General features: G+C 34.5%; 12 protein-coding genes and 1 pseudogene across 25 annotated transcripts; 10 read left to right on the top strand and 3 right to left on the bottom strand.

The window, feature by feature from the left end:
• Window positions 1–5,049: 5,049 nt before the first annotated feature.
• Window positions 5,050–10,299, bottom strand: LOC109161948 (histone deacetylase 19-like). 2 transcript variants are annotated; one of them, XM_019310533.1, is made up of 9 exons: window positions 9,745–10,299; window positions 7,969–8,409; window positions 7,436–7,666; window positions 6,818–6,951; window positions 6,585–6,718; window positions 6,142–6,231; window positions 5,837–6,019; window positions 5,715–5,756; window positions 5,050–5,632 (listed from the first exon to the last, which is right to left on the bottom strand). In XM_019310533.1, the coding sequence occupies exons 1-5, from the start codon at window positions 10,270–10,272 to the stop codon at window positions 6,679–6,681; spliced, it is 1,374 nt and encodes a 457-aa protein (XP_019166078.1). In that variant the 5' UTR covers window positions 10,273–10,299; the 3' UTR covers window positions 5,050–5,632; window positions 5,715–5,756; window positions 5,837–6,019; window positions 6,142–6,231; window positions 6,585–6,678. The 2 variants fall into 2 exon arrangements, with proteins under 2 accessions (XP_019166078.1, XP_019166080.1); XM_019310535.1 differs by lacking the exon at window positions 6,585–6,718.
• A 330-nt stretch (window positions 10,300–10,629) lies between these two features.
• Window positions 10,630–15,328, top strand: LOC109161707 (annotated as a pseudogene).
• A 5,976-nt stretch (window positions 15,329–21,304) lies between these two features.
• On the top strand, window positions 21,305–27,813 carry LOC109161945. Of its 5 annotated transcripts, XM_019310530.1 has the most exons (11): window positions 21,314–21,409; window positions 22,112–22,142; window positions 22,174–22,258; window positions 23,154–24,124; window positions 24,565–25,276; window positions 25,462–25,533; window positions 26,005–26,196; window positions 26,779–26,864; window positions 26,950–27,049; window positions 27,237–27,335; window positions 27,409–27,813. In XM_019310530.1, the coding sequence occupies exons 4-11, from the start codon at window positions 23,157–23,159 to the stop codon at window positions 27,469–27,471; spliced, it is 2,292 nt and encodes a 763-aa protein (XP_019166075.1). In that variant the 5' UTR covers window positions 21,314–21,409; window positions 22,112–22,142; window positions 22,174–22,258; window positions 23,154–23,156; the 3' UTR covers window positions 27,472–27,813. The 5 variants fall into 5 exon arrangements, with proteins under 5 accessions (XP_019166073.1, XP_019166076.1, XP_019166075.1 ...); XM_019310529.1 differs by lacking the exon at window positions 21,314–21,409 and having other exon boundaries at window positions 22,084–22,142; window positions 22,174–22,323; window positions 27,409–27,805; XM_019310528.1 differs by lacking the exons at window positions 22,112–22,142; window positions 22,174–22,258 and having other exon boundaries at window positions 21,305–21,409.
• Window positions 27,814–28,205: 392 nt separating this feature from the next.
• On the top strand, window positions 28,206–31,364 carry LOC109161625 (probable receptor-like protein kinase At1g30570). Of its 3 annotated transcripts, none has more exons than XM_019310111.1 (2): window positions 28,206–28,532; window positions 28,759–31,364. In XM_019310111.1, the coding sequence occupies exon 2, from the start codon at window positions 28,911–28,913 to the stop codon at window positions 31,233–31,235; it is 2,325 nt and encodes a 774-aa protein (XP_019165656.1). In that variant the 5' UTR covers window positions 28,206–28,532; window positions 28,759–28,910; the 3' UTR covers window positions 31,236–31,364. The 3 variants fall into 3 exon arrangements, with proteins under 3 accessions (XP_019165656.1, XP_019165655.1, XP_019165654.1); XM_019310110.1 differs by having other exon boundaries at window positions 28,720–31,364; XM_019310109.1 differs by having other exon boundaries at window positions 28,644–31,364.
• Window positions 31,365–33,508: 2,144 nt separating this feature from the next.
• LOC109161912 (histone deacetylase 19-like) lies at window positions 33,509–38,756 on the top strand. 2 transcript variants are annotated; one of them, XM_019310479.1, is made up of 9 exons: window positions 33,517–33,615; window positions 34,969–35,505; window positions 36,840–37,280; window positions 37,583–37,813; window positions 38,104–38,171; window positions 38,278–38,335; window positions 38,444–38,503; window positions 38,585–38,680; window positions 38,721–38,744. In XM_019310479.1, the coding sequence occupies exons 2-8, from the start codon at window positions 34,978–34,980 to the stop codon at window positions 38,669–38,671; spliced, it is 1,473 nt and encodes a 490-aa protein (XP_019166024.1). In that variant the 5' UTR covers window positions 33,517–33,615; window positions 34,969–34,977; the 3' UTR covers window positions 38,672–38,680; window positions 38,721–38,744. The 2 variants fall into 2 exon arrangements, with proteins under 2 accessions (XP_019166025.1, XP_019166024.1); XM_019310480.1 differs by having other exon boundaries at window positions 33,509–33,632; window positions 34,970–35,505; window positions 38,585–38,756.
• Window positions 38,757–59,532: 20,776 nt separating this feature from the next.
• On the top strand, window positions 59,533–64,474 carry LOC109161914 (probable pectate lyase 8). Its single transcript, XM_019310481.1, has 7 exons — window positions 59,533–59,769; window positions 60,091–60,144; window positions 60,969–61,043; window positions 62,407–63,049; window positions 63,145–63,248; window positions 63,416–63,554; window positions 63,638–64,474. Exons 1-7 carry the CDS (start codon window positions 59,660–59,662, stop codon window positions 63,857–63,859), a joined length of 1,347 nt encoding a protein of 448 aa, XP_019166026.1. The 5' UTR covers window positions 59,533–59,659; the 3' UTR covers window positions 63,860–64,474.
• Window positions 64,475–66,693: 2,219 nt separating this feature from the next.
• Window positions 66,694–81,445, top strand: LOC109161911 (isoleucine--tRNA ligase, cytoplasmic). 2 transcript variants are annotated; one of them, XR_002050973.1, is made up of 26 exons: window positions 66,694–67,311; window positions 67,422–67,487; window positions 68,667–68,810; window positions 69,493–69,707; window positions 70,287–70,452; window positions 70,896–71,009; window positions 71,311–71,408; window positions 72,069–72,147; window positions 72,724–72,882; window positions 73,877–73,966; window positions 75,106–75,239; window positions 75,932–76,091; window positions 76,211–76,294; window positions 76,495–76,707; window positions 77,105–77,230; window positions 77,633–77,770; window positions 77,875–77,978; window positions 78,091–78,154; window positions 78,750–78,838; window positions 78,916–79,057; window positions 79,365–79,428; window positions 79,520–79,587; window positions 79,694–79,816; window positions 79,924–79,989; window positions 80,080–80,297; window positions 81,305–81,445. XR_002050973.1 is itself a non-coding variant. In XM_019310478.1 (25 exons), exons 1-25 carry the CDS (start codon window positions 66,778–66,780, stop codon window positions 80,155–80,157), a joined length of 3,318 nt encoding a protein of 1,105 aa, XP_019166023.1. In that variant the 5' UTR covers window positions 66,694–66,777; the 3' UTR covers window positions 80,158–80,422. The 2 variants fall into 2 exon arrangements, 1 of the variants encoding a protein (XP_019166023.1); XM_019310478.1 differs by lacking the exon at window positions 81,305–81,445 and having other exon boundaries at window positions 80,080–80,422.
• Window positions 81,446–87,303: 5,858 nt separating this feature from the next.
• On the top strand, window positions 87,304–87,973 carry LOC109161915. The gene has a single exon (XM_019310482.1). The coding sequence runs from the start codon at window positions 87,338–87,340 to the stop codon at window positions 87,773–87,775; it is 438 nt and encodes a 145-aa protein (XP_019166027.1). The 5' UTR covers window positions 87,304–87,337; the 3' UTR covers window positions 87,776–87,973.
• Window positions 87,974–99,383: 11,410 nt separating this feature from the next.
• LOC109162096 (GDT1-like protein 2, chloroplastic) lies at window positions 99,384–104,074 on the top strand. 3 transcript variants are annotated; one of them, XM_019310784.1, is made up of 11 exons: window positions 99,384–99,473; window positions 99,612–99,822; window positions 101,206–101,335; window positions 101,545–101,728; window positions 102,328–102,375; window positions 102,837–102,933; window positions 103,005–103,147; window positions 103,235–103,300; window positions 103,383–103,433; window positions 103,548–103,652; window positions 103,727–104,074. In XM_019310784.1, the coding sequence occupies exons 2-11, from the start codon at window positions 99,675–99,677 to the stop codon at window positions 103,790–103,792; spliced, it is 1,038 nt and encodes a 345-aa protein (XP_019166329.1). In that variant the 5' UTR covers window positions 99,384–99,473; window positions 99,612–99,674; the 3' UTR covers window positions 103,793–104,074. The 3 variants fall into 3 exon arrangements, with proteins under 3 accessions (XP_019166329.1, XP_019166330.1, XP_019166331.1); XM_019310785.1 differs by having other exon boundaries at window positions 99,427–99,497; XM_019310786.1 differs by lacking the exon at window positions 99,384–99,473 and adding an exon at window positions 99,478–99,494.
• Window positions 104,075–104,628: 554 nt separating this feature from the next.
• On the bottom strand, window positions 104,629–110,022 carry LOC109162095 (chaperonin CPN60, mitochondrial-like). 2 transcript variants are annotated; one of them, XM_019310782.1, is made up of 17 exons: window positions 109,815–110,022; window positions 109,695–109,719; window positions 109,465–109,596; window positions 107,870–108,029; window positions 107,542–107,717; window positions 107,257–107,352; window positions 106,915–107,019; window positions 106,732–106,818; window positions 106,547–106,636; window positions 106,386–106,466; window positions 106,226–106,294; window positions 105,956–106,033; window positions 105,754–105,849; window positions 105,456–105,659; window positions 105,262–105,367; window positions 105,065–105,143; window positions 104,629–104,987 (listed from the first exon to the last, which is right to left on the bottom strand). In XM_019310782.1, the coding sequence occupies exons 1-17, from the start codon at window positions 109,850–109,852 to the stop codon at window positions 104,870–104,872; spliced, it is 1,740 nt and encodes a 579-aa protein (XP_019166327.1). In that variant the 5' UTR covers window positions 109,853–110,022; the 3' UTR covers window positions 104,629–104,869. The 2 variants fall into 2 exon arrangements, with proteins under 2 accessions (XP_019166327.1, XP_019166328.1); XM_019310783.1 differs by lacking the exon at window positions 106,915–107,019.
• A 778-nt stretch (window positions 110,023–110,800) lies between these two features.
• On the top strand, window positions 110,801–113,071 carry LOC109162124 (NADH dehydrogenase [ubiquinone] 1 alpha subcomplex subunit 13-B-like). The gene is made up of 3 exons (XM_019310824.1): window positions 110,801–111,131; window positions 112,479–112,550; window positions 112,637–113,071. Exons 1-3 carry the CDS (start codon window positions 110,917–110,919, stop codon window positions 112,779–112,781), a joined length of 432 nt encoding a protein of 143 aa, XP_019166369.1. The 5' UTR covers window positions 110,801–110,916; the 3' UTR covers window positions 112,782–113,071.
• Window positions 113,072–113,270: 199 nt separating this feature from the next.
• On the bottom strand, window positions 113,271–116,036 carry LOC109162123. The gene is made up of 4 exons (XM_019310823.1): window positions 115,623–116,036; window positions 114,360–114,464; window positions 114,202–114,258; window positions 113,271–113,818 (listed from the first exon to the last, which is right to left on the bottom strand). Exons 1-4 carry the CDS (start codon window positions 115,932–115,934, stop codon window positions 113,489–113,491), a joined length of 804 nt encoding a protein of 267 aa, XP_019166368.1. The 5' UTR covers window positions 115,935–116,036; the 3' UTR covers window positions 113,271–113,488.
• Window positions 116,037–124,144: 8,108 nt separating this feature from the next.
• Window positions 124,145–133,972, top strand: LOC109162112. 2 transcript variants are annotated; one of them, XM_019310806.1, is made up of 14 exons: window positions 124,145–124,624; window positions 126,223–126,907; window positions 127,040–127,548; window positions 128,187–128,306; window positions 128,814–128,879; window positions 129,572–129,682; window positions 130,365–130,441; window positions 131,235–131,302; window positions 132,208–132,321; window positions 132,443–132,633; window positions 132,780–132,848; window positions 132,948–133,100; window positions 133,224–133,315; window positions 133,388–133,972. In XM_019310806.1, the coding sequence occupies exons 1-13, from the start codon at window positions 124,568–124,570 to the stop codon at window positions 133,302–133,304; spliced, it is 2,301 nt and encodes a 766-aa protein (XP_019166351.1). In that variant the 5' UTR covers window positions 124,145–124,567; the 3' UTR covers window positions 133,305–133,315; window positions 133,388–133,972. The 2 variants fall into 2 exon arrangements, with proteins under 2 accessions (XP_019166351.1, XP_019166350.1); XM_019310805.1 differs by having other exon boundaries at window positions 133,224–133,972.
• The last annotated feature ends 1,558 nt before the right edge of the window (window positions 133,973–135,530 follow it).

Raw genomic sequence — 135,530 nt, 5'->3', positions numbered from 1 at the left:
CATAGCACATCTTATGAGTTGTATATATCTTGCACTAGATTGCATGAGTAGTAGCACGAGATTGCTTATATATATCTTGCACTAGATTGCATGAGTAGTAGCACGAGATTGCTTATATATATCTTGCACTAGATTGCATGAGTACTAGCACGAGATTGCTTATTTATGTCTTGCACTAGATTGCATGAGTAGTAGCACGAGATTGCTTATTTATGTCTTGCACTAGATTGCATGAGTAGTAGCACGAGATTGCTTATTTATGTCTTGCACTAGATTGCATGAGTAGTAATATGAGTTTGTTGAGTTATATGCCTTGCACTAGATTGCATGATTGATAATATAGCTTGTTGTGAGTTCTATGTCTTGCAAGAGAATGCATGATAAGTTTATGATAGCATAAGAATGCTTATTTGAGTTATATGAGAAAGCATGAGATTTTTGAGTTGTTTAAATGTATAAGTATGCCTATATGGATATTAGGTTGCAAGCATCTAGAAGATAATGCCAAGTATGTCTAAGTGTGTAGACTGTTTTAGCAAAGAATGTGAAACATTGTTTTCCAAAGTATATGTTGTATTACTTTACAGGGTTGAGTGACGTTATACTTATCTTCGTGCTAACGGGTTATGTTTGCTACTTGTTGTTTGTTAACCCCTTTCAGGTGGACCCAGTTCGTAGAGTTGAGAGCACGAGTTAGACTAGAGTAGTTAGATAGCTTGTAGTCTAAACTCTCCTGATTTAATGGTTGTAGTAGTTTGTCCTTTTGGCGGTGTTGGACACCGATGTTTTATTCCCCTAGTATTTCGGTTAATAGTTTGACTTGAATGTTTTTAATTTTACTATGTATTTGTGGAAGACAATCTAATAGACAAGAAATATTGTACAATAGAATGAGCAAAATATATATATATATACACACGCAGTCTCACTTTTAGTTAGTCAAATAGATTTAATTTTCATGTACAAACAGTTAGACAGGTCTTGATCAAAAAAAATAATAATAATAATTATTAGTGGGTTGTAGTGTTGTAGATTTTAGATTAAATTTTGGACAATATGATTTGACAGGTCTTGATCAAAAAAAAAAAAAAAATTAATTATTAGTGGGTTGTAGTGTTGTAGATTTTAGATTAAATTTTGGACAATATGATTTGGAAATACATGTGGTATGTTTGTTATGGTACGGAAATGAAAGGAAAAAGCTACATGTTTACAATAAAAGGTAGACATTTTGTTTTTTTTTTATATGCATGCTAGACTGCTAGAGTGTCAGAGTATTGACATTGCCGAAAAAGATTGAAAATTGAGCAAATTGCAATTCTTTTTTAGGACAAAAAAAAAAAGAAAAAAAAAAGGACATCAGTTATTCAAAAGAGACGCCGTGCTCACAATGCTTTAAGACTAATGGAAAGACTCAAGGAAAAGGCTGTTGTTATTGAAAGCGTGAACGACACAGTGTTGATGACGAAAACGGAAGAGGCACACAACAATGTTTTATGGAGAACAAAGCAGCGCGGAAGAAACGGTTTCAGAAATCAGAATGGGAGGACAGACAAAATGCATGTATACCATTCTGGCAAATTATATTGTTGCGATCGAATACCGTTCAACTTCCATTCATTTGGATGAACTACCGGCTATTCTACTTGCACGGTTGTCGATGACTTTGGATTGGTATAGTACAGTCATTCTTAATTTCTTGCTGTTGTTATATTATAATTATTGTGAAGTGTAAATAAGAGTCGATAAGGTTTATTTTGATTACAGAATTTACTCGCATATCAAGCATATGTTTTAAGAGAAGTAGAAAAAACTAAAGTGGATGAACATAAATAAATGGGCAATAGAAATAGAAGTAAACATCTTTTGCGACTAGAACCGAGTAAACGTTTGTTGATTTTGGTGCTTTTGTAGTTTTACTCGCGAGGTTTGTTATGTTAATTAAATTACAGTGTAGAATTGACAAGTTGTCATAGTCCATGCATGTACACATGTATAATAATTCTTCTATTGCTATAAAATATGTGACCAATATACAACGATCAAACTCCACAAAACTAAATTTCTTAGCACATATATATCACCATTATGTTAATTTTACTTTGGTTTTGATTTTAGACAATTGTTATATTGTGAATATATATCAACACTATCACAAAACAATACTTTCGAAGTCTACTATTTTTAACTTATAACTTTAGTTATATTGCATAATCGATCTTGTTGGGAGTTACGTTAATTCTTAAAATGGTCCTCCGACCATGTTATTTTCTTAAATTGGTCCAAAACATAGTTTACATACATTAGGGTTTTGACTGAAATGGGAAGTGAGAAATGGTTGTGGACAATAATGAGAAGCCTATTTTTTTTGACAAGAATAGGAAAAACGAGTTTGGGAAACGTGGTTGTGGTCAAAACCACATTTTCCAAACTCGTTTGGGTCACATTCCTATTCTACGGACAACCGCATTTGGACGTACGGCTTTCGTATATCATACGATAGCCGAGTTTGGTATTCGTTTATCGCCGGATGGCCGGCGTCAATTTGCGGCGGCCAGGCCATAATGTTTTCTGACAACCCCTTAGCCTCAGCATGCATCAATTCCCAGTCTTCAACGATATGATGCCGCTGATGACCATTTCTCTTTCTATGTTGTTAACATGCACGCTCGTTATTATTCCACCATCAGAAGGAATTGTTCTATTTCCAAACTTCACCTTCAACTTAAAAATTGGATTTTTTTCAATAATTTGGGCGTGTCTTTCTCGTAAGACTGAGAGAAATGACTAAATAATATTCAATAAAATATTCTAAAGTAAACTAAGAATCAAATCGCACCATCTCTGTAATAGGTAAATGCCTCTTTTTCTCCTGAAGTTGTCGGAATTATTCGTAATAAGCTAAAGATTCTAAAAAACAAAACAAGCAACGGCTTTCGCGTCAGCCCTTGCTTGTTTCCCGCCGTTGCTTGTTGGTTGGTGCTAATCTAAGGTAGCTGCAGAAGAAAGAAAAGAAGACGGTAAAAGTACATCGGCATCAATGCTGCTGCCCAGCTTCTCCTCGATCCGGGCCTTGCGTGTTTGTTTTGCATAATTGAATAATCTTTTTTTAATCTTTCATCCACATGGAGTTATTCGGCTAACCTCGAACCAGGAAGGTCACATGTACAACGACAGTGGTCGGGCTATGTACAAACAACAAATGCATCTTTGGGACAAGGAGACAGGGAATCTGGCGAACTTCACCACCATCTTTTCATTCTCGATTAAACCAGTTGATGAAAAGCAGGAATCGTTAATAGATCGCAAGTTCCGCATTCATATCAGTTTTGAAAAACGCATTTCCCAAAAGCTTTTTTGACGGAGAGCCGGCGATAAACAAATAGCCGCATTTCTCAAATGCGGCTATGTCTATACGACAACCCCATTTGAGTAGGAAATGCGGTTTTGACCACAACCGCTTTTCCCAAACTTGTTTTTCCTATTCTTGTCAAAAAAAAATAGACTTCCCATTATTGTCCACAACCATTTTCGACTCCTCATTTCAGTCAAAAACCCTATACATTAATCCATATAGGGAAGTATGTAGTTCATATAGGCCTTTGAACTTATGTGATAGGTCCGGAATGCATTTTCCTGTGAAGCACTTTTTGTGCGGTGGGAATTAGTACGTGTTATCTTTGAAATATAATGAAAGTGAATGAGATGGGCATGGGTGGATTTGGTCTTGATCAAGAAAAGAGAGAACATTTTGATACGGCGGGTAACTGTACTCTAAAGTGTAAAGTAGTGTAATTAACTCGAGATAGACACACGTTTCTTGCGTGATGAAATATAGAAGTATCAAAATTTGGTGCCTTGTCTTCAGCGAGCGTCTCAATCAGCTTCTGCAGCAAACTTTCATTTTGTTAACCCTTTTCTATAAAGGGAACATCAGGTTTCACTTTTTCTTCCCTTTTAGTTACTAAGTAATCTGATAACTTTCACTGCCTTATAGAAAATATTCTAAAGTTCAAACCTCATAGTACTAGGGGTCCTACTTCTAACTGTATGTATGAATAGTATAGTGTTGACAATTCGCTTAAATATGGAATTATGGATAGTGGTCCCAAACTGAAAAGTTCAGTGATGTGTAGAAGTTGGGTTATTAACTCGATAACCCACGCATAATCAACCTTAAAGCAGGTTAAAGAACATTGGGCAGAGAGGCTAACAAAAAATATGCATCCAATAAAAAACACAACCTAAAATTTTTAGTAGTTTATAATCTTTGTGACTTCTCTGCCTTATTAAGAAACTTTCTCTGCTACTATGAGAGCTTGTAAATGTCCATGCATAACTTTATGATGGCTAGCAACATATAATGGTCAAAGCACAATTGAATCATGTATACAACCGGAATTCCTTTACAAGAGTCATTTAACGGTTCACTCTTGAAACCAGAAGTATAGGTATACTGTATACATTATAGTTAAGCTGTATACACTGCTGTTAGAGTGGTTCACACTATACTAAAATAGAAGTCTGCCTCATCTGAGAGCTTTCACACAACAACAAAAAAACAAAAAAAAAAAAAAAAAAAACATACCAACAGTGATAAATGAGAATCTTAATAAATGTTTTTACACACATACTTCAACTAGGCGAAGCTTAATATTGTTATCTGCAAACTGAGAATCCTTCAGATTTTGACCTCGTAGCCCCCTCATTAATATGGCTACTTGCTCATTTTCTTCCATTTGTGCCCTTACTCTCTTGATCTCTTGTGATACATCATGCATTCTCTGTCATCCCCAACCTCATACCATAAGCAATAAACTAACACATAAACAGGCCCATTACTGCCTAAACATAGGAATATTTAGAACATATATACATGAATAGGGACAACACATAGATACATGAATAGGGACAATACATACTAATGCAGGTAATATAAAACAAACACTCGGTATATAATATATAGATGTGTGTGCGTTTGTTTTGAGCACTTGCTATAGACTTCACTAGAGCAGCATCACTAATTCTAGAGTAAAAGTACATGAATGCTAGACGAACAAGCTCCTCAATCACATACAATTGCTACAAAACATAAGAACATAAAGATTCGTAAAATGTACTGGTAAGCAGTGTATATCCATATTACAAAGGCTAGGCTAAAAAAACTAACTCGGCTTTGGAGCGTCCAGTGTATATCCATATTACAAAGGCTAGGCTAAAAAAACTAACTCGGCTTTGGAGCGTCCTGAGCACGCAGCTCAAGAGCGCCCAGAGCCGATGTGAGGGTCCTAGACAATTTTGCCAAAGATTCAACCATTCCTCCCAATATAGCGGAGTGAGTTTGCATGCCATCCCTAGTAGCTATCAATTGATACATTAAATTGTTAATAGCCATATTTCTTCTACCGAACTTGCTTTCATACGGATAAATTTGTGCAGCATACTCAACAAATGTCAGATTAGGCAAAGCCACGGGTTCACCCGATTCAGCAGACGTAGATTGTTCACCCGATGCAGCAGACTTTGATTGTTCACCCGATGCAGCAGACTTTGATTGTTCACCCGCAGCAGACTTTGAGGATTCACCCTTTGAGGATTCACCATCCCAGGATTTAATATATTCTTCATATAGCTGTAGAAAAAAATATTCATTAAAATTAAAAAAAAAAAAAAAAAACTATTTATTAAAATTTAAAAGAAATAATTTAAACTACCGTGGTCAATAGCGTAATCATAGTATCATCTTCTTTATGAACCTATAAAAAAAATTCAAATTATTAATTACACTTTAAAATTAATAAGAGAGTTAATAACCAAAATGGTCCTTCAACTATACCTTATCCAACTCCTCCCAAAGTTTCTTCACCGACCCCTCAGCTTCTACGATTATCCCTATTGATTTGACCATTTTATTCACCAGTTCATCCTTTATACCTGTAATGAACTTCATTTCATCTTCCTTAAAGCCCATGATGGTCTCCCAATGAGCCACCACCTTTTTCCCAGCTTCTTCGATGGCCTGAAATCATAACAGTAATTGAATTTAACAATTTTCAAGAATCTCTTCAACCCAGACTGAGGACTATTTAAAAAAAAAAAAAAAAAAAACTGTAATTGAAGTATGAACTGATATACTCTTACCATGAATAACTGACGGATTAGGAAGATACAAGAGAAGAAGTAGCCCTGGACATGGGTGAAGGTTTTTCAGTTAGCCTCCCAATGATTCATCTACAGAAAAACATGGAACATGATATCAATATTTTTTTGTATTTTGGTGTAATTTATTCCAAATATAAAGTACTCCTGTCAGCTGAATGGACTCATCAAGAAATTGGAAGGAACATGGACAATTTACTAAGAGCACAAAAATCCTAAAACTGACTTGCACCCGACTCCTTACAGTTTATCTCCTAAAGCTGTCCATCCATCTAAATTGCACTAAGCTCGATGGACTGAAATCATAAAATTTAACAATAAATCCGCGTATAAAGCCCAGACTGAGGACTATTTAAAAAAAAAAAAAAAAAAAAAAAAAAAAAAAAAAAAAAAAAAAAACTGTAAGTATGAATTGATATACTTACACAATGGTGTAGAGCAGATAAAGGCGATCGCTGTAGTTTCTTGAGAGCACTTGAGAGCGAGAAGGGGAGAAGAAGTAGCCCTGGGGTTTTTCAGTTAGTCTCTCAATCGTCGTCTTTTTCCCTTCTTCGATAGACTGAAATCATAAAATTTAACAATAAATCCGCGTATAAAGCCCAGACTGAGGACTATTTAAAAAAAAAAAAAAACTGTAAGTATGAATTGATATACTTACACAATGGTGTAGAGCAGATAAAGGCGATCGCTGTAGTTTCTTGAGAGCACTTGAGAGCGAGAAGGGGAGAAGAAGTAGCCCTGGGGTTTTTCAGTTAGTCTCTCAATCGTCGTCTTTTTCCCTTCTTCGATAGACTGAAATCATAACATTTAACAATAAATCCACGTAAAAAGCCCAGACTGAGGACTATTTAAAAAAAAAAAAACTGTAAGTATGAATTGATATAGTTACAAGCAGATAAAGGCGATCGCTGTATTTCTTGAGAGCGAGAAAAGGAGAAGAAGTAGCCCTCGACGGATCAGTTAGCCTCCCAATGATTGATCATCCTTTTCCCTTCTGACGGATCGTTTCTTGAGAGAGAGAGAGAAGAGAGAAGATAGAGAAGAAGAGAAGAAGAGAAGAAGATTTTGATTGAAATAAGTAGGGTGGGCACATCGGGTAAAGCCCGAAAAATCGCGGGTTCGACCCGTTTTGACCCGAATCGGGTCGGATTCGAGGCAAAACGGGTCGAACCCGCTGACTCAATGAGGTGTTGCTTAAGCCAGAATGACCAATGTCAAGTTTCTAATGGAAGGAAGCCGACTTATGCAGTCCTTAAAAAGATGGGGTGGAAGTTACCTCTGGAAATTCAGTATCGGGTGGCCGCTCCTGGAACTGCACACTCGGTGCATGCTGAAGTTTTGAGAGATTATCCAGAAGCTTTGCTCTCATTTCTTCTAACATTTGACGAGAATTTTTGTTCTCCATGTTACTAGGAGCGACATGAAGAGTATAATCTGGGCCAAAGTACTCGTAATATTCATGCTGTGGCATTTTGTCTTCAAGTTCCATCCCAAGTGCGACTCCAGTCTGTAGAAGCACGAATCCATAGTTTAACACAAAGCATGCATATACTCATATCCACTGATATTAGTTATGATACCTACCATTTAATAATTACAGTACAACTAAACACGAGGCAAAAGTTCCAATCCCTACACTTAACTACTTAATTAGTAATTTCTTTTTTCGAACTTCTTTTCATCTTAGCATTATAAGCATTGAATATTTACTATATGAGCATATACATCTCCTAATTTCTTTGATTTTCATCATTTAAATTTTCTTGTATTTACTTGTATTTCAAATTAATTAAGCAGAAAGAATCATACTTCATAGCACCAGCAACGAGCCACATTGCGTATTGTGTAGCCACCTCCCCCCAGCAACAGCAACGGTACATTAAAAGACCTCATGTATCTGACACACTCTGCGTGCCCTTTTATTGAGAGATTAAAGCAACCCAACCTGTCTCCGGACAATGAATTGGCACCGCATTGCAGCACTACAGCACCAGGCTTAAAAACTTCCATCACTTTGCCCATTATCGGCTTAAATAGCATCTGATAGCTTTCATCATCGATTCCATCATCTAATGGAACATTAAGAGAGTAATATTTTCCCTTCCCGTATCCAAGATCACCTATATCCCCAGTCCCAGGGAAATAATCTCCAAATTTATGAAATGAAACCGTCATGACCCTGTCTGTAGCATAGAAGGCCTCTTCAACACCATCACCATGATGGATATCAATGTCTACATACAAGACTCGCTGCCAGAAATTGCAAGAAGTGGATTATTAGTACGTCAAGATTCAAAATATATATAGAAAAGAAACTTAATTATTAATATGTAAGTATGTAACATATATAGAATAAATCCATCTTACAGCTTAGCTCTTAGAAAAGATATTTTGTGAACAGTAAATACAACACTAGAAATGAGGTGTGTATATTTAGGTCAGCTAAGGTCATTTTGATGGGCAAGGATACACCCGGATTACTGCTGTAGATACTATAATAAAGCTATTTGATAGGAATTTGTCATATAAAATTATTAGTTAACAAGTGAAATAAAAATGTAAGCTATTAGTACGGGTCATAAATCTTTAAGTAATAATATGTCAAAGCTTCACGGTGGATGAGGCTCAGCCCTATAACATTACAAGTTCAAGTAACTGTAAGCTTATTCATCACAAACTTAAATGAGGAATCATAAGGTTGTGGGGTTTCCCTTGTCATCCAAAAAAAAAATGAGGAATCAATGCAACTCGAAGCCAAGGACAACATTGATGAATGATCAAAGTTTTCCATATATAAAAGCCTACAAAGACTTCTTGCATTAAAAAATGATGGAAATTTTAAATAAATAAAATGTTATCCTAGCAGATCTGGCTAAATCCACATACTAGGTGCAATCATGGTTACAAACTAATGAGCATCTTTTAGCACAAAACTGAGCTTGGTCAAGATTGTGAATGGAAAATTGAAAACATATGAAAGAACAAGGTCTATATGTGAAATCAGATTGCCATAAGCAAAGCACCACACCTTAATAAAAGCATGCAAAGGATAAAACCCGTTTAAAAAAAAAAAATAACCACGCAAAGCATAAGACTTTGGTTCTTTTTGACTATAATGTATAAGATTTACTTTTTAAAAATTAAATTCAATATACGCATATGTCATGAAAATGCCAAGAAGTCAATTTCACCAAAAGAATACAGAAATTTTGTATACATAGACACTGAACCCATTTATTTATTTCAAATTGTAAGAGATCTTTAATAATCTAGAGAAGTCTAAGCTTTAATTTTTTAGACCTTATTTGCCTATCAATGTGCTGGATAAAATAAAATTGCCTGTAAGTTTACCAGAAGTCCAGAAATGCCTAATGGAATCTTGACATATGAAACTGCTTTTATCATGTCTACATAACACTTTCTTAAAAGAAGGAGAAGCATGAAGGAAAAAGTTCCAGTAACTAATGTGAAAGCACAAAAACCTGCACAACAATTAGAAATTGACTCGTGCTCTCCCAAAAATCATGATTCAAATTCAGTTGCATTAAGAAAAATTTGTGGGTAGCAGAAATATCATAAACCAACCTCATGCACTTTGAGGAGCTCTAAGATGGCAAGCACTATATCATTCACATAGCAAAAACCAGAAGCCTCACACTTCTTTGCATGGTGTAACCCACCGGACCAATTCACTGCAATATCACATTGTCCATGGTTTAATTTCACTGCCCCACCAACAGAACCTACAGCATAAGTTTGACAGAAAGAGTAGAGGCCATCAAAAACAGGGCAGTCTTCACCAACATTAAATCTCTTCAGCAGCCTAATATTATCTTGTTGTGAATCTGGAGTAATGCTTCTCAAGAAAGAAACATAATCATCAGCATGAAACCTGCAAAGATCCTTATCTCTAGCAGGAAGGGGCTTCACAACATGCATATGTTGTAATAGCCCATAGTGTGCAAGAAGAGCATGTGTCATCCGAATTCTGTGTGGCTTCATTGGGTGACCTTGACCATAATAGTAATTCCCAAATTCTGGGTCATAGAAATAACTAACTTTTCGCTTCTTCCCATCTGGTCCAGATGGTAATGAATTGCCTCCAGTATCCATTGCCAACCCTAGAAGAAACCAGTAAAGATCAGATGATAAAATAAGGCCTACTAATAAATAAATAAGTCTTCATGACAAGTTGCAATTCCAGCTGAAGTTTTGGCTAAAATTAGAAGTTTTAGCCTGTGACACATTGCAACAATTAAAAGTTTTGGCTAAAATAGCAACTATTTGCGATTACGCGTTCTATTTACACGGAGAAAAATTAATATTACACAGAGAAAAATGAAGGAAAATTGATAGGTGAAACCCTTAACCCTAACCCTAATTCTAATGTGGGGAGTGAATAATGAGGAATTGCAGTAAAAGTCGAACATGTATTTTACAATGAAGTGGTTCAAACACACCACCTGTTCGATGGATTGCCTCACAGGTATGCTGAGAGTCTTCGAACATGAAAGCGTTGAGGGCATAGAGCCGGAGACGCTGGGGGCGGAGAACCGGAACCGGAGAGGCTGCGACACACAGAGAGACATTGAGATCGCCGAGGGCAGAGAGCTGGACACGCCGATGGTGGAGAGCAGGAGACGTCGAGAGAGGTTGCGAGACAGAGAGACGATGCGCCGGGTTGCTTGGTTTTTATATGGTGGGTTTGGGTCGGGTTTGGGCTGTAAATTTGGGCTTAAACGTTGGGTTTTATATAATATATACATTATGATATGTATATAGGTGGATTGGCCCAGTTAAGTAGAAATTGAAATATATATTATTAGTTATTTATAATATTAATTTGATATAAATATTGATTTCAGAAAATATTTTTAAATTTTTTAATTGTAATTTATATTTGAAAGACCAATATTTTATATTGTTGAATTGAGATATAATTTTATATTCTAAGTCTTCTTAATATTTGATTTAATATAAAATAGATATTATAATGATGTAAAAATGTTAGTGGAATAAATCTATTTTACAAATATTATACGCATGAAAATTAGTGATTTAATTTATATTTTTTTATTTATGTGCAGTTTTTCTACTAATTATATGTGTAGGATATTTGTACATCACAATATATAAGTTCAATTATATAGTTCTTTATACATGTTTTATGTTGAATTTATTGTTTTCCAAAAAATAATGAATTTATTTAAAATGATATATTCATATCATTTGGTTAATATAATATATTATCGATTAATATTATTAGAGTATATTCTTATATAATCGATCAAATTAATACTGTGTAATGTACAGGTGACATACTAGAATAATTTTAACATATTAATATTATTGAATGCCCATGTGGCATATTACAATTTAGTGGATACCACTAAAACATAAATTTAAATTGTATGATTCTATTTTCATTATTTTTAAACGTATTAGATTACATATTTATAATAAAAATCTATAATTATATGTTACTCCGTATTTCATTTTCAAAAAATATATACGTAAAAATATTAATATTAACCAATAATAATCCATTTAATATTTTTTGGTTTTATTTTGTATTAAAATTTTCATACAATTTTTATTCTTAGTAATTACTCAACTTAAATATCAATTTTTATTTTAATTATAAATATTTGAATTTATAATTTTATCATAGCAAAGCAACTTAATTATTAAATAACATAAATAAATAAATAAAATAAAATCTCATTTTTATATGTAAAATTTAATAATATATATATATATATATATATATATATATATATCATATTTTTAATATTTTAAATATTTAATCCGTGCATCGCACGGGTGCAATACTAAGTATGTAATATAAATATAGAAATTTATTGCGACTTCTAGTTCTTGTCATTCAAGGTCAACTATAAGAAATACGGAAATCATTGTTGATTTTCTTTTTTCCCGAAATACCTCCGGCAAATATGTGACGTAATATTACTCATCTAAGTATATTTTAATATTATTTTGATCGGTGAATTCATACATATAATGAATATACTAGTCTTTTTTAAAAATAACTAACAAATTTTTACTAATTAAAATAAAATGAAATAAAATTTATTTATTATATTAATCTAATATATAATATATAATGAATATATTTTTTTTTACAAATATTTTGTTATAATTAAAGAATATAAGAAAATATATGGTAGATGCATGTGAATGGTAAGTAACGGAAAAGATAACTAAAGTTATAACATTAAGGGTATTTTTGTCAAAAAATTGTATAATACAACTCTAAAAGCACAATGTACAAAATAGCTAGCATTAAAAATATTGACATAAATGAGAGATATAATTTTAATTGAGATTTATTATGTTTTTAGATTAGATCAGTTTATGGGTGATTGGACGAATAATATGACATAATTCAAAAATGCATTAAAATAATAATAAATACAAATGCATAACTTTAAGCTTGAAAATTTGTTCTCGAACACGGTAATAGTAATAAATGCATGTATGCATATAGTAATATATAATTAATGTGTGTGTATATGTATATCATTTGGAATCATTACTGAATAGTTTTGATTCAAAATATGTGATTACAATTTAATATGTTAAAAATTTAAATAGAGAATTCGTATAATTTTGATTTGACTTTGCATAATTTCATCTAAACTGAAATTACGCCTACTAAAAAAGTATTTGTGATTTTTTAATGAATTTTTGATTTTGAACATTTTGGGATTGACAATATTTGACAGTTGACACACAAAGTCTTAGCAGCATGACTTTCATCTTAGGGGTACCTTTGAGTGATATTAGAACCTTGGCAGGTCTGTTGGGTTGCAACTACATCTTGATGATTTCCAAAAGGTTAGTGATGAGGTTCCTTTCCTAGCAGATCTGAAACCTAGTGGAAAATACGTCATGGAGGATTTGCACAAGGTATATGCATTAATATTTGCACGATTGTCTTATCACTTTGAATTGTATTAGTTCACTGCCATTTACTTTACTGAATTGATGAAACACTGTTTCATAGATTGGAGGCACACCTGCTGTCATTCGCTACCTACTGGAGCTTGGATTGTTAGATGGGGATTGTATTACTGGTAATAGGTTCTTGACTTTTATTGTCAAATATCATAATATTTGGTTGTGTACCATCTAAGATGCTTATTCTGATTAGTTCTTTAATTTGTAGTCACGGGAAAGACCCTAGGTGAAAATGCAAAGCTATTCCCTTCTTTGGCAGAAGGTCAGGTAGGCCCCGTCCAATCTTAATGTGCTTCAATGATGTAATTTGTTCCTTCTTTGGGTTTGCTGCTACTTGATATTTGAGGATGAGACACATTTCTTTCTTTTGTATTTTTTTTTTCTAGCAAATTATAAGACCTTTGTCTAACCCCATCAAAGAAACTGGTCACATTCAAATATTGTATGGCAATCTTGCACCAGAGGGCTCTGTTGCAAAAATAACTGCAAAGGAAGGACTGTTTTTCTCATGTGAGTATTTTTTATGTTATAATTAAATGTTTCTTGTGTGCACATGTAGAATCTTGTTTTCTTACTTTCATCAGTTTGAAGGTTTTTTTTTTTGGGCTTTAGTTAATTATTGTAAAAATTTGTCCTCTAGGTCCTGCTCTTGTTTTTGAAGGAGAAGAGTCCATGATTTCAGCTATCTCAGAAGATCCAATGAGTTTTAAGGTGAGAGATTCATGTATTTTTTGTTCAGTTCGAATGTTGGATGGACTATCCAGTTTATTGCCACTTTGCAAAAAGTGTTACCGTGTTGGAACTCTTGTTACTGAGAGCTGGTCAATTCATCTTCATGGAGCTACTTATTGCAGGGGAAAGTAGTAGTGATTAGAGGGGAGGGTCCTAAGGGGGGACCAGGCATGCCTGAGATGCTGACACCAACCAGTGCAATAATGGGAGCCGGTCTAGGAAAGGTATGATCTGCTTAGGCTGAGCTTTGATGGTTTACTTTTTCTTCATTGATTTCTCGTTCGTATTCTCATTATGAATGAATATACATCGATTATATCTCTTGGGGTGTGTTTGCTTTTGTGTGTGTGTGTGTTGGGGTGGGTGGGTTTGAACAAGCGTTTTCTTCGACTATGATGTACTTGTTTGGCCTAGTCAGTCGGGCTAAACACAAAAGATAAATTTGGCTTTTAAGGCTGGATGAGGGTAAAAAGCCTCTTTTTTCAAGAAGTTCCAAAGTTGGGAGTGTTCAAGAAAATATCTTTTTCAAGAAATTCAAATTGGGCCAAACAAGCACGTTATCTATTTTGCTCGGTCGATTCTTCCTCGCACCTCTTAGCTAAAGTTGCATTCGCCAAAATTTGTGATACGCGTTTTCCTGCTTTTCTTCATTAATACCGTATATAAAATTGCAGGATGTTGCATTGCTTACGGATGGAAGATTTTCTGGTGGTTCCCATGGATATGTTGTCGGACACATATGTCCTGAGGCACAGGTATGTTACTTTATGAATCAATTCGAACAATTAATTCTTTTCTGTTGTAATATTCTCGTTTCTAATGTCAGGAATAATGTGAAATCCAAAAATTTGCAGGAAGGTGGTCCAATTGGTCTTGTTCAAAATGGAGACATAATTACCGTAGACATTCAGTAAAAGAGGATGGACGTCCATTTAACAGATGAGGAATTGGAAGAGCGACGAAAGAATTGGAGCCCCCCTCCCTACAAGGCAGACAAAGGGGTTCTTTACAAGGTACATAACTATGGGCTCAAAATAAAGATCTATGGCTATTGTTTATTATTATTATTATTTTTTTTTTCTGTAACTATTGTAACGCCATTTCTTCATCGGCTTCTTAAATTTCAGTACATAAAAAACGTGCAATCTGCATCAAGAGGATGCGTGACTGATGAGTAGAGGCGCGGTTTATATTTGGTGCGTAGTAAAGCAATGAACCCCCGAGTCGCTAGAGGATTTGAGTGAGGCATTTGTGCGGCTTATTTAGGCGTCCATGATCCATAGAGGGTTACAATCATCTTCTGCAATTGATGTAATGGCTTGTTCTGGAATTGCAGAACCTGAATCTTGTTTCATCTTTGATGTTATGTAGTGTTTTTTTTTTTTTCAAGGGTAATAAACACAATCACTGTCGCAATTGTTTTATGCCAAAGACATTATTCTTTCTTCTTCTTTTAGCTGTTGTTTCAAGAATTTTTCTTCTTTTCTCTTAGGATGTTTGATAAGTAGGAAAGTTTAAATTTCCGAGAAATTTATTTTCATGTCTGGTGCAACATTTTTATTTAGGGGAGTTCGGGTCAATGAGAATTTAATTTCATGATATCAAGGAAAGTGATATGATTTTTTTTTAAAAAAAAAAAAAAAAAAAAAAAACCTTCATAGAAAACTTTAAATAAATTAAATATTTTAATTAATTTTTGTTTGAAGTATTGTGTTTGCATCTATTATGCTCATTTAGAATGATAATCAAAATGTAATTACATTACAAGGTACTTGACAATAAATTTTTTATGTAATTTAAATCTTATATTTTTAGGATATACTAAACGTATTAATATTAATTTTTCTTACAAAATTGTTCTAATTAAATAAATTCTTTAAAATATTTTTTCATAAATTTAATTGATGAAAAAATATTTTATTACAAATTATTTATAAAATTACTTTTCTAGCCCTAATTAGAATTGCAATTTGCGACTTCCCATCCGTCTCTCTTCTCACTTGCGATTTGCGACTGCCTTTGCAATTCTTGCTCACCTTCGCAATTGCTTCTCTGATACACCGTCTCACACCGGTCGCCACTGCTCTCGCCAGTCCTCAATGTTTCTCTCCAATCGCCGGTCACCACTCTACTCTCTAAGGTGAATTCATCCCCTCCATGAGTTTCAAGGAAATGGAGATGGAAAGACCGAGAAGGTAATGGTTGAGTCCATTAGCATCATTGTTGAAGCCAAAGAGTCCCTCAAGGAGATAGAGACCGAGCTGAATAAGGTATATATTAGTTCTTTTTATAATGTTTTGTTTGAATGTTTTGTCTTATTAATTTTAAATTTTAATAAATAATTTGAGGTTTTTTTTTTTTTTTTTTTTTTTTTTTTTTTTATAGATTCTCAAAGGAGATGATGCTATGATTGCTATATTGGGGATGATACATAGTTTAAAAAGTCATTTTAATTATATTTATTTTCTTATAAATTTTAATAAATAGTTATTTAAAAAAAAATAATAAATACTTTTGTTTTGACAGATGTTTGCAGCATATGCACAATCCTGTTCAATTTGACTCTGTTCAACTTCAGCCTCAGTTTGAGTTGACCTATGCTGAATACACAGCTGAGGTGTCTGTGTCTCCATTGGAAAACGAGTCTCACAGAAAGACTATAGAGACTGACTAACAACTTGATGCGTCAGTTGTTTGTGACGAAGAAGACTATCAAATTCTTAGCCATATCTATCGCTTCCTCCTTGCGTTGCTCGAGGACCACCTTCGCGATGGAGAGAGCCTCTAATATGTTAGAAGTGGATTCACTAAGCTAAATTAGTGCTGCAGACAGGTACTCAATATCACCATTCAACTATAACACCTCACACATTAGCTTGTCAATCCTTATCACTTTTTCTTTGCGTTTGCAATCCATCACTTTCTCCTTGCGTTGCTTGAGGGCATCCCGAGTATCGGAGATGGCATACATTACAGGATCTGATACCATGTTATAATCTAGACGCCACCAAAGTGGATCGAACGTGCCCTGATACAGACTCTGATATCATATTATAATCTAGACACCATCAAAGTGGACCAAACATGTTCTGATACAGGTACTGATAGCATTTTATAATCTAGACACCACCAAAATTGACCAAACTTGTTCTGATACAGATACTGATATCATGTTATAATCTAGACGATACTAAAGTGGACCAAACAAGCTCTGATACCACGTTATAACCTAAGATTGGGTCCTAGGTGAGTACTAAATTAATGCAATGATTCATTGCAGGCAATGGAAGCAGCCGACAAAAAGATTAAGAAGCATTGGATACTTTAATGGGTTTTAAGGAAATGGGGATGGAAAGACCTGGAGAATGTAATGGTTGGGCCCATGAGCATAATTGTTGAAGCCAAAGAGTCTCTCAAGGAGATGGAGACCGAGCTGAATAAGGTATATATTAGTTCTTTTTATAATGTTTTGTCTTATTAATTTTAAATTTTAATAAATAATTTGAGTTTCTTTTTATAGATTCTCAAAGAAGATGATGCTATGATTGCTATATTGGGGACGATATATAGTTTAAAAAGTCATTTTATAATTATATTTATTTTCTTTTAAATTTTAATAAATAATTATTTTTTAAAAAAATTTAATAATAAATACTTTTGTTTTGACAGATGTTTGCAGGATATGCACAATCCCTGTTCAATCTGAGTCTGCTCAATCCCAGCCTCAGTCTGAGTTGACCTATGCTGAATACGTAGCTGATGTTTCTACATTGAAAAACAAGTCTCACAGAAAGACTATGGAGATTAACAACCTGATATGTCAGTTGTTTGGGACGAGAAAGACTATCAAATTCTTAGCCATATCTATGGCTTCATCGTTGCTCGAGGGCCACCTTCGCGTTGGAGAGAGCCTCTAATACGTTAGAAGTGGATTCACTAAGCTTAATTAGTGCCACAGACATGTACTCAATATCACCATTCAACTCTAACATCTCACACATTAGCTTGTCAATCCTCATCACTTTCTCTTTGCGTTTGCAATCCATCACTTTCTCCTTGCGTTGCTTGAGGGCATCCCGTGCTGCGGAGATGGCCTACAATACATGCTCTGATACCATATTATAATCTAGACGCCATCAAAGTGGATCGAACGTGTCCTGATACAGACTCTGATACCATATTATAATCTAGACATCACCAAAGGAGACAAAACATGTTCTGATGCAGGTACTGATAGCATTTTATAATCTAGACACCACCAAAGTTGACCAAACATGTTCTGATACAGGTACTGATATCATGTTATAATCTAGACGCTACCAAAGTGAACCGAACATGTTCTGATACAGGCTCTCTGATACCATGTTATATTCATTTTCTTTTAAATTTTAATAAATACTTTTGTTTTGACAGATGTTTGCAGGATATGCACAACCCCTGTTCAATCTGAGTCTGTTCAACCCCATGAGCAATTATTCATATCAATTGTAGAACGGATTAGCCGAGGGTGGAGAAGGGTTGGGTTGGGTTTTGAGTGTTTGGTCGTGCCTACAATACAGGCTCTGATACCATGTTATAATCTAGACGCCACCAAAGTGGATCGAACGTGCCCTGATAGCAGCTCAAGAGCGTCCCGAGCCGCAGTGAGGGACGTAAATAATTTGGACAGAGATCCAATCATGTCTTTCAATTTCGCGGAGTGAATCTGCATACCCTTCCTCGTCACTATCAGCTGATACAGTAAATTGCTAATTTCCATGTTCCTTCTATTAAATTTGCTTTCAAATGGATAAATCTGAGCCACATACTTATCAAAATGTCAACTCAGTCCGAGACACAGGTTCACCAGATTCAACACACTTAGAGGGTTCACCAGATTCAACAGACTTAGACTCAGATTGCGAGGATTTTGTATATTCTGCGTACATCTGTTGAAAAAAGTATTTAATATGGAAGACCCTTTCTAATATTTTGTCAATTATTACCAACTTGGTTAGAAGGAGAGTAGAGATTCCTAATATTTGCCCGCCTTGTGGAGTTTGTGAGGAGGATATTATGCATATTTTATGCACTTGTATTTATGCTAGTATGCTAGACGTGTGTGGAATGTTTCACGTCTTCTTATCCCTAACGTTGATGGTTATGATTTTATGCAGTCGGTGGAGGCTTGGTTGGGAAGCTCAGCAATATCTGCTGGGTTTCTAAAAGAACAGATATGTGGAATACTCTACGAAATTTGGAGAGCTCGGAATATGGCTGTTTGGGATTTTGTTCTACCGACCCCCTCGCATCTATGTCACGGTTTTCACAATACTTGGTCTGCATGGGCATCGAACAACACGCCGGCTGCTCCCTTACAGCCGTCAGCACCGGAGATTACGACTTTGCTGCCGCTGGATGCGGTTTACAGCTACGCTGACGCCGGATTTATCAGCACGTCCCCGACATATGGCTTTTATGTGTGCAACACAGAGGGCGGTTTTGTTGCGGTTGCTAACGGTCCTCTTATATGTCCGTATGATCCTCTCCTAGCTGAAGCCATGGCGATACGAGAAGCCCTATCATGGCTACAAGAGCACAATTATCACAACATTGTGATTTTTTCGGATTGTGCGATCCTTGTTTCTTGCTTTCGCGAAGCGAGTTCCTATCGTTCGTACCTAGGTGTTATCTTAGATTCATGTTTGCATTTATTTCGTTCCTTTCATTCATGCTCCATTAAATTTGTACGCAGAGATGTCAATACGGTAGCTCATGCCTTAGCAAAGCATGTTAGTGCGGTTGATACTCGTAATGTCTGGAGGGATTTTCTTCCTCCCTTTGTTTCTTCTATAGTTTAATGCAATCCGGTTTCCTTAGCTTTCAAAAAAAAAGTATTTATTAATTTATTTTTTAAAAAAAAAACTATAAGCTGATACAGTAAATTGCTAATTTCCATGTTCCTTCTATTAAATTTGCTTTCAAATGGATAAACTTAACCCTAAAGATGACCAGTGCATCCACTGGAAAGCGTGGGATAAATTGTGTATCCCTAAGAAATATGGGAGTTTGGGCTTTAAGGAATTGCGTGCCTTTAATTTAGGCATGTTGGGGAAACAGGCCTGGCGTTTACTCACGAAACCTGAGTCGTTGGTATCAAGAATATTTAAAGCCAGGTATTATCCTAAAGGGCCATTCTTTGATGCTTGTTTAGGGAATAACCCAAGTTTCTGTTTGAGTAGTATCATGGCTGCACAGGAACTAATTTGTGGAGGAGTTAGGCGCAGGATTGGGAATGAAAGGGCAACCCTGATATGGGATCATCCATGGCTTCAGGATGAGAATAATGCGAAAATAATTACTGAAAAACCACCACAGTTGGCACATGCAACAGTTATGAGCTTAATGGATCAGGAAACGGGATCATGGGATCATGACATTTTAACTGATATTTTTATGGAGAGCCTTGAATGATATATTACCCACTACAAAGAACCTGATTATAAAGAGAGTGGAGATTGATCCAACATGTGCTATGTGTGAGATCATGCATGAGGATACTATGCACTCTTTGGTCAAATGTGATTTAGACAATGAACATTTGGGCACAATCTCAACTTCCAATCCCCAATAGTGTCACATATATTTTTCATGTTTGGTTTAATGAAATATTGAATATTTTAGATGATGATGGAATTATTTATGCAGTGGGCCTATTATAATTATATATGGCGAGCGAGAAATGGGGCTGTATGGGATGCATGCTTACCCAGACCACGGAAGATGATTGCTACTGTAACCACAACGGTCCGGGCGTGGCGACTTGCACACCCGGACCGCACGCAGCCGGCAGAACGAGGAACTGTCACGGCAAATGCCGAACAAGCCCAAGGGGCAATCGATCAACCTGCTACTGTTCGGCTTCTAGTCCAGTTGCCAACTGCCGTGGCCGCCGGAAGCCACACGGCCATCCCCTCATCTATAGGCCATGGAGGCATGCGGAACCGATGCTACTTTGATGCGGCGTATTTCCACACCACGAGTAAAGCGACTGTAGGGGCAATCCTCCTAAACAGACAGGGATTGTATATCTCCGCTCTACAGGCACCGATGATAGACTGCTTCTCCCCTCTTATGGCAGAAGAATTAGTTGATTTAGTTATTTCTTCTCGTTATAATTATAATTGTATAGGGTTATAATCATATTTTTATTTTTGATTATCAAATTTGAATTTTTTTATTTATTCTTAATTATTTGTATTTTAAAATATTTTTCACTTTTGGGTGAAGTTGGATGATATTTTAAAAAATGCAAGTATTTTGGGTATTTTAAATTTTAAATTTTAAATTAAGAATAAAAATGTTTTCAAGTTAGAAATTGTAATTTATGGAAAAAATAAATAAATGCTTTTATTGTCGAGACGAACTGTATAAATTTCCTCAGTCCCTTCGACTTTGAATACATTAAACTCACCTACGGTGCTTGCTTTCTCGTAGTACTTCTACTCAGTATGACTGACTAGGAATCCACACAAAAAAAAAAAGAAACTCACCAAAGGTCTGATACTCTGATCTTTCATCTTCTTCTTTTTACTATTTCCTATGTTGTGTGTACATTTCCGATTTTACCTGCTCTCCTTGTGTGTGTGTTTGGCAGATGAAAATACAAAAATATCTTGATTCTTGAAATGGGCAAGCAAAAGGATTGATTTTTATTGGCAAAAATTCTTTTAAAAAATACGGAGTAATTAATTTTGTGGTTATATTTTTGTTGGATTCTGAATTTTCACGCTAGGGATTGTTATAGAAGTGAAAATCAACCTTTTTATGATAAGGCTCTACAAGAAAATTCACGAATTGAGAGGATGGTAGCTATTGTTAGTAGTTCATTTTATATATTTTTAGGTCACCTATTCATAGCTGCTTTTTGAAGGTTCATTCAGTCCTGATATTTTCACTCTCCAATTTTTTTTTTTTTTGTTTTTTGGGTTTGATTACTTTTGGTAAAGGTTTTGTTTAGCACTTTTTTTTGCTATTGTTTTGTTTTGTTTTGTTTCTTCACATTTAGAAAATAGAGTTCCATTACCTGATATATATGTGTATTAATTTTCTTAGTATTCAATGGCAAACCTTGAATTGTGTTATTGGACAGCATGGATTTTTAATTTTTTAATTTTTTTTGGTTGTTGACTTATTTGAGCTTTGAATTACATGTGCAAATGGATTTGATGTCATGGTCTTTAGTTATATTTTTGTGTAGACTATGAGTTCTTTGCCACTTCATGATGGTTGTAAGACATTTATGCACCTATGATGAGACAGGTAAGACATTTATGCACCTATGGTGAGACAGGATCTTTTAGGACAGCACCTCAAGTAGACTATTTGGAAGTGAAGAGCAACAAATGTAAGAGAGAAGGAAAGTAGGAAACAAAGGAAGGGATATCCTAGGAGGCTAGGAATCACATTCAGGTTTCTTAGGCCTTACACATCTGGAAATAGGAATCTCACTTAAGGGACTCCTATGTTTGTTTTCTGTTTGAGGCATATGCATACACCAGTAGAATTAAACATTTCATCCTCAGTTCCCTGTTGTATCTTCTCAGTAATTTCTTAGGTTGAAAACCAGATAACACTATGTGATGTATGAACTGGGAAAAATGTTCTGTTAAAGGGGCCAGGGGATCCTCATATACGCAAATGCAAGTGGTCTTCATCCATGAAAATTGAAAACTATGTGATTTGCTCTTATTTGGTGATCTACTTGTGTTAGGCTCATGCTTTCGATGTTCTTGAATCCTTTTTTACATCTACTTTGCTTAGAAGAACTCAAAGCTGCATACATGGCAACTCTTTGCTATGTATCCTGATGATATATGAGATATCTTTCTTTTTTGAGTGACAAGGAAAACCCACAGCCACTATGTGAGGGTGTGCACTAGGTAAACCCCGCCTTGTGACCCTAGCTGGCAAAGAACCACAAAGAGGTAAACCAACCTAGGTTGTCCATAGCTGACTGGCTCAAACCAAGAAGGCCAATAGGCCGCTCCTACTGGAGTCGAACTTGTAACCTTGTGGTTATCAAGTCAATAGCCCGACCAACCTTGTGATATATCTTTCTTGATTGATGTAACCCATACTTTCAAGTGTTTCTAATTTCTAATGTATATCTGCACTTTAAAGAATAAGGTGGCATCGTAGGTATCAATCTAGTTTATAGTCAGTGAGGTTTGATCTCTCTCTTTTCTTTTTTTTTTTGATAAGTTCAATCCTTTACTAATTGGTACCTTGTTCTAATGCAGCTAATGGATCAAATGGACATTGACTGTGTATTGGTTGTTCCAGACACCCCTACCAGGTTACCTGCAAAGAATGCAGAGTACAGTAGTGGAGTGCACAAGGAGATTGATGCATCCCTGCCTAGTCTTTCAGGACAGGGGAATGTTTCTACTGAACAGCAAAAAACGCAGTTAAACAATGCCACTGGAATCAGAAGATTGTTTATTCATCCTCCAAGAAGGCATGCTTCTAACAATTCCGAGTGTCATGCAAACTCATCCACCTCTGGCACACGTCATCCGTCTTCTTCTTCAAGAATTGATAATTTGTTTGCAAGGAAGGATACGAGTTTCTCCAATTCTGAGGGAAAAGACTCTGGTTGTCTTCAACTTATAAAGAAAGACAGCACAGATTCAAATCCTGGATATTCTTGCAAAGATAGTTTACATCTGATGGAAAAAAGTATGCCTGCTCAAGTACTATCAGGAAGTAGCCAAGGCGAAGGTTTTAGCAAAAGAGAAGTATCAAGTAATGGATTCTCTAACTTACAAAGTATGAGAAGTTCTTCAGAAACAATCAAAGTTGACAAAGAACAATTTGATGATGGGTACAAAGCTGGTTTCAATATGATTAATGGAGTAAGAAAGGAATTTGTTCATGATACACAGCACAATGACAATAAGGATGTATGTGCATCTGTTATTACCTTACCTAGGGTAACTAGACAAAAGAGATTGGTGCGAAATGGATGCATATCTCCACATAACATAGCAAAGGCCAAGAAACCAGTTGGAAGGGACCATAATGATCTTCTTACGGTTAAACAAAATTATTGCAGTTCTGTGTCATCATCTAGCAATTCAGAGAGTCAAATTAATGTTAAAGATTTAGTGTCTGAAGGACATGCTTCAAACACAATGAAGGGAAAAGGGATAATGGCCCATCCTTTTACTTCAACAGGACTGAATGGGAAAAATGGACACACATCTTTCAGGTACATAATGTCATAGTCAGTTAAGGCATGTGGATCCTATCATCACTTTCTTTTTCATCTCTGGCATGCTAACAAGTTATGGCTGACTAGGACAGAGACAGTTGCAGTTGATTTTAGTCATGAAACAAAGGGGTAAAATATGATATAACCATTAAAACCCCAGGTGAATTTAGATGGAATTAGTTGCTGCGAGACTCATTCTCATTCACCAATTAAATTTACACGTACACTTGAGTGTAACTTGCTGTTCCTTTTTCATCTTTCACTGATAACCTGATGCTAGTTTCATATATGATTAGCACTCATGTCATCATTTATTCTTCTAAACAGCTTACATGAACTCTATTTGTGTCTTCAACCCACTTCTGTACTACTTTTGAGTAACTAAAAATTTTCAACATCAATGTTCTTATCATGAGATTTCTCTGTTGTACTTGCAGAAATGTAATTGATGTTGATGAAGAAGTGAGTGAAATCGCTGCTGCCAATCAAGATGCGTTCAGAAGCATTGAAGAATCAGGTGGATGGAGAAGTACACGAAATTGTTATCAGATATCCTTGTCTGATGAGGACCCCCATTTATCCTTGGGGAATGATATTAATGCATGCTCTGAAACTAAGCACAACCAGCACAAACTGCTGAGAAGAGAAAATGGAACTAATGCTCAGAGCCATGATCACTATCCCAATTGTGAGGATTTATCTTCTCATAGATATCCTTCTGCAAGGAATTCCAGTCAGGTGGCCAGACCCCTTGGGCAACAATTAAGCCATATTGATGTGCATCATCCGGTGATAATAACCCCACTTGGTAAAAGGCAAAAGCAGGGATCTACCTCAATTAATAATGCTGAATGTTCCACTTCAGCTTTCAATGATGCAGATATCATATTTAGGGACTCATATAGGGATCCCAATAATAATTCAAGAGAAAATACTAACCAAAACTGTAGCAGAAGAGATAACCTAGAACCAATCATTGATATTGATGATTTATCCCCTCAAGCAACGAATGATGGTTCTAAAGGAGTAGCATGCTGTAGGAGCGATGAAGATGCTAGAGCCAGACAGGTAGAAGCAGATGAAGCACTGGCACTGGAGCTCCAAGAGCAATTATTCAACGAGACGCCTGTTTTTGGAGTTGATAATGAGGTGGTTTCTCTTTTCCCTCTTTTCTTTTGTTTATACATCAGGTGCATGTAGGCAATGACCCTTGGCTTAACTGGTCAAATCCTTCCCCATCCCCTCTGATGTGTATTCTTGAAGTCCATCTCTCTTTTTGTTATGCACTATCTGTATTTGGAATTGGATTTGATCCATTTAACATTTTGAAATAGGTTGATCAGCATGTAGCCAGGGCTTTGCAACAAGAGGATTTTCACCTTTCTTTCTCTGGGGACACACATCATGTAACGCTGAGTTTGATTTTGTTGCATTGTATTGTTTTTGCTTCCCATCCATATATATTCATATCCAACGTCCCAATCATGAAAGTTTAAAATGACTTAGATATGAAGACTTGAAACTCATTCAACAGCTTTTCTACTACAACCCCTGAGGTTAACTGAACCGAAACTTGTTTTGTTTTAGAAAGTAAAGTTATGGCATGACAAAATTGAAAAAAGGGACTAATGTTGGATTTTCGGAACATAAGATGCAAAGATATCATGCTAATGCTTTTATGCACAAAAACTGTAAGTTATAAAACCAATATCTTTGAAGTATCTATAATTAAAGTGATTGGAGCAGCTGTGCCCATGGAAGTGGCATATTTGTTCTTTATTCATTTGTTTATTGAAATGCATTTACATACAATTATTGCTTCCTCAAACTTTTGCCTTAACCTGTAAATATATTTTCCTCGTTCTTTTTATTTGTAGAGAAGCAGATCATTTGCAAATACAAGGCATTCCCAATATCAGTCTTCTGTTAATGCTTCTCGAGGAGCTCCTCGAGCTTCTAACTCTAATAGATTAGCAAGATGGAGGAGCCGTTTTCCTGGACAACCTCGTACACTCTTGCCATCTACTGGGAGAAATTCTATATTTCCTTCTTACATGGATGTTGAGACGGTATTATGCAATTGATCATTTTAGACTATATTTTTATTTGGAATATGTTGAGGAATTAATATAAATACTTAAAGATTAAATTTCCTTTTGTTGATTGACCAGCTGATTATGCTTGTTATATGCATTTAATTTTTTTAATTTTTTTTTTTACCTATAATGGCGGTTGCAATATCTGATAGCATTAAGAAGCTCAACTGACAATAATAAGTGAGGGTAGGTATGAGGAATGTTAAACTAAAATCATTTTTTTTTAAAAAAAAGAAAGAAAATGAAAAGAGTGAACAGGAATCTGTTGGGCAAAGTCATATTGTAAACTAAGAGAAAGTTATCTTAAAAACTAAGATCTTTGGCCACATTGACCGTTAAAATAACTTGTCATGACTATTAAGAAAGGAGTTCAAAGCTTGTGACTTTTAATGGAAGTATAAGATCCCTACTATCCTCTTCTCCTAGCCTAAGATGCTGGATAATAACGATGTTATATTTGCTCATTTTCATTTCTGTATTTTATTTTATTTTTTTTCAAAACTTGTTTTGCTAATTGATATATGTACTATTGAATTTTTTTTCCATTTTATTCAGAGAATGGAAGTATTGGAAACACTTGAGGCTTTTAGTAATATGGGAGTACATGGTGATTTCCTTCAAACTCAGCGCGACTTCAATGAGTAAGATATCTTCCATAGCCATTTAATATCGTGAAATGAGAGCTCATCCCTCGGTGTAGTTATTTATTTTCTTTTCTTGATTTAGAAACGACTATGAGATGTTGTTGGCACTTGATGAGAACAATCACCAGCATGCCGGGGCATCAATGCATCAAATTAATGGTTTGCCAGAGTCGACTGTTCAGGTGACTTGGAATCTTCAGATTTCTGACTTTCTCTCGTTTTTTTTTTTTTTTTTTTTTAACATTTTTATTAACCTTCATACCTGAGATTCTTCGCTGGGATCTGAGCAATAGATATACGGTAATTATGATGCAGGGGAGGGATTATTTGTTATTGGATTTGAAATTTAGCTAGTTATGTTCCATGCAGAATGAGAATCTCGAAGAAGCGTGCTCTATATGTCTCGAAAATCCAACAATGGGGGACACCATCCGCCATCTCCCTTGCTTACACAAGTTCCACAAAGATGTAGGGAACCCTTCACCCTTTTTATGATCTATAACGAAAATTTTACAGGCTAAATGTTCTTCGGTTCGTGCAGTGCATCGACCCATGGCTGCAAAGACGATCGTCCTGCCCGGTCTGCAAGTCGTCCATCGCTTGATTGCGGGTAAAGACTCGAGAGGACTCTTGTGTGTGTTATTCCATTTATCAGCATTTTGTTTTTACGGCTCCATGATGCGTCGTACTCTCTAAGGCAGAACGTAAAATCGCATCAATGAAACTCCATCTTCATGCCCAGAAAATGGTGGTTGTTGGCCACACATCCTATGATCAGATTTGGCCATTTTGGCTAGATTTTGGTATATTAGTGGATACTCAAAAATAGAAGATTGGGAGTAGGGGTGTTTGAGTAATTTTACTATATTAAATTTCTATTTCTACTCAACATATAGTCAGTAATGTACTATGTTTCATTATATTAATTTTTATGAATATTCTGACCTCTATGGCTCTATGACAAGCATAACATACAAATGCATGCTTATTTTGTAGCTTGGAATAAGGACAAATAAGTCATTGAACTACTTGAAAAAATGTCTAAATTACAAAAAATGCAATTAAAAATAGTATTATTAATTTCATTTGTAATATTATAAAAATTATATAATAATATAATTAATTATAAAAATCAAATTATTATTCCTATTACTATTTAAAAAAAAAAAAACTTAAAGTGATCCTAATTTTGTCGAACTAATTTTAAATTCACAGGATCTCATCTTTAAAGTTACTGATTCAATCGTGGAGGGGTATTTTTTCATTGAATAAAACTGCCAAATTAATTTTAATTTCATGAATTTAATTTCACAATCCCTCCAATAAAACTGCCAAATTATGAAAATTAAAGGAAAAAAAATACAATTCTCCCAACCAGAAACCTCGTAATAATATAGAAAAGAAACAAGTCTCCTATAATGGAAATCCGCTATAGAGCTACCCAGATCCTGTACTTTCGCACCTTATTTATCAACAATGTTGAAAGAAATGAAATAGCCTTCTGTACAAAAGAAATTGCTGTTAATCAATTACAAATAAAAAGGGGAGGGAAACTCCCCAATTGATTGCAACAATGGCCTCCAGTCTGAATCAAAACTCTCCATTCTCACCTCATATTCTTGGGGAAGAAGCAAGGGTCTTTTTCAAGAATCAATCTTTATCTAGGTATTCTATTGAAAGGCTCATATGCTCATTGTAAAGATTCATTTTCTTCTATTTTCATTCACCATTTGTATGATTTATCCTTCATTTTCCTATCTGATTGATTTTTGTTAGATTGGGTTTCTTCTCTGCAAATTTCCCATTTTGTAGAAAAGCATTGATGGTGGGTTTTGATATCTTTGCATGCTAGGTTCCAATGTTTGAAGGTAATGTGTTTTTCCTCATTCAGGTTGTGTTTCTCCCGTGTTATTGACAAGCTTACAAGGTTATAACCTTAACCCATAGAGTCTCATCTCTTTGGGATTAAAAAAAAAAAAAAAAGGTTAGGTTTTTAGTATTTGAATTAGAACCTGAACTCTAGGTTGTTAGGGGTAGTGAAGGATGGTAGTCAAAGACCGGGGGGGCGTCTTAGGCCTATTTGTTTTGGTGATTTTGCTTGGGTTTGTGAAGAATGGGGAAGCTTTAGCTCATGCACATACTCTCTTGATAAATTGTGGTACAAATGAAAATGTTACTCTTGATGGTGCTCAATGGGTGGGCGATTCGGCCCCTAACAAAAATATAACTATCAGCACTTCTCATACTATTGAGGCCGCCATTTCCTCGATTGATGGCAATCCTGCTTACGAGTCTCTTTACAGAACTGCCAGAATATTTTCAGAACCTCTGAACTATACAATTCATGGAGCACCCGGGAATTATTTCCTTAGGCTTCATTTCTATCCCTTTAAGATTCTGAACTTCGATCCCGATCAGTCTTACTTTGGTGTCGAGACTTGTTGTTTCACATTGGCTTCCAGCCTCAATGTCCCATATGCTATTTCGCAAAAGAATGCACACGCTTCTGGGAGGAATTCTAGCTTTATTGCATTAGTGAAGGAGTATTATATTCCTGTTCAGACCAATTCTACTGTTATTACCTTTCTGCCAGATAAAGGATCTTTTGGTTTCATTAATGCCATAGAGATTGTCCAAGTCTTTGATAAGCTGTTTGTTGATTCTGTTAAGCAAGTGGGTGGAAATGGTGCGGATGTTGGTTTGGATTTGCAAAATCGTGGGATTGAGACTATGTATCGATTGAATATTGGGGGTACAATGATCAAACGTGATCAAGATTCAAGCTTTAGGAGGAAATGGGAAGAGGATTGGAGCTATATGATCAACCCGGATGCTGGAACGCAATTAAGAAACACATCTAGAATTACTTATGCTTCCCCAAATGATACATCCCTAGCTCCACTTGTTGTGTATGAAACAGCGAAAACTATGACCAACATTACTTTAGTAGTAATGAGATTCTTTAATATGTCATGGAGATTGCCCGTGGATCCAAGTTTTGATTATCTAATCCGCTTACACTTTTGTGAGCTAGTATACGATAAATCAAGTCAACGGATTTTCAGAATCTACGTAAATAATAAAACTGCAGCAGAGAATGTTGATATTTTCACAAAAGCGGGAGGAAGGGACAAGGCATACCACGAGGATTACGTTGATGCCATGACCTCAAATTCGAACAACCTTTGGGTGCAATTGGGCCCCGAGGCGGCATCAATTGATCAAGGCTCTGATGCTGCATTAAACGGTTTAGAGATTTTCAAGTTGAGCCGTGATGGTAATCTTGGGTATGTACCAAACCTTGGGGATGAAAGCAACGGAAAGTCAAATGTGAGATTTTGGTTGGGAATTGTATTTGGGATTGTAGCCATTGCAGGTATTGGTTGGCTGATCATTTGTGTGTGTAAAAAGAAGAGAACTAAAGATGTAAAAGGCAAGAAGAGTTGTGGAAGATCTGGGAAACGGTTCACACTGGCAGATCTCAAAGCAGCAACGAACAACTTTGATGACAGCTTGGTGATTGGAGTGGGAGGTTTTGGGAAGGTATACAAAGGAGAGCTAAACGATGGGATTCTTGCAGCGATTAAGCGATCGAATCCACAATCTCAACAAGGCCTACTAGAATTTGAAACGGAAATTGAACTGCTATCGAAGCTAAGGCATAGGCATTTGGTATCAATGATTGGATTCTGCGATGAGCAGAACGAAATGATATTGATATACGAGTACATGTCGAATGGGACTCTGAGGAGTCATCTTTTCGGGGGTGACCTACCATCACTAAGCTGGAAGCAAAGACTAGAGATCTGCATCGGGGCTGCTAGGGGGCTGTATTATCTTCACACAGGATCAGAGGGTGGCATCATTCACAGGGACGTAAAGACAACCAACATACTACTAGATGGAAGGTTTGTAGCGAAAATGTCAGATTTTGGGCTGTCCAAGAGCGGGCCTTCTTTGGAGCACACACATGTTAGTACCGCAGTGAAAGGAAGCTTCGGATACCTTGATCCCGAGTATTTCATGAAACAGCGCCTTACTGCCAAATCCGACGTTTACTCTTTCGGTGTAGTGATGTTTGAAGTTGTGTGTGCACGGGCTGTTATAAACTCGTCTTTACCATTGGAACAGATTAATCTTGCAGAATGGGCAATGGTTTGCCAAAAGAAGGGAATACTCGAAACCATAATCGATCCATCACTCAGGGGGAATTATTCTCCAAAATCATTGAAGAGTTTTGCAGAGATTGCTGAGAAATGTCTTGCAGATGAGGGGGTGGCCAGACCAACTATGGGAGAGCTTTTATGCCATTTGGAGTATGCTTTACAACTTCAAGACTCTTGGCTCAATCCTAACGATGCCGGTTAACCCTTTTGTTTTCATGCTCCTCTTCATCACAACACGACCAATAACCTCTACCTGTAAATAATATGTATTCAAGATAGAGCATTTTGTGTAAAGGCAAACGTTATTCAAAATCTCTTGTTCAATTCAAAATAAGTGTCTACAACTTAGTGAGGGGATTAGTCCGATGGTGAAAATTCTGGATACACTCTAAAAAAAATTTATTCAAAATATTCAAATTAAAACTTGAAATTTGAGTCAAATTTAAATTTTGAGTAAACATTAATTATTGTTCCATATACTTTTATTTTGATTTGATATAAATTCAGTTTAAATATCAAATGTTTTAAATGTTATTAATATCCAATTTAAAAACTCAAATTATATATTATTATTTATTAAATAATAAATGGAAAATTGCTCCTTTAGTCCTTGAGTTATAATCAAGTTCCGACTCAGTCCCTACGTTATGGTCGTATTCGAGTTTAGTCCCTCAGTTATGAGCGAAATGACAAGTTTGGTCCCTAGCGTTAATATTCTGTTTGCAGCTAACGGAAAAATTAAAAACAATTTAATAATAGAGGGGTAAAATAGGAATTTCAAATTATAATCTCCTTCTTATATATGTTGAAACCCATTGCGCAACAATCATTTTTTTTTATACCTACAATCAAAGGTCTTTTTATTCTCCAAACTCTGAAATCTCAAATTCGTCCACTTCTAAGCTACGAAATTCACAGGTAAGTTGTTTCTCTATTTTATATGTTTAAATAAATAATCAATATTTTCCGTATTATGAACTAATTTAGCCATTAATTATAGGATGTCATCTCTTAGTTGAGGTACTTCATCTTTCCCTCAATTTCGGGATAATTTTTTACGTAGATGTGATGATTTATTACCCTTCAAAATGTCATGGAGTTATGCTAATCGAGCAATCGAGGGAAAAGATACCAAGCTTGTCCATGTTATGGAGCAAATTTTTGTATTCGTCAAAAAATTGTAATTTAAGTTATTTTTTATAAATAGAATTGAAATATTGAAATTTAATTTTTTAAAAAAACGGGAGTAGGGTTTATTCCCTGATTACATAAGCAACTTTGGGCTTTTTTCAATTTGAGAAAAAGTATTTTGGCTAAGTTTACAAGTTTTATTAAGGAATTTACTTCTTTATCCCTGAAATTAACTTTGTCAACACACTACTAGCGTCAGGTAGCAAACTCGCCACTTCTCTCAAAACTAAGGAACTAAAAATGAATACAGTAATAACACAAGAACTGAGTCGTCACAACGGTTATAACTCAGGGACCAAACTCGCCATTTTTCCAATAATAAATAGTAAATCTATTCCATAATAACACTATTTTAATATCAAATAATGAAATGGATATAAAAATATCTATCTACAATTAATAAAAAATATATATAACTTTGTCTTTTTTTATATACACCTAAGTCCTAAACTAACCAAAAATAGTTTCACTTTAAACATTATATATTCAAATTTCTTATTCAACCCAAATATCATGTTTAAAAAATATCACTAAATATATTAAAATATCAAAAATAAAAATCAAATATCACTCAAAGGTACCCCTAAGATGAAAGTCATGCTGCTAAGACTTTGTATGTCAATTGTCAAATATTGTCAATTCCAAAATGTTCGAAATCAAAAATTCATTCAAAAATCACAAATACTTTTTTATTAGGCATAATTTCAGTTTAGATGAAATTATGCAAAGTCAAATCAAAATTATACGAATTCTCTATTTAGATTTTTAACATATTAAATTGTAATCACATATTTTAAATCAAAACTATTCAGTAATGATTCCAACTGATATACATATACACACACATTAATTATATATTACTATATATACATGCATTTATTATGATTACGCAATAGATATCCTCACAATTCACAAATTTTCAATGCAAAACTATAGAACTTAAAGCTTAAAGTTATGCATTTGTATTTATTACTATTTTTATGCATTTTTTAAGTTCACCCATAAACTTATATTCATTATATGTATAAATTCACCGATCAAAATAATATTAAAAATATATATATTCAAATTATTACATGTATGAATTCACCGATCAAAATAATATTAAAATATATTTAGATGAGAAATATAACGTCACATATTTGCCGGAGGTATTTCCGGGAAAAAGAAAATCAACAATGATTTACGTATTTCTTATAGTTGACCTTGATTGACAAGAACTAGAAGTCGCAAGAAATTTCTGTATCTATATTATATGTATATGTATGTATGTATACTCACCTCTCTTTCCATTGTATATAACACTCAGATATCTATCGGATACGCTCACCAACCTAACGTCGCGCCGTAGCGGAAGCAGTAACTGCCTCTCTCTCTCTCTCTCACACACACACACACACACATAGAGGTCTGGCTCTCTCTCTCTCTCTCTCTCTCTCTCTCTCTCTCCCATTTTTGTCTGTATATTATGTTTCGTTAGACGTGTACATGTGTTTGTATGAATGGTTCTGTTGGAATTTTCTTTTTAAATTTTTAAATTTGGTTTGGTGTGCAATTTCTACTGTAGTTTGTCTGCGACTGCTTTTCTTCGTTAAGAATTGTGCTGTCCGTTGAAGTTTATGTATTGTTCTTCATAATAACGTGGGGAGTTTAGTTTAATGAGTAATTGAAGTATGATTTTTAGGTCTAGGAAGAGCTATTGGTTTTTGAATTTTGTTCTGGGAGTCTTTTGTGAGTGGATTGTTGACCGTTTCCTGAGTTTTGTGATTAGGTTTGTCTTGTAGTTGTTGCTTTAGGTGTTGTAAATTTCTGCGTCAAGACTGCCATTTGTAATTTGTTTCTCATTAGTCATTCCCTTAACGGCATAACCTGTGTCTCCCTGCACCCGGGTATTCGTTGTGTAGTGCTTTTTCTCTGAGCATTTTGTTTCTCTTAGATTAAGGAGGCTATAGGAATTATGGGATCTTTATGCCCTAAAATAAAGAAAAAATCTAGGTTCTGTCTGATAGATGGTAAAGATTGTTTTGGTGCGATTACTTGAAACACATTGCAGAACTTTATATCAAATCCCTAAATTGAATAATGTGGGCTTCTTACAATACATTGCAAATACAACTTGAAGCATACAAATTCTGATCATTGCATTAACATTCTTGACCAGTTGCATTCACAAATAGTGGAAATATCAATTATCAGCTTGTAAACTGTGGAATGAAACAAAATTTCTAACTTTGGAGCTTTAAAAGTCAATAGGATGAAGAAGAATGACTCAAAATGACACTTTGTATTTAATAAGTTTAAAGAAAGAGCAGTTTTATTAAAACATGTTTCTAAACCAATAATATGTTTCTAAATGAAGATCCATTGTTGTTGAGTAAGATTTGCCTTCTACATTTGTTACACCATGCTCCTTAACAACTAGGCTATGGGGAGCTGTTTGGAGTGTTTCACTACATTCTTTGCTTATACTGTTGTATGTCCTGCTTTATGTATGCACCACTTCATGTATGCATGTTACTTCGATTTCATGTTTTGGCTTCAGGCCTATTAAGTATTAACTAAGAAAAGCTAAAACATCGCAAATAGTTGCTATTTTAGCCAAAACTTTTAATTGTTGCAATGTGTCACAGGCTAAAACTTCTAATTTTAGCCAAAACTTCAGCTGGAATTGCAACTTGTCATGAAGACTTATTTATTTATTAGTAGGCCTTATTTTATCATATGAACTTTACTGGTTTCTTCTAGGGTTGGCAATGGATACTGGAGGCAATTCATTACCATCTGGACCAGATGGGAAGAAGCGAAAAGTTAGTTATTTCTATGACCCAGAAGTTGGGAATTACTATTATGGTCAAGGTCACCCAATGAAGCCACACAGAATTCGGATGACACATGCTCTTCTTGCACACTATGGGCTATTACAACATATGCATGTTGTGAAGCCCCTTCCTGCTAGAGATAAGGATCTTTGCAGGTTTCATGCGGATGATTATGTTTCTTTCTTGAGAAGCATTACTCCAGATTCACAACAAGATAATATTAGGCTGCTGAAGAGATTTAATGTTGGTGAAGACTGCCCTGTTTTTGATGGCCTCTACTCTTTCTGTCAAACTTATGCTGGAGGTTCTGTTGGTGGGGCAGTGAAATTAAACCATGGACAATGTGATATTGCAGTGAATTGGTCCGGTGGGTTACACCATGCAAAGAAGTGTGAGGCTTCTGGTTTTTGCTATGTGAATGATATAGTGCTTGCCATCTTAGAGCTCCTCAAAGTGCATGAGGTTGGTTTATGATATTTCTGCTACCCACAAATTTTTCTTAATGCAACTGAATTTGAATCATGATTTTTGGGAGAGCACGAGTCAATTTCTAATTGTTGTGCAGGTTTTTGTGCTTTCACATTAGTTACTGGAACTTTTTCCTTCATGCTTCTCCTTCTTTTAAGAAAGTGTTATGTAGACATGATAAAAGCAGTTTCATATGTCAAGATTCCATTAGGCATTTCTGGACTTCTGGTAAACTTACAGGCAATTTTATTTTATCCAGCACATTGATAGGCAAATAAGGTCTAAAAAATTAAAGCTTAGACTTCTCTAGATTATTAAAGATCTCTTACAATTTGAAATAAATAAATGGGTTCAGTGTCTATGTATACAAAATTTCTGTATTCTTTTGGTGAAATTGACTTCTTGGCATTTTCATGACATATGCGTATATTGAATTTAATTTTTAAAAAGTAAATCTTATACATTATAGTCAAAAAGAACCAAAGTCTTATGCTTTGCGTGGTTATTTTTTTTTTTTAAACGGGTTTTATCCTTTGCATGCTTTTATTAAGGTGTGGTGCTTTGCTTATGGCAATCTGATTTCACATATAGACCTTGTTCTTTCATATGTTTTCAATTTTCCATTCACAATCTTGACCAAGCTCAGTTTTGTGCTAAAAGATGCTCATTAGTTTGTAACCATGATTGCACCTAGTATGTGGATTTAGCCAGATCTGCTAGGATAACATTTTATTTATTTAAAATTTCCATCATTTTTTAATGCAAGAAGTCTTTGTAGGCTTTTATATATGGAAAACTTTGATCATTCATCAATGTTGTCCTTGGCTTCGAGTTGCATTGATTCCTCATTTTTTTTTGGATGACAAGGGAAACCCCACAACCTTATGATTCCTCATTTAAGTTTGTGATGAATAAGCTTACAGTTACTTGAACTTGTAATGTTATAGGGCTGAGCCTCATCCACCGTGAAGCTTTGACATATTATTACTTAAAGATTTATGACCCGTACTAATAGCTTACATTTTTATTTCACTTGTTAACTAATAATTTTATATGACAAATTCCTATCAAATAGCTTTATTATAGTATCTACAGCAGTAATCCGGGTGTATCCTTGCCCATCAAAATGACCTTAGCTGACCTAAATATACACACCTCATTTCTAGTGTTGTATTTACTGTTCACAAAATATCTTTTCTAAGAGCTAAGCTGTAAGATGGATTTATTCTATATATGTTACATACTTACATATTAATAATTAAGTTTCTTTTCTATATATATTTTGAATCTTGACGTACTAATAATCCACTTCTTGCAATTTCTGGCAGCGAGTCTTGTATGTAGACATTGATATCCATCATGGTGATGGTGTTGAAGAGGCCTTCTATGCTACAGACAGGGTCATGACGGTTTCATTTCATAAATTTGGAGATTATTTCCCTGGGACTGGGGATATAGGTGATCTTGGATACGGGAAGGGAAAATATTACTCTCTTAATGTTCCATTAGATGATGGAATCGATGATGAAAGCTATCAGATGCTATTTAAGCCGATAATGGGCAAAGTGATGGAAGTTTTTAAGCCTGGTGCTGTAGTGCTGCAATGCGGTGCCGATTCATTGTCCGGAGACAGGTTGGGTTGCTTTAATCTCTCAATAAAAGGGCACGCAGAGTGTGTCAGATACATGAGGTCTTTTAATGTACCGTTGCTGTTGCTGGGGGGAGGTGGCTACACAATACGCAATGTGGCTCGTTGCTGGTGCTATGAAGTATGATTCTTTCTGCTTAATTAATTTGAAATACAAGTAAATACAAGAAAATTTAAATGATGAAAATCAAAGAAATTAGGAGATGTATATGCTCATATAGTAAATATTCAATGCTTATAATGCTAAGATGAAAAGAAGTTCGAAAAAAGAAATTACTAATTAAGTAGTTAAGTGTAGGGATTGGAACTTTTGCCTCGTGTTTAGTTGTACTGTAATTATTAAATGGTAGGTATCATAACTAATATCAGTGGATATGAGTATATGCATGCTTTTTGTTAAACAATGGATTCATGTTTCTACAGACTGGAGTCGCACTTGGGATGGAACTTGAAGACAAAATGCCACAGCATGAATATTACGAGTACTTTGGCCCAGATTATACTCTTCATGTCGCTCCTAGTAACATGGAGAACAAAAATTCTCGTCAAATGTTAGAAGAAATGAGAGCAAAGCTTCTGGATAATCTCTCAAAACTTCAGCATGCACCGAGTGTGCAGTTCCAGGAGCGGCCACCCGATACTGAATTTCCAGAGGTAACTTCCACCCCATCTTTTTAAGGTCTGCATAAGTCGGCTTCCTTCCTTTAGAAACTTGACATTGGTCATTCTGGCTTAAGCAACACCTCGTTTTTGGCACATAAAGCAAATTACTTATCTAATTCGTCATCTTGTATGTAGTGCACACTAGCAAAAGACTTCAGAAATGAACTAACCATGCTAATAAAGCCTTCTTCTTAGCCTTTCACAAACAGTTCATTTGAGCTTATTGTATTTAGTGAACAATAATTTGTTAATTTACATATTGTTTTACCACTAATCTTCAGGCCGATGAAGATCAGGATGTCAAAGATGAAAGGTGGACTCATGATTCAGATGTAAAGGATGACCTGCGGTACATCCTAATTTCATTTGCTCTCCATTTCTGTTTCTTTTTTCCCGCCTTTTTTAGTTAATGGAGTTCCGCTGATCTCTGTTTATTTTACTTTCCACATATACAGAAAGGCACTATCAGGGCGAGTTAAGAGGGAGATTCTTGAACCTGAAGCCATGGGCACTGTACGTATCGTTGATCTGCACTTTTGAAATTGAATGCTTCTTGTAAAGTCAAGAACACGGCATGAATCATTGTATGATGATAACCTTCATTTCCTTTGAAATGTTCAGGATGATATGCAAATTGACGAGCGCCCTAGGGAACTGGAGTCGACATTCATAGATTCAAAGGTGTTACTTCGTATGCCCATCTTTTCTTAGGTGATATTTTAACAGACCAAACAATTTACCTTGGATTTTGTTGTTGCTCAGGGTTCAATAGCAGCAGCAGTAGCAGAAGCCCAAATGCAAGGAAACTCTAACAAGCCCTTTGATCAACCAGTGGATATGAACTTGTGAGAAGGGGCCATTGGAGCGTATCTAAATAGATACTATACTATGTTTCCATATCTAAATAGATACTATGTTAACACCAATAGTATGTTGTCTTTTTTTTTTTTTTTTTTTTTTTTTTTTTTTTTTTTTTTGAAAACAATTAAAATGATACTGTACTGGATGGATGGTCACATTTTTATGGGATATAGAGAATATGCGTCTTATGCTCTAATGATTGTATGCTGATATATTTAACATTCATAAAGCCTGTAGACACAAGGAGAGTCACCTTGGTTTTGGTAGGTTAATTATTTTGAACACTGATTAGTTTTTTTTTTTTTTTGAAAGGAGCCTGTACGCATTTATTTAAAATATGCAGAAATAGATACTGGTGGATCATAGTCCGAGTACATACTAGTCGATTGAGTAATTGCAGTAGATGCTAAAGTATGAGCTAAATAATTATCTAGTCTAGGAACATAATGAAGCAAACAATAATAAAAAGATGATATACTAGTCCTGCAACTATCAATGGCATAACCCAAGTAAGATCTTGACGAGTGTGTCATAGATGATAGATATTGTTGAAGCACCAAACAATCCGTGAAGAGCTCGATTGACTTTATTTCGCGACTTCTTAACCACGACAAAACTTCCTTGCAAGCAAAAGCCTCCGCCATTAGGGGCGAAAAACAATCTATCATAGGGGCAGTCATAGCCGAAACATAATCTCCTTGCCAATTTAGAATAATGGCTCCCACCGCTGCTTTGTTTGTCCGTGGGTCGTACGCCGCATCGAAGTAGCATTGATCCCTCATGTTTTGAGTGGCTTGGTGTATCATGCTTGGCGTTGGCGGCTGTGGTGTAGGCGGTACGGCAATAGCATTGCTTGTTGATGAGTGAACTGCCGTAGCAGTATGGTTGTCCACCACAGCAGCAGTTCGGCTGCTTGATGCCACGGAGATGGGTGGCGGACGCAGACCGGGATGGGCTACTTTCCAAGCATTCACAGTTGATGATGCCATTGCAATTATCTTTCGAGGTCTGGGCAAGGTCGCATCCCATACAGCCCCATTCCTTACACGCCAAATATAATATAAAAGTGCCACTGCATAAATAATTCCATCATCATCTAAAATATTCATCAAATCATTAAACCAATCACTGAAAATATTTGTGACACTATTGGGGATTGGAAGGTGGGATTGTACCCAAATGTTTGTCGTATAATCACATGTGATCAAAGAATGCACAATATCTTCATGTCCAATTCCACACATGGCACATGTTGGATCAATATCAACTCTCTTTATAAGTAGGTTCCTCGTAGTGGGTAAAATATCATTTAGAGCTCTCCACAAAAATGTTTTCCACTTTGGTGGACTTTAAGCTTCCATAATATTTTCCATTTATCAAAGGTCCCAACCGCGGGTGTAGTTACCTACTACTGCTCTATAGCCACTTTTAACAGAATATTCTCCTTTTGGGTCCCCATACCAGTACCACAAATCTTCATAATCTGGTGACACAGGGGGTATTTTTAAAATTCGCTCTACATCCTCAGGTTCGAAAATATCGATAAGAATATCCTGATCCCAGGTTCCTGTCTGTTGATCCATCAGTCCCATCACCTTTGCCTGTGCCAATTGGGGAGGTTTTTCTGTTAATATTTTCGATTGACTCACGTCATGCAATCATGGATGATCCCAAATCAAAGTTGATTTGTCATTCCCAATTCTACGTCTAACTCCTCTACAAATCAAATCTTGTGCCGCCAAAATACTGATTAGTTATTATTCCTAATGAATAATATTGTATTACTAGTAATGCAAAACATTGGACATGGATCCAATTTTAGATACTCAATACGATACAAAAATAATGAGTTTGAATTTAGTTTTATTGTGTCTGAGTCATTAATGTATTGACATAATAATGAAATGCATTACTATCAATAGGCCAATAGAGGTCCTGTATAAAATTAATTTTAATATAAATAATTGTATAATTTTAAGGTAATTTGTTAAAACAAATAATAAATTATATGTTCAAATAAATAGATAATTCATACGAAATTAATCTAATGTTTAAATTTAAATACACTTAATAGTTTATATATATATAGGCTTAACTAAAAAAAAAGTGTCAGTTTTATAATTATTACAAACACATTAATTGTAATAATAATAATTATAAAATTGATATTATCATTTTTCTTTTGTCAACAATCTTGGATCGTTGACCTACCCAAATGAGCATGACATGAGTTCTTATTTTTTATTTGGTAGCATGTTCTCACCTAAACCCTCCCTTATACGATTTAAGGTTACTAAAAAATAAAAGAAAAAAGATGAAGTCAATCTTATAAATATTACAAACTCGAAAGGAGCGGAATTATATCATTTATACAATGTATTTATACACTTCTTTTTAACAATGTTCTAGATATTTTATTAATTTATTGTATTAGTATAAAGTTTTTAAAAAATTACAAATTATTTATACAATATAATATAATAACTATTAAAACACTTTTAAAAATATCTATAAACTAGGCTGGCCTAAAAAATTAAAGCCCACATGTCGATATTGCAATTGGGCAAATTATGTTGTGCAATCGTCTGCACTAAAACGATATCATTTGAAATTATAGAAAAAAAAAAATCTTTTTTCATTGCCGTTAACGGCGTTGAGCGGTTTCCTTTCGCATTCAAACATTTCATTATCTCTTCGCAATTGCACACTTTAGAAATTATGAAGTTACTGTATTTAAATTATGAATCTACAGTATAAAAATTATGACTTTACATTGATAGATTTGTGAACATGTGATAGAGCTATATGTTCATAATTATAGAGTTATATGTTTATAATTATAGAGCTATATGTTCATAATTTTTTATGTTCATATTCTCAATTGTTGAACTCTGTATTCACAAATCACATAACTATATGTTCATAATTTGATAGGTATACAGTTTAGAAATTATGAATCTACAGTATAGAAATTATGAATCTATAGTACAGATATTATGAATATGTAGTATACAAATTATGAATCTACTGTATAGAAATTAAAAATTTACGGTTTAGAAATTATGAATGTACAGTATAGATTTTATGAATCTACAGTATAGAAATTATGTATTGGAACCGTGCGCACCTTGCACAACATAACGTTCCTTGCAATTGTTATGTCGTGGAACCGTATCCACCTTACAAGGTGGACAGGGTTCTATGTTCATAATTATAAAACTCTATGCTCATAATTATAAAACTCTATGTTCATAATTTTTGAACTTCATATTCATAATTATTGAACTCTATATTCACAATTACAGAACTCTATGTTCATAATATTTTAACTTTATATTCACAATTATTGAACTCTATGTTCATAATTACAGAACTATATGTTCATAATTATAGAACTATATATTCATCATTTTTGAACTCTATATTCATAAATATGAACAGTTTCAAAATCGTGTCCACCTTGCAAGTTGGACACGGTTCCACAACATAATCATCAATCGTTATACCGTGCACCAGGGTGCACATAGCACTGTGCGCCCCGCGGCTCCAAAACGACGTCGTTTTGTTATGTTGTTAAAAAAAAATCTCTTGTTTCGAATGCACATAAACTCATAACAGAATACACATAATCTAACATAATACATAATACACATAAACTCATAACACAATACACATAAACTTTTAACTGAATACATATAATGGGTTTGGTTAACATAATACACATAAACTCTTAACTGAATACACATAAACTCATAACACAATACACATAAAATTTTAACTGATTACACATAATAAGATTTGGTCTATTCGAATAGACGAAGGGACATCAGCATGAAACGCGCGCGTTTTGTGCCTGGACACAAATTACTATGTACGTCGTGGTACACGAAATTGCCTATAATCATGTACCATAGTACATAGTAAAATTTGCCACTTAAAACCCGTTAAACATGTCATGCCAACCTGTTACCAATTTGTGTTTGTATTCGTGTATGAAATATAAACTTGTTAATTAAGCTTAGAGGGTAATATTCGTGAATGGCCCAAACACATTAATACCTTACCTATACACAACATGAAACATTGAAACATGAATTGCCAAGCCTATACTAACTTAGTTTTTCGCTATCCAATTTGGCTCACATTCGTTTCTCTATCTTTTTGGACTTGTACTCGAATAGCTCATATCAGTTTCAGCTCTCATGCGTCACCATACACTCGCCATCCCCCTTACATCCTTCTAATTGTCACAACCAATTCAACTCTCACCTTTACAGGTAACTTAATTGATTCTCAAGTAACAAATTACATCTAAAAACACAAAATTAAATTTTAACAGTCACAGTGTGTGATTTTTACCCTATTGTAAAAGTGACTCTTTATGGACACGATACTTTAGGTACTAATCTTCCCACCTAAGAGATTATTAAGTCGCAATGATTTAACTCTTCCACAATTTTACCCTTTTACACCCAAATTAAAGTTAAGAAACATATTTAATTTAATCAAATTAAAATTCCATCCCTTATCATGTCATCATGATTGCGCAATAAACAAAGGTCTAACATTAATGTTCAGCTAAATTATCATGATTTATATCCTCACATATGTTCTATTGAGCTGAAACGTGAGGGGTCCTTGAAATTGGGAATTCAACCAGAACAACAATGATTCAAACACTTGCCTATAGATAATGATGACCGTAATTGCCCCTATTAATTAAGAAGCTAGCTAACTAGGTTAATGCTCCTCAGAAAGAGTTTCATGTTTGCATTTAACCCAACATACTTAATATTACTCAGTTGACTTAGCTTGCAAACAATAATGTAAACATTTCAACTGATCGACTTTTACGGGCAACCGAATTCATGATGACAACAACTATAGTAATTATTGGTCATTGTCGGATTACAACTCATAATTACCAAAACTAAGAAAATGAAAATAAACAAACAAATAAATAAATAAAAGCACCGTGTCAAAAGTAATAGTCAATAAGAGATTGAGCAATAATAATGTCCAACCGTATGTTATTTTTATTTATTTATTTTATTTTTTACTTTGATTTTATATATATTAAAAAAATTACAAAAAAAAAAGAGTAGTCGGGTGGATGGGTGAAGTATGATTTTAACAAGTCTGATTTTTGTCAACGCCACACACTCTATTTACTTTTATTGTGTGATTTATTGGTTATTACACATGAGTAGAATTTACCTAACGTATACCATTTAGTAGTGGATGAAGGTTTAAAAAAAGGCCGGGGTAAAAAACTAAAAACTCCCAATCACATGTTCTAACCTATCTAGCTACTCCGTACAGATAATTAAGGCGTTGTTTGGTAAAATATTAGCTTATTAGTCCATTTTGACTTATTTAACCACTATTAATTGTTTGATTTGGTTAAAAAATCAACTCTAAAATACTAAAATTCAAAAAATTACTTTTTAACTTTTTGAGAAAAGAAATTATACTAAACAGCTATCAACTAACAGCTAACAGTTAATTTACCAAACACCTTCCTACAAAAAGTTAATGTTATCAACTAATTATACCCTCTAATTAACTCAATCAGCTAATGGCTAACCGCCATTTACCAAACTGGCCTAATGATTCCACAAAGCCTAAAATGATGGATGAAACTTCGCCAGACAATGATGATTAAAGTTAAGTACGTAGTTGTAATTTTACTGTTATCTCCACATGGCTCCATACAGCTCATGTTATTTTACTATAATTAACTCCACCACAAATTTACTTGTGTGTGAGCCAAATGTTGAAAAAATCATTAGGCGTCCTCTATACGTCTGGGGACCGCCTAGGGTGACGCTCTCTTAGAACGCTTAGGTTGGCGCCTAGAGCGCCTAGGAGGTCGATCGCCTAGCGCCTAGACGCGATTTTTACAACACTGGTGTGAGGTATACCTAATGTGACAGACTCCTTATGAACACCAAGCTAAGCGTTGATCCTTTTATTATATTATGAACACCATGGTCCGCACAATAATTTGCCATCAAACACATACATTATTATAGTCATTATTATTAGGTTTGGAGCTCAACAAATTAAACATTTTCTGCCCCCATGAATTGATGACTATATATTGTTGCATGCATTTTATCCACCCACCCATCTAATGTGATTGATGCAATATTAATTTATGTACAACTAACATACATGCAAACTATCTTGCAAATTAAAAGAATTAAGAATGCAGAATTAGTCATTTCAAGCTTAGCTAGCAAGCAAGCAAGCAAATTAAAGGCCTATCTAAGGGCACCCTGCTGGCTGGCATGCATTTTCTCTATCTCTTTCTCTTTCTCCTTTTCTTTTGGTATATAATTAAGTGGTTTAATTTCCATTGATTGTCTGCTTCCATCATCATCACCTTTCCACTTTTATCTTCCATTAGGGTTTTCAAGAACATTGGCATCATCCACTTACATGCATGCATGCATGCGTGCGTGCATCGCACGTCGTCCGTCGCTACTGCTTATTCTTATTATGATTCCACATCATTATTGTACCCACGAATCCCGCCCGTCGGTCCAAGTTTTGATATATATCTAAGCTAGTATGGACAAGAATGTTAATTTCTGTCCCAATTTAGAGTGATATATGGGGCAAATATGCTCGCCCGGCCCCCTTGGATTTACTATATGGTGATTGAAGGATTTGAAGCTGGTCTGATCTAATCTCTGTAAGATTTTTTCGTATAATATATGTTATATATTAAGACCTTAATTAAGTGATACGAGTTTGATTAGATTTATTAAATAGTTTGATTAATCAAACACTATGTCTAATATAAAGTTTATATTGATGAAGATATATGATGTACAGTATATAATATATATAATTTATACAACACATAGTTTAAGGTACGGCACTTAAGTATGAGACCAAATTAATTAGTGTCTAACTTTTCAACTGCAATTTTAGCGTTTAAGAGGCAACATAAAATTATGGCGGGAGATCAATTAATGTTAGACTACCTTGATATCTAGCAATATGTGTTTTGATATTAGTTCATCACTGTTTTCAAAAAAATATTAGTTAATCACTACTGGCTTGGAAACTCCGGCCGCAATTAGGTGAATTAAATTAATAATATGTCTTGTCACCTATCTAGCTTTAAATTCCGACTAACTCCTTGAGCCTAACTCGATTTGTCTCGACTACTTCTTATTAGTGATTGGCCTCACATAATTGGGCAATTTATATCGTGCACCACGGCGCACATAGCAATGTGCTTCCAGATACAAAACGCGCACGTTTTAATTGATGACGTCACTTCGTCCGTCTAAACGGTCAAAATTTCATTATGTATATTCAGTTAAAAGTTTCTGTGTATTTAGTTAAGAATTTCTGTGTATTCAGTTTAAAGTTTCTGTGTATTCAGTTAAGAGTTTCTGTATATTATGTATAATATTATAATGTTAAATTATGTGTATTCAGTTATGAGTTTTGTGTATTCTGTTATGAGTTTATGTGTATTTGAAACAAAATTTTTTTTTTTTTTTTTTTTTGAAGCAATGCATCAAAACGACGTCGTTTTAGGAGGCGCGGGGTGCAAGGTATAATGATGGACATAATTGGGCCTGGATTAAGCTAGGGTCATATATAATATACATATACCAATCGTTATGCCTTGGACCCGTGTCCAGCATGCTTGCTGGACACGGGTAACAGTGCCGTTATCTCTTTTTTTTTTTTTTTTTTTTTTTTTTTTTTTTTTTATTTCAGATCACTTTGTTATAGAAGTATATGTTCATAATTTTATTACTATATGTTAATAACTATACATTCATAACTCCATAACTGTACGTTCATAACTCTATAACTGTACATTCATAACTCTATAACTGTACATTCATAACTCCATAATTGTACATTCATAATTTTCGAAGCTCTATGTTCACAATTTTAGAGCTCTATGTTCATAATTTTATCACTATATGTTCATAATTGTAAGTTCATAATGTTAGAGCTCTTTGTTCATAATTCGATCAATAACTGTACATTCATAATTCCATAACTGTAGATTCATAATCTCATAACTGTAGATTCATAACTCCATAACTGTAGATTCATAACTCCATAACTGTAGATTCATAACTCTATAACTGTACATTCATAATCTTCGAAGCTCTATATTCACAATTTTAAAGCTCCATGGTCATAATTTTATCACTATATATGTTCATAATTGTAAGTTCATAATGTTAGAGCTCTGTGTTCATAATTTCATAATTGCATAACTGTACATTCATAACGGCATAACTGTACATTCATAACGGCATAACTGTACATTCATAATAATAAAAAAAAAATAACGCCGTTAACGCCGTTAACGGCAAAACGCGTGCGAATTTTTTTTTTTTTAACTAAATGACGCGTTTTTTTTTAAAAACGATGTCGTTTTGGACCCGTGTCCACAATTCGTTACGGGTCCAGGGCATAATTTGCCATACATATACCCTACTAAAAAGAAAATTAAAGTTTGATTGATAAACAATATATACGGAGTATGATGGATAATGTCGTCAGACGACGTAGTGTACCAATAATATCATATCCTTCAACAATTTTGGTCGGTAATTTAATGTTTTCTTGTAGTGAGCTCACATATGCTGCAAGACAGCAGAGACTAATGTAGTTTTATTGAAACATGGGAGTCCCACGGTTCCACCTCACAGTACGTACTACGTAGATTGAGTACTATCTTATACTCAGATAGCACCTTTATGATTCTCTTTCAGGAAAAGTCGCGGGATTCAACTCCGATGATAGGGTATATTTGAGCTATAATAAATAAAAAAAGTATATTAAACAGATATTATCTTGTAATAGAGTTGATATATATATAGTTCTCAAAAAGTAGATTATTTAATTTAGTGAGTATAACATGAAGTGGATATACATTTAAGGAGTGATGTGATGTGATGTGTATGTAGAGCCCATAGTTCCTGAAGGGGCACATGGTTAACACATGCAAATGCTGATTCAGTAATAGATTATATCAAATGAAAGCTATGTTAGTTGGTTGTCTTTAAGAAAGACTAATGGTTTTAGGAAGGTGATCTGATGGTACACCGTACCAATACATATTCATTTAATTTTAACTTAATCATTTTTTTTAAATATTATTATTAGCAAGTGTCAATTTAAGTTCCATATGCAAGAATTGGATGTTAGGGTGCATGAGGGTCAGCTTATACTATATAATTATTATGCTAATTAAGATTTTCCCTTCAACCGGCAGGTCATATACATACATACATACAACTAGCAGATCCACCTAATATCCGGCATCCTTCAATTATACACTAATTATATATAATCTTTAATATTTCATAGTTAGATACTACTTAGATACATACAACATCATACCTAAATAAATTAAATTTAAGAACCTACTTTATTATTGACATTATAATTGATTGGAAATTGGTAGTAATAAAGTCAGGGGTTAACACATCTACGAATATAATGTACAACTAATTTTGATATTTGAACATACATGCATGTGGTGAGTGATCGTTTTGATGCATTATAATTTTGATTTGCATGGTACACTATCGATTTAAGTTCAAGTCAAAGTGAATTTGATTATTATTTTTTGGTTAGATCACAAAGTGTCCTAAGCAGGAACCGGTCTCTCTTAAGAGATAAGAGTGTATGACCACTCACGCCAACCAAACTGATTAAGTGAATTCGAATTGTTGAGCATATATATAATTAAGGTGGTTAATGTACAATTCAACTATATCAATTTAAATTATTTAATTCAGATATATAAAACACAATACTCAATATGGTATAAATTAAAGGTCATGAATATATTATACTCATCCCAGATAAAACAGAGATTATGGTCCACTTGGTGCTTAACCTGAAATGTATTGATCAACATAATAATATCATTACAAAGTAATATATAACTTGATCTACTTATATATTCATCACCGTACGGCCAGCCATCACTTCTCTAGTTCTCTTTGTACTACTTTTAAACGAATAAAGAAGACATCAACTTACCTCAAACATGTTAATGCTAGACACATATACCTTCATCCGAATCAAAAAAAAAAAAAAAAGTAAGACACAGTATCGTACTCGTATTATGGTTCATATATATTGTGTTGAAAAAATAGCATAAAATGACATTGTAAATGACTATTTTGAGATACAATATATGTGGGGTCCACTTTCGGTTTAGGTCGGATCAAAGTAGATCGAGTTTTTCGTAGTGAGACGAAAAGATTAATATATTGGCTTTGTTTGGTAAATGGTTGTTAGTTGATAGCTGCTAGCTGATTGGGTTAATTAGAAGGTATAACTAGTTGATAACATTAGCTGAGTGTAGAAAGATGTTTGATAAATTAGTTGTAAGCTAATAGTTGTTTGGTATAATTTCTTTAATTTTCTAAAAAAATTAATTGAAAAAGTTGTTTTGAGTAGCTTTTTGAATTTTAGCATTTTGGAGTTACAAAAATTTAATTAACCAAACACTTATATTGATTTTTTAACCAAGTCAAACAATTAATAGTGGTCAAATAAGCTAAAATTGGCTGATAGGCTAACTATTTAGTATTTACCAAACAGGGTCATTGTATGCTCAAAACGTACGGATGGGTAAATGAGAAATTGATTCTCAAAGTAGACTAATTTGAGTTAAAAAATGAAAGTGAAAAGACTTTAAGATAGCTTTTGTCCAACATATATTTGGGAAGTGAGTTTGCACCACTATATATACAAAAGTCTTTTAAAAGCATATTGAATTGTATAGCACATAGGCTCGATCTCTCACGTGCGAGGGGGATACGGTACAAATCAAATCCTGCCTTGCGGGCATAAGTTATGCCAACTTTTCGAAATTATTTTCCAATTTTTTCGAATGATTGTAGTTACCATTATATCAAATGGGTTTGACCGAATGGTTAACTCCTCGCTTGTAACCTTTTGAATTACCATTCAAGCACTACTCGAAAGTACCGTTTGAATTATCATTTTGAAGCATTAATTCTGATGTTACGGAATTAATTTCAATTTTAAATTTTAGAATTAATCTCCAAAATAATTTTGTTGAAGGTTAATTATAGTCTGGTTTTAAACCAGAGATTATTGTCATGTTAATTGCTATTAATTTCTCATATATCCTAAATGATTGAGCAGCAAATTTTATATACACAATAAATCCTATTTTTTAGCTCTCAAAACTCTGCTCAACTTCCTCCAAAACCTTCATGTGTTCAGCCCTTGTTCTCGTTTGTCGGGTTCTTTTGTTTGAATGCTCAAACATAGAATCGTAGCTTGTTTTATCTTGACAAACCTAGACTACAACAACTCTTAACACCTTTGGAAGGTAACAAATAAGGTTTTAAGGATAATGTGTGTATCACACGACTCAATCTAAGAACCTAGCCTTTTCTCCTTTCACTTTTGTACTTGTTATTTTTTCAAAAAATAATCTTTTCGTAGAGTTATTTCGTAACATATTGATGATTAAATGAATTATTATTATTTGATTAATTTAATATTAATGTTTAGTGTGAGCAGGCCAGGCTAGTACTTCACATAGACTACGTACATATTGATATGATCTTCCGTGCATATATATAATATATGAAAGGGCGAATTGAAATGAATTATATATTATTGAAGAGGCTATCCAGGAGAGATAGGGGAAAGTCCTGGATCATGTGGATCAGCCCCCAACTTGCCACATGCAAATGTTGTCCAAATGTCCACCAGCTAGCTACCTATATTTCCATGCTGACGGATGGGAACTCATTGTCCCTAAACAGGGCCCGCACTATTAAAGATTTTGTCTTTTTAATTTGGAGATGAGATAAGATTATCTAATTTAAGCTTAAATACCAGTATACATACATACATACATATGTACGTACGTGTACGTACATCAATTGCAACGAACCTAGGTATAGCTGTACTACGTTTGGATAAGAAATAATGAGACTTTGCACATATATATGCATGCATGCATGCATGGCAATGACGATTTGGATCATATCGTCATAGCCACGCATCTCTCTCTCAATCAATGAGAAGTTGAAGGCCAGGTCAGCATGCATGATATTAGCCACACAAGACGTTCCACCTACACTTCTTGCATATCTTCTTCCCTAAGAGGTTAAATCCCTAACTTCAAACGCCTCACACTTAGGCCGCTTAACAAACAGGACTAAATAACATGCATTTTGCTGCCGAGTTTCAAACCTTGACCTCTTCTTCCGAATACTACCTATTGAACCAGTGACATAAGCACATGCAGACACTTTTTGCATATCTTATCCCAAAAGATTAATTCACACACTCCAGTCTGACAGAACATATGAGAAGATGTAAATCACGATAACTTAGTGGCTCAGCACACAAAGTTAAATATTAGTGCACACACGGGATTTGTCTACTTCACTTAATAAAGAGAAAAAAAAATTAGAGTAAAGATAATACTATATATTTAAATTAGTATTATGAAATGTTTATAGTGAATTTTAATTTATGTAAGTGAGGTGCATCGAAATTGGATGCATGGCTAAAAGCCTAAAATTGAGCATGATGCATGTGGGTGTTTTGTTGGATGGTGGACATGGGGTGGTCCGCTGAGAGCAATCTTTTAGCTGTTAATGGATTGTGATCCAATAACTTTAATTTGCTGCAATACTTGGATTATATTATTTCTTTAAATATAGTAATTAAAATGCATTATATTGTTTTTAAAGCATAAAATTTATCAAACATATTATATGCATCAAGTATAGAAAGTGTTGGCAATAATATAATCAGCATATGACTTTCTAAAACGAAAATCATATTCTAACTATTCGATCATCCCTTTCGAGACAATTGTACATAATTTTAATCACTAAAAAATATTTTTAAAAATGGTTAAACTAGTTTCTCTTTTTTTTTTTTTTTTTTTTTTTTTTTTTGGGTACGTTCAAAGGCTCACAAGCAAGAACCTTAAGTTACACATTGTCTAGCGACCCCCATGCCATCGAGATTGAGGAGGCCCTTAATATGACGCAGAGAGGTCTACAAATTAGTTCTTGAGGTAAAGCCAAATTAAATTCACCTTTAATTATGCACAAAGGTAGTTATTTTGGTCATTTCAATCATGAAAGCATTAGTTATGTATTAAATTTTGTACATGATCTTATTTATGATTGACATAAAATATAAAAATACATATGGTGTGAAAATTTAAAACACGTAAAACATACATTTTATCATTTAATAAAATAAGTTACTTGTATTCTCAAATCACCACCTTTATGCATAATAATTAAGGGTGACATTGATGGATTCTTATCAAGAATGAGTTAATACCCAAAATCGTCCTCGACTATAGTGGTTTTTCTCAATTCCGTCCTAAACGACTTTGGTGACCTAATATCGTCCCAGACTTTTGTGTTTCGCTCAATTTAGTCCCAGACTTTTGTGTTTTTGCTCAATTTAGTCCCTCATTTGTTATTCTGTCCATTTGGTGTTAAATAAATAGACAATTCAGTAATTTTAATATTGGCATCTCTTTACTCATAGACATGTGAAACGCGAAATCCTTTTTTTTTTTTACGAATTACCCCCAGAATTACTCCTAAAACTGCGAATATAAAATTTGATTTGCAGGTTCGGGAGTAATTCTGGGTGTAATTCGTACAAAAAAGAGGAATTTCGCACTTCACAAGTTGAAAGTAAAGAGAGATCAATATTGACATTATTGAATTGTCCCTTTATTTAACACCAATTTGACGGAATAACAAATGGAGGACTAAATTGAGCGAAACACAAAAGTCTGGGACGATATTAGGTCACCAAAGTCGTTTAGGACGAAATTGAGAAAAACCACTATAGTCGAGGACGATTTTGGGTATTAACTCTATCAAGAATAATTCATAGTTGAAAATTTTATTTATTTTTAATATAAAGAGTATTATTGGTTCATATTATTAGTTTGTTTATTTAGAAGTACTTTAATAATTTAGTATAAATTATATTATATTGTTGGTTTAGATTGTTATATATATTTATATATTGATTGTGTATTGTATATTGTACATTTAACATACATATCGTATTGTATAAGTTTAAAAAAAATAAAAAAAAAAATTAAAGAATACATTATTAGTGGATGGTCTTTCAATTTGTAGCACAGAACTCAGGTGAGGATCATGAATGAGTGGTCAAATTAGGTGGCCGGCAAAGGTCGTAAACGGTACGTTCAGTATGGGAGCGGATGGTATATTTTTGTTATATCACATTACTATTTATATTTTTCGGTTCATTTAATGTTATCCATTTTTGTTGTCATAGTCTATATGTCTGTGTGTGATCAAATGAGAACACGTCCTGTCCTTAGAAGAGAAAAGAATCAATCTCAATATTTCATCTGTAAAAATTCGACCAATCTAATTATATTTAAATAAAAATGCAGTGATATTTTCGTGGTTATCACTAACTTTACTATATAAACTTGAACACTAAAATCTACAATTCTCAATCTTTTATTTAAATCTGATCAAATCCGTCAAATTTTTACAAATGTAAGACTAAGATTAGTTCTTATTTATCTCCCATGACAATATTATACGCTTGTCATTAAGAGAAATTTTATTTGAAATGATGTGTCATGACTTATGATTGATTAAATAGTTTTTTGATTTAGAAATTATAATTTAAAATAACAATATTTTAAATTAAAATTGTCATCCCAATCAAACAAAATTCGTTTCACCGGAAGGTATTCCTATCATTTTCTAAATACAAAATCTCATGTGATTCAACATGATGGTCTATTCATATTACATGACCAATGCCTTTTATATGGGGTCCTCTATGTGCGTTTATTAACTAGACAAATTTTATCATTTTTTTACAAAAAAAAAAAAAATACATTTATTTTCACATTTGAATAATAATAATAATAATAATAATAATAATTTTATTATTATTATTATTATTATTATTATTATTATTATTATTATTATTATTATTATTATTATTATTATTATTATTATTATTATACAAATTGGAAAAGTGCAAAAATGAAGAAAATGCAGCAAAATTACAAAGAGAACATTTGGTTCAATTTATATTACATTACCCCGGCCTATAATATGAAATTAGAATATTATATGCCCTTATTTGGTTCATGATAAATAATAACCTCCTAAGAAATGGCAAGATATTATAAATTGATTTTTAGGGTTTTTATTTTTTTATTTTTTTATTTTTTTTTATTGATTGTAGTTGAAGAAGACTATACTTGTCCCCAGCCAAATCTCCAATATCATGTCCTCACACATTATCCTTGTTCAGATCTCCATTATTGAGATTTCGTTCAAATCTTCTATATTAGATCATTGTCCATTATCCTTGGTCAATCTTGAATATCATATCTAAGCCCTATATCTTAATCCGGATGGTTACTTTGAGATCTCATCCCTAATTCATTCTTCCAAAAGGTTGAACCCCAACCCGACATAGCATTTGAGAGGATGTAAATCATGGTAACTCAACTGAACATGAACCACAAAGGCTAGACCTTTACTTACTGCGCACAAGGAACCCCCTCACTTTGAGAGGTAGCTCTCACATTGCCGCTGATGAGACTCGATCCCTAGTCATTCTTCCAAAATTTCACCTCAATGACTAGTTGAGCTGTCCATGCGGATATCCCATCCCTAATTCATAGCTAGGTGGCTAGTGGTGCTAAAATTCTTTGGGGACAAAGCTTAGGATGATCTTCGAATTGAAGGTCATCCTCAATAGGTGTCCTTAGCTAAAGATAGAGCCCAAACATTAACGAATATTGTAAAATTACGTAGTATAACTACTTGTTTATCATTTCTCTAGTCGTTAAGCATTGATGGGTATCAATGATTTATATTACATGCTCAAAATCATATAAAAACTTCAAAAGGCAATAAAGGAGGGCACATTTTCACCGATAGCTCACAACTACAATATATTGTTATTCTGAATCTGTCACACTTTTACAACAATTTTTCCTTCAAAAATTTATTCTGACAAGAATAAATTGTAATACACGTTTTTAAATTTTATATTGGACCAACACCAATAAAACTAGCCATCATATATTTACAAGAATTTCATATTTTCAAACTCTATTATCCTTAAAAATATTTATTGAATAAAACTTCACTTTTAGACATTTGGGAGGACAAGTCGGATTTTTAGGAGAAATCACAGTAATTATTTAAGGGATTTTGTTAGAATTTATTTTGCTTTTTTTTTTTTCCTTTTCTTATTTTTTTCCTCTTCACTCATTTCTATTTCCTAATTACACCTGCAAAATCTCTTTAAAATCCTACTACTATTGAGAATGCCCTAATAAAGTTCATGAAGATAGACCTGCCCAATTTCAAATGTTCATCCAACATACCCTACAAAATCTAGCTTTCACTTTTGGTTTTTTAAATTAAAAAGGCGGACAACCATACCAGTAGTTAAGTAAAAAAGTTAAATAAAGTAATTAAAACTAACCCCGCCGTGATCTACAATTTCTTCTCCCAAAAAGTTGAAGACCCAAGCCTAAAGGTCTTCACACTCCGATTCGACACAGCGTACACAAGGAATCTACTTACTTTAGACATAATTTCTACACTATTGCTATTGAGGTTCGAACCTTAATCTCGACTCCCAAATACTGCCCACTAAACCATTGAGCTAAACCCGTGCGAGTCTGATTTATAATTTCTATACTTACTTTTGGGTGAAACTTTTTTTTTTTTTTTGAAAAAAAAAAAACAGATCATGGTATATTAAAGATAAACAAAAATAGAGTCAGGAGGGATAGAATCTCAGTACAAAATAATAGACTGATCAAAAGCTGTAGACGCAAGAGTATGAGCTAATATAGTTTTGGGTGAAACTTTAATTTGTGTATTATCACTAATTAAACCTTTACTATATTTAATTTGATTATATAAACTAAAAAAATTAACTAGTGTCAGTTTCGTGCAGTTTCTTAGTAATTATTTTATGTTTAATTAATCTATGAAAAATTCTAATAAAAATATTCATTTAATATTGCTAAGACAAATATGATTGACCGATTAATCAAGGTACTTGAAATTTTTAATCAGTTAGAACTTGAGAACGATACCATGTGATGGACTTAGAATCACAAAATACCTTACTAGACCCTGACTTCTTTGCTCGGGGCCTAACTTACTACTTAGACATTTAGAAGAGTCTTGACACCCGGCCATAAAAGGTTATCTCCCCTATTTTCTTGCTGACAATGCTCTCTTCAAGACAAATTGCTCCAAGATGTGTCCATTGCCTAATCCGCATATTTGCAACATCCTAGTATTATTATGTACTATATAATTAGTATCTTGTAAGATTTTTTTTAAAGGTTAGATAATAATTTATTAAACTTAATACATAGTGTTCTTGCAGTCCGTCCCGAATTATCAAGGACTTCATTCATTTCATTCTTTTATTCATTGTCTAGCCTATAATCGATGTTGGGGGTTATATTGCTCAATTTACACTAGCAAGTTATACAGTAGATAAAATATATATAGTGTTGATCGGTACTATAAACTTTTTTCAAGTATATAATATGAAATAAAAAGTAGAAAATGAATATGAATTTAAGCATTATTGCGAGAAGACAAGAGAAGCAAAAAGTGGTTGTTAGAGGAAGTAAGTCAAGGGGTTAAACATGATTAGTAATGATATAACTAACGTGACAACTATTTGGTCCACACAATCAATGCTTATTAATTAATATAATGGTATATATTGTGCCTGGGCAGGGGGGCAATTAAGTAAATTTAGATGCGTGAAATGAGGTAAATGAAAGTGTAGTAGAGTGGATAAGGTAAGGGAGATGTTTTGTGTTTGGAGGCGTGTAATGGGTGTTATGATGAGAACCACTTGGTGGTTGAATGGAAACCATAAATGGCTTGCATGATCGATTGAATATCAAATTAGAATAGCTTTTATTGCACAACTAGTCTTTTCACGCAGATTGCGCGAATGAAATAATGTCTAATGTTTAGCTTTAAATAAGTATTTCAAAGTTTACCAATGCAAGATTATATAGAAGATGTCCATGCATAGATAATTGAATCCTATTTAAATTGGTAATTCAAAGTATATGAATGCTATATAGTATAAACAATACTGTTTCGGTTTGGTTCCTACAATGTCTGGTTCAGTTCTAATCGAACTGTGTGGTCATCCCTGCATATAAACAATAATTTGTTGGAAAAGAAAAATAAAGTAAATAATTATTTTAAGGAAAAAAAATGGCGTTTAACATCAAAAGGGGTAAAATTGTCACTTTTAAAATAATAGAGACGTAAATGTAGATACATGAATAACTCAGGGCGTAAAAAATACTATATGCTTATAACTCAAGGAGAAAATGTCATTTCCCCTAATATTAATATTAATTTGTGCCATTATATGTTAAGAGTACAACATTATAATAAAATGGACTATAAAACTATTATATATATAATCTCACACTATACTGTACTCGAGAGTTTCATATCACTAAGAGCTAAATTAGAGTATATACTATTTTATTAGGTAACAATAACATAAAATTACTGGCCACTTAATTTCATAGTTCAATAGTTTTGCCAAGCCACTAACTTTACTACAAAAAGTGATAGAAAAGTTTTAAAATTTATTAACTAAGGCAAGATTATCAATCATATAATTTCAACGGCTTGCAGTCTCAATAAGAAGCACAAATACTAAAAAGATGCCCATTTATTAATTAATTAATTACTTTGATTTCAATTTCAATTTACTACATTAAATAAAGATTTTTTTTTCAGTTAAACACATTATAGTTACCAAGTATTTAATTTCAATGTTTGAACCATGCTCTTCCATACAATTTTAGTCAATTTATATTTTAAAAAATTCAATTTTGATGAGAATTAAAATGATTGTTGCAATTATTAGGATAAAGTTATCCCAATTTGGTTTAAAACCTTGACCCACGTACATAGTATATGGCAGCTGAACTGAAAGCGCCATGCTCACTCCACAACTTTGTTGATAGTTCAGTAGTTTGGCCAAGCCACTAACTTTTTATTACAATAAACGATATAAACTTTTTAAACTATATTTGTGTTAGTGTTTAACTATCAAATCAAGAGAATATTTAAACAATTAAATCCTTATATAATATCACATTAAGGGGCATAAAGATTACAAGCAAAATTTATGCCCAGTAAGTATTTTAATTACTATTTAAAACAAAAAAAAGAGTGATAGTACTATAAATAGAAAATGAATGATAACATTGAGATAAATATGATGTAATTGTTCAAACTTGGAACTCTATATAAAAATAAGATTTTTACATAGAAAATATTATGTGAGGTTAACAGAGTTCAAATATGTAATATTTTTTTAATGAGAGTATAATATGCTTATATGAGTTAGTAAATATTGTATTTTCATTTGTTTGTTTTTTAAAAATATTATTGAAAATGTAATATTTGTTGACTCATAATAATTGTTTTATTTCTACTAAAAATTGGCACACATGTTCAAAGAAGATCAAGTTAAATTTTAAATATTAACTTGAATCAATAAGTATTAATTTTTATGTTTTGTTTATTACTACTTAAGCATGGTCATATTATTATCGGGTAATTACACTTATTGTCATTAAGTTTTAGTGTAAGTGTAAATTTAGTTTTTAATTATCCTAAGTTATAATTTTGATCATTTTTTTTTGACAACATAATTTTGATCCTTAATAATTAGTTACAAAAGTGATAATTTTTGTCATTCAAATGTCCAAAATATCCACTTTTGATATCTAATAAACCTCTAAAAGACAAAAATAAATAATACTTTTGAAAGCATCTCCAATAGTTGTAGATTTTGATGATTTTTTTTGCATGTGTAACTAAGAAAGAGACGATGACAGGGAAGAGAAAAATGAAAAAAAAAAACAAAATAAAATATGGAAAAGAAAAAAAAGAAATAGTATTAGATTAACGCGCCTGGACGCATTCTGTGCGCATCACGCGATAAATGGGATGATTTTTTTGGGTGGGTTCCATTTTGAAGACAAAAAATTAGGTCTTTAGCTAAGAACCGAGTTCATTATCTCCCCTCTCTCTCCTTCACATAAGGTCATCCATGCTAGTAGATTTTGGACTAGTTTTTTAGGAAAGCTAAGCGATGTAGAGGAGAGAAAAAAGAAAAGTTCCCTTATATGGAATGAGTTTTTTTCAGAAAAAGTTGGTCCCACGCTTGCAAAGCAACAAATGTATGTGGTCGCGTGCAAGGCAACTAATGCGCCCAGCCATGCACGCCCCTGCTTGGCACGTTAATCTGTTTTTTTTTTAATTTATTATTTTTTTAACCAATCTAAAAACCTTACTAGTGTGGATGTTTTAAGTATTGCTTTCTCAAAAACTTTCCAAAAACTATTGATGGAATGCTCTAACTAACAAAGGGTTAAAATTACAATTTATGATAATTGTGAATTGAACTTACACTTACTCCCCTATTATTATTTTGCTCCAAAGTGATTAATAATTGGAAAGGTAAAATAAAAACAAAAAGGAACGTATGGAAGCACGTGAGGGGCCAAGGTCTGCACATGACGGAAGGCGGTTTATGGCAGTTACTCCTGTCGCTATACTCGAGAAGGGAGAATAAAATAACCCGAACTTAACTGGAGTCAAAGGAATAAATATTTCTAATTTTCCTTCTTTATTATTATTTTTTAATTCAGTTATACTAAACGGCCGTTAAATGGAACGTTTTCTGATAGCCACGGACCACAACAGGCTTATATAAAGTGGCCGTTAGTGCTTCGACATCCACACTCTGCTTTCCCTCTGTTAATTCTCTCTCCAAATATCATTCTTTCCTTCCCCAAAAGTTCTAGAGAGAGAGGGGGGAACGGGAAGCGAGTTATCATCGTTAGCGGCAATGGCGGGGTGGAAGAAACGTGCTTCGTTTTGTCTGAGCTCTCTGCTGCTTCTCTTGTTCGTCGCCGGAGTTTTTGCTAGAGTACACAGTAATGGCGGTTCCGACTTGAGGTCCGTTTCTCTCTATCAAAACTACACTCACATTTTCAGTTTTTCTCTTTTCGAGTATCTGTGCATATGCAATTTCCACGGTTTTAAGTAAAATTGGGAAGAGCATTGGCGTTGTACTTCTACATGTTCTTCATTACTTCTGTTTTTTTTTTTTTTTGTATAATTTTCGAAATTTAGTTAACATTTTACTCTGTTTCATTATATATATTTTTTCTTTTTTTTGGAGAAAATAAAATGAGTTATAGGGAGAAAATGCGGAGTCCGGTTTCTTCGATACAGGTCTAAAAATAGATGAATTTTCCTTGGTGATTGTTTTTTCAGGACTGCGGAGAAGGAGGAATTGCAGAGCTCGCACAACTCAACAATGGCGGCAAGGTATGACTTAGCTACTAACTCGGTACTCTTATGATTTCACCTAGTTGACTCAGTCACTCGGTAGAGAGGGTTAATATAGCGGTTGGTCTTTGGTTCAACAATACAATCTAAGCCGTTGAAATGCTCGGATCTCAACTGTTATTCCGTTAGAGCCTCCTTTTCATCCCACTGTTCTGCGAGAATTCATCTCCATTGGTTCTCTTTAATCGCTCCATCGCTTCCCGTACTTCCTAAATCATCCCTGTAATCTCCTTTACCTGTCAAAACAAAACGTATAGATAGTGCCTTCCTCTGCCAATTTTCTTTCTAGCTTCTAGGATAGCATTTTTGTATGTAATTACTTTGCGTGGCGAGTTACCAACAAACTCAACAACCAAGTTAAAACAGTTTATCCAGATTAATTATGATTACTGAATCCTAGTGTCACGGCACAAAATTTTCAAAAAAAAAAAACAAAAAAAAAAAAAAAAAAACAAAGAAAAGAAAAGAAGAAATTAATTCTGTGCGAGTAGTGGAAAATGCATCCACCTTGAGCGGTGGCGTTATGAGCGTGTTTTTGCAGTGTCATTTCACTCTCACTTCGTGAAATGTCGGATCAATATCGGTTGCACAAATCGTGATTGGCCTTCCTAAAGTGCCCTTCTCAGTATAAATTATGAGCATCAAACACTAAATTAGTTTCAACTTTCATAAATGTGTGTGGGGTGGTTTGGTTGGGGTAGTACAAAAGTACATTTGGTGTGTTTCGATCCATAACTGTGTGTATGCGTTAGTTGTGCGGGAATTAATAATGTGAAGAGGTTTTGGTTGTCTTTATGGTTCAGGTTGGCGGAGGTTGAAGAGGCTTTGAGCAAGCAGGCGGTTGATGATCCTGAAGAGGTCGCCTCCATGGTTGCAGAGTAGGTGCCGCTTAACTTTTTCCTTTGCATTTACAATTATACATTTTGTTCTTGTTGTATTAATTGCTTTTGACGGTGAGACTTTTGGTAGTTAGTAGTGGGGTGGCGAGTGGCGACACCTCCTACTAACATTTTATTGATTTTCAATAAAGAATAAAATTATTGGTGGAAATAAATATTAAATGAGGGGTGAGAATAAATTATTAATTTCACACTTTTTATTTAGTTATTAGTACTGGGTAAATCTAATGACCTCCTATATGAGAAAGGTCACTACATGCTATCTGACCATAAGGTGTTTGGCTGAGTGTATATTTAATCATACAGTTTTGTTTGTTGTATGGTCTATTTAGTTTCAACCTATAAAGTTATTTGTTTCTTGTGCAAGTCAAATTAGTTCCATTTGGCAGGAGGGTGTTGGATTTTTTTATGATAGTAAAATATTCTTGCACATGTAAGTGTCACTGTCTACGACTCTACGTCGGTGCATGTTAGAAAAGTTAGGAGAGAGTAGCAAATTTTAGGATGAGTTTTATTATATAGACTCTCAAATATCAGGACTATGTGGTATAATGGTATTCGGGTTGGACTTTTATTTGGAAGATTGTAAGTTTGAGCCTCAGTACTTTGAGAAAATATATGAACATATACTATATTGTAATAGAGCCATTAGCATTAAATCATATTTTTAATTTAGCGGGCATTGATATGTTACTTTTTTTATTTGGATTTTAATACAAGTGAGCATTAAATCATATTTTTAATTTAGCGGGCATTGATATGCTACTTTTTTTATTTGAATTTTAATACAAGTGTCTAATTCAAGATTTGGTGTGAGAGTAAAAATTGGGAGTAGATATAGTATTTTCCTTTTAGTATTGAGTAGATGAGAGAGTAGGAAATATAGTATTGCAGGGTAGAGTTTTCTGGGTATCGTTCTCACTTGCCTGCGTCACCCATGTGCGGCCTTAAATACAGATGCTGCCTATATATATACCATCAGTCGGTAAAACTATCATCAATTGGAAAGAAACCGAATTTTCTTCGTGTAAGGACAAAATACTTGATGTATATTGTTGAAAGAAGGCTAGGGACTGGACGTTTGGACCTCGTTGGTATTCAAAAGAAAGAAATGCTAGGGCAGTGAGTGTACCTAATGTTTTATTGTTTCCACCGACAGACTTACCCGTTACTACCGGCTACTATCATAGTTAATTTGGTTTTGACAATTTGGCTCTCCCGTACGTGTTTGTATTCCAAGAATAAGTACATTCCTCTGTTGTTGATAATGATTTAGGACAATCTACAAAGGGCTTCTGCTAAAAGTCACATAAGTAATAATGGGAATTCTGTTGATTAACAGGAGCATCAGGAATAGCACAGAGAGGCGAAAACTTGGATATTTCTCATGTGGGACTGGTAATCCGATTGATGACTGCTGGCGTTGTGACCCAAATTGGCACAATAATCGCCAGCGTCTTGCGGACTGTGGAATTGGGTTTGGGCGCAATGCCATTGGTGGGCGTGATGGTCAGCTCTACGTTGTTACTGATCATGCTGATGATGACCCTGTGAACCCTAAGCCTGGCACTCTTCGCCATGCTGTGATCCAGGATGAACCTCTGTGGATTATCTTCAAGCGCGACATGGTTATTACACTGAAGGAGGAACTGATTATGAACAGTTTCAAGACCATTGATGCCCGTGGAGCCAATGTCCACATTGCTAATGGAGCGTGCATCACAATACAGTTTATTACGAATGTGATCATTCATGGTCTACATGTCCATGACTGCAAACCCACAGGAAACGCGATGGTCAGGAGCTCCCCATCTCATTACGGTTGGAGGACAATGGCGGATGGTGATGCCATTTCCATCTTCGGCTCAAGCCATATATGGGTTGATCACAACTCACTCTCAAACTGTGCTGATGGCCTGGTTGATGCTGTCATGGGCTCAACTGCCATTACCATTTCCAACAATCATTTCGCCCACCACAATGAGGTTGAATTGATGTATTAATTTTTGAATTAAGTTTTAATTTACCTAACATTTAAGGATGTGATGGACTAATTGCATTGAGTGAATGGGGAACACAGGTCATGCTGTTGGGCCACAGTGACTCTTACACAAGGGACAAGCAAATGCAAGTGACAATTGCCTATAACCACTTTGGAGAGGGCCTCATTCAGAGAATGCCAAGGTAATATTTCTTAACTTTTAGTATTTCCCTCAAATTAATCCTCTTCTTATGTATATATCTATCTTAATTAAATTATAATCTGCAATAATTTTAATGTTATCCTTAATTTGGATTTGGGGCTTTCTACAATATTAACTTAAACAATTATATATGAAATGAAATTAAAGGTGTAGGCATGGGTACTTCCATGTGGTGAACAATGACTACACTCACTGGGAAATGTATGCCATCGGTGGAAGTGCTAGCCCAACCATCAACAGTCAAGGCAACCGATACCTTGCTCCAGTCAATCCTTTTGCCAAGGAGGTACTGAATAATCAATGAATTAACTTGGTTTTGCCAATTAGGAATTAGATTGTATTGGATCATTAAATGTGTTGAAAATACAGGTGACAAAGAGAGTTGAGACATCACAAAGTGAATGGAGAGGTTGGAACTGGAGATCAGAGGGAGACTTGATGCTTAATGGAGCCTATTTTACCCCATCTGGAGCCGGTGCCTCAGCCAGCTATGCAAGAGCTTCAAGCTTAGGTGCCAAGTCCTCTTCTTTGGTCGGCGCAATTACTGCAACTGCTGGTCCACTTGCTTGCCGCCAGGGCCGCGCATGCTAGCACCCTCGGCCCCCGGCCCCCTCATTTACACCCAAATAGAAAAAGAAAAAAATGATCTTCTTCCTTCTCTCTCTCTTTTCTCTTCAAATTTCCATTTTTACTAAAACCCACTATCCATACCCATATCACATCCATTGGCTGTTGAGCCAAAAAAAGTCTGCTACAATTTTCACGCCTCCGATCCATCTCAAGATGTTGTGCAACCTCGGCCTGCTTCTACCCAGCCAAGCTAATGCTATTGCAGATGCAGGCGCAGAAGCGTTGTCCATCACCACAAATATATATTTATATATATATATCCACTCCCTCCTTTTTCAATTATATTTATTGTCCCTACATAACCAGATTTCCAATCCATTCATCAAAGCATCATATCCATTGGAGCCTTAGTCATTGCTCTACATGTTGTACGTGCTTGCCTTAAATTATGAAAGTATCATAGGAACTGTACTAGATGATATTGTAAGTTCCTGTTTTAAGTGGCCCCAGCTATATAAATATATAGTGTGAATGTCAACATTGTTATTGGGAAACAAAAGAAACAGAAAAGAAATTCTTCTTTGTAATACACTTGGAAGCTAAGTTATATTTATTTCAAATGTTTTTCCTTTTTTGCCTTTTTCTTTTGACAATTGTATTAGGTCTACAAGTTAGTTATTTCAGGTTGGGATTCCTTGTGCGTTCTGAATAATTCAATTTGATGTGAGTCTCGAAACTAAACATACTTACTTTACTTTTACATAGCAAGTTTATGAATATTTTACGGTATTTAAATATATTTGGGGAAAAATTGAAACCTAAATTAAATATTTAAGAAAAACAAATGTCCATAGCATTAAGTAGTGGAGCTACTGGGGACCAAGGAAAGTGAAGTGTTCACATGGTTTGGGGAGAATGGATGAAATGTAAAGAGAGAGGGATAGATGCGGCCATGTGTTAATGCACTTTCAGGCGCAATATCCTAGCACATGCTGCTGCACTTTCATTCAACGTGTCACGCCTAACCCCGCACAGGCCGGAATTCTGCCCAATCTTCAAGATTTAGGCGCACAAACCATTACTTTTTGGATTGATTTACACATTGCAATGCATCATAATTTGCCGAAAAAATTGTCAAATAAATAAGCCCTTAAACTTTACACGAAAGTATAATTAAACTCTTTAACTTTAAAAATATGTAATTTAACATTTAAACCACTTGAAATAACTGATCATTAAGGTTTCGGTGAAAATTTTTACAAAAATTTTCGGTGACGGCTACGGATGAGTACCATTGAAAAAATAAAAAAATGACCGGTGATTTTGTACTCTCTTCTCTTGTTTGTGAGGGTTCTATCATGGAGGCAGTGGAATCGGCCACGACGACGGCATATATACCAAGGCAGTGGTTGAATTGATTTTCCGGACATTTTCTCATGCAAAAAATCACAATTACTCTAGGATTTAGATTGGTGATTTTGTACCTATTCTCCCGTGCATGAGAGATTTACCTGGTTATTTCATATTTTTTCAATTTCTACATGTTCTGTGTATTTTTAGTTGATTTTCAGGTGGCCTTGCTTTGTTGTTCGATTATTTTTGACAAATTTGGTGTTTCCAACTATAGATATGATATTTGATTGTCCACCTTAAACGGCGACAATAAAATCTCATTGACCAAACCAAGCGATGATTTGACTCATGCGAGTGGGAGTGAACTGCTCACCATTATCGTGGAGAACCGTGGACTACCTGCGACGAGGAGTAAGACTAGAGATTCGACCTTCAAATTATCAAATTTTACGTGCTTGGAAGAGACCAATCAGTGGCAACCGGAAAGCCAGTTGTCTTCTCCGGTGAATTAAGTAACCATTGCCGACATGGACAGCTCAACTGATTATAGGAGTGAAGTTTGGGAAGAAGGATAAAGGCAATCTTTTAGTTGGCGGTGATTGGTTTTTTCTTTAAATGGCGGCGGCAAATGGTAGTCAATTATTTTTTCATTTGTCGATGATTATTAATTGACACGATACCAGAGTTTTTCATTTTTGCCCCTGGTTGCTTTTCAAGTGTTTGGTAATTTTGTATTCGATTGGGCTTGGCCTATAAATAGGCCCAATGGATGGATAACATATTAGGCCCAGCAGTTGGCATCAATGATAGTCGGTCGTTATACAGTTATACTTATACTGTGAACTGCAGTGTACGTACACCGCGGTCAAAACGGAATCATTTCTTTAAATAAAGAAACGACACATTAACAATGATTATTAATTGTGACACGAGACCGGAGTTTTTCATTTTTGCCCCTGGTTGCTTTTCAAGTGTTTGGTAGTTTTTTATTAGATTGGGCTTGGCCTATATATAGGCCCAATGGATGAATAACATATTAGGCCCAACAGTTGGCATCATTGATAGTCCGTCGTTATACTGTGGACCGCGGTGCACGTGCACCGCGATTAAAACGGGATCATTTCTTTAAGTAAAGAAACGACACGTCGTTATTGTTAACGGAGTGTGTATTTTTGTATGTGTTAATTACCAACTGAAACTACAGTGTATCTAAACTGATACTGTCTCATGTATTATTTTGATATTATCAAATGAAACTGTAGTTATATCAAAATGATACTATAGTTGTGGTGAAATGAAGCTGCAGTTATATTAGCGCTATATTGTGTATTGACTTAATGGTGTAATTAAATACATTGGTTGAAAATATTAGATGAGGATGATGGGAATTATGGCCTGGCCTCACCCGCACTGTATGATATAGCGTTAAGTTCACAAAAACCCAAATGGAAACGTTGCCGTATTGGGGGATTATATATAAAATATACTCCACCATAAAACCCTATTTTCATTCTCAGTTCTACAACACAGTGAAGTTCTTACAGCTTACATTGCCCGCGTACACCACCACTACAGAACAGCTTGCTATGGATGATGTATGCGAGGGCAAAGATTTCTCCTTCCCCAAGCAGGAGGAGAGAATCCTTCAATGGTGGGATGAAGTCAAGGCCTTCAAGACTCAGCTAGACCGGACGAAAGATATGCCGGAGTATATCTTCTATGACGGCCCGCCTTTCGCTACAGGTCTGCCGCACTACGGCCATATCCTCGCCGGGACGATCAAGGATATCGTCACTCGGTACCAGTCCATGGCCGGCCACCACGTCACTCGACGGTTCGGATGGGACTGCCACGGCCTTCCTGTCGAGCACGAGATCGATAAGAAGCTTGGGATTAAGAGCCGCGAGGATGTGATTAAGATGGGCATTGACAAGTACAACGAGGAGTGCCGGGGGATTGTGACCCGGTACGTTGCGGAGTGGGAGAAGACTGTGGTCAGGATGGGGCGCTGGATTGATTTCAGAGACGATTACAAGACTATGGATTTGAAGTTCATGGAGAGCGTCTGGTGGGTCTTTGCTCAGTTGTTTGACAAGGGACTTGTGTATAGAGGCTTCAAGGTTTGGCTTCGCTTACTTTCTTAATGGAGGTCAATTTCTGTTTTTTTTATTGGTTGTTTCATTAATTATCTTAATGGAATTTGATGTCCGTATAAGTTGATGGTTTGCAGGTTATGCCATATAGCACGGGTTGCAAAACTCCATTATCCAATTTTGAAGCAAATTCAAATTACAAGGTACAGCATACCGTAATTGTTGTGCTACCATTCTCATAAGTTTGTTCTTGTAATATTCATTTTAATTCTAATCTAATAATATATGTGCTACTGTGGCACCTTTAATTTGTATGGACTATTTGAAAAAAAAGATTGTAACTTTACATTTTAAATTAAAAGGATTAGGAAGTACTATTAAAGGGAATGCATGCTTAAAGTGGTTGCTTGAAAAATGTGTAGTAGCAATTTTCATATTGTGGGAAGTGAGAGGGAGAGACATGGATTGAGTGGAATGGAAAGAATCACGAGCAATGGGAAATACCTGGTTGGTGAGTGGAATTGGAAAGCCTATTACTCCCTTTTATGATTATCCTCCCCTAGCATTAAAAATCTCTCTCCAAACAAAAATAAGTAATCAATTCTTATTCACATAGCTGCATGTTGCTTGTAAGAAAAGGTTCTAAGCTTTAGGTCACTTAAAAAGACAACATTGCATTAGTTGATTTTGATACTCTCTATTCCAAAGAGGAAGACATTTTGTTCATGTTACTTAATATTGTTATTTGGTATCCCTAATCGTAGTAGGATTGCCAGTTACTATGTGCTCAATTATCAAAATAGAGATAAAGAAAGCACTTTTTATGTCATGTGGTTAAACTGTGCAAAACAGGGCCTGATAAAATCCACTATCTTAGTTGACTTTGATATTCTCATCCAGTTGCAAAATATATGGTCATTATCTAACTTTGGTTACCATTGAATCACCTATCCTTCTTGTTTTCTAGCAGCTTTGTTTCTATATATAAGCTCTGTGTTGCTTTTAGAGACATCATTTCATGAGTTAATTTTGAGATACTCTATTTCAGACAGATGCAACATTGTTCAAATTACTTAAATCTCTTTAGTTGAGAATGCCTAATCATAGTTGGATACTTGGATGCCAATTATCATATACTCAATTATCAAAATAGTGAAAAAGAAAGAACTTGTATGTCCTACTGTTTAATGTTAGGCTGCACAAAACAAGCCCTCGTAATCCTGTCTTAGTTGGTTTTGATATTCTCATCTGGTTGGAGAATATACAATGATTATCTAGTCTAGTTTTTATACCCATTGAATTTCCTGTCCTTTTTGTTCAGTGCCATCTCTGTTCCTGTATATATAAAATACTGATTTTTTAGATCTTGATATTGTGCGCAGGAAGTTCCTGATCCTGAAATCATGGTATCTTTCCCCATAGTTGATGATCAAGACGGTGCATCTTTTGTTGCTTGGACGACGACTCCATGGACTCTTCCTAGTAATCTTGCTCTTTGTGTGAATGCTAATTTTGTGTATCTAAAGGTTAGTACTATATATGATTATTTGACGAGTATGATTTATGATACTTCATGAATGACTCACCATGAATATATTCAAAATTCCATTGTTGGGTAATTTATTAACACAAGCCTTATATTCTTTGATACCCTACTATTCCTATTTATAAAATTATCTTTGTTGATATCTTCAGGAATGTCAAATGTATGCCTTAGTTCATACCCTGTACTGAGTTTCTTTCCTTTTTTCTTCTTCTTCTACCCCCCCCCCCCCCCCTCTCTCTCTCTCTCTCTCTCTCTCTCTCTCTCTCTCTCTCTCTCTCTCTTCTTATTATTTATATTAAAAATAGTGTTGGAGAACTTTTGAGCATGTAGTTGTCTCATAGTCTAATTTCCTTGTCTTGTGGTGCTTATTGCTTCATTTCACAATTCATTTCATATTCCTCAATCTGTTCACTCTAGCTACATTATTTTCTGCTTGCACTATTTAAGGGTTTGTTATTATTGTGTCATATGAGAAGTTGAATATCCATTTATATATATATATATATATATATATATATATATATATATATATATATTTTAACTAGACAAACAGTTTATTCTATATTTTATTGTATCAGTTACTAAAGATTCTTTTGTGCCTTGGTCTTTCTATGCACTTGTTATGTCCATTTGCATCTAATGCAAAACTGAAAATGGCACAGGTTCGCAACAAGTTTGATGGGAAAATCTATGTGGTGGCCGAATCTAGACTATCTGAGCTTCCTTTAGAAAAAGCAAAAAAAGGCACCACCAATGGTGCTGTTAATGATACCCAAAATTCAAATCCTAAGTCCAAGCCTTCTGGTGGTAAATCAAAGAATTTGGATACTTACGAGATTTTGGATAAAATCTCAGGGTCTTCACTTGTTGGGAAGAAGTGAGAATTTACCCTTGTTCTTAATTGCATTTCATTATTTTAGTGCACTTATTTTCCAGCTTTTAATGTCTTGGCATGATAAAAACAGTTCTGATCTGGATGGTTGGGCCTTTCCCTCATTAGTGTGAACCCACAAGTATAGGTTTCTTCTGTAACTGTCTTTTCCCTTAATAAATCCAGAGTATTTACTGCGTAGATCAGATTGGTTATCCTTTTTTTTTTGTTTTTGTTTTTGTTTTTTTTTTTTTTTTTGTTTTTGTTTTTGTTTTTGTTTTTTTTTTGTTTTGCAATTGATTGATAAATATTAACCCATTTTTGCTACAAACTACTCCTATCAAAGAAGAGAATATGATTTTTAGTGTTTGTCTTGGTTCTCTAACGAGACTCCTCTTTTGATTTAATATGGCTGCTTTTGCACTTGGAGCAACTGTAATTGTTTTACATTAGTCTTGTTTTTTTGGCTGGTGAAATTTGTAATGAATGTTAATTATGTCAACACAGGCCACCTACTTATTTTATTGGTGTTTCTTTTACTCTTTTCCTCTTCTGTTAATGAGACAATTGTTCTGTTATTTGCAGGTATGTACCGTTGTTTGATTACTTTAAGGACTTCTCTGATACTGCATTCAGAGTTGTTGCAGATAATTATGTTACTTCTGATAGTGGTTCTGGCATTGTTCACTGTGCTCCTGCATTTGGTGAAGACGATTATCGTGTTTGTGTTGAACATCAGATAATTAACAAGGTTTGTGAATTTGTTAAAACTTGATGGTGACCCATGTGATGCATGGTTCTATTTTGTATATTTCAAAATTGCTTTAATGTTGTTAAATAAGTATTAGTATAATGTAAATATACAATATTGTACCCTTAATGTATTGCTGTGGTACAAACCAAATCATTAATGTTTGCATCATATCTATATGTTCCTACTGTAATTCATCAATTTATTTTTGTATGAATAGATTAATTACAAGTTGTAGTAATTGTACTCCGTAGCTTAATCATATGGAAATAATTAATGATGTTTAGAAATGTGATTGGTTTTTCTCTTCCAAGTAAATGACCTGTATATTTTATGCATGTCTATTGTGATATATAGCTTCTAGTTCTAATCAGCATAACAACTCATGTAAATGAACATATGCTACTTTTCTTCGAAGCTTTTATTGAGAATACCTTCTTTAGGGGGAGAACCTGATCGTAGCAGTGGATGATGATGGTTGTTTTACTGAGAGGGTTTCGGACTTCGCTCGTCGTTATGTAAAGGATGCAGACAAGGATATTATTCAAGCTGTTAAGGCAAGAAACTTCTCATATTATATTGTGTTTTTGTATTTTATTTCATTATTTTTACACAGGTTTTAGCTATACTGCTTGCACAGGAGTCTATTTGCCCCTATTTCCTGTGAATGTTTCATATAGGGCTCTACTTACTAGAATGGATTGAGTTTATCATAATGAAAATATCTCCTTTTATGTCATTTATAGTTGACTCCAAGTCCTATGTTAATTGTATCCACTTTCTTCCTGTAAATCCATACATCCAATGTGTTTTTTTTTTGCCGCTGCTTATTCTGATGAAGCATTGCTCTTTGTTCAGGAGAAAGGAAGGCTTGTGAAGTCTGGAAATTTCACCCATTCCTATCCATTTTGTTGGAGATCTGACACACCACTGATTTACAGAGCAGTGCCCAGCTGGTATCAAATATAAATTCTACTTCTTGAGTACTCAGCTGTTGGCATTTCATTTTATTCATTAATGCATCATTCAGTACCATTTGACAGATTGTTTCTGCCCTGAAATTATGGTGCCATATTTATCTTCAATTACAATCCCTCAGTCGTACCTTGTTTCACAGATTTCATAGTTCTAGTTTCATCCTCCATAATTATGGGATCACATAATTCCTTTAACCAATACCACTTAGTGGGAACGAGGTTTTGATTTGTTTTAGTGTCAGTGGACTGTTATTCATTTTTGTAATTAACAATGAAATCGTGTTGACAGGTCCTAGTCTATTTGGAGCACTGAAATCAATCTTTGTGTTTTGTTGTTGTCATTACTCTGGTTATTTTATCTTTCCTTAGAAGAATTATAAACAGTATGTCCTATATTTGTACAATTCTTTACCACAGTACTAAAACTTACTTTCTTTGATGTGTTCTATACCTGGAAAGTTCTGTTGATTTATGGTTTAGTTTTCAAGTTCAGATGCTCATACTCAATCTTGCACACATATTACTCTTTTATCCAATGCAGTTTGGTTTTAGCAATGCTTAACTTTACAAATCTTCTTTTTAATATTTCTTTGCATGCCTATTGACATCCAAATCACAAGTTTCTCCTCTCGTGTTTAGGTTTGTTGCAGTAGAGAAGATAAAGGATCAATTGTTAATGAACAATAAAGAAACATACTGGGTTCCTGATTTTGTGAAGGTTAGAATTCCTTCCTTTTACATGCATGAGTATTTATATCATGCATTCATATCATTACTGTGCTGGTTATGTTGTATTAAGGTTTCGCTCCTAAATCCATTCCACTGCTTTCCTAACTCTTCTCCTTTTATGCTGCTGCTATTGCTTCTTGATTTTTCCTTATAGACTACTAGTCACTTTATACTTTTGGATATGTAGTATAGAATTATCAAGATTGTCGCCAATTTTCTTAATGAATTGGTGTTGCCATACCAAAAAGAGTATGAAGAAGTTGGTTTGCTTTTCCAACTTCCTGTATATTTTCTCTCATTATTTTTTCCTTTTCTGGGATGGATCAATGTTGGGAAACTGCCACTAGTGTTCTGAAAGGCTTTTGATTTCCTGTTACTATGTCAATTTTGTGGATCTCTGTTTCCTATCCTCATCAGGTTTTGTGAAGTATGCATTGTTCATTGTGTAATGCTGCCTATGTTCTTTTTAGAATGGTATCAAGGGACCAGTTGAATTTCTTTATTTTTCATTCTCAGATACTAAATTTATCACTTGATATTTTTAATGAGGCGTGTCCCTTGACAGGAAAAGCGCTTTCATAATTGGCTTGAAAATGCAAGGGATTGGGCTGTTAGTCGAAGTAGGTTCTGGGGAACTCCACTTCCTGTATGGATGAGTGAGGATGGCGAGGAGATTGTTGTTATGGATTCCATTGATAAACTGGAAAAGCTTTCGGGTGAAAAGGTTTGCATTGTTGATGTGGCTATTTTTCTTCTATCTTGAATGATGGCTATTTTTTATCTATCTTGATGCATTATGCAGTATGCTTACATATGCCATTTTTTACTCTGCATTCCAAAACCAATGACATTGACAGTATGTTAATAAAGAAATCAGTCACTATACTTTGGTGTTTTATGGCTAACTTTTTTCCATGCATACACACACAATGTGGAAATTGTATTGCTTATGTGGCATCATGTTTTAGAAATGCATCAACTCTCTTGTCATTTGATGCCAATCTGGCTGGAAATCTACAATTTTGCAAAGATGTGCTGGAAATGAAAAATTGGAGACTGGTCAAGTTAATAATTTCATCAAATAATTTGGTGGCTGGAAAGGGCTATTGTACATGAACAGTCCCTTTGCCCAGTTGCTGATGCCATATGCCACCTACTGAGAGTGTCATGTGTTTCAGTAGGTGGTGTACTTTTATAATATCTACATGCTCAGCGTGCTATTATCTAAGATTAGATTACATGAGGTTAGGTGCGATTTTTTTTCTTAAATATTCCATTGGGTCCTTTTTATAATTGCAAAACACCTTGCTTTGCACAGCTAGTAAAACAAGTTGTTATTTTCTTATTATGTCACAAATCTATGATTATAATGTGCCTACATAGTGTTTCTATTTGTTCTATGACAATAATTACTACATTTATATTATATATTTGGAAGCTCTGATTTTGCTGATGTTTTTATACTAGTTCCCTCCTTTTTGGTAGCTAACCATCCATATCTTCTCTCCCTGTGGCATGACTTGGTTGGGCTTTCTGCTTTCATTTCATATTTGTCATGAACATCAATTTTTCATTGACAACAGAGGCTAATGCATTAATACTGCTTTGTATTTTTTAATTTAACTCTATTATAAATTTTTGTTTTGACAAATTTAGCAAATCTAAATCATTCTTAGATTCAGAGCAAGTACTAAATTGCAATGTTAATTCCTCTGCAGGTGACGGACTTGCATCGCCATAAGATTGATCATATTACCATCCCCTCTAGTCGTGGATCTGAATTTGGAGTTCTTCGTCGTGTGGAGGATGTAAGAAAATTTCAGCAGTGTATTGACCGCATTGATGCTTTATTTTATCTACTATTTCATCTTTAAAGAATATATTATATTTTTCCTTCGTTATATCCCTGAATTACATTTGACATTCTAATCATTATGCTAACATCATAAGACTACTTTGGTTTTAAATAATACAAAGTGCACAAGGATTCTTCCTACCTATTCTTGTGTTCTAAAAGGGGTGCTGCTACTGATTGGCATCAAGCTGCCACAAAAGTGAAGTGGCACCACCTTTACACAGTATATACTCTTTTCTTTTTTGAGCCAGAATAGTTTTTGGTTGATCACATAGTAACATATATATATATATATATATATATATATATATATATATATATATATTTTTTCCCATTAATTCAGTGATCGTCATTTTAAGCTGTTCAGTCCTTGCATCAAACATCTAGTTTTATGTGTTAACTACTTAATCTCCTTTTTTCAATCTAGAAGTTAATGTTCTGTGCACATTTCTTTATTTAGTTCGTTAGTCTTTATGATTGCAGCAAATAATTCAACATTTCAAATTTATTTATATTTTAACCAAAAGTGGGATTTCACATGGGAATTCCAGAGACTGTATAGGCTTAAAGTTGATTCCAAATGCAAATCCCGCTGGTTAGCTCTGGGTCTACAACATATGCCCAATTCATTAAGTTGTTTATTTATTTATTATTATTATTATTATTATTTAATATTTAATATTTTTTAATGTCTGGCTAAGTGCTAAAGAAAAGGGATTTCTTTAGATATCTCATATCTGGTTTTTAGTGCATTATGTGCTTCATCCACTGAAAAAAGTACCCAGTGCGCTTATTTTTTTCTTGAATAGGTGCATGGTGAATTTGGATTGTATTTCCCTGTCTGTTCAAGCATTACTGTCTCCTATATTTGTTCATAGGCTGCTCAAGTGGGTGCTGATATTCTTTCATCTGTTGGTCATAGTTTTAGAAGAAACTCTTATTTTGTTTAGTTGGCAGGCTAGTAGGATTCTAGTTCTTTTATGTTGCCATTAGCCTCTTAGTTATACTGCTGATTGGAATTATTTGTTGGCACTTTTTTTTTTTTTGGTGCCTCATTTATGTTGTATTTATTTTTGTTTTTCATTTCTACAGGTTTTTGATTGCTGGTTTGAAAGTGGATCCATGCCATATGCTTATATTCACTACCCTTTTGAAAATGTTAAACTCTTTGAGAACAATTTTCCCGGGCATTTTGTGGCTGAAGGGCTTGACCAAACCCGAGGATGGTGAGTTTTACTTTATTGTATTTTTCTTTCATATATATACTATAAACTGAATGTGTCCTTTTCTCTATGTGAATGGTGTGCTTGCCCGTTAAAAGATGCTATATTAGTTTTCATGTCAATTAGTCTGCCCTGCCCCCTTCTTGGGGTGCTGTCAAGGGGCAAGCTGTATGGATTAGTATATTTGTGCGCTCTAGCTGGCGTTCTGGTGATGGAAGCACCTCCAATGAATTTTAACTATTTTCACGTCAATTTTTTAGGTACAAATACATAGCCCCATCTTCATTTCCCTTTACAGGCAGGGTTGTACGAATTGTATAGATAGGGCCATGGCAATCCATGATGCGAAAGCATTCATTCTAAAAATTGGTGACATTTTGGAAGAAGTCAAATAAAAATTTTACATTACTTTGTTACTGATCCTTTTTATGGATCATATAATGGGATTTTGGCACGGTCTTCTCTCGTTCTCGCATTCATTTTCATTTGATTTCTCTCAATGCACAGATCTTCTGTAGTTCCAAACTTTTGTTTTATTTTCTTCTTTCCAAAGCTACAGAATCTGCTTGTAGACTTTTTGCTCGTGGTGTTGTGCATTGCTGATTCATAACTTTTCTCCTGTCAATTGTGTATTACATTTTAATTTTTGGTAGTCTGTGAATTGGAGTTTAACCTTTTGCTGTTGCTTGTTGCAGGTTCTATACCCTCATGGTCTTGTCTACTGCACTGTTTGGAAAACCTGCTTTTAGAAATCTTATTTGCAATGGACTTGTCCTGGCTGAGGATGGAAAGAAGATGAGTAAGAGACTGAAGAACTATCCTCAACCTACGGAAGTTATCAATGATTATGGTGCTGTAAGTGGTGTCAATTATTGCTGCTATTACAGTATTGAGAATCAGAATAATATGCTTGTTTTTCTTGATGGCTAATTTTTTTAATGAACTAATGCTATTGTTCATGGTTTGTTGTGTAGGATGCCTTGCGATTATACCTGATTAACTCTCCAGTTGTTCGTGCTGAGCCCTTGCGGTTCAAAAAAGACGGAGTGTATGGAGTGGTAGGTTTCTAAATATTTGCTTGTTCTGGTTTGCCAGTAATAGTGCTCCTAACATCATTTTCTTTTTGTTTTTCTTAATGAGTTTACGTTTTAGCATTGATATACTGTTCTTTCAACCTGTTAACTTCTGCTTTTAGTTATTTCCTGCTTAGTTCTTAGTTTGCTAAGATTTCTGCATACTGTCTTCTCTTATACTGCAGGTTAAAGATGTTTTTCTGCCGTGGTATAATGCATATAGGTTCCTTGTTCAGAATGCAAAAAGATTTGAGGTTGATGGGCTTGGGGCATTTACTCCTTTTGATAAAAAAACTCTTCAATCTTCTTCAAATGTCCTTGACCAATGGATCAACTCAGCGACTGAAAGTTTAGTACATTTTGTTCGACAAGAGATGGCTGCATACAGATTGTATACGGTTAGTTTTCTTTAACAAATATTGTTTTGGTTAGTGAATTATGGGATAATGAACTCAAGTATAGTTAGTGTATTGCCAATGGCTCTCTTTGTCTTGTTTCATTCTTTTCATTATTTATTCCCTCTTTTAGATGTAGTTGGTCACTTGCTTTGTTTCCAAAAGAAGATGAGTTTCATTTTTTATTTTTTTTAAAAATGAGAAGTAGGCTTAATATTGGAAAAGACTTAATAAGTAGAGTATAGTGTAGATTACTCTGTTGGCCTCTATTAAATAATGCCCTTGTCAGTTTGGAATTCATAATTTCGAACTGTGCTATGCCGGTGCACAGTATTTGGCAGCTCGTGTTTCTGTATGTAATGCAGGTGGTCAATATTAACTTTTTCCACTCACCTTGCAGGTGGTTCCCTATCTGTTGAAATTTCTTGATAACTTGACAAATATTTACGTGCGGTTCAATCGTAAGAGGCTTAAAGGTCGTACAGGCGAGGAGGATTGCAGAACAGCTCTGTCTACTCTCTACCATGTATTCTAGCAATTCTCTGATATCTTGCTATTTAATATTTCATTGTGTCATTAGCATGTTCGGTGATTGGCAATTGGCAATTATTATTACCTGTAAAAAAGTATTCTGTTGTCAAATATTATTATATATACTGATAATTATGTCTGGTATAGACATTTCCTAGCATTCATTTTGAAAAATTTTGCAGCGATGTTTGATGCCAACACATTTATATTCAACATTAGTGATTAGACAAACAAGGATAAGTGCATCTATCTGAACTTGGAATCATAGAACTTACAGTGATATATAAATTTCAAGTTTTGGATCTAACAATAGAATAAAATGATTAGCTGTTCACGATCAAATCTTTATCATTTATTCATTCTAAATGTGTATATGTTGTTTGGTTGGTGGATACAGGTGCTCTTGACTTCATGCAAAGCAATGGCTCCATTCACACCTTTCTTTACTGAGGTTCTATATCAAAATTTAAGAAAAGTTCTCAATGGATCAGAGGGTAGTATTCATTATTGCAGTTTTCCGGAAGTAGAGGGGAAGGTACTACTTATTTACTTTTTAGTTATTTCTTAAAGGGTGATCATTGAATCATTATAACTGAATTTTTAAAAACCTTTCATGTTCTAAAATTTATGTGTTTCTAGAGATGGGAACGGATTGAACAAAGTGTTAGTAGGATGATGACGGTCATTGATCTTGCACGTAATATCCGTGAGCGCCGTAACAAACCTCTAAAAACACCACTAAGGTAGTGTTTCTTGGATTATCTCTTACAGCTTTTGCTTCTGTCCCCCTTTATGCTGTGGCAACAGTAAGGATAATACTGTGAAATGTTATTCTTGTGTCATTTTATTTGTCAGGAACATGGTGGTCGTACATCCAGATGAAGATTTTCTTCAGGATATCAAGGAGAAACTAAAAGAGGTCTATTATTTTCTCTGAGTGTCTTATTATCTTATGCATCTTCTGAGTTGTTTTTAATATATGACATGTTACATTGCGCCTTAGGTGAGCTGTAGTGAATTTATCATATTAATGTATGCAATTAGACAGACACTTTGGAAGTGAAAACTATACACTACACCACATACTTGAGAACAATTTAGAAAACAATAAGTCAATCAAGGGAGACTCTTGAAAATTCTGTTTCACTTGTCCTTCGGTTGTGGGAATGGGCTTCCTTGATTCTTTTTATTTAATTATTATTATTATTTTTATATATATAATTGAGTTTATGTTCATTCATATGAGTTAGGCTCTCTGTTTTATCTGATTTCTAATGATATTGTGTCATTAAGCTGTTCTGTTGCTTGGAAAAATAATTGAAAGAAATTTGTATTAATGTTATTCTTTTGAAATTTCTATTTCATTTTGTTTTTGTTGCACTCTATTGCTACTTTTTTTTTTTTTTTAATTTTTATTAAACATTTTGAGGCTCTCTCCTTGCACCTTATTTGCTTTTTGTTGTACACAATTTATCTCATTTCATAACCTTTATATGGTTTACATTGCATTACAGTTTGTATTAGAGGAACTCAATGTTCAGTCTTTGGAGACATGTAGTAATACTTTGGAATATGCATCTTTACGCGCGGAACCTGACTTCAGGTGATTTGATTTATTATACTGAAATTGCATTATCTGGTCTTTGAATTTCTCTCTCTCATTTGTTGTCACCTCCTCAGTGTGTTAGGAAGAAAACTAGGAAAGTCAATGGGAGAAGTTGCAAAGGCAGTCAAGGCAATGTCAACCGAAGATATTCTGGCTTTTGAGAAAGCTGGAGAAGTTACCTTTGCAAAACACACTTTGAAGCTTAGTGATATTAAGGTGCATAACTTGATATCAATTGGGCAATTGTTTGTGTAGTATAGTGTCTCTGTCTGTGTATTATCTTTGTATCTGAGTGTCCAACTGTTTATTACTTTGGGATGGATGGCTAATCTGGGTGTATGATGAAAGGACAAATTAGCCAGAAGAGCAACTTTATTCTGTAAATACATAGTTTGCATTGTGAGGTTCCCGCTTATAAATGGTTAAAGGGTTGTGATAGTTATAATGGGTTGCCATTTAATTTTTTTAGGTAAGATGCTATAACTTCATATTTGTAATTTTCTATCATATGCTTGTGTTGTAGATTAACCGGGGTTTTAAGCGTCCTGATAATCGGACAGAGGATGAGATAGATGCAGCTGGAGATGGTAACGACAATCTTTACTATCCTTATTATTTTATTATACGGATATATAAAAGATATGTATGATTCCAATTCCTACTTAATTACATTTACAGGTGACGTGTTGGTGGTATTGGATTTGGTGATAGATGAGTCACAACTCAAGACTGGAGCTGCTCGTGAGGTATTCTTATGAGCTGCTTTGTTTGTTTCTGATATCATTTGTCCTTAGCTTATTTATAGGTATTAGTTAATCCCTTTTTGATTGTCTGTGCAATTACTCTATATAGATTGTTAATAGAGTTCAGAAGTTGAAAAAGAAATCTGCACTTGAGCCAACAGATGTAGTTCAGGTCTACTTCAGACCTCTAGACGAGGATAAATCAGTTTCGCAGCAGGTTTTGGAGACACAGGTAACATAGTGATTTATGAATTCAAAGTGTTATTGAGGATTGTTAGTTGCTGCTGCTATATGTATGGATGATAGAGTGGTGATTTCTCGTATTTTCTCTCTCATCAGAAAGAATACATTACTGATGCCATTGGATCTCCATTGCTTCCTGCTGACTCGATTCCACCAAGTGCTGTATGTACTCCCAGCTCTCACTAACCGTTAAAGTGTGAACAATCTCAACAATTATATGATGTTACTTAACGGGGATTTGTACTATTGCAGGTGATTCTCGGAGAAGAGAGTTTCGATGGAGTGTCAGACCTCAAACTCTCGTTCACAATCACCTTAGCAAGAGCTTAGAAAATCCTAGTGTTTTGTTGTTTCTGTATTTTGGGTTCTGGTGCAAGGTCAGGTCATCAAGTTTGTTTTTAGTATTTTGGTTGGTTTTTCAAAAAATTACTTATTTGAGGATGTGTGTGGGGTGGGGGTGTTTATGACACATTTTATCAAAGATAGGTTTTGGGTTTAATGTTTAGAACATACACACTTCTCAGAACAGATCAAAATTTGTAACAAAAATATGCTACCATTGCTTTTACTCCATTAATTAATATATTTATTTTGATGCACACAGTTATCATTTGCATAATAATAATAGTAAATTGCCATTTTGGTCCTTTGACTATTGGAGTTTGTTAATTGTAATTTATGATTGTTAATTTAATACTTTAACTATTCAATTTTTATCAATTTTGATTACTCCGGTTAAATTATCGATTAAATCTCATCGGAAATTTTTAATCGGCAAATTATTGTGTGGAGCATGGTCCACATAGTTGTGTGGACCATGAATTTTATGTACATTTTTAATATATTAAAATTACATTATTTTTGTACTGAATGTATATTATTTTTGTATTGAAAATACATTATATAAAATAATATAATTTTAGAATATTAAAAATGTACTTTCAAAAATTCATTGCCAAAATTGGAGATTGAATTTGAATTCTTTTTTTATATAGTTCTAAAAAGTGTAAATTCTTATCCTTACCCTACCTAGTAATGTAAATTAAAACATGCTTTAGCTGAATTTGTCGAACCTCAAAACAATATTAAACCAATAATATTTTCTTTACCAGACAAAATAGTCACTTAAATTCAAAGTGTTATTGAGGATTGTTAGTTGCTGCTCTATGCATGGATGATTGAGTGGATTTTCTCGTATTTTCTCTCTCATCAGAAAGGATACATTACTGATGCCATTGGATCTCCATTGCTTCCTGCTGATTCGATTCCACCAAGTGTTGTATGTACTCTCAACTCTTACTAACCGTTAAAGTGTGAACAATAATCTCAACATTTATACGATGTTACTTAACGGGGATTTGTACTATTGCAGGTGATTCTGGGAGAAAAGAGTTTCGATGGGGTGTCAGACCTCAAACTCTCGTTCACAATTACCTTAGGAAGAGCTTAGAAAATAGTGTTTTGTTGTTTCTGAAACACTGCTAGACACAGTTTATCAAAGAGAGGTTTTGAGTTTAATGTTTAAAAAATACTCACTTTGCTCATATCAGATCAAAATTTGTAACAAAAATATGCTACCATTGCTTTTACTCCATTAATTAATATTTTTATTTTTTGTTTTGTTTTACTATAGTTTTGTTTGGTTATCGGCGTTTTAATTGCCAAATAAGGCCTATATAGTGTTAAATTAACATTAGCTGCAAAATAAGAAAATATCGACCTTAATCTAACGAGAGATTATATTCCTAAACGAGGATAAAGGAATTCAAAATCTAAATTTACTAATATAGCTTATCATCGTTAGTAGACACTGTACTCCAACGTTTTTACCTTAGAATCACATAAATGTTCTCACTATTGCATAGAGCTCCATTTAAGAAAGGTTAATGAATGATTTGTATTGGAAAATTACTTCATTTAATGATGAACATACCAACTGTGTGTGGGCTAATGAGAATAAAATGGACATTGCTGCATTGATAGCCAAGAGATGAAAGAAGCAGATTGCAAGCAACAGTGATTGGAACTTGGAAGATTGAAGAATTTAGGGAGACAGCTTGCACAATTGATTATTATCACATCAGTAAAAGACAGGCCTACAAAGCTATGTCATTAGCTAGAGGTGAGGCCCAAGGGGAAGAAACTGGAGCGTTATGTTGTGCAACCGTGTGCACCATGCTTGGTGCACACGGTTGCAAAAACGACGTCGTTTTGATATCCTACTTAAAAAAATCAGTTTCGATTATTGTTAACAGCGTTATGTTGTGCATAATTTGAACTATATAGTTCATTCATTTTGGATATATAGTTCAAAAAATTTTCGTTTCGATGCCGTTAACAGTGTTATATTGTGCATAATTTGAACTATATAGTTCATTCATTCTGGATACATAGTTCATTCATTCTGGATATATAGTTCATTCATTCGGGATATATAGTTCATTAATTCTGGATATATAGTTCATTAATTCTAGATATATAGTTCAAATTATGCACAACATAACACCTTTAATGGCAATCGAAACTGATTTTTTTTTTTTTAAAGTCGGACACGCCGTTTTTGCAACTGTGTGCACCATGCACACGATTGCACGGCATAATTTGCCGAAGAAACTATGGACTTCAATAGAATTTGGAGTTATTGCAAAGAAATAGAGAAGACAAATACAAAATCAACTTGTCTTAGTTAAGTTATCTGATTTCATGGATGAAAATGGTACAAGGAGAGTGTTAAGGGTATAATCCTTCTTTTCCTAAAGATCGTGTGCGCATATAACACCAAGTCCTTAGATCCAAAAATCACAACTCAACAACAGCAACTTGTTAACGGTTAGCAAAAATAAAATAAAAAACAAAAATAGATTAGACTCCAGAATAAATCTTTCACTAATGTCAATACATAAACGCCACTTCCCCGACAACGACACCAATTTGATTACAGTATAATTTCAAACAAATAATTACTCGGAGAAACAAGTTATCAATCCACAGGGAACTGTAGCGTATTAAGCACTAACTACTAATTTATTCTTGTGAAGCTAATCCTAATTATTATCATCGATGGTTGCATAAAATAACTAAAACAAAGCAAAGTAGCAGGTTTGTGAAACAATAAAAAGAGAATGAGATTCATGGGATTCAAGTATTTCATCACCTAGTGCCAATCTAATGTGAAATATTAAATCTGGGTTTAAACAAGTGTGAGAATGCAAATAGGGGAAAGAGTTACTCCCATAATCTCTAATCTAAGTGAATATTCGCTCCCACGATATAAACACACAACAATACAAGAACAATCATTTATAATAAATTTCTAACTACTACCATCCCCCGATGTGCAATAATCAAGAATTAAATTTCCTAACAAATATGTTATCTCCCAAGGTGCAACAGTTATGTGCAATTGTGTAAGCCCTAAATTATGCCTAACTCCCGTTATGACACAAAGATAGAGCTATGAAACGAGTAATTACGGCTATTAATTACTAGCAACAACAATATAAACACAATTGCAACACAAGTTATAACCCAAATAATAATATATTGACGAATTATAGAACTAGGCACAAAGGTTCATAAATACTTTTACCCACAAATCTCTAAAGTGTTTAGCCGAGCATGGCTAAACTAGAATTCATAATAAAAATAGAGAGTTTACAAATAATTGAAAAGAGTACAAGAATAAACCAAGCGATTCTCCCAAATCTCCTTAGCTTTCTCCTTGCTTCGCAAGACAACTTGAAGCTCACAATTCTCCTCTTTCTTGTCTCCAAAACACCGCATAGGACATCTAGGGTTGAGGGAAGACGTCTTTTTATAGTGGGATCTAAACCGGGGCAAAATAGGAATTTTCCGCGCGAAATTTGGAAGGTGCCAAAACTGCCGAACCATGCCTGCTCGACGCGTCGAGTTTGGCGTCCTTTCTCGCTGCTACCTTCGTAATATTCTCGACGCGTCGAGCCTGGGTGGCGGAACTTCTGGTGCTTACTGTATTTTGTTCGACGCGTTGAGCTTCTTAATTGTAGCTCGGGCATGATGCAATCTGTAAATTTTGGACGCGTCGAATCTCCTGTGTATGCGCTTTTCGGTCCACTTTGACTCCAAACTTGTCCTATAACTTCCCTCGCTCTTGCACTTGACCTACAATGGTTCCAAAACACTAACAAACATTGTAAAACATTCAAAATAAGTGTAAACCATAACTTAATTAGAAAACAAGAGAATATGCAATTAAAGTAACAAATTCATGAACTTAATCCCAATAAATATATTCAATCTATCACAATAAACATGTACAATTAGACTCACATCAAGAGTTTACTCTTATACAAAATGTTGTTATTTTGTCATGATTGAGATTTAATATATTGTACGAAATTTGTGAATATTATAATCTAATTACTCAAAATTGAATGTTCAAAATTTTAATTCCATTTTTTTTTCTAGTCAAGACACTTAATTACAAATTTTTAAACACTTTTTTGGAGGCAAACCAAAAGTAGATTTATAAAAGAGATGAAACAAAATCAAGAGGGGCAAAGTTCTAGTACAGATTGTTAGCTTGAGAATAGGTTATTGTAGCTTAAAGTATGAACTAGAGAATTAGAAGAACGTGAAGAAAATGAATAGAACAAATAATGAAAAACGCATTAAATTTCTACACTCAGTGTTGATAATATCAATATAGGACCTAACATTAGTCGAAGAAGATGCCAGATTGTGACCGAGTTAAACACTTTTTTTTTTTAATGTTCTGAGATCAAATGATTTATGTAAAAGAAGTTTATTCAACAAGTATTCAAAAATAAGACAAGCACACAACTCAATCACATTAATTAATAAGCCAGTTGACAAAGATAAAATTAATTACAACATAGAATAAATGTTTTCATTGTTCCCTAACTATATATTTATATTATGTAGTCTCAATCGAATATCTTATCTTACAATATTTTCATTATTACAACAAACATAATGTTGCCCATTGTGACATCCAATCATGCCTAGTTGATAGATGCACTCAATCCAGAAATGAATGGCGCACCATTCTTTGTCCTATCATTTTTATAATAAACAATTATACAATTTCACTTTCTCAGTCATGCGAAAATCTTCCAAAGGGATTTGATAAGATATATAAAATACGAAAAAGGAAGGCCCATCTAAATTATATAGCATGCCTATCATCCAAATCCAATTCCAACCCACAATATATTGTTTAGTCTTACTAGAGGTACGAGATTTTAAAGTAATTTAATTCGATAAGATATTACAATTGAACTCACAAAGTAACTTAATTTGATAAAATATTACAATTAAACTCATGAACCTTAAAAAATTAATAAAATATATTTTTTTAGTACTACTGTCTTTAATTTGTAACAATGCGCGCAGTTTTGATAGTTATTTTGTGCCACTAGATCATAAAGTCATCATTGACTAATAAAGTATTTGGAACTATAAAAATGTGTGTTTTGGCATGGTCATTTTAGCTAACTAGTTGCTATTAGATAATGGTTGATTTTGTTCTTATATAATCTTTATAAAATATGAAAATAAAGTCTCTCATAATTATATAGTATGTCCATCATTCGATTCCGTATGAAAATAAAGTCTCTCAAAAGATTGATCGAGGAGATTTAAGTTTCGAGTAATTTAATCATATTTTGTAATTTCTTATTTAGTAATAACAATCAAATAAGTGGCATTGATGAAGGGACGCGATTCTAAGGGCTTTATTCGGGAGTTATGGCCAATTTAATTTGTTGCCTAAATGCAAGAGGTACAGTGATATAGAGCACTACAGCATTCGTTATATCGTGGTAACGCGGTGTACGTGAAACGCGGTCAAAACGACACTGTTTTTTTAAGTAAAGAAAAGGAGCGTCGTTACTGTTAATGAAGCGCGCATTTTTTTGTTGTATTAATTACCAATTGAAACTATAGTATATCTAAACTGACACTACAGTGTATCTAAACTGACACTGAAAATATTATCAAATGAAACTGCAGTTATATCAAAATGATAATGTAGTTGTGGTGAAATGAAACGACAATGTATATAAAATGAAATTGAATAAAATTTCACATATTTGAGTGTATATTGTGCAATGAAGCTGTATTTATATTGAAATGATCATGTAGTTGTGTTTTAATGAAACTATAGTATATATAAAATAAAATTAAATAACATTTTCACATATTTGAGTGTATAAATGTCGAATGAAACTGTAGTTATATTGAAATGAAACTGTAGTTGTGGTGAACTGAAACTGCAGTGTATACAAAATGAAACTAAATAACAGAGTTACTTTTTGCGAAACGATGCGAAACGGGTACTATTTCTTTTCATTAAACAAAACGACGTCGATTATGCGCTGTGCACGATATAATTTGCCGATATAGAGGCAATGGGTTGTGAAGTTAGTGCATGTGTTGAGTGAGTAAAATATATCGATGAGATGAAGAGTAGTCGATTGCTTTGCCAAAACTTCAACGGAGTGTCTATTGCACATATATACACGTTGCAAACCGGCAATATAATATGATTGTTGAAGTGGTTTGTGCAGTGCGTGGTCTTTATTGTTCCACAACTTATTGCCCAGATGGAAGTGAAGTTGTAATATTGCCTTTAAAAACAGAAAACAAAAGTATGAAGATTTCAGATCTAAGACCCCTCTCTCTCTCTCTCTTTCTATATATATATATATATATATATATATATATATATATATATATATACACTTTAATTAGTTTTTAAGATCCAATTTACACGTACTTTAATTACAAATTAAATTGGTTACTAATTTGCACATACAATGAGCAGATGACAACATATATGCACCAAAAAAGAAGCAACTAGAGAAAACCTAAAAAAGGAAAGCAATGGCATTATGGAGAAAAAAGCAATTAAGAGGAAGCTATGCTAAGAGACAATGAACACCTGGACGCCTTCAATTCATTACGTTGGCCGGCCACTGACGATATCATGGCCGGTAGGAGATCCACAAACCCTCTCCATCCCCAAAACAAAAAAGATTTTAGTTAAAATATAATATTTTTTTATGAACTCATAAAAAAGTATCACATTATAATTAATATAGTATATAAATAGAAAAATCAGAAAATAATAATAAAATGAACGAAATGTGCAAATGTAAAATATGGATTATGTCATAGTTCTTAATTTGATGATCAATGAGTTATGGACATAGAAACATTTCTCAAAATGAGAAAATGCTTGCACCTTAAAAAATTATAACACATAATAATTTAATATTGATTTATTATTATTATTATTATTATTATAACTAAAAGTATTTAACTATTAAGTATTTGTTATTGTCATATATATATATATATATATATATATATATATATATATATATATATATATATATATATATATATATATGGAATAAAAACAACTTGGCATTCCAAACTCTATATATATACACACATTGTGCTTACCAACCAGCAAAAATCATAAAAACCAATAAAAAATGAAAAAATGAAAGCACAGAGCATTTTGTTGGTTATTATACTAGCCCTAGCAACCTACGCTGCCTTCATTTCCTTGAAACAGCCCGACCGGTACTTGGGAAGCGTCGTCTACGACGTCCACGTCATCAACGGCTTCTCCGACAACTCGTCGATGCCCTTGGTCGTTTGGTGCTCCTCGTCCGCCGACGACGACATTGGTGGCCGGGCGCTCCAGGAGGGAGATGAGTTTAGCTGGAGCGTAAAAACCATTTTCTGGGCGAACATCAAGTTCCGTTGCACCATGAAGTTTGATCGGCGCCGGCGACGGTTCGAAGCGTTCCGGCGGAGCCGAGACGTGGAGCGCTGCAATCCGACGCGGCATTGCTTCTGGTTGGTGAAGAAAGATGGGTTCTATTTTGGCAATGATGGAATCAATTGGAGGAAAGATTTTTCTTGGACTATGTGATTTGAGAGCTGAGAACTTTAAGGTTTTTTTTCGATCGTTAGTTTTCTTCGATTCTCTGTACGCTTTAGTTCCTCGATCGTTTTTGTTATGTAGAGCCGAGCCTAGACGGAAGTTTTAGTAATATAATATTTCAATCGGGAGATGTATTTTTGTTTATGTTCAATCAACCTTAATGAGTTTAATTTAAATTTTATCTTCGCAAACATTTTTTTTAAAAATTTTTATTTTTGTATTAACATTTACTTATTTACATATATGGAGTTTATATCAACTATTTGGTCCCTCGACAATTAAGATTTTATCATTTTGGTCATCAATCTTCAAACTTTCAATTTCATTTTCAATTATGCAATTTTTACTTAAAATACTCTTTGGTCCACATCAAAATAGTCCTGATTTAGAATAATTTTAGTTATAAATTACATAGTTGGATATAAAAGTAAACAAGTTTAAAAGTTGATAATCAAAATGATAAAATTTTAATAATCAAGAAACCAACTGAAATATTAACTCCAATTATATGCCATTACCACATTGGGAGAAAAACTTTAAACAAAGACCTTAAAACAACCATTATAAAGGATCTTCTCAGCGGATTATTGTTATCTCATTAAGACTATTCTTAACTCATAGATGGCAAATTATAACATGCATGGACCAAGATTTACCTAGCGTTGTGGATCTTGATTTAAAATAATCTTCAAATTATATATATATGTGTTTACCGTTAACATATTCTACACATTCAATTAACCTTTTATATGCCTTAAAAACATATAAACTGTTAACTCTAGACACATAATATGTTACGATTTATGTGTCTATAGTTAACATGTTATGTACATTCAATTTATTTACAGACACAAATAATTAGTTGTAGCCTGCAAGTATAGAATATAATATGCCAATTGTAGACACATAATTTTTTATTATGAACAGGAATCTACTATGGTTGCACCACTTGCCACTAGTTGTCATGTCATTGGTCATTATTACTTGTAATAGAAATGGAATACTATATGTACTCTCATTCTATACTCTCACACTTAGAATTTTGATATAGACACATTTACAGGGGTCCACATGAAGAAAATAGTCTATCAATATCCGCCACATTAGGGAGTAAATTTGAGGGAGTATGATTTGGGAGTACATGCATGTAATAGAACTCAATAGAAATAGGTCACCTTTGCCCAACTGAGAGAATCTTCTACACTCTCATTCACTTGTATTCTTGTAACAGTCACGTTAACAATGTCAATCCACATCAAACTGACCGACCAACTTGTATCAACTCTATTAGGGTCCGTTTGGAAAGCAGGAAAATGACTTCTGGAAAATGAGTCATTTTTCGAAAAACATTTTCCTTTACAGTGTTTGGTTGCATTTTGGAAAACTGTTTTTGTGTGTTTGGTTCATTTTCAGAAAAATGAGTAGAATTGTATAATTAAATATTTTAATTATTTTATTTAGAATATTACAACATGTATAATAATATATAATAATATAATAATAATTTTAAATATAAAAAAATAACTAATAATATATCAAAAATATTATGGTGGTGGTGGTGGTGTAGTGGTAGTGGTATTATTTGTTATATAATAATAATAATAATAATAATAATAATAATAATAATAATAATAATAATAGTAATAGTAATAGTAATAGTAATAGTAATAGTAATAGTAATAGTAATAGTAATAATAATAATAATAATAATAATAATAATAATAATAATAATAATAATAATAATAACTGGTGGTGGTATGACGGTGGTGGTGGTGTGGTGACGATGGTTGCAGTGGTATGGTGGTGGTGGTGGTGGCGGCCACGGTGGTATGGTGGTGGTGGTGGTGGTTGCGGTGGTATGGTGGTGGTGGCGGCAGCGGTGGTATGGTAGTGGTGGTGGCAGCGACGGTGGTTGCAGTGGTATGGTGGTGGCGGCGACGATTGCGGTGGTATGGTGGTGGTGGTGGTATGGTCGTGGTGGTGGCGGCGGTGGTGTGGTGGTGGTGGTGGTTGCGGTGGTATGGTCGTGGTGGCGGCAGCGATGGTATGGTGGTGGTGGTGGCGGTATCGATGGTATGGTGGTGGTGGTGGCGGCGACGGTAGTTGCGGTGGTATGGTGGTGGTGGCGGTGGCGGCGGTGATGGTAGTGGTGGTGGTGGCGAGGTGGTTGCAGTGGTATGGTGGTGGTGGCGGTGGTGGCGGTGGTATGGTGGTGGTGATGGCGGCGACTATGGTTGCGGTGGTATGGTGGTGGTGGTAGTATGGTGTTGATGGTGTTGGTGGTGGTAATGGTGGTGGCGGCGACTATGGTTGCGGTGGTATGGTGGTGGTGGTGGTAGCAGCGATGATGGTGGTAGTATGGTGTTGATGGTGTTGGTGGTGGTGTGATGGTGGTGGTGTGGTGGCGGTGGTTGCGGTGGTATAGTGGTGGCGGCGACGGCAGTAGTGGTGGTGATGGTGGTAGTGAGGTGGTGGTGGTATGGTGTTGATGATGTTGGTGGTAGTGTGATGTTGGTGTAAAAGTTGGAAAATGACTTCCCCCAAAAAAGGGGAAGTCATTTTCCTCCAAAACTAGTCTATTTTTCAAAGTCAACGAAAAATGATTTCCGTTGACTTGATTTTTCAGGCACATCCAAACAGTGAAAACTTGGAAAATGATTTCCAGAATTCATTTTCCAGGTTTCCAAACACACCCTTAATGTATTCTCATCTCCTAAATCCTAATATATGTTCTAGTAGTGTAACTCTAGACTCCTATTCTGACTTAATTTATGCTATTAAAGATTATCTTTTCAAGTCAGTTGTTCAATGAATGATGAATTTATGAGAAATTGCCCATATTTATCTTGATCACATCAATGAGTTACTAGCCTGTATCTAATAAAAATGTGTTTGGATGAGAAAAACACGTGGTTTTAAAAATCAGAAATATACAATTCAAATAAGTAATTATTTCTTTTCAGACAATTCCATTCTAATAATTAGATTTTAATGAAACCTTAGCACCCCCAACAAATTTATAATTCCTCTTGTCACTCTTCTTCTACATGCAATCTCGAAACAATATGAGGATTAGCACATATTGTTTTAAAAAATTACTCTTTGATCCTTCATATACTATACCTTAACGTCTAAATAGTAAAATTCGATTTAATTTAGCTTTTCTTATTAAAAAAAATAAATAAATAAAACTAGTGATTTTTATCAAAATATTTTTATATAAAACATCTCCTATATTCCTTACCTCTTATATTAATATTATAATACACTTTAATTTTCGTAATGATATGATTTAAATATTGATTATTAATCATTGGAGTGTTTTATCTTTGGGTCGGTCAAGATAAATTAAGCTCCACTAGCTCCTTACGATAAATGATAATATATAGTGCGAAGTCCATTAAAAATTTCACATGAAAATTGACAAGCCTATATATGCACAACTAGCCTATTTGTTTAATACAAATCATTATAATCTAGCTAGTGGAGTGAGTACATCTCAAACCAAGCATGCGCACCAACGATATTACATTTTATTTTTCCTTCATATATATATATATATATATATATATATATATATATATATATATATATGTGTGTATATATATATGTTCAAGTGCATCCACATGTTCCTTAAATTCAGTGGTGACTGGATATTCAATGAGTTGTACTTTTATTACTTCCTAGCTGACTCCGTTGCGTTCGCAGCTCAGGAATAGGATGACTAGTGACAGGATAATTGGACAAGGTACTAGACTCGATCTAGTGCACTCTTTGTCTAACCCGTCAAAATAGTGAAGACAATCATCAAACAGTAACGATCAGAGAGAGTAGGTAGAATAATTGCAAGAGCACCGCCTCATCAAAGATCAGTAGTTATGGAGGGTCAGGGCACTTATGAAGGGGATCGAGTGACTCAATTACTAAGGAGCCATTGTAGTTATTAGGAGGTTGTTGTGCCGTTACCAATGTATAGTATAAAAACTGAGCCTAGATAACAACAATGAGGGACCCTCTGATTCTTGAACTAACACATATAGCAATACAATTACTTTGCCTATTACTTCTTGAGTTCTTTCAGAATATATTCAGGTGACATATCGTTCAATGTATTATCACATTTATATTTTGTACTTGAAATATTATCAAGCTAGACATAATGTTTTTAAACATTACAAGATGTTTTTTTTTTTTTTTTTATGATAGATTAGCATATGTATATTATATACTTTATCTGTCTTTAAAAAGTTGCCCAATATTTTATTTCTCAACACAAGATTAAACAATCAAATTTAATTTGATTACGTTTTAAAAGATATGTTGTACTCCGTATCTCTTTAGATTTGTAAATTGTATATTTTGAAATAGGTAATACATGATTTGTAGTTTCATAATATCTAATTTTTAATTTAATTTTAAAAATATGGATGACATGCAACGGGCCGGAATATACTCTATGTCCCCTTTGGACAAAAGAAATTTTCCTTCTCCTCAGTAGAAATTTTTCGAGGACGGAGGACCTCGAATCCTAATCAAACTAGTATCTTAATATTTAAGTATAAATAAATAAAAGATTACGTTCTTAATATTAACATATTTAAACTTTTAGGCATTATGATAACAAAAATATTAAATACAAAATGCAAATAAGAACACACCATACATATATATATATATATATATATATATATATATATATATATAAGAGAATTGTGGACGTCGCTAGGAGTGCTATAACGAAAATATTAAATACAAAAGAGAATTAGGGATGTCGGAAGGAGTGATATACTCGTCTTTGACAGGATAACCTGTGACCTCCCATTTAGGATAGCTACAATCATGCCGCTTGACAAGGTCATTGACATAATAAGCATTCTTATTAGCTATTAAAGGAACATCCGTATTTTGTTAATAAAAATTATTAAGGTATGTAGTTATTATGTGATAAATCCAGTTAATCACATATTAGATGTTTTGGATATGTTCGTAAGTAATATATATGATAAGTAAAATTCTGTGATAGAATTGTATTGTTAATAATTAAATTAATTGCATAACAAGCTCCAGCAAATAAGAATTTTATTTGTTTACAGTTTTTAAAGCAATATAATGGACTTTTACTTGTTTAATATATATATTTTAAATAAATTTAGTATATAGCAAAAATATAAAAATAAGTTGAGTAAAATATGAATGAATGAAATATTGTTTACCAACCCTCAACGCATTGTAGATAGAACTTGAAGTAATAACTATTAGGAGAGATACATAATATTCCTCACCTTATATATAAATTGAGAAAATTTCAATTTTGGTCAATATAATTATAGGGACTTTGTTAATTTCAACACCTGACATTCAAAAGTGTCAATTTAGTACCTTGATTATGCAATTTTTATCAATTTTAATCACTCCGGTCAAATTCCGCCAGAAAATTTTAACAGTTAAAATAATAAGGGTATTTTAGTCATTTCACATCTCTTCCTTTTCTACAAAGAATTCGTTTTTTTTTTCCGGCGGAGAACACCATCATCGCGATCCGGGTCGCCCCGGCCCACGTCAACACCCGAGGCTTAACGCCGACGATGTTCACGCCAAACAGCCTCAGTTACTTTGCAGCAGCCTTGTCTTGGACCACCGGTACCGACTCGTACACCATTGCTCAGGTGTGCTCTCTGTGACGCCGTTTTCTCCGCTTCAAACCCTTCCAGAACCACTACAAACACAGAGATACATACCTGCGGGGACATGGTTGAGGGCAATGCAGGTGTTATTGAGGGCCTGCTGAACCGATGGCGAGATCTTGAAAGTATCCCCGTAGGCGGAGATGGAGATGGGCCAGCAGTAGTTCAATTTGACCAACGCCAAGCTAATATTCTGCGCGATCGGATCATGTGCAACTGGAGTGACCAAAATTCGCCGAAAAAAAAAAAAATAATTTGCCGGAGAAGAAGGAAGAGATGTGAAATGACTAAAATATCCTTATTATTTTCACTGTTAAATTTTCAGGCGAAATTTGGCCGACAATTTGACCAGAGTGACCAAAATTGATAATAATTGCATAGTCAAGGTACAAAATTGACACTTTTGAAAGTAAATTGCTAAAATTAACAAAACCCCTATAGTCATATGACCAAAATTGAAATTTTCTCAATATAAATTTCAATATTGACTATTAATTTTAAATAATATAATAAATTAATTATAATAAAAGTTATAAATTTAATTAAAAAATTATATAAAATATTACTAGAATACCACTTAGCCACTCAATGCAATATTACACTAGCTAGGTAGTATACCATAAGTTCAATTTTAGTCAAATCAATTATCGGTAAAATTTAATTCAGGAGAGTATAAGCATAGTAATTTGGTAAAATTTGCATTATTTTTTAAACTAACCATCCAAGCTTGCTAGTTCTTTAAATTTGTCTAAACTTCAATCATAATGTTGCTTTGAAATGATTTCTATCAGTCAAATCAAATATGTAGAAAATAGCTAGTGTATACTTACTGTGTTAACCTTTTGGTTTTAATTTTTAAAGGATATCCTTTCAAAAAAAATAAAAATTTAAAGGATAAATATGTCATTGCAAATTATAATATCATCTAGTTATTAAATATATTTAATATGAATTAGTAACTCATTAAGATTTGGGAGAAGTAACTCTATAAGATAGAAACTAACAAATAATCTTATTAAAGAAGAGGCGCGATGCGCTTGTTGTCAAATTGTGTTTATTAATTTATGAGACTATTCTAAAAATTAATTAGTTTGAATGAAAGTTATACGCTTCATTTTATTTCATTTTTTTTAATGTATGTATACATTATCATATAAGCTAAGATAGTGGTACTATATATTATTTTAGACAAAAATATTCATAATCCTCTATAACTTCTGTTATCTTTTCTAACTATTGTTGCCATGCATATGCATCCACCGTATATTTTCTTATCTTTTTCAATGGTGTGGTAGTAATATATAGACATTATATATTGAAGTACTATATAATAAGATGTTTTCTAAAATATAAATATCAAATTTATAAAATGATTACATTATAATAATAATTATTATTATTATTAATTATACAATAATATAAATATCTAAAATTTAAATAAATTTAGAATTTTAATATAGATCAGAGTATTAATATTGGGCGTAAACAACATATCTTTAGCAACAATTAAAAATAAAATAAAATTCCATGATAGGAGTCTTAAAGTATAATCATGATTAGCAGCAGCCAAAATAGTAACAACGAGGAGACAGTAGTCTTAAACTAATCATTTGCACACATAAACTGATCTTCGAATCCCATGCTTTTGCAAGTTGCCACTCCTGATAATTTTGTTTATGAGTTTGTCTAAACCTTTACTAATCCATTACAATAATTGTCATTTTCAACATCATGGAATTTAAAAGTATAGCGGTAAAACGTGTCGACTTCTCAAACCCTTTTCTTTTTCTAATCCGGCCACCACTACAATTATATAATTATAATATATATATATATATAGGTTCTGGTGTGGTTGGTGCGTTCAGGTGCAGTTGTGCAGTTAAATCTGAGTCATTAATTTTACTTAAATCAACGTCTAAGATTACCCAAAAAAGAAAACGTGGTGGCAATTTGATAATTTTTGAATCTAGGTCAAATTTAAGGTGTGTGGGTTTTGTGCTTAAGGTGCGTGAGTTGTGTGTTTAATATGAGTAGTTGTTGAAACTTAAGGTGCGTGGGTATTATGCTTAAGGTGCGTGTGTTTTGTGTTTAAGGTGCGTGGCTTTTGTGTTTAATGTGAGTAGTTGTTCAAACTTAAGGTGTGTGATTTTTCTTCTTAAGGTGCGTCAGTTGTGTGAAACTCAAGGTGAGCCATTTTAAAATCTTAATTAGGTGTGTGGTTTGTGTTCTTAAAGTACTTTGTTGTGTGCTTAATGTGCATAATTTGTGTACTTAAGATGGGTGGTTTGTGTTCTTAAATGAGAAGACAATCTTGATTTGCCGCTCTCTAAACTCATTAATAGATATCCTCTTTAAATACTATCGGTTAAACATATTATCTAGCTAAACAAATCTTGGTCATTCATCAGCTTGTGAATGAAAAATATCTTAAATAAATATTGTTGAATTAATTACCTAATAGATACTAATAAGGTTTATTAACTTTAAATTTTCCTAACAATAGTCATTTTCATTGAAAAGAAAAAGAAGAATTGGTATTGACTTGAATAACATATAACATGGTAATCATGCATATATGCATAGGAATTTCATTTCTAATTTAGCAAAACTTTTGTGCAGTGTTCATGATTGTTGTTGGGCCTAACAAAACATAGCAATTTGGTGAATCAAATGGCGCCCGGCCTACATACTATACAGGCCAATTGTTATGCTATGGACCCGTGTCCAGCATACATTCTGGATACGGTAACGGTGTCGTTAATGGTACCATTATCTTTCACCATTTTTTATAATTTCAGACCCCGCTTCATTATAGGAGTATATGTTCATAAATTTATCACTATATGTTCATAACTGTAAGTTCATAATGTCAGAGCTCTATGTTCATAATTCCATAACTGTACATTCATACTTTCATAACTGTACATTCATAATTCAATAACTGTAAATTCATAATTTTCAAAGCTCTATGTTCATAATTTTATCACTATATGTTCATAATTCTAAGTTCATAATGTCAGAGCTTTGTGTTCATAATTCCATAATTGTACATTCATAATTCAATAACTGTAAATTCATAATTTTCGAAGCTCTATGTTCACAATTTTAGAGCTCTATGTTCATAATTTTATCACTATATGTTCATAATTGTAAGTTCATAATGTCAGAATTCTGTATTCATAATTCCATAACTGTACATTCATAATTTCATAACTGTACATTCATAATTTCACAAACAAATAACGTTGTTAATGGCGAGACAAAATTAATTTTTTTTTACTGAAATGCCGTTGTTTTTCCTGAAAACGACATCGATTGTGGACACGAGTCCACAGCATAATTACACGCCATGAATTGAAGCAATTGTTATTCCATGAATCGGTCCATAAAATTGTGTAGAATATAAATAAAATGTATATTTTTAATATATTAAAATTATATTATTTATTAACTAAACATTATTATATTTTATATATTGTCAAATGGAAAATACTATATGTATTTTTATTTTTTACTTTCAATTTTTATTCTCACACACAAAATTTTGATGTAGATACTTATATTGAGATACACATTAAAAAAATAAAAATAAAATAAAAAAGTAATCTATCAGTATCCACTACATAAGGGAGTAAAATTTAGAAAGTATAATTCAAGAGTTTATATAGTAAAATTTATTGTCAAATAATGTACATTCAATCATTCAGTACATAAATAATATATATTTAATATATTAAAAATGTACGTTTTATTTATTTATGGTAAGATTTGTCGCTTCATCTTTCTTTAGTTTGTGATGCGACCTCCTGAACGCCGCAATCGCCTTCGCACTTCAACTCGCAGAAGGTGTAGGCCCCCATCTCCTTCGATATGCAATCGTCCAGGCACTTCTCGAAGCAGGGTTGGTAATTGGAATCTGACGCGCCGTCGTCTGCGGCGGCGACGACAGCCATTATTATTATTATAAAAAACACTGCAACGTTCTTGTGCTGCAGGCTGGAGCTGGCGGTGACACCCATAGTTTTTTTTTATTATTATTATTTTTTTTGGTTATATATTTTGGTGCGTTAAGTTGTAGTGTTTGGGTGGGATGGGAGACGGGTGTTTATAATTATAGGGCGGTGGATGGATCGGAGGTTTTGGATTTGGATGGTGAAACATGAAGTTTGGATTGGCCTATGGCTTTACGTTGCTTTAGGATGTAATGATATGAGCACCAAACTGCCCCCTATTTTTGCGCGTGTGTGTTTTTCTTTCCTTTGACTTTGTAATTAATAAATTGTCAAACATGTTATAATTTATGGGTGTATTTGGTTCTAGGCTTCTAGCTTTTATAAATTTTATTAGAAGTTTGAAGTTATTTAATTCGTACTTTTATGGAGTCGGGTAATATTCAAGGTGTGTTTGGTTCAGACTTCAGACATGGAAATTAGAATCGGAACGAAAATTAAATATGATTTTAGTAAAAGTATTTTATATGTTTGGTAATAGGGTAGAATTTGAGTGATTACCACTGAGAATTTAGCCAGGGTAATGAATAAAAAATTGACCCAAAAAATGGAATGGCAGAGCATAAGAAAGCAATGGTTGTTGCTAAAACAGAAGAAGAAAGCAATGTCATTGTAGACTTACACTTTCCCTTACCTTGCTTGTGTCTACTATTTGGCACTAAAAAGTAATTAAAAAATAATAATAATAATAATAATAATAAAAAACCCTTATCCCCCAGGCCCCCACCCCCCAATTATTTTCCCTCCACATCACCCCTCTCTCTCTCTTCTAAATATGCATTAAAAAGACTCATACATTATTAAAGTTTGTGTAATACACTATTAAAGTTTGCGTAATAATGTAAAATATATGTTAATACAATTCCTATTCGTACTATAACTGTACATCAAAATATGGTAATACAATTCGTAATACAATGGAGGAAGTACTGAGAAAGGGAAGTTCTGGCAGGAGGCGGTGGATGAGCTGAGGGAGAAATGAGGGCTAATAGTGTTACTGATGTAGGAGGTGATGGATGAGCTGAGGGAGATGCACGCGCATCGCACGGGTAATTGAGCAATTATTTACTCGAATTCAAGCAATGATAACATTAGAAAACATAATTGATACAACCCATTATATTTCATTAATTACAGCATTTCGTTTTTATAATTTATATTTGTATATCAATCCAAATATTTTTAAAATATTATAACAAATCCATTCCGTGCCACGCACGAGTGAAAATACTAGTTATATAATACAAACAAAACTTGATAGTTGATACATCAATTAGACAAATGACTTACTTAAATTAGAACTCTTTCAACAAGTAAATGATTAAATTTGTAAAACATAGATAAATTAAATTTATAACTCAATTTTCAAAAAAAAAAAATTTATAACTCAATAATAATTTATTAGCATAGAGAGGGTGTTCTTTCATTTATAAAGTCATTTATAACAATCTATATATTTTTTGTTTCATACGTAATGTGATAACATAGACAAATCGCTATGGCTATGGCAACTCCCCGCCACTAAGATCTTGGCGGCAAAACGGACAAATGAAGTGGGAGTTGAACCAAGTATTTATGCAAATAACAAATAAACTATTATTATTTGTTATTTATTATTTGTGTGATCACATTTAAACTAAATAACTTACAAATAACAAAAAAAAAAAAAAAAAAAAAAAAAGTCATAAACTTTGTAAATACATTTATACCACAAGGTCATGCAAGGCCTTTTTAAATAATTGCTGTACAATACTACAATTTATCAAATTAATGCACACATTTAAATAACATTGTACAACAGACTACTACATTCGAAATACTCAAATTAAATTAGCCAGAAAATCAACAGTTGTACTATATGTTAGCAGCTTAAGGGGATTTAAACGACGTCGTACTAACTGCTACCCTTTATACGAGAAGTACCTTTTCTTGATCAACTGCAACTGGGGCATTCCACTTTATCTGGTGCACGTGGCAAGCTGAAGCGTTCCGGTACCGGATTCTCATCTCTCAGAAGTCAGTACTTACTCATACCGGGAAGAGGGTCTAATTTTCTTGGAAAAATTCAGTCTTTTTGACTCCCTTTGTAATAACTCTCCTTTTCTTCTTCTTTCTCCCTTAACTTCACAGATGAATCTGTATCAGTAAGCTGCAACTCCTTTGTTAGTAGTACGGAGTAGAATTGGAGAAGAAATGCAGGGCTTGGTTCTTCGGAATGCTCATCCTTTCATTACACCAAGCAAGGGAACAACGATTAAGATTCCCTTGTTCCCTTTGGTTCACACTCTGCCTACGTGCCCTTTCGTACCCGCAAGAACTACACTTGTACAACCCTCTTTCTGTAAGTTATTAAACACCCTTTTCTTCTTTCTACCTCAATCATGTTTCTTTTTTGAACGGTTGGTTTTAGTGAGTTCCATTTAGATCAGCTAGAAACTAGTTTAAATGGGCGTTTCCAGTTTATTGAATTTGATTGCTGTTTGTCTTAATTTAGGGGGAATTGAGATAGTAAGTTCGAAATTATTGACTTTAATTGTGTTGTAAACAATTTTAGAAATGTGTTAAAGCTGAAACCTTTATGCCTTTGTTTATTTATTTTCTTAATGTTAACAAGTTGTGTATTGAAATAGAAATCTCTTTTATACTTTTGGAAGTTGTTGAACACCCATGGCCTTGTCCAGTGTTCAAGGGCACCCAGTGTTAGACTGCTTAGAATTGCATTTCATCACTGAGTCTGTCATGGTATATCTGACTGTCAAATAATAGTAGATTATTGGCTTGTTTGGTAAACAGCATTTTGAGCAAAAGTTAGTGGATTTGACCAGTTAAACCGCTAAATTGGGCGTTTGGTAAGGCGTGGTTTCCCTTAGCGTTATGGGTTCAAAATACTGATTTTAGAAATGCTCCTCTGAGTAGCGATTGTGATTGGAAAAAAAAAAAAAAATGCACAATCCTTTTTTGCCCTGATGAACTCCTGCTTCTGCCTTTGGTGTTCCTATTTTTGAAGTCACATGCTAATAAACAACTAATTTTACCAAACACCTTTCTACAAACAACTAACACAGTCTAGTAGTTTAAACTACTAACACAATTTGTTATCCACCAAGTGCTAATTGCTGGTGCAATTGGGTAAATGAAAACACAAATTCTTGGCTCCTTGATGTTTGTAGCTAAAACGCAGGATCCTTTTATTCACCATAAATGAAAAGTATTTTAGATGCATACTAAAGCCAGGCCAGGATCCTTCTTTGCACCAATAAAAAGAATTTGACTGGTGGAAGGGTTGCAAACTGCCTTACTGACCCTTTACAGTCTTAAGAAATTTAAGTAGTCCATGTCCTTTTTTTTTTCTTTCTCTGGCCATCTATTTCTACCATTAGTTAAATAGGTACACTGTAGTAAAGCACTGTTCTGAAGATACTTTGAATGGTATCCTGCAAGAAGTTCTGCTTTGGGCTTATGTTTCATATGAAAGATAATGGCATGCCATCTGCTAGATCTTTTTATAAACAAGTTTTAATTTTTTTCACTGTTCCTTGACTGTGTGAGAAATTGCTTGTTAAGCCAGGGTGCTGATTCACTCTTAGATAATTTTATTTCCTAATTTGTCAATTTTCTAAGGTCATTACCATTTTAAGTATTCACGATTTTGTGGATTGGGGTAATTTTTTTATTATTTGCACATCAAGTTGATTTGCATTAAGTCATTAACCCTGATTTGTAGTAAGAAGGTGGGAGCTGCCTAAGCTGCACTGGAGGCACTGCAGAACAACGTCACATGCATCTAATGTTGGCATTGGATCAGGGGGTTATGAAGAATTCAGTGAGCCACCTATAGATACTTCAGCTAAAGAGTGAGTCTAAACAACGATGATGTCATATGCACTTTTTGCCTTTCATGAATGGCAGTGAGAAGCTTCCAAACAAAAGACTTTTTGCCTTCTCTGATGATGTCATATACACTTTCATTCAATATGTTTCATAATGTTACTTTATGCAGTGTCCCAATTAGAACTTTCTTGATATTCAGCCTGAAACATATATTGCCTTTCATGAATGGCAGTGAGAAGCTTCCAAATCAAATTCCTTATCCTCTCTCTATAGCTCTAGTGCTATGTGGATGCGCTTTGGTATTTTCACTGATTGCCTTTGTAAAAGGAGGACCTTCGTCAATCTTAACTGCATTTTCGAAGTCAGGCTTTACTGCAGCATTCTCACTGATATTTGTATCTGAAATTGGCGACAAGGTATATATAATCACCTGCTATAGTTTATAAAAAAATCCCAAGTCGTAACGCATGCTTTCTATTGTTTTCAGTATTTTGTGTTTCTTCGATTGACCTTATCTTTTTAACTCCATGTTCAGTATCCATGTAGGTCATTCTGATTTTCTTTAGACACTATTAAGCCACTTCTTTTGCATTGTTCTCAGCAAAGATAAATAGTGTTATTGGTGCATTTAATTATTTATAGGGAAATTCTATAATGCCGAATAGTAATATGCCAACAATTATATATAGAAACGCGTGGTGGCATTTTGTAAATAGAATAATAGTTTTACTTTCACTATTTACAAAAAAAAAAAACATCACCACCCATTTCTATTTATAGTAGTCAGTATTTTTACTAATCCGCATTGGAGAATTTTCAGTTATTTATACATTATATATATGTTAAGTTTAGTTCATTCATATATGTGTTATTGCAATAAACAGGTAATAGCACTTTGATGAATAAAAATTATTTAGCATCAAGAATCTCTTTAAATTAAAGGCAACTTAAGGTACTCTTTGAATATGTCCTATATTCCTATTTCATTAATTCTTCGTTTGCTCTAATTTTACAGACATTTTTCATTGCTGCACTATTGGCAATGCAATACAAGAGACTATTGGTATGAGTTCTCAACATCTTGCTCTACCCTCTTTCTGATATGCAGTTTTAGTTTGTGAAAAATTCTCTGACTTGGGTCATGTGGAACTTTTGACGTTAAATATGTATCTTGTAATTTTCTAAAATCATATCTCTTGTAAAATATCATGTCAATCAACAATGAGAAGTTGTCCCTACGTATCATCCTATAAGATCTTTATTTATATTTTCAAAAAGGGTTAAACTTAAGAAACTGAACTGGAAATTTTGTGTCTAGAGAGGTTGTTGTGTAGTCATATTGACATTATACATTGGAGAGATTGCCACGAGTGTTGTATTATATGAACCATAAGAAGCAAAAAAAATAATAATAAAAATGGTAGAGATGTTTATCTTGCTCAGAAGTGAAATTCGTTCAACAATTTATAGCTCATGATTTGATAGTGGTAGGGTTTGTTCTTACTTTGATGAAGTATTGGTCAGGTTCTTCTGGGATCAATGGGTGCTCTTTCACTTATGACCATCTTCTCTGTCGTAATAGGAAGGATCTTTCATTCTGTGCCAGCACAGTTCCAAACAAGTAAGTTCGTTCTAGACTTGTATTATTTCATCAATCAAACTAATCTAACTTTTTAAATTTTTTTGCGGCAGCCTTGCCGATTGGAGAGTATGCAGCAATAGCACTTCTAGTATTCTTTGGCCTCAAGTCAATCAAAGACGCGTGGGAACTTCCATCTGAGGAGGTTAAAACAGGTGATGAATACGTTGAGGCTGAGGAACTTGTGAAGGAAAAGGTGATTATCTTGATTTAGTACATTATTATGTCCCTCGGTTGCTTCTCTTTCAGATTTAATTATAGCCACCGACATTGATTTCTTCAGGCTTCAAAGCGACTCTCGAATCCATTTGAAATTCTGTGGAAGTCATTCAGCCTTGTATTTTTTGCTGTAAGAACCTCCTCGAGAAGTCAAGTGTTTTTTTTTTTTTTTTACTTTTCCAGTTAAGAAATATTGCTAGTTTTCTTTTTAGGAATGGGGAGACCGCTCTATGCTTGCAACAATAGCTTTGGGCGCGGCACAGGTATAGTTTCTACGAGCACAAGTAGTTATAGAGTCTCATTTTAATTATTCGTGATTTTTCTTTTGGGAAGGTAATTTTTGTTTTTACCTTGAATGGATCGGATCTATTTTGCAGTCTCCATGGGGAGTTGCAAGTGGTGCTATTGCTGGACACTTGGTTGCAACATCTCTCGCAATACTAGGAGGCGCTTTTCTTGCCAACTACATTTCTGAAAAGCTGGTAAGCAAATAAAATTCCAACTTGAAAGAATTTCTGAATCTGCAAACAGATTTCTAAGCACCTTTCATAATCAGGTGGGCTTCCTAGGTGGAGCTTTGTTTTTGGTTTTTGCTGGTGCCACGTTCTTTGGGGTTTTTTGAGGAAGTTTTGTAAATCACAAGAAGAAAAGGAAGTTCTTTTGTCGAAGACAAGACATGCTTGCTTAAGGTGAAGACCAGAACATTTACACTTAGAAATCGGGGCACACACACACGAGAGAACGACTGTTGTTGTATCATACATGAAAGGAAGAAGCAACCATGTTAGAGGCAATTTAGGACATGTATACCTTCACATACTCCCCAACTGTCTTTTGACACAGTTCATGTTTCTGATATCATAAATCTGAGTTCCTTATTTATTGAATGTTGGAAATGGGCTGATATTTGTTAGTTCATGTTCTGTTTGATGTTTTAGTCAATAATAAGGAAGCCAATTATTGTATGTACTAAAGAACTAACAGCATGGTTATCATAAAATAGATCAGGGATGGAATAACATTCCTATAAATAATCCTGTTCTATTGTTTGTTTTGACTATTTTTTTTTTTTGGGAATAGCATTCCTAGAAATGAGCTATTCCCTTCGTAGAAGCTTTCAGTATATTGTGCATGGCTCTTGCTTTATATCATTCACAAGTTCAATTGTGCATGGCTCTTGCTTTATATCATTCACAAGCCAAGCTGAACTTTTAACACAAAGTGGCAAAACAATTTAGAAATTTTTTGAACAGTATTCTTTTTCCGATGACGAGGAAAACCTACAACCACCCAAGAGTGCACACAAGGTAAACCCTGCCTTGGAACTATATTCTTGAATTGAGTTCAAAGGGAGAAAAGGCTTCGTTAACAAGAATAATTAGAAACTATATTCTTGAATTGAGTTCAACGGGAGAAAAGGCTTTGTTAACAAGAATAATTAGAAACTATATTCTTGAATTGAGTTCAATGGGAGAAAAGGCTTTGTTAACAAGAATAATTAGAATCCGAGCCGTCAAGGACAAAAATTACAATTTCCTCATCATGGAAAACCATCAAGTCTGGTTTGGATAATATGTTACTAGATTACAGGAACACCTCTAGTCTTTGCCAAAATGGGATGAACCCTAGATTCTTTTATTTGTGAGAGTTAAAGAATTGTGTGTTTAGGCAGATGACTAGGTGGGGATTATGGATCCTATCAATAGTCCATACCACCCATTCCGCCCATGCCACCGCCCATACCAGCTGGAGTTTCCTTCTCGTCCTTTGGAAGCTCAACGACCACTGCCTCCGTTGTCGTCAAGAGAGAAGATACACTGCAGAAACATAAGCGATTAATAAGAGCATGTAGCAAAAGCGTGCTTATGACAAAAGTAACAGGAGTTCAGCATACCTAGCAGCATCAACCAAGGCTGTTCTTATGACTTTCACCGGATCAATAATACCTGCCTTAACCATATCAACATACTCACCTGTTGCATATAAGACAAACAAACAATCTAAGTACATACACCACAGCATCTTTTGGGCTTTATAAAGTACTCATGGTTTCATTAATATTCTTCTGTTAGTTAGCAAGTGCATATATACCTTTCGCCGCATCATATCCAAGATCAGCGTTATCTTGCTCAAGCAGTTTACCAACGACAACAGCTCCCTCTACTCCAGCATTAGAGGCTATTGTGTGCACTGGCGTCTGCAATGGGGTTAAACAGTTCGGTTAACTTTTGAGGAGGAGGGGGGACTGCCACTGACAACTTGAATGAGGGGAAAACACTACAAACCTTCAGGGCATTCTGAATAATTTGAACACCAATCTTCTGATCAAAGTTAGCTGTTGGGAGCTTCTCCAATTCTTTTGAGGCATAGAGAAGAGCAACACCGCCACCAGGTACAATTCCTTCCTCAACAGCTGCTTTGGTGGCATTTAGTGCATCAGTGACTCTATCTTTCTTCTCACCAACCTCAGCTTCACTGGCCCCTCCAATCTGCAAGAAAAAGACGATTACTAAAACTGGACATGCAATGAAACAGCCACATTTCGTGTCAAGAAAGACAAAAGGCAGGCAAACAAGTTCAAACCTTTAATACAGCCACTCCACCAGAGAGCTTAGCTAGTCTTTCTTGTAGCTTCTCCTTGTCATAATCAGATGTGCTTAATTCAACAGCCAATCGGATCTGGCAAGAATGAACACCAAATTTAATCAATAAAACCTACTAAATGCTTGACAGCAAACCAGTAGTCTTCCAGTTCACATTACTAATTCATCATGCCAATACAAACCTGTTCACATCTTTCCTCAATAGACGTCTTCTCTCCCGCACCATCAAGAACAACAGTATCATCCTTTGATACTGTGACCTGGAACAATAGTAAAACTTCATTAATAACAACAAGGCCACAGAAATAAGACTGTTTTATCAACTTATTTAGAGATAAAGACCAAGAAAATGAAGTTCATCTCTACTTCAAGAAATTATCAAGAAACATAATATCCCAGAAAAGACATAATGGTAAGAAAAAACATGCTTTTAAAACCTGGTGCAACTTTACCTTTTTGCATGTCCCTAGCATTTCCATATCCACATTTTCAATATTTAATCCAAGCTCTTCTGTTATGACCTGTCACATAGAATAAAAACAGTGAATTCTAAAACACACAACTATGTATAAATGCGCAAATGCATCACAGGGCAGGGGTCTCAGTTCTCACTTGGCCTCCAGTTAAAGTAGCAAGATCTTGAAGATTGGCCTTCCTGTTCTCACCGAAGCCAGGAGCTTTTATGGCACAAACCTGCATACAAGCCAATTACATCAGATATAAAGTCAAATTGCTAACAGCAAGAGAAACTACTCTAATAGTTGCTAAAATACCTTGACTCCAACACGAAGTTTGTTTAGAATAAGAGTTGCAAGGGCATCACTGTCCACATCTTCAGCTACAATCAAGAGAGATCTTTGTTTCTGCAATATGACCAAATTAAGCCAAAGTGCCATGCATCTCGATGGCAAACTGCCAATGCAAGTACTTCATATCAACAATAGCATAGGAAGTATACCTTCAAAGCCAACTCTAAGATTTTTACAATAGCATTTATGCTTGAGATTTTCTTCTCGTGTATTAGAATAAGAGGGTCATCCAACTCCTGCAAATCAACACAATAATCATCTCACCATCACGCTTACTGTAAATAAATCATAATGATTTATAGCATGCAAAGTATAAGATTAAAAAGACTTACACATTTTTGGTTCTTTGGATTGGTAATAAAATATGGGGAGATGTAGCCCCTATCCAGCTTCATCCCCTCAACAACTTCTAACTCATTCAATAATGTCTTTCCATCCTATAACAGCAATCAAGATCAAAATTTTTAGGCATAGTAATGTTACATAGAAGATTAATACTTGGATTAGGCATCATAAATGCCTCAGATTACTGAAGCCTATAATTGACCATTAAATGCATTCCAGTAATATCACCCAGCACTGGTCCAAGTAGTATCAGACATAATCGGAAAAAAGAATTGCAATTGGAAGTAATTTAATGGCCAGTAATATTGCAGGAAACACCAAGCACTAACTTGAATTGTGATGACTCCTTCCTTGCCAACTTTCTCCATAGCCTTTGCAATCAACTCACCAATTTCTCTTTCCCCATTTGCGGAAATTGTACCAACCTGAAAATGTAATTATAAGCCCTGTTGAAAACTGCTAGAGGTTGCAGCACAAGAAGAGAACTTATATCTCTCATACATATTTCTATACATTTATGTCAAACGACCAGTAGGAGTTCAAAAAAAAAAAAAAAAAGTTGGGTCAGATTGTCATATGCTAGCAATACAACATATATCAGCCAATGATAATACCTGTGCAATTTCTTCTGATGTACTTATCATCCGTGCTCTGCTCTTCAGGTTTGTGACCACAGAATCAACAGCCATGGTGATACCACGTCTAAGATCCATTGCATTCATGCCAGCTGCAACTGACTTACAGCCTTCAGCAAATATAGCCCGTGTGAGGACAGTTGCACAAGTGGTACCTGTAAAGGGAAAAAGACATCATAATAAAGTAAGTATGTTATATGTAAACCGCATATGCAAAGGTGAACTTTAGACATGAAGCAACAATATATTAAAGCATAACAAGTATCTGCAACATAATCGTTCAATAAGATATTTATATTGGACTTACCATCACCAGCAACATCATTAGTAGCATTAGCAACCTGCTTTACCAGGCTCGCACCAACATTCTTCACTTTGTTGTTGAATTCAACACTTTTTGCAACTGTGACACCATCTTTTGTTACTTTAGGGGCACCCCAACTTTGTTCAATAACAACATTACGTCCCTTCATAAACAAATATGTATTAACCAGTTAATAATCTATTACTTCTATTACTAAAATGGCCAAGGACTCAGCATTAAAAACAGCAAATAACACTAACAACAGTATCTTGCAAATGTAAAAATAATACTGGCCTCTCTATCACACATAATAAATAATAAATTAAAACATGGGAGTGAATAAAATAGAGTTAATACCCAAAATGGTCCTTCGACTATGTCATAATTACCAATTTGGTCCTCAACTACCATTCTTACCCAATTAAGTCCTCAACTATGTAACTTTTACTCAATTAAGTCCTCAACTATACAATTCTTACCCAATTTAGTCCTCAACTATACAATTCTTACCCAATTTAGTCATCTGTATTAATTTGACTGTTTGTTGACTATCAAAAGTCGGGATAAAATTATAATTTTACAAGATTTCTCCTTCCTCTCCATTTAGCAGCGCCAAACCATGCAACAATACACTCCGATCAGATTTCGATCGTCAAAAAATCGTTGGAAATCAAATTCATGGGCTATCCGATGCATAACCACTACTTCGATACTGACAGGTTTAGAACCCAACCGGAGCTTATTGCTACATGATTTGACGCTGCTAAATGAGGAGGAAGGAGAAAACTTGTAAAATTAACTTTATTTCCACTTTTGACAGTCAACAAACAGTCAAATTGACAAAGGACTAAATTGGGTAAAAATTGTATAGTTGAGGACTTAATTGGGTAAGAATGATAGTCGGGGACCAAATTGGTAATTACGACATAGTCGAGGGACTATTTTGGGTATTAACTCAATAAAATATTAAAATGTAGCTGCCCCAGTGTTCTCCAAATGCAACAATGCCAAGGAGAGATTGTAGAAGGGCAGCACATGTACTTTTGCTTCAAGGGAACGAGTTGATCAGAAACACATCAATTCTGACAACCAGATAGTGAAGCTTAACATCAAGTTTAGCCAAAAATCCAAAAACTAATGGTAATGAAATCCTGTAGATGAGCAACACCAATCAACCTATAGGATTTGTTAGCTAACAATATTTCAAATTCCAATACATTTTTAAGAATTCCCATAATGCAGAGATTAAACAAATCACTAGCACAGCCATATATGGATATAGTTTGCTAATATTCTAATTTCTACAGCACTCTCAATAATTTCAATCAATACTCATCACACTGATATAGCAGAGAGTTCAACTACAGAAAGAATGTGGACGTAGAAAAACACAATTTTCCCAGCAAAAAATGCCTCAAAAACAAAACAATTAGTATACATACACATAATGATACATGTATATCACACATACAAAATGGCTTACAATACTAACAACTAATGCCAAAAAAAAAAAAAAAAAAAAAATCAAACCTTTTTTAGTTAAACCAAGGACACGCAAAATATAGAAATCATCAAACTCCCAAACTACAAAAAGGTACCTTGGGACCCATAGTAACTTTAACTGCATCAGCAAGTTCTTCTACACCCTGAAGCATCAAGGCCCGAGCCTCCACTCCAAATCTAATATCCTTAGCAGCATAATTTCTGCTCCAGCCTAACCTACTACCAACCTACAAACCGAAAATTCCAGGATTGAATAAAATTCACAGATCATAAAACATTCAGACCAACGTTTTCAACACAAAACAAAACAACGAAATATAGGTACCTGCTGGGAGCTGCTTTTCGCAACCCTGCACATTCAAGAAAGCGTTTAAAGCCAAATGCAGATTGCATCACTATAATCTAAGAAGGAAAAGATAATAAGAAATGCCCAAAAAAGAAGTACCTGGCTTTGGAGGCAATGTTCGATAAGAAACGATGCATGATTTATGTATTGATAATGAGTAGATACGCTTCGTCAGAGTTTGTCAATGAGGAAGCGCACAGAAAGAAAGAAGAGAGTAGAGATCGGGTTGAATAGTTGTTACTCAGTATATATGAATAGCTAAAGAGAAGCGTCTAGAAGATGCACCTCCTAGGGCTTTTAGGGTTTATCATTCGTTATTTATTTGTTTCTCAAAATAATTATTAATTATTAAATTATTAATTAATTATAATATAATCATATATGGAAGTTAATCAAGTTATATGCCAAAACCTGTTTTCAAAAAAAAAAATATGCCAAAACTTGGTGAGGAGCAACATAACTTTGACTCTTCCAAATGGGATGTCACAGGAATATCAAAATTATATAATAAAATAAAATTTTAAAAAAAATCAAATAGACCTTTAAATTTTAGGTAAAAGTGCAATTAGGCTATTTAATTTTTTGTTAGAAAGAGACTATTAAACTTTTAAAAAGTGCAATCAAATACTTGAACTTGTCAAAATGAGTCAAATAAGTATGATTTATCGATAACCAATAGGTTACAGGTAATTATAATATTATCAATCGGACTGGTCGCCTTCTCCAAGTGTGGAGAAGGCGACTAGATCTGGTCGTCTTGTCGGGCTGTCGGTTATCTTCTATGGTTAGGACACTTGATTTTCTTTTTTAAATTTTATTATTGTCAGAATTTTTTTTTGTCGAAATCTTAATAATTGATTATTCCAGATGAATAACCGATTATTAGATTTAACGCATCAAAATAACAAGTTCAAATATTTAATTACACTTTTTAAAAGTTAAAAGTTCTAATTACATTTTGATCTAAAATTTAAGAATTTATTTAACTATTTTCTCGTTAATTAAAAAGTAAACCGTACTTTAATTGGTAGAACATTTTGGGGGTCACGCGCCCTAATCTCCACCAGTCCCGCCGGGTCGGGTCGAATCCCTCGTTAATCTATCGAGTTTCCCTCTCAACTCTGTGTCACTCACCCCAGGCACCTATAGTCGTTTATAGTTTTGTAGCTCCTCCATTGTTGAGGGAGATCACAGATCAAAGATGACGGAGGCAATGATAAGGAAGAAGCCGGGCATGGCCAGCGTGAAGGACATGCCGCTTCTACAAGACGGACCTCCGCCCGGAGGTTTCGCTCCGGTCAGGTTCGCCCGCCGAATTCCCAACACTGGCCCCAGCGCCATGGCCATTTTCCTCACTGCTTTAGGCACCTTCTCTTGGGGCATGTACCAGGTCGGCCAAGGCAACAAGAAGCGTAGGTACGGCGTGTGTATGTAAAGATCGGATCTTTGATTTGATCTGGATCGCGTTTAATTTGGATAATGAAGATATTTATTGATCATAATTTTTCAACTATCGAGATTATATGCACCTTTTGCATTAGATGGTCTTGTTTTTCAACAATTAAAGCTGAGATTTTACTGATTTTTATACAGACATTTATATTGTTAAGTGGTGATTCGATTGTGATTTTTATCATTTCAGTTGAGGATTATGTTTGTGCATTGTTAAGTGAATTAATTCTTGAAAGATAGGTCTAGGGGATTGATGAATTATATTCACTAGTGAATCAAATTTCAATGTTTTTTATGTGAAATTATGAAAATTTTGTCTAATAAGGTACATGCAGCAATAAAAGTGCCATCTTGATCATATTAGGATACAATGTGCCATCACATGGATGTTTCCATACAAATCGAAATTCCCCTTTGATTTTTAAGCAGGGAGTGGGATAAGATATGTTATGGGGGGAACGGATACAAACCATAAAAGTAGTTGCACGGTTAACAGTGAGCTAACTTTTGCTCGATGGGGGAGATATTGAGGCTTAGTCTTTATTGTAGTGCAGTACTTCCTTAAGGTATATTACATGTAGTAGAGGCTTTAAATTTTAATTGGATTCCCTAAAGACCCTTGGATTAAAAATTTATTAGTCTCTATAATGTCTGTTCTACAACAAAGTGGTAGAAGTTCCAAGAATTCTTAGATTTCAGTAGAAAATGAAACTGTAGAACTAGCAGCTTTAAAGTATTCTATGAATCATCTCTGATATTTTTAAATTATCACTGCAGATTATAAAATCCCTATTATTTTACAAAGTGATAGAAGTTATTGGGAAATGTCTGGGAACTCTTTAAAATGTGTAGCTGATAAGTTCCTTGTTTCATGTGGCTTCCTTTATATGTAGATCAAGCTAGCATATTTACATGTGAATGCACGGATGAACTTAATTAACCTATAGATTGCTACTCTGGATTTTGACCAAATCCACTGATTACATATATTACTGTTTGTAATTTTGGTCGTGAACAGCTCTTTGTAGTTTACACCTTGCCACCCGCCTATTATTGCATCTTCTTCTTTTTTTCAAATCTTGGTAGTTATCAGATGAATGGCACCATTCCATTTTGTTTGATGGTTGTCAGCTTCTGGTTATCCATTGTATTTGCATCTTGGCATTCTGATTTATCCACTGGGGTTCGTTCCAATGATGTGATGATTGCGAATTTTTTGTTTACGAAAATTACAGAATACTAGGCTTTTTGGTCATTGAAAAAATAGGAAAAATGGCTGTTGAACTGTAACAAGATCTTCGTATTCTGTAGGGCAATAAAGGAAGAAAAATATGCTGCTCGAAGAGCCATAACTCCCATGTTACAAGCTGAAGAGGATGAAAGGTTAGCGGCAGCTTGGACTTTTCTCTGCCTTCCAGAATAGGCTTTATACCTTATTCACCATTGCACTTTGGGTTTTATGTCTTTAGATTTGTCAAAGAATGGAGGAAGTATCTAGAAGAAGAGGCGAGAATTATGAAGGATGTTCCTGGTTGGAAAGTGGGCGAGAGTGTGTACAACTCGGGGAGATGGATGCCCCCAGCTACCGGAGAGCTTCGACCTGATGTCTGGTAAGATCTTATACTATCCTGCTGGATGTGCAGAAGCAACAGCAATCATGTTCCAGTCATTGCAGTATGTGCTGTCTTTGGGCGCGCAAGTAATAATGTACCTTCGACTTGTGTTCAAATTGTTCAAAACAACCGTGTAGTTTTCTTTTAAAATAATTTAACGTATTCTCATGAGATTTGGGAGTATAATTATACTCTTCTTACTGGATCATTTTATGTCATGAGTATGGTCACTGCCATACATGTTTTTCTGGACTTTTTTTTTTTTTGGTTTATGAGGAAATTTGAAGTGAATCAGATTGGATCGACTTTGGCCTTGCCACTTTGATAAGGTTTTCTGGTTTGTTGCCTACTAATTGTAAAAACAATATATTCCTTGTGCATTTTGATGACCCTGGCAATTCCTCTGGGGACTTAGGTTGTGTTATCAAGCACAATAAAGGGCAATTATTATGTGGCTAAGAAAGCACAATAATTAGATTTTGATATCAACTCAAGTTTCACTTTTTGAATCTTTATGATTTATATATCACTCATCAAGTTGAGGGACTTGAGTGGTGCAAAATACTCCTTATTCTAATTAGCATCAGTCGCAGAATCCATTGCTTTAGCACATTATACAAACACTTCCACTTCAAACATCAAAACTGGAAGATTTCGACTTTCCTTTATCCTACAACAGACAAAACGAAGCAAGTAGGCCTACCACAGTTAGAAAACTGGGAATAGAGGGCCAGTCCCATCCGGTTTATCAGGATCAGGGATGCTGGTGTAGATGCATAGCTTGTTGGACATCTCCCACCTCCAATCCAGCTTCCTCGACACGTATAGTTGGGGCCACCTGTTAATCCTCACATAGTGTTGTCTTATCTTGTCATTAGCCAGGTAGCTTGTTACTACACAGTAGCAGGCCTCGTGACCACCCCAGATCTGGTCCTGCGGATCTGCAGTTTGGCTTCCGTCTGGATGGAAATAGCGACGCAAGGGAGCTCCGGTGCCATTCCAGTAAGGGTCAAGATTTCGCCAATATTCTGGAGCAGCCTGAGAGAAATGAGGTTCAGTCAGATAGGTCCCCTATGAAAATGTGCTAGATGCAACCGACCTCAATGCAGTCATCTCTACAAGGAGAGAAACCTGATTAAATAGTAAAAGTCCATTCTAATATTGAAAATTAAGACAATATCATGAGGGCTGAGGCACAGTGAACAATAGCAGAAGTATATGTTTTGGAAATATAAGTGATTAGTGACAGGAAAAGATTGGATAAGTAAAAGAATTTTCTATCTGAAGTAAAAGAAAAGGGACTGTAAATCTGTCGTTTCTATCTTGGTTATATTTTTTGTCAAATAATAGCAAATTTATGCATGGACAATGATAAAAGAAAATAGTAATGTCTGATAACTACTCCGTATCTTATAGCGTACCTCAGTAAAATGAAATTCCCAAGCATGATCACAGAGGTCATCCCTCATTATTCGAGCCTGGAATGAACACATTTGAATTGATAACTGGCCAGTAGCCAGGTAGAGGAACAAATATTTGTGCACAGAGAGAGGGGGGAGGGGAGTTTGTAATTACTCACACGTTTGCCATCAACAACTGCCAATGAGTAAACAGCCAACTTTGCAAGTCCCCGAAGCTTTGATATACGAGGTATATGTGCTTTTCCAAGCCATAATTCCTCGCACTACAAATTATGAAAAATGTTAGAAAGTAGCACAAGTTATATACTGTTGCATCTGTAACTAAAATGCATCTAGAAGTACAAAAATCAACTCGCCTTGCATCATTATCATTATATCATATGGTTGACAGATAACACATTTGGAACATCCAAAAGCATACTGTTCAAAACAACTGGCTTTCTAACTATTGGTCTGGGGTTCCAGTCAGGAGGAGAGAGAGAGAGAGAACAGCAATTAAGATATTCAGAGACAAATGAATCCTAATCACCCCAATAATCTGAAAACCTTTCTTCATAACTTTGAGTTCAATTTCCAAAATTCATTGTTAAGGAAACACATCAATGATCAATTGTACAAAATGGTCCTCATAGACGGCTAGGAGCTGTAACCAACTCTAATGAATATAACACCGAAACAAACCCTTTTCCAAATGGGGTCAAATGAAATTGGGAATAATCTAAGAGAACATGTCAATCAAATCAACAGCCAGACAACAAAAGGGGTTTGAGGCTTTTCTCAGGTCTTTGGTCTGGGTTCAAATCCCCTCCCCTCTATCGTACATTCGTACTTGGGAAGAAAAAAAAAATTAACTGCCACAATATGAAGTGGTAAGACCGTAAGATGAAAGCAATCCATCATTGAAAAGTAATAGAATCCATAACACTTTCACATGGAAACTATGTTAAACAAACCCATACTCAAATTTCTTATTAAACTCAGGTTGATGGAGATGCTCCATCCTATCAAGACTAGAGTTTCCGAATTCTCAACTAAACCAGTCCAGAAAAGAAATTTTAATTCATAGAAATGGAGGCTTCCCATGACAATCCCCATTTCACATACCCAACAGCATATCAAATTCCTAAATTCCCAGTAAACTAACCCTTGCTTATTCCTAAATTCCCAGTAAACTAACCTTTGCTTAAAAACAAGTTGTATAACAGACAATTTCCTAGCTGAATGTAAAAATCAGAACATAAAGAGAAACAAATGAGCTGTGCAGAACAACGAAAGTTGTAAAACAGCTAAAATTCACAACAAAAATACCACAGTTCTCAAAGGTTCACGCATTTCAAAACATTGAAGAAATTATTGACTCCAAAATTCCCAAATACTCCAGAAAACTCAAACCAAGAATCAAAAGCATGGAAACGGCAAACCTTGGGGCCCCAAATGGTGTCGCTGGAAGCAACTCCATTCCAACGGCGGGAGACAAGGAGAGATAGTGCCACGCTGCGTGCGTCAAGATGGCTCAGAATCATCAGCATGATGTCTGTGCCAAATACCTCAAGGGGATCCATTGAATTTGAACAAGTGCCCCTTTCGCACTCCTCTTTCTTCTTTCTCTTCTTCCTCTTCTTCACTCTGCTCTCAATTGCATCCACCACATCCCCATCTACGGGCTCAGCCCCGCAGAAGATTGGGCCTTTGCTTTCACACATCGCCATCGGAGCTAACTCCGTCGCCAACATTTTCTCCCCGGAGAACAGTCGCGTGAGAGACCCTCAAGGAGTGACGCGCCGAAAAGCACCCCCCGCGCGGGGGTGTGGGTTGTTCAGCGTGTGTATCATTTGTCGTTTTCCCCTGTCAGTTACATTTGACTTACGGCAAATTTTGTATTTTTCATTTTATTTTTTGAGTTTGTACTTTGTAGGACACTAGTTTGTTTAAATTCCGGTATGACCCCACCTACGTTACTATTGAGATTTGTTAATCCACTCTAATCCTGTTGTTTTCGATTAATTTTTATTCGTTTAATTGAAATTTTTACAAACCCAACATGGTAGCTCAAGTGGCAAGTGAGCTCTCTTTGTGGGGGAGAATTTTGAGATAATCCGAATTTGATTTCTACAAGTGACAATTTTCTTTGGGCCAACTCCTTTGCTTCTTGGAGCGAACCGGGTGGACCCGGACCATGTTATGTTTCATACCAAAATTGTGATGAAGAGTGGTCTGTATTCAAAATTAATGTGGTGATGAAGTGGATATCTAAGAGTAAATTGAGGATGAAGTGGATATCTAAGAGTAAATTGAGTCCAAGAGATAAATAGAATTCATGATCAAAGTTTTGGGAGCCTAGATATAAAGAAAAGGGTTAGGATATAATATTGAGATGATGGGATTTGAAGTGAGACATGGGTTGATATTCAAATGGTTGAGATGCAAATATTTTGGGGTCAAAGCATAATTATGGTGGAATAAGGGAGTAAGGGTGTAAAAAAAGATGTGGTGGGGTGTTCGAGTCACGTGGGAGGACCCGCTATGTGCCCAATGGCCTGCTGTTGGCTACAACAAAACTAATATTGGCTACGTGTGGACAAGAGTTGTGGCGATGGAGTTATGCATAACCAAAGAAGTGACAAAGGCGGCATTAAAGCAATGCGATAACTCAATATGTACCATGCGCCTTATCGCCGAATATGATATGGCAAATGCGGTGTGGTCGTGCACTCGTGCTCGTGCATAGTCGGAGAGAACAGCAAGGTCGTGGCGGCATTAAAACCCAACCTAAGCTTGATGTGCACCTCATAGTCTTACCGCCAACTACATCACACCCAGGCGTGGGCACCTATCCCCCCAGGCTTGGTTGAGCATGACCAAAATTTGCCTCACATGTGAGCTGACATAGTGGGTGGTTCCCGATATAAGCGTGTGGTAAGAGTCGTGAGACGTGGCTGGTAATACATGGACACATTTATGGGTGATGACTTTTGGAGTATGACATTCACTTGATTTTGTCCAATTTGGGACCCTTTGGCACTATAAATAAGGGGTATTGTTCCTCACTAAGACATCACCATCTTCTGGCATGATATTTGTGATTTAATTTCCTCGGTTACTTGTCTTCAATCCTTTTTTTTTTTAAATTTGTCTAATTTGTTTAGAAGTTGTAATAACTCATATTGGGATTGAATTCAAAGTCAATTTTCAATAATGTTATTTAATTACAAATGGAAATGACACTTGTGACCTAGTGCCCGATTTATTTAATATTTACATTTGGTGTGAATAATACCCTTTACACGCAATTTCATGATACGTTGTTCTAATATAACCATCAATATAATTAGTTATGACATGATAAATTTTTTTTACCATTAAATTAAAACGTAAATGTAAGGGGTCGTTTGGTTCACGGAATGTCAGATTACCTTAGGGAATGTTAGATTGCTGGGAATGTTAGATTACTGGGAATGTTAGATTCCTATGTTTGGTTAAAATTGGGGTATGTAATATAATCATGTTTGGTTTAGGGTTATCTTTTATACACACTATAATATCCTTAACATATTTTCATATATTTTAATAAATTTAAAAATTAAAATAAATAAATAAGATAACGGTATCATATATAATTACATGATTTTAAAATATTAACTAAAATCTTGAACTTAAGAAACAAAATTATTTTATATGCTAACATAACATAATAAAAATAAAAATATATATAATTACAAAAATAATTATATATAATAATAATAATAATAATAATAATAATAATAATAAACTAACATAACCAAGGTTATCTTACATTACCTAAGATTTTGAAGGGAATCACATTCCCTTCAAAATCCTATGTGGAGGGAATGTGACATTCCTGGGGAATGTTAGATTCCCTGAGATAATGTGCACCAAACATAGGAATGTGAGCTTTGGAATGTCACATTCCCTTGGTTATGTTATATAACTTGAACCAAACGCCCCCTAAGTACATTGAAATTTAAGTTCCATGGAATATGGTGATTAATGATATTGTAACATTATCTTATGCATGACCAGAGATACTAATGGAAACATATATAACATGTGTACGTAAAATGCAACGGTGTTTATGACCACTATAGATTTTCTATACCACAACCAATAATCATGCTTTTGGTATCTGGATAGAGGTGTTGATGATGGGACATTAACAAAGCTGAATATAGACCACCATACTTAATATTATTATACTAGCAACTTAAAGTTCCTTTTGATCAAAACTTATTATATATATATATATATATATATATATATATATATATATATATATATATATATGTATGTATGTATGTATGTATGTATGTATGTATGTGTGTGTGTGTGTGTGTGTGTATGTATGTATATCTATATGTATGAGCATAAATACAATTAAAATAGAGTTAATTATCAAAATGGTCCCTTGACTATAACAAAATTATCAAATTGATCAGTGACTATTTTTTTGACCAATTAAGTCTCTCAATTTTAATTTTTTTTTGAACCAATTTGGTCATTTGTTTGTTTTGTCATTAGGCATCCGTTAAATTAGAACCAACTTGGTAATTTCGTTATAGTTAATGGACCATTTTGATAAGAGTTTTTACCCATTTTGGTCCCTTGACTATGGCTCATTCTCAATTTTGCATTCCGACTTTCAATTGCACCCAATGTGGTCCCTTGACTTTTAAAAATCACTCCAAATTGGTCCTCCGTTAGATTTTGCATCAATTGGGCGTTAATATTGGGGGTATTTCAGTCAATTCGTTAATGTTGAGGATGGACAACCGAGGCATAACAATTGAACAAATTTGAGATCGAACGCCGGCGGCTCTGCGGCGGAATACGGAGATGGAGATTCTCGACAAAATCACTAATGGTGAATTACTAACGGTGACTAAACAAATTAGAGAAGTTGAGCAATTTGGAAGTGAACTGATGGAGATTCTCGACCCTGATGTGCTAGGGACGGCGACGACGCTCACCAGCAGCATCGAGAAAGTCCCGGACGAGGGGAATTAGCGATCAAACGGTTCTTCATCTCCAATCTAACACCAAATCTATTCACCAAAAACCAATTCGGAAACTCCCAAATTTCCAATCTGCGGTGAAAGATCTTGTAAAAAATTGGTAGTCTAGCTGGAAGCTTCTCCTGTCGGCAACAATTCTTCAGCGGTGGCTTCTTCCCAGTTCTTCGGCTGGAATTTACTTGTTTGGCTTTTACGAAATTCCTTTGGCAGCAGCATGAATTGGCGGAACCATCAACCCTTTTGGCATAAGCAATTCAATTCCTTCTCTCTAATTTTCTTGATTTGTGCTTAGCTTGCAATTTTAATTACCATTAAAGTTCTTTTGTTTATTTGATAGAAAGTAATTGTTAATTGAGGTGGTGCTTAGCTCTCCGCGAATGCCACCGCCCACATAGCGGCGGCGGGCATCATATTCGTGTGTCGGAACATGTTATTGTGCAGACATTTCTCTCTGGATGAGCTCAAATCGGTCACGACTGATTTTGATGAGAGCTATATTATTGGCAAAGGCGGTTTTGGAAAAGTCTATCGAGCTTCCATTAACGAATCATAATGCAGCACTGAAGATGGAGCAAACAGGAGAAAACGAATTTTGGATGGAGATCAAGGAGAAAACGAATTCTGCAACAAAGAACAAGGGCTGTTACTGGTTTACGAGTTCATGGCCAGAGGAAGACTCGCGGACCATCTCTACATGTTTGACGATGACAATCGTTCCAATCTCTGTTCGGAACAACGGCTGAGCATTTGCCTCTGCGCCGCGTGCGGATTGCAATACCTTCACGCCGGAAACGGATGTCAAGAGCTCAAACATCCTGCTAGACGAAGCTTTGAAGGGAATGGACGGAAATACCCTCAATCTTAACGTCCAGTTGACCCTAAACCTAACGGAGGACCAAATTGGGGTAATTTTTTAAAGTCAAGGGACCACATTGGGTGCAATTAAAAGTCGGAATGCAAAATTGAGAATGAGCCATAGTCAAGGGACCAAAATGGGTAAAAACTCATTTTGATAATTAACTTTTCAGAGGAAATGGTACATGTGATGACCGAAATGGTCATAAGTTGACGGATATCTAACGACAAAAGAATAGTAATCACTAATCAACCCAATACAATCTTTTACTATTAAACCAAATTAATAATAATCAAATTAGCACGGTCGTTGTGTTGAACTATATTGACTCAATCAGATTCCATAATGACAATGTCGAGGCCTTTACTTTTCAACCAAGACAACACTTTTTTTGCATGTCAATGCTTATGCTAATAATGAAGGATCCATAAACATACCTCCCCAAGCCACCGAAGAGTGAGACATATTATTACCCCTCAACGTTACATAGTATGAATGACATCCAAACTGTGAGTCACTTAATGCTTATCACATTTACAAAAACCATCCTCATACTTTGATAGTTTTAAATGCATTTGTTAGTAACGTAACTAAACATCTCTATCACTCGATGTACTATTCAACAATATTTAACTGTAATAAATAACTAATCGCACTATTATTGACTTATTGTACATAATAATTAAGAGATCAGATCAATATTGTGGTTAATTTCTCTAAAATTGAAATAATAATGAACACACTATAAGAGATAAGATTGATCATAGGTAAAGAGATGAGTGGTTTACCAAAGTTAAAGTACTCGTAAATTATAAGGGTAATAAAGTGCTTAAAACAACTCTTGTAATTAATCATACTGTCATGATCATTACTAATTTGTCGGTGGGGTTTGATCATATAAATGTTTTAGAATTAAAATTAAAAGTACGTAAGATCAAAATAAAAATCATATGTGGGAGAATTGTTAAATCTTTTTATTTATTTTTATCAATCATTGTTTTTGGTCAAAATAAAAAGAAAAACAAAAGCTTAGCTTAAGTATGTTCATTTAGTCAAACATCTTGTGTTCAGATGTTATCTTTGTGGCTCCTCTTGAGTGAAGGTTACAGGATCGAATCCTGATGATGAGGTATTAACTCTTTGGCGCTGCAGTAGTTAGAGAAAGTATATACCATATATAATCTTGTAATAGAGTCAAATAGTATTAAAAAACAAAAAGAAAGAAAGAAAGTACCCTAATTTACCATGAAATCGTGGTTAAGCTCATGCAAATATGCAATGGCAACATGCTCCTCATCTAGCAAACTATTTAGTTAACACGTACATAACTTTTCAATTTTATTTTAATATTATATTATTTAATTCAAATACTCCTATATTTGCTCAGAGATTATGTTAGTGTTATGTTAAGGTGGCAATAATAAGAGCTTATTTAGTCAAAGATCTTTCTTTATTCTTTAATGGGATCCCTTCTTTAATTTGTCTTTTTTTTTTTTTTTTTAATAAAAAAAATCCGTTATTGGAAGTGAAAATATGAATTTTCATTATATAATTATAATTCAAGGAAGAGTTAATGGGCGAGAACTTTTTAAATTCAGATTACGAAGGTTATTTTACTTATTTTTATTCATGCCTTGTAAAATTGTAGAGATTAGATTTTTGTAATTAGACATATATATAAGGAATCTAATTGATTTAGATTGTAGAGTTACTTGACTTAGATTCTTTGTAATTATACACTTACTATTTTGTTACTTTCTTCTTTTGTATAAAACAAAATATATTAATTATTAAAGCATTAGGACTTGGCAAAAAATATAATTGGATTATTTATACGAGCAATTTATATCGTGCACCACAGTGCACATAGCAATATTTGTCCAGACACAAAACGCCGTCGTTTCAATTGCTGTTGACGGGGGATTGACGTAAAGGACGCCACTCTATCTGTTCAAATGGACCAAACTCCATTATGTGTATTCAGTTAAAAGTTTATGTGTATTGTGTTATGAGTTTATGTGTATTATGTTAAGAGTTTATGTGTATTATGTTAAAAGTTTATGTGTATTATGTTAAGAGTTTATGTGTATTATATTAAGAGTTTATGTGTATTATGTTATGAGTTTATGTGTATTATGTATGATGTTAGATTATGTGTATTATGTTATGAGTTTATGTGTATTCAAAACATAAGTTTTTTTTTTTTTTTTGAACAATATACCAAAACGATGTTGTTTTGAAATAGGCGGGATGCACAATGTATTTGCGCCCTGATGCACGATATAACCACTTTATTTATACGTTTTACAATCGATATTATTATTATAGGTACAAACTTTCACATGCTATAATTTTTCAATCAATTACTCATGTCACATTTATTTTGGTTGTTAGTGTGCATGTTCTAATTTTACTAATTTTATCAATAAAATAAAATAATGAATACATTTTCTACGAGATTGTATAATATGTGACGTTTAATATATATATATATATTTTTAGTTAAAATGGTCCTATTCGGTAAAACAGTTAGCCTATCAACTAATTTAGTCTTATTCAATTACGTACTATTAATTATTTGATTTGGTTAAACAATTAATATACGTGTTTGATTAATTAGCTTTTTGTAACAATATATTATTTCAAAATGGTAAAATTTTAAAAACTGTTCAAAGTAATTTTTCGATCAGTTTTTTGAGAAAGTCATTTTGTAGTAGTCAAATGCCATCAAATTATTTGGGAGATAGCAATTAAGCCATTGAACACGAATAAGCTTTAAATTCATCAATGAACCTGAAAAAAAAAAGAGCAATTAACATTTTTAGCAGGTTAACAACAAGTTTGTATTGATTGGATATGTGTATTTATTATTATTATTATTATTATTATTATTATTATTATTATTATTATTATTATTATTATTATTATTATTATTATTATTATTATTATTATTATCATCCTAATAAGCATTTGATCCAAAATGGGAAAAAAATAAAAATAAAAAGTACACATATCATCCCAATTAGCACAAGCTTGTTGTTAATCTGCTAAAAATGCTAATTGTTTGTTTGTTTTTTTATTTTGTTTTTTTTTTTGTTTTTTTCAGGTTCATTGATGAATTTGGAGCTTATTTGAATTCGATAGCAATTGCTATCCTTCAAATAGTTCAATGACCTATTTGTATCTTTTCCCAATACTTTTTCACAATTAGTTAATGCTTTCAACTTGTCAAACCACTAACTCAATCAGCTAATAATATTATCTAATAATTATTTATCAAACACCCCCATATATCCTCTTTGTTTCATTTTATATGTTAAATTCGACTAATTTGGTTGAATTGTGCCAAATTGTTTCACAACGGAGAGTGGGGTTTTGGTTTCACAACCAAAATTGGGCATACGAATAGCTTTGCCGCTGAGCTGTGGGGCCTAAGAGAGGGTCTACAGCTGGCAAAGACTAGGAGTTTAGTGAGGGCGATCTTTGAACTTGACTTCGAAGCGGTAGTCACGGCCATGAAAGGGGACGAGGAAATGTAAGAGTCAGTGTTGGCGCTTATCAGAGAATGCAAATTCTTTGCTAAAGATTTCAGAATGATTAACTTCCAACATATCTTAAGAGAGGGCAATAAGCCAATAAGTGTGCTGACCATTTAGCCAATACTGGACATCAAAGAGATTGGGGTACCATCGTCTTTGAGGAACCGTCAGAGAGCCTGGATTGATTACTTAAAGCGGATGTTGTTGGGCCAGCTCGATTAGAGTTTGGTAGTGAATTTTTTCTAGATTAATATGTGGGTCATTCTCAAAAGGCAAAAAAAAAAAAAGGAATGATTGAAATTCACTCTACAGTCGGCGTGTTTTCTTAGGTTACGGTTTTATTTGTTAAAATTAAATACCGGCAGTTTGTTTTTGGTTTTCCTAATTTACGACGTAATAAAAAAGCAAAAGAAAAGTAGGTAACTATAACGGAAAATACATAGGAGGGAAGAGAAAACAGGCCGTAGATGAGATCTACTCGAAAATAATAATAAAATTAAAAAAAAGAAAAGAAAAGAAGGTAACTAACGGAAAAAAAAAATACACCGGAGGGAGATCTGGTCGAAAAATGAAATTTACGGAAAAAACGAAAAAGAGCAGAAAGGTTTTCCATTCATTCCCCTTCCCGATCAGATCGGAGTCCCCTTTTTCTCGACACAGAATTTAGGGGTTTCATTACAGATTTTATCATCCCTCTCCTTCTTAATGTTCAAATCTTTTGCACGCTAAAAACCCGATCCAACCCAAATTGCAATTCCTTCACCATTCTCTTTGCCCATCCTAGCATATGCGTGTATTGGTGTAGATACGGATTTGAATGTATGTATATTGATCTGTGCCGGATGGTAGAATTTGGGGTTTGATTTTAGGGTTTTGTATTTTTTTGTTTGTGAGGATTTAAAAAGGCGTTTGGAGATAAAACATATATTTCGATTGTTCCAATGGCGTCTGCTCAGGTTCTGCGGAAGCAAGAGCATTTGGAAGCTGGGAAAAAGAAGGTGTGCATTTGTTTTGAATTCCGGATTTGTTGGGCTCGATTTTTTGTTTTGATTTTGCTTCTATGCTTAAACTCGTTGGAAATTTTGTCATCTTGTGGTGCTTAAGTGCATGAAATTGGTTATTATAAGAAAATTTTGCTGATCTATTGGATAGATGGGCATCTAATACAAAAATGGCTGATATTGAAATGCTTCATAGCTGAAGACGGTTGTGGGCATGTTACCCATAGTTTCTATCTTGAATATAAGAAGTACAATTTTTATCAAGAATCAGAATTTGTCCCCTTGCCTTGAGATGATTAGTTGGAAATGCTGCTTGTGTATCCAGTTTTGCTAAGTTGATCTGGGGTGCAGCTCAATTTTCAAGTTAATGACTTCTATTGTACTGGTCATACATATATTTGATTCTGTGTATTGAATTTGCAATTGGAATATGTATTGCAGTAAACTTGAGTTTTATGTAGATTTATATCCTTATTTCCAAATACTTCATAAGCAACATCAAATATGGAGTACGTGTATTGACAGCGCAAAGAAATCTAATGGTTTGTAAATTCCACTTAAAAGAGGAGATCAGTAGTTCCTTTTGTTCATCAATACTCTTCATGAGGATTACTAGTGGCCTATTCTGTGGAGAATTGGTACATATGTGAGTGGGATGGACATGAAACAATAATGAAATAAAAAAAAGATATTAGCAACTTCCTAGGGTTGGCATTGTTTATCTTTCATGCATGAGATAAAGAGAAGAGAATCCACTAAATATTAGGCTGTTTCTTTGTGGGTGCTAAGGATGCTGTTTATAACTCCTGTAGTGTAGGTGGATCCGTCATCCATGGGGGAGCCTTAAGTGATCAACTGATCATGAATTACTCAGGTGGAATGCTGCTGGAAGGTGGTGCTATGTGGACTCATAATATTTGAAACCTGACATTAAATGCTAACTTGTAGACTGTAGATAGCATGATCACAAACTGTTTTCTGCTTAAAGATTTTACATTTCTTTGTTTAAAGAACCATTTCATGAGTTTGAATTTTTTCTTTTCCTATTTGGCTTCTGAGGCTTGGTAAGGTGGTGAGCAAATCATAAGATGGTTACCAGTAAGTTAAGTAGCTTTGGTTTGTCATTATCTTCAATCATCTATTCATCTATGCTGTTACAAACAAAGTTCAATCAGTGCTCACAGCCCCTTGGCTCAGCCATCTCATTCCTAGATGTGGATCATTTTCTAAGTCTTGCCTCTGGAGTGAGAATTAGTACAAGTGTACAGATTGCCTATTATAAGTTTAATGTTGTTTGATGAGACTTCTATGTGGTAGTTTCTGAATCTCTGCTTGCCAATTTTGAATATGTTGATTCGAAGAACTTCTTACATTTGATAAATGAATGCACTTGCTTTAAGTTTTCACATTTCTTTTTGGACAATTGTGTTTGCACTTAAATTTCTGTTATCCTTTCTTGGTTAGACTTCACTGGAGTCCCCACTCTCTATTATTATCTGCATCCCCTTGTAATTCTTTTCTTAAGTTGTGAACCATTCTCTATTGCGTGATATTATTCATATCATTATGTTAATGCATTGTTGTTGTCATTACAGCTAGAGGAGTTTCGTAAGAAGAGAGCAGCAGATCGGGCTAAAAAGACAACATCAACTAATCAAATCCATGCATCTGATGGGGGTTTAGAGAGACAAACTCTAGATACTGAACGTATACGACCAGATTCTGACAGGGCTGGCACATCCAATGCTGTAGCCACACCTGCTTCAGAGCTTTCTGGAGTAGATAAAAAATATGATTTCCAGGAAAATGATATCGTGCGGAAGACCAACTTTGGTTCTTCAAATTATGCAAGTGCTGGTTCAACATTTGCTGCAAATAATTTTGATGTTGAGTTTAACACCTCAGAGGTCCATTATGGCAATGATATTTCAAAACTTTCAATGCCAGAAAATGATAGTAATCATTCCCAAAAAAAGGGTGAAAATGATAGAGATGTGGGAAGTTTTGCCTTTGAGATTGCTTCTGATCATTCTGCAGACAACACTTTGCTGCCTCCTTTTTCAAATAGCGGTAGAGTTACCAGTAATTCTGATTATGATGGTTTGCACAAAACCGTACCAAGGTTCAATGAGATCTTTCCGAAGGATCTTGCAGCTGTAAATTCTAGTGCTTCTTATATAGGAAATATTTCTCCAGAGAATTCTGCGAGAACTCATGTGCTAGAGAAGACAGGTTTAACTGATCGTTGGGCTAGTGGTCTGACGTCTGCTTTGCATAAAGGTACTTAGTGGTTATCTTTAGATTTCTTATCTATATCTCTTGTAACATTTTCTCTCGCCTCTATTATATGAACCATTCATTTACTTGTATTTGGTGTACATGATCTTACAACATATTTCTGTTTTATGATAGACTCCCTGTCACCTGTGGCCAGCCTGACTGATTTTTCTTCACAAGTTGGACAAAAAGATGTTGCCTTGCAACATAATTATCCTGTTGTTCCTGATACTGGGTACAACCAGTTTAGTGGCTCTGCTACTTACATGACCAATACCTCAACTCCATTGACATCTGATGGTTTCAGTTTTGATGGCCAAAGTTCATCTAATTATGCACAAGTATCTCCTCCCACAACTGGATTTGGTGCTAGGAGATCCCGCCCATCATTTCTTGATTCAATCAGCATTTCCAGAGTTTCTGCTACATCTCCTCCAATTGAAACAGTGAATACTGACACATTTAGTTCCAAGGTTCACCCATTGGACAATTTGGGATCTTCTAATTCTGAGAGCCTTATGAATTCTACAGCTGTCTCTGGTAATGGGTCTGACACGTTTAAATATGCTGTTGCGAAATCTATGGAGACCAACCATGATTTTTATTCGCAAAAACAAAATGAAGACTTTGCTGCACTAGAACAGGTCTTATACATATGCTTTTTTTGCTCTTAAGATACTTCTTCATGGCCTATCTAATATAAAAGAATAAAAGGAAGTTTTCCTCTATTCTGCATATGGTCATTGAATCTTCATAACCAAAATTCTTCTGAAGTCACTTGTTGCTACATGATAGTAAAAAATTTTAAGGGTTTCTGTTGGCCACATCAGGAGATTATCTTTTATATTTGCAAGTGTTTCATTTAAATGATACATGCTCTGAAATTTAACATTACCTATTTTCTGAACTGTTTGTGATCTTCATCTTTCATATTGTATGTGGTCATGTTATTCATATCTCAAGAATACTTTAGGATGAAGAGTGGCAGAATAACAATTATTTTTTGGGTCATTTTGAGGTTTGTCTGTATTCTATATTCAGTAGATGAACCTTCAAGCATTCATTAACAGATGATATATAATGGAACAAGGGAACATACCACTCAATGCTCTCTGATTAGCAGATTTTCTTATCTCATTTTCTAAGCTGTACAGTGTTCTGACTCTGGTTTTTATTTAATTTTGTTTTCTGCCTGTTTGGTATACCCTCCTGGTGTCCTTTATACAAAAAAAAAAGGATGAATGTTCAAGCATTCTTAGGTTTGCTTTTCTTTCTCATGCAGCATATAGAAGATTTAACTCAAGAGAAATTCTCTTTGCAACGTTCTCTGGAGGCTTCACGAGCTTTAGCAGAGTCTTTAGCTGCTGAAAATTCAGCGTTGACAGATAGTTATAACCAACAGGTATGGCTATGCTGTTTTAATGGGCTTATAACTGCTTGCCTGCTTATAATGGTGAAATTATTTTCTCACATTTGTATATATAGTTGTTGGAGGGCAGGACTATACTTAATGGTGCCGTGGGGTGTTATGCCTATCAGTCTATGTACTTTCCAGTTTCCATAGTACAGTTATGTGTACGGATGTTTTATTTATACAATTTTTTTTTTTTAATACCGTATGGTTTGAAAAAAGTTAGAGCATCCATAATAGTGGAGATATTTTGTGGTTTTTGAGGAGTTTTTGTAAGTTTGATTAGGAAAGAGAATATGGGAGGGGAGAGAAAACAGAGAAAATATTGCTATTGTTGTTTGGGGTCTATCAATATCTCCATACAGTTTTGCCTTGTATTGATATATATACTTGTAAATGTACTAGAGTTTCTACTGACTTCCTTTAAGACACTAATATATTGTATTTAGTGTTCTGTTCCTTGATTTGAAAAATGTGCTCTCTCACTTCCTTTTTCAGGGAGGTGTTGTTAATCAGCTAAAAGCTGATATGGAGGCATTACAGGGGGAGATTAAAGCAAATCTGGTTTGTCTTGATCTTTTCTATTTTTCCATTAATCATGGAGTATTGGTGATGTTTTCCTTTTCACTCTTTGTGATAGTGTATGCTGTCCTATCTACTTAATATAATATTGTGAAATGCTCCACTAGTCTACTGATGCCATTGTTCTACGAGTTGCCTATTTCATGGATACAACTATTCAAAATATACTTCCATTTAATGATGCTGCAGGAAGTTGCAAATTTAAGCATTTGGGGTAGCTTGATTCTGTACAAAGTAATAAATACTAGTTAAAGGTTAGATAAAAAAAACTATAAAAGCATATCTAAGCAACCAATCAGTGTAACATCTCTGTGAAATAAACATAAACCATATAAATGCATAGTAAAACTCACATTATAAATTTAATAGTCTGAAAATTCATAATTTGACCTTGTGGAGTTCATTAATGTCATCATGGGCCCTAGTAATTGGTGCATTAATTGTATACCACATTTCAATATTTCCTTTTTGATTACCTTGATATCTGAGTCTATCATATGTTATGAAAATCGTGAGTTCTTAGTCCTATGTCAGTCTTTTCAGCCGCCTTAATCAAGAATCAAGCTTTTACTTGTATTCTGTAATAGTTGTTCTAGCTGAGTGTTCTTTCTTTATTATTTATGCCTCCTGGAGGTAGTGTAATTTTTCAGTTCTGTTTCAAACCATGTAAACAGGCTGAACTTGAGGCTGTGAAGGCCGAATATGCTAATGTTCAGCTTGAATGTAATGCTGCTGATGAACGCTCGAAGCTTTTGGCATCTGAAGTGATTGGTTTGGAAGAGAAGGTATTGAAAGAAAATTCTAGTATTCTCTGCCTCCTTTACTTAACATAAAGTTTCAAGTAATGCAGAATTTAGGTGATATTCTTGTGTTACCACTTCTTAAATATTTGATTCTTATCCATTTTTACGAAACAACTTTGGTTGTACATATTAAATTTTCATTCAAGAAGATACAATCTGTGCAGAAAAATGAATATATATCCATATGAATCTGTGTTTTTGTAATTTGAGTAAAGAATGAATGTTGAAATGATCATTGAACTGCCTGCTTCTTGCTATCTTTTACACTATTCACAATCCACCTTTTCTGTTTCTTTTGTATTGATATGTTCTTACTTCTTAGACATGGAGTCATCATTAGTGTTGTCGAGTGACCAGAATGAATTTTCTTAACCTCCTAGTAACTTATATCTTTGATTTATATTATAGTATTTATTGTCACCTTTGTCCTTCTCTAATCCCTTTATTTGTCCTACTTCCAATGCCCCAAATGCACACATATCAAATTTCTAGAACTTGTCATTATAATATCTATTGATTTTTCTTTTACCTGAGGTCCCCCTTTGCTTAATTCATTTTTTCTTCTTCTTTCTCTTTCTTTAAGGTATGGATAGGATATGTACTTGTGTAATTAATGCTCTTTTTTCTTACTCTAACATGAGTTGTTATCTTAATGCTTTTGTAGGCACTTCGGCTGAGATCTAATGAACTTAAATTGGAGAAGGAGTTGGAAAAGACACAAGCTGAAGTTTCTTCTTTCAAGTATGGTCAAAGCTTGTCTCTCTGTGTGTATTTATTTCTCAATTATCATTTCATTGTTTTGATCTGATTTTGTTCATTCCTTCAATTTACTTGTTTCCAACTTTTGGTTTGGTCTTTCCTCAATGGGCTGGCTCTGTCCCCAGAGGGGGGGTGGGGGGGGGGGGGGGAGTTGGGGATTATATGATTTTTAGACTGTTTCCAGTTGTACAAGCTGTGATGCTATCTCTATCATGGGAAATAGTTCTGTGTCAGTAGTCCCATTGAATGTTGTTGAAGATAAATTGGTGAGAGGTTCTGTGCATTTTCAAGGAAGTGTATCATGCCTGTAATTATTATAATTTAATTCTAATATTTTGGTTAAAATGCCATAATTCATGAGTAAGAGGGGAAATCAAGCCATAAGCATTAGCTCCCCTGTTAATGTACCCGAAAAAAAAAGTCCATTCTTATAAAGAAAGTTTCTTGTTTGAAAAGTGAAAGATTATAGGCTATTAGTCTTGTGACTGGTAAGTACAAATTTAACCAAAATGTTCTCTCTAAAGTTGATTCTCATCTGAGGTGCGACAGGACTGATGACGGTGAGTCCTGTCTGCCATGGTTGCACCTCTCCCTCTCCTTCTCTCTTCAAACAGTGCTACCCCTATCTGCATCTGGTACTTACAATATGCATCCTATATTAAAATGTTAAATAATGAAGCAGGTATTAGGTGAATGCAAGAGTTTGGCTGGTTTCCTATTATTTATGCTGTCTTACCTAAGTCATCTTTATAATTTTTTTGTTTTGGTCATCCAGAAAGAAAATCGTTAGCCTTGAAAAAGAACGTCAAGATTTGCAATCAACTGTTGATGCATTACAAGAAGGTAATCTATTGACTGTGATTATGCACCTGTTTCATTTACATTAGAACATAACTATTTAACATGATGCTAAGAGAAATGAGGCTTATATTATTTATGAGGGTTAAACTATACAAAGATAACTAAAATAGTTTTACAATTATCCACTTTAATTAATTCACTTATTCACACGAATGTAATCCTATTACTTACTGGAGGAGTCGGTACAAGCAAACTGATTTTTCATTGTCCTGTGGGGTCTGCAAGTTGTGAGATGAAAAGCCAATAATGTTTTTTGCAATCAACCAAGTGCCAAATATATGTGATGTGTCTGTGTGTTGATATTTTATTTTCATTCTTACCAAAGGACATATTGCAGTCCAGGAGTTCTTGTTGGTTCTACCCATTATCAAGAAGACAAGAATACTCTTTTATCATATGAAATATAATTTGACATTGCGCAATCTGGGAAAATGTCAGAAGTATTTGTCACCTACGTGGGTTTGAGATTGGATACCTATTATTGGATTAATTTTCCAAGTGTCTTATTTAACCATTGTTTGTCCTGTCCAATCTCAAAAACTTTCATTTGTCGTTGGAAGGAAAATTGTTGTACAGAATTATATATTACCTGTTTTAGAAGAGTTCCACAGTTTGTAAAAAGAAGAGTTCCACAGTTCAGTGAAGTAGATCTCTAAGCAGCTTGAAGAAGTTTGTAATCAAAATAACCTGATGAAAATTCCGCTATGACTTCTATTGTAATTTATAAGCAGTGTATCTTTTGCTTATTTGTAGTATTGAAATTGGTTAATTCAGAATGATCTGGGATGTACCGCTTTCCACCCTGGACCCTCTAAACATATTGTGTATCTTTAAAAAGCTTGTGTATTTTCATTCAATGACTGTATCCTTCCTAAATTCTTGTGCAGAGAAGAAGCTATTGCTGTCAAAACTACGAAAAGCTTCTACTGGTGGCATGTTTGGTGATACTAGCAGGACTTCACCTAATAAAATAGATGTCTCAACGTCAACAGAGGATCTTGGTATGCAATTTTAAATGTCATTACATACTGGAGTGTTATAAACTGCTTTATGGCTCCAGAGTCCAGAATGACCTGTTTAATCTGTATCCATAGTTCTAAATCTTTTGATTTGTGAATTCAGATGACAATGAAGGTTTGGTCACTTCAGTGGATGATCCAAACCCCGGAGCTCAGACTACTGCTACTAGTACCGAGTCCTCCGACTTTCCTCATCTGCTTGACGGTGGACAGCTCAGATTTGAAGGATCAGCATTGACCATTCCTCCTGATCAAATAAGAATGATCCAAAATATTAACACATTAATCTCTGAGGTTGATTTTTCCCATCATTTCTATTTTGTTGTTCTTTCTTCCCCCTCGCTTTTATTAAGGTTGCTTTTTTACATTCCAAAATACTTTTATCACCACTTCCTAATAAATAACATAAACAACTCATTTTTTCAAATTTTCCTTTACAGTTATCATTGGAGAAAACAGAGTTGATGAAAGCCTTCTCTGCAGAATCATCTGAATGCTCTAAACTCAAGGTAATTTTGATTCAGTTTCCCATTTGGTTGTGTTTTTAGTTCAATTCTCTGCACAATCTTCTATGGATTTTATATATATATATATTTTTCTGGATATAGGAGTTAAACAAGGAGTTAACCAGAAAGCTTGAAGCTCAAACACAAAGGTTGGAGCTTTTGACTGCTCAAAGCATGGCAGCTGATAATATTCCAGTGAGACAACCAGATAGGCCTTTCCATGAGAACACCACATACGCCGATGAGGGTGATGAGGTAACATATGTTGTACCTATCCCATCTATCTAGTGTTATAACATTGTTGTAGCGCCAATTCTTTCCCAAGCTTGTACACTACTAGCCTTTCTGAATTTGGTTTCTGATATCCTCTTTAATCAGGTGGTTGAAAGGGTATTGGGATGGATCATGAAGCTATTTCCTGGAGGGCCATCAAAACGAAGAACCAGCAAGCTTCTTTAGTTTTCACCAAGGTTTCATTAAAGCTCCTTGTCGAAATGAGTTTTTGCTCCTCCCTGACATCTCAACCCTGTAATTTTTGGTAGGCAGCTGGAGTCTAAAGTTTGTAATTAGCAGTGATCCATACAACAGCTCATTCTTTTTCCCCGGAAGTTCTTTCCAAAGTCACATTGGAAGATGAGAAAATGATTCCTTGGCAATAAAGGCCGCAGCACCTCAGTTGTGCATTTCATTTGGATACATGAAGAAAGCTGTGGGAATGCGGGATATAAATTGGATTCAAAGAGTTGAGTGATTACAGATGCAGCGTGTTAAAATGTACTATAGGCGACAATTTATTTCTTGAATCAAGGAAAGAAGATTTGTTATCTTTTCATTTGCAACAAATTGATGTGTTTTTTGTTATTTCCCAAATTTCCCACAATGGTGATAGTGGCCTGGAGAACTGAAGCATGTGAATGCAGAAGCAAGCTAGGTTTAAGGTTTGGGTGAAAACACAAGAAAAAGATGGAGAGAGGCAAAATGGCATTGAAGTTATTAAGTTAATACTACAAGTAATTGGACACTCTGAGCAAAGTGTTCTCAGATTGCACAAGTATTGTTGCTAAATTGGGGCCAAGTATTCAAACCCCAAATACATATATACGAGGAACCATTTTTTTTAAAATTTTTTTTGCCCATGTATTTTCAATTGATGAAGAATCAAATTTTATGCTTTTGACAGCATATCAGCCAATAACCTAGTAAGGTTGATATATATATATATATATATATATATATATAGATTTTGGATCCGGTGAGGTTAGCATTGGCAGGTCAGGTGGTGAGGCTCAATCTTGTACGTTTATTTGCATCTTTGGACGTCCTGGATCTATTCTAACTAATTACCGCATGCGCTGCTTAATTTGTAGATTTAGGGGCAAGGATGTCTTTTTCTTTGTATTTTTATTAGACTGCAATAATTACTACCGGATTTTGTGGGCTTGGGCAGGTTAATTATGGTTAAATAAGATTTTATGATTTGTATTTTTTAATTCCCGTCTCTTCCCCTTCTTTTCTTTGAGGTTTCCGTTTCGTCTTCTCGAAAGCCTGCCCGACTCGTGCGATCTTCTCTCCGGTGCGATTCTTCTCAGTATGTGCTCTATAATCAAGCGTTGACGCCGGCCTGCTTTCCTCGTGCCGTTCACGCAGTCGTCATGGCGGGTTCTACCAACCGGCAGACCAAGCGTCAGAGGGGGGGGGGGGGGGGGCTTCCGGTTGCATTCCAGGTATTCCGGTAGCCGCGGTTATGTGTTTGGTGTTTCTTTGCTTATTTTTTTCTTGTGCTGATGTTGCATGTCTACGGCGACAAGTCCAATGTCGGGGGTTTTGGTCTGTTAGGTTCCGGGGTTGGGGTTTATTTTTGGGTGTGTACTCCATCTGGTGCATTGCTAGTTTTTTTTTTTTTTTTTTTTCCCGGGTAATGTCATTTTCCGACCTGCAAGGTCTGTGCATGACCGTGGTTTTGACCGGTTTAGGGGGGGGGGGGGGATTGGGGGTTTTTGCTGGGGATGATTGGTGGTGGGTGGATAGGGTTTGGCAAGGGAGGTGTGTGTGTTGCGTTGATTATTATTATTATTTTCGGGTTCTGTCCGGCTCGGGGGTGGAAATCGTTTTTTTCCCCTTCTTTTTGTGCGTTTGATGCCTTTGGCGTCGGTATTTCCAGTTGGGTTCGGCTGGGGAGGGGGGTTCATTGTGTGTGGGTGCTGGGAGATTGTGCTGGCGTTCTTGGTGCTCCGGTATGGCGGTGATTGCTGGTGAATGGTTTCAGTCCCCTTTTTTTTTATGACTTTATTATTGTATGGGTGTTGTGTGTGGTCCACGTGAGGTTTAGGAAGTGGTGGGGCAGTATCGTGTTTCCGCCTTCCTGGTGATTGGTGTCTGGTTCACTTAGTTGATATTTTGCTTTAATTTGGTGGTTTAGTTGAGAGGATTTCCTTTTGTAGATGTTTCATTGGCACACCTGAATTTGATACCTTTTTTTTTTTTTTTTTACGTATAATTGCTAAGGAAATGAAAGCTGAATTTTGGTTTCCCTTAGGTGCAAGAAATTTTCAAATTACATGAAAAGCAATCTGGCAGAGCTCTTAGAAAGAAGAACAACCAATGATGCATAGTGTGCCTTGGCTGTTGTAGCTGATGCTTTGATGATAAGCCCTTACTCAGAGAAGTTACTTGAAATGAAAGCAT

Source organism: Ipomoea nil, unplaced genomic scaffold (genome assembly GCF_001879475.1).
Source record: "Ipomoea nil cultivar Tokyo-kokei standard unplaced genomic scaffold, Asagao_1.1 scaffold2926, whole genome shotgun sequence".
Taxonomy (NCBI): domain Eukaryota; kingdom Viridiplantae; phylum Streptophyta; class Magnoliopsida; order Solanales; family Convolvulaceae; genus Ipomoea; species Ipomoea nil.
The sequence above is the reverse complement of the archived record's forward strand: the minus strand, read 5'-3'. Positions and strand labels throughout refer to the sequence as shown.

Coding starts and splice junctions, on each gene's coding strand:
- LOC109161945 (XM_019310527.1), top strand. Junction 25,277..25,461: donor TTTTTGGAGTTGATAATGAG/GTGGTTTCTCTT, acceptor ATTTTGAAATAG/GTTGATCAGCATGTAGCCAG. Junction 25,534..26,004: donor TCTCTGGGGACACACATCAT/GTAACGCTGAGT, acceptor TTTTATTTGTAG/AGAAGCAGATCATTTGCAAA.
- LOC109161914 (XM_019310481.1), top strand. CDS start 59,660: ATGGCGGGGTGGAAGAAACGTGCTTCGTTTTGTCTGAGCTCTCTGCTG. Junction 61,044..62,406: donor GTCGCCTCCATGGTTGCAGA/GTAGGTGCCGCT, acceptor GTTGATTAACAG/GAGCATCAGGAATAGCACAG. Junction 63,249..63,415: donor CTCATTCAGAGAATGCCAAG/GTAATATTTCTT, acceptor ATGAAATTAAAG/GTGTAGGCATGGGTACTTCC.
- LOC109161911 (XM_019310478.1), top strand. CDS start 66,778: ATGGATGATGTATGCGAGGGCAAAGATTTCTCCTTCCCCAAGCAGGAG. Junction 67,312..67,421: donor TTGTGTATAGAGGCTTCAAG/GTTTGGCTTCGC, acceptor GATGGTTTGCAG/GTTATGCCATATAGCACGGG. Junction 75,240..75,931: donor CTTGACCAAACCCGAGGATG/GTGAGTTTTACT, acceptor TGCTTGTTGCAG/GTTCTATACCCTCATGGTCT.
- LOC109162095 (XM_019310782.1), bottom strand. CDS start 109,852: ATGCATCGTTTCTTATCGAACATTGCCTCCAAAGCCAG. Junction 109,720..109,814: donor AACATTGCCTCCAAAGCCAG/GTACTTCTTTTT, acceptor TTGAATGTGCAG/GGTTGCGAAAAGCAGCTCCC. Junction 106,295..106,385: donor CTACTTTAACTGGAGGCCAA/GTGAGAACTGAG, acceptor TCTATGTGACAG/GTCATAACAGAAGAGCTTGG.
- LOC109162112 (XM_019310806.1), top strand. CDS start 124,568: ATGGCGTCTGCTCAGGTTCTGCGGAAGCAAGAGCATTTGGAAGCTGGG. Junction 128,307..128,813: donor CAGATAGTTATAACCAACAG/GTATGGCTATGC, acceptor TTCCTTTTTCAG/GGAGGTGTTGTTAATCAGCT. Junction 132,322..132,442: donor AACGTCAACAGAGGATCTTG/GTATGCAATTTT, acceptor TTGTGAATTCAG/ATGACAATGAAGGTTTGGTC.
- LOC109161625 (XM_019310111.1), top strand. CDS start 28,911: ATGGTAGTCAAAGACCGGGGGGGCGTCTTAGGCCTATTTGTTTTGGTG.
- LOC109161915 (XM_019310482.1), top strand. CDS start 87,338: ATGAAAGCACAGAGCATTTTGTTGGTTATTATACTAGCCCTAGCAACC.
- LOC109161948 (XM_019310533.1), bottom strand. CDS start 10,272: ATGGATACTGGAGGCAATTCATTACCATCTGGACCAGATGGGAAGAAG. Junction 8,410..9,744: donor AGCTCCTCAAAGTGCATGAG/GTTGGTTTATGA, acceptor AATTTCTGGCAG/CGAGTCTTGTATGTAGACAT. Junction 6,952..7,435: donor CCGATACTGAATTTCCAGAG/GTAACTTCCACC, acceptor TTATGATTTCAG/TCTATCGAAGAAGGGAAAAA.
- LOC109162124 (XM_019310824.1), top strand. CDS start 110,917: ATGACGGAGGCAATGATAAGGAAGAAGCCGGGCATGGCCAGCGTGAAG. Junction 111,132..112,478: donor CAAGGCAACAAGAAGCGTAG/GTACGGCGTGTG, acceptor CGTATTCTGTAG/GGCAATAAAGGAAGAAAAAT. Junction 112,551..112,636: donor CAAGCTGAAGAGGATGAAAG/GTTAGCGGCAGC, acceptor TTATGTCTTTAG/ATTTGTCAAAGAATGGAGGA.
- LOC109162123 (XM_019310823.1), bottom strand. CDS start 115,934: ATGTTGGCGACGGAGTTAGCTCCGATGGCGATGTGTGAAAGCAAAGGC. Junction 114,259..114,359: donor CAGTTGTTGATGGCAAACGT/GTGAGTAATTAC, acceptor TGTTCATTCCAG/GCTCGAATAATGAGGGATGA. Junction 113,819..114,201: donor GGGAATTTCATTTTACTGAG/GTACGCTATAAG, acceptor CATTTCTCTCAG/GCTGCTCCAGAATATTGGCG.
- LOC109162096 (XM_019310784.1), top strand. CDS start 99,675: ATGCAGGGCTTGGTTCTTCGGAATGCTCATCCTTTCATTACACCAAGC. Junction 103,148..103,234: donor AGGAACTTGTGAAGGAAAAG/GTGATTATCTTG, acceptor TGATTTCTTCAG/GCTTCAAAGCGACTCTCGAA. Junction 103,301..103,382: donor TCAGCCTTGTATTTTTTGCT/GTAAGAACCTCC, acceptor TTTTCTTTTTAG/GAATGGGGAGACCGCTCTAT.
- LOC109161912 (XM_019310480.1), top strand. CDS start 34,978: ATGGATACTGGAGGCAATTCATTACCATCTGGACCAGATGGGAAGAAG. Junction 35,506..36,839: donor AGCTCCTCAAAGTGCATGAG/GTTGGTTTATGA, acceptor AATTTCTGGCAG/CGAGTCTTGTATGTAGACAT. Junction 38,336..38,443: donor AACCTGAAGCCATGGGCACT/GTACGTATCGTT, acceptor TGAAATGTTCAG/GATGATATGCAAATTGACGA.